The sequence below is a fragment of the Salvelinus namaycush genome, chromosome 7 (assembly GCF_016432855.1).
Source record: "Salvelinus namaycush isolate Seneca chromosome 7, SaNama_1.0, whole genome shotgun sequence".
NCBI classification, from domain to species: Eukaryota; Metazoa; Chordata; class Actinopteri; order Salmoniformes; family Salmonidae; genus Salvelinus; species Salvelinus namaycush.
In genome coordinates, this window is record NC_052313.1 from 19,905,138 (window position 1) to 20,049,316 (window position 144,179).

At 44.9% G+C, this 144,179-nt stretch overlaps 1 protein-coding gene across 1 annotated transcript; it reads right to left on the reverse strand.

Annotated features, from left to right (window-relative positions):
• Positions 1-1,357: 1,357 nt before the first annotated feature.
• Positions 1,358-73,064, reverse strand: LOC120050651 (E3 ubiquitin-protein ligase HECW1). Its single transcript, XM_038997231.1, has 28 exons — positions 73,038-73,064; positions 70,622-70,952; positions 70,182-70,289; positions 67,923-68,017; positions 51,984-52,059; positions 47,347-47,516; positions 36,436-36,578; positions 35,250-35,350; positions 33,361-34,854; positions 27,250-27,333; positions 24,172-24,325; positions 22,622-22,731; positions 22,246-22,367; positions 19,932-20,117; positions 19,454-19,588; positions 19,182-19,287; positions 15,915-16,011; positions 15,391-15,474; positions 14,715-14,821; positions 9,531-9,645; positions 9,133-9,246; positions 8,866-9,018; positions 7,449-7,547; positions 7,031-7,160; positions 6,508-6,654; positions 6,105-6,219; positions 4,565-4,763; positions 1,358-1,469 (listed from the first exon to the last, which is right to left on the reverse strand). The coding sequence occupies exons 1-28, from the start codon at positions 73,062-73,064 to the stop codon at positions 1,358-1,360; spliced, it is 4,914 nt and encodes a 1,637-aa protein (XP_038853159.1).
• Between the last annotated feature and the right edge of the window lie 71,115 nt (positions 73,065-144,179).

A 144,179-nucleotide genomic window follows, 5' to 3' on the forward strand; every position in this document is an offset into this window, starting at 1 on the left:
TTTCTGGCCACCCTCCCCAAAAAAACACGACTGCAATTCCCTCCGACTTTGAATACCACTGGTATAGGACTATGCCTAATCTGTGTTCTGGAAACTGCCATTTAGTGTACATTCTTTTAATGAAAATGTTAAAAAACAAAGGACGAGACCCCAAGAATAATTGTCAACACTAGACCAGGACAGAAAGGGATGTTCAACATGATGTTACACTCCATCAAAGTTGCACAGTGCCTCACTGAGTACAGAATTTACCTCTATGGTTGAGATCTCTCAGTCAGCGTTTGGGCTTAGATTGCAAAGCCCATGGTCCGAATGACAAGGGTATTATTTATGGTGTGAGCTCAATGACTCTGCAAGGCTGACAAGAGAACTCTCAGAGCTTAGCCTTTCACATTCTAATCTTAGCCTTGTACAAGTTAGATCATCACCTGGGTCTCTACAGTTCCTCTCACTGTACTGTACAGGAACTGTGACTTGACTCTAATAAGCCTCCTACTGCCATGATGCGGCAAAAACCATTGCACCACTGCATTGGCGTCTCCAATAGTATGTGTGATTCATTAACACATAGCTGGTGTCACTGAGGCAATAACTCACAGAGGCACAGTACAGTATCTTTCTTGGGCGGGAGATTCAGACAACTGTGTGCAGTAAGTACACACAGGCTGGGCATGGACTCAGAACAGTGAAGGAATTCCTAAAAAGCACCTGTTCATCCACTCTGAGGAAAACAGTGATGCCCTTATGATGATAAAGCAATTGGTGAAACATGCATGAAACATGCTTATTAAATGTAACAATGGAAATAAAAAAATGTTTGGTCTTGTCACTGAATGGTCGTCGGGAGTCAAGGTGATTTCAGGAAATGCTCTGCGATGATTGATAGGACAAGATTAAGGTCTGGAGAGACTTGCGATTTTTAGGGGGTCACCGCCGATGTCACTTCCTCTGATATCAGAGGTGGCGGGCTGTGGGCGGCGGCCGGTGGAGCAAGCCCCTCCCCTGCATAGTGTCAGCCTCAGTCTTTGGAGCTGGAATAGAGTCTTATGGGGAAGATTAAACTGATGAGACCATGAGGTGGACAAAGTGGGGGGGTCGTAGAACGGGCTGGAGCCAGGGTCTTCACTATTGCATACATGTTGGTTTATGTACAATGTCTCAGATGAGTGATGCAGTGCATGCAAGTTTTAATACGTTTGATCCCTCTTTTTCAAACCCACTCCTCAGGTACGTATTGTAAGAAAACAAGAACAGAGAATACCATTTGTCCAGAGTTAATATTTGTACGTAAAAATAAAATAGTTTGTTAGTAGGGTGCCAAAGGAAGTCAGTCAGTGGTCAGCGCCAGTGGTTAGTCTCACTCCAGGCCAAAGGTACTGGTCTCCTCCACAGCAATCAGCAGTTTCTCATACAGCATGGTGTAGGAGGGGTACGGGGGAAGGTCCAGGCGGTTGAAGCACGTGTGAGCCCTGAAAGAGAGGAGAGGAGCGGTACAGTATGTCAGGGACAATACTGTATCAGGCACTGTCAGGGACAATACTGTATCAGGCACTGTCAGGGACAATACTGTATCAGGCACTGTCAGGGACAATACTGTATCAGGCACTGTCAGGGACAATACTGTATCAGGCACTGTCAGGGACAATACTGTATCAGGCACTGTCAGGGACAATACTGTATCAGGCACTGTCAGGGACAATACTGTATCAGGCACTGTCAGGGACAATACTGTATCAGGCACTGTCAGGGACAATACTGTATCAGGCACTGTCAGGGACAATACTGTATCAGGCACTGTCAGGGACAATACTGTATCAGGCACTGTCAGGGACAATACTGTATCAGGCACTGTCAGGGACAATACTGTATCAGGCACTGTCAGGGACAATACTGTATCAGGCACTGTCAGGGACAATACTGTATCAGGCACTGTCAGGGACAATACTGTATCAGGCACTGTCAGGGACAATACTGCATCAGGCACTGTCAGGGACAATACTGTATCAGGCACTGTCAGGGACAATACTGTATCAGGCACTGTCAGGGACAATACTGTATCAGGCACTGTCAGGGAGAGCAGCAAGTCGGAATGAGACCCCAATATGATATGATTGGTCTATTAATAATGTCCCATATGATGTGTTCATACTGTAAGTCCAGGGTTGTGGGTTTGATTCTGACTCATGGACATTGTTTATCTCTTCCACCAATCATGAGAAAGCCCTAGGTTGAAATGTTATTCGCTAGCCATGCCATTCCCTTCTCCAACCTCAGCCTTATTTAGCTTCCTTACTGCTGACACTGTGCTTCCTACACAATGATAAACACTACCACTTCCTCTCCTCCACAGCGAAATGGGAGCCCTCTCCTTTCTGCTGACTTAGTTAGCTTTAAATGAGATCTTCTCCCGTTTGCCAAATAAATGTCCAATGCAGGTCTAACAAGGTGAAAGGTATAAAGCAAATACTGTACAGGCATTAAATATAGCACTGTTTGCAATGCAACCAATTCAGAGGGATCCATGAAAATTGGAATATGAAAATAGAAGTAGGCCCAGGGGGTGTGTAAGGATCCAGTACTATAGTCAGTACTCATTTCAGCGAATTGAACTTCATATCACGTCTGGCACTAGTGAGTGACCATAATAACGTGTGTGTTCCAAACTCGGCAGCTCGCCTGGCTTTAGACATCAGCGACACATAGTGTTGTAGAAGCAATGTATACTGTGTGACCTGGGTGGTGTTCATTATAAGGCACACGTAGCAAAACATTTTGCAATGGAAAATATACACAAGGATTTGTCATCAGATAGTAGGCCACGTCCCTGCTTCACTCTGTTTGGTACCTGCTGAACATGACCCAGCCACTTCTCCATCAACAACTCTTTTCACACAAGCAAGAAACCACATGCTAGTGGCGGTTATAGAAAATACACCGATAGAAGTGACTTTTATGAACCTTTGCTAGACCACGTACAATTTACTCATTCGTGTTGAAATGACAAATAACGTTATCTGCTTCCAACGCAATTGTTTCATACTCCAGAAGATTGTCTAAACCAAATATTTTCACCAAGTTTTAGAACAAGGTGGGGGTGTGAGAAGTATTTTTCTCGCTCCTGAGAAAACGGGTTATACCTCTCTGTAAAGCTGGCTGGCACTAAGAGCTGATTACGAGGTAGATCTCTACATGTAATGGTTGAGGAAACACCAGCAGCCGTTTCATTCCTTCCCCACATGGGTAACGTAAGCCTTGATACCACACTCAACCAGCTGTCCATATGGAGAATATGTATAAAAAGGAGAGGGAGAGAGATAGAGAGCTGGTTACATCCGTCCTGTGGGTGAGAATAGAATGGTTGCACTACGAAAATGTTGGATTAAATGACAATATCATGTGGTCTGAATGAGAGTGCCTCAGGTAAGGGAAGTACAATTGGGAGATAGGGACTATGCCTGAAATGGGAAAATGTTTTTGTTTGAGTGACCACCTAATTTCCAATGACAGCTGACTGAGTGCATTTCTGTGGTGTTGATTTTGCGCTTTGAGAATTGTCACTGGCAGATAAAATAGTATTCGTTTCAAAATAGATTATCTCATTGATGGAATGGTAAAAGCCAGTTTCTTTGTGACTTTTCTTTGTGTCCAGGACAAAACAATTGCTGCTGTATGGGGTCTCATGCACACACTAACAAAAAAACAAAAGCTGCCTTTCAGCCAGGAAAAAAAATTGACAAGGCCATTAACAATACGGAATAAGAAAGAACTGTCCCAAAGTTGGGATTGCAGTCTGTTCTATGTTCTATGTATTTACACAGGCAGCCCAATGCCGATCTTTTTCTACTAATTTGTCTTTTGACCAATCAGATCAGATCTGTGTAAACGCAGCCTTACTCTCATAATAGCCCAGTCAGATAAGCTGCTGATATGTTTTTAAAAAGCAGACAGTTTTTTAATTTCCTTAAAAAATATTCTCACTACAGCTCTTCCTATGAGGTGAAAGACTGTATTTATTTTGCTCAAATGTCTGTCCCTAAATAGGGTGTGGCTACCTGCTTTAATAATTCTAAATGGTCACATTTAGCATGCGTTTCCAATGGACCTTATAAGTGTGGCAAGTTACAGTACATTTGACCCCAGAACCAGGTTTACTGTACTATTTCCCAGTGTGCACAGAAGTAAATTCAACATCTATTCCACGTTGGTTCAATGTAATTTCATTCAAATGATGTGGAAACAATGTTGATTCAACCAGTGTGTGCCCAGTGGAATGTCTTTCTGGATATTTTCATCTCCTTGTAGTGGAATAATTACATTAGTCAATGAAATTACCTCTTTATTCCAGAATAAAACACCCAAAACAGTGCACTCTGCCTCTAAGAATCATGAGTCTGCTTATGCTGTAGTGGTAAAAAAATACTTACAATGTAGTTTGCTTTTATTAAGAGTTGATATTAGTTGATTATAAGAATAAAACTTGTCCAGGAGAGATATGATTCTTATAAGAGGATTCAATTCCAAACTATATATTTATTAATATGTTGGTATATTTTCCATCCAGTACCTGGGTAGTGAGGTGACCTTGCCCCACTTCTCGATGCAGAAGCGTCGCAGGCCGTTGCTTCCCCGTAGGGCAGCGAAGCCTTCGTATGGAACGCTGGAGGTGCCTGTCACAAACTGCAGCAGCCGCAGTCTCTGCTCGTTGTTGAAGCGTTCCACCGCACCCCAGAACCACCGCATCACTATGTGGCCATCATGGTAACCTGGGGAAGGAGTCATTATGGTTCATTGGTGAGGTCAGTGTAGGTGTAACTGACTGGTACACAACCCTTATCCTCACTGCTTTGTATTCTGCATCAACCGTACACACATGTGGTTGCTACACACGGAGGGTGAAATGGATTGAGTCAACCCCTTATTTAGTGTTTGAGATGTGCTTATTAACTGCAAGTCATTGTCATTACTATTAATACTGTGGACAGAGAAGCTAGCTCCCATTTTGAGATCACATTTAATGTTCACCACTTTCTCTCCATTTTGAAAGTTTTCACTTTAAATGACAAACTGCAATCTAAACAGGGCGCTGTTTGCTTTGGAGGCTGTGGTGAGAAGGGTGACTGCAGGCTTTCCAGTCCGGCTTGTGATACTATCCATCCACAGCAAACTGACGTCTTTGCCAAACAAAAGGGCAAACGGCTCCAATTGTGCAGATGATGAGTTTGGCCAATTAAGAGCTTAGCCATAATGAGAACCAGATGAGCAGCCTGGCAGCTGGAGCACGGCCTTCTGGGTGATTAATGAGTTATGGACCTTTATGGGCATTTCGGGGCTTGCCGGACCCTCCGCCACATCTGTCTGTTCAAAGGAGGCAGAGAGAAATTGCAACGGCGCTCATGATGTGGCCGTAATCAGTTACAGACGCACAATCTCTTATGTCAGGTGACATGGTGCGTATGCGCTAATGAGGCCGTGAGATGGATGTTCCGGCATGTTTTACTTGGCGTTGACCGCTCTGTGTCATTACTGTACTGTACCAGGCCTGTCAGTTGGAACATATAGACTCTAGTACTTTGTTATGCAGAAAGGGACACATTGATTTATGCTTCCAAAAATGTAGGTTTTACATTAAACAGCATGACTGTCAGTGACAGCTTTTCGACCATCACTTGGTCTTTGTCAGTCTTTTTACATTACTGCTTTCTTTCCTCCCCTGTGTGGTCTGCAGCACTGTCCGTTTCAGTTTAAACTCTTAGAAAAAAAAGGTGCTATCAAGGTTCCAAATGAGTTCTTCGGCTGTGCCCATAGGAGAACCCTTTTTGGTTCCAGGTAGAACCCTTTTTGGTTCCAGGTAGAAACCTTTTTGGGTTCCATGTAGAACCCAATAGGGTTCTACCTGGAACCAAAAAGGGTTCTTCGAATGGTTCTCCTATGGGGACAGCCAAAAAACACTTTTAGGTTCTTGATAGCAGCTTTTTTTCTCAGAGTCAATAGTACATGTTTTACTTTAGGAAAAAAAAACATTTTCCTTGGACACTTCACAAGATGACTATCCCAGAACAGAAATAGAAGCACTCAGATATCTGCATTGATTTTTACTTTCTCACCTCCTCTGTACTCTGTGTTGGTCCTCCAGTCGTTTAGGTCGATCTCAGCCGTCCCTGCAATGACCAGCTCCAGCTCTCTGGCATCAAACACCGACACCAGACGAGAGTCTACCACCTGGGGCCAGAGGAGGGTTGGAGTGGGGATTAGGGATGTCAATAGATGATTGCCGGCTGTTCCACAAATGAATGGAATTCACTTGGCAATGGTGAGATGGAATAATGTCTCTGACACTTCCTCTATAGACCATACCTTCCTTTGGCATTTACAAATCAAAAGGGACTGGATAGGTGTAAGCATCATGATAATGGGGAGGATCCGCCATATTGCTTATACCCATCCTATTCTTTCAGATCTGCAAACACTGACGGGTTAGTAGGGGTTAGTAGTAGGTTTGTGCTGTACCTCATAGAAGCCTCGGACCAGGGCCTCAGTCTGCTGCACCACCCCGCGCTCTACCCTCCACTTGGCCATGCGCTCAATGTACTCCTTCTTGTTCTTCTCCGTCACCTGAAGGTTGGAGCCACCCGACTTTAGCTCCCGCTCCGTCACCTGACACAGGAAATGACAAACAGGAAATTATGTCAGAGAACTGTATTTATGAAGGCTGCGTGGTGTGGGGACCATTTTGGGCTAAAATAACTGTTGCTTCTTTGACCTCCCAACAAAATATGTACTCTGGTATGGTGGGTAGATGTTAACTTCGAAATTAAACTTTAAAGTGAAACTTCCAACACATTTCATTCTGTCCTGGGCAGAATAATATAATCATTTATTGATAAAGTACTCCATTTCCCCAAGTTACAACACACTACAAAGTGCCAGGTCAGGCTAAGCAGAGACAGTCAAAGCCCTAGTGCCTCGTGGCCTACCTCAGACTGATCCCTGAGACTGACCCCTAACAGACTGACTCCTAACTGAGACTGACCTGGCCAAAGACCTCCTCATTGACGGTGAAGGTGAGGTCCAGGATGTCAGTGATGTCATTTTCCTTCATCCACTGGAGACTCTGATGGAACTCCTCATCCAGATACTCCAGATCACTCAGGTCTGTGGATCTGGGGGAACATCACACATTGACTGGTTGACTGATTGATATGATGTTACAGTAGGGATTCCTTTTAGTCGACGTGTAGCAGATACATTGTACAGGGAGAGGTGTGTGTGGGGTAATTGTACAGGGAGAGTTGTGAGTCGGGTAGATTGTGGCACAAGACGTGTGTGTGTGTAGGGTGAAGAGGGGTAATTGAGGTACAGAAGTAAGAATGTGTAGGATAGATTATGGTACAGGTGTGTGCGTGTGTGTGGGGGGTATATGGAAGCAAAAGGGTGGTCAATGCACTCACAGTCTGAGGAGGGCCTTGTAGAATGGTCGTGTGAAGAAGGCATCCAGCAGATACTGGTGGATCAGGGCCAGGCCTAGAATACGCCCACTGAAGCGGAACCTAGGAAGGAAAGGAGACGAGGAGAGGAATCCACTTTAGACTATTGAGAGGCAGGCCATGGTCTTGGACAGGACAAGCTGCATAAACTTGTCTTTGTCTTCCAAAGGTAAAAACTGTGGAAAAGCGCTATCAACTGTTCAGGAAAGGGTCTATTCTCAAGGAATGATGGATGTTGTTGGTTAATGGTATAATTGACACTAATTTACTTTCAACTTGTGACTGGTAATTAATGACTCGGCAGAGTGCCAACTGCCAAGCTATAAACTCTACCCTCATTGGTTCAAGTCCAGCTTCCAATGACAGGCTAATTGGAATGCTATGGCAACCATTTTGTGTCCATGAAGTAGTTTAATTTCCGGTGACAATGAACTGAGCTCACAAGGCTGCATTTCCACTAAGAGTAAAACAGGGAATATCACAGGGTGTTGGCTACATTTCACAGATTAAATCAGTTTCTCCTCTATAGGTTTTAGTTTTTCAGTCTATGCTATTACATTATTCATTTGCCTGAGTACACAAGTAATTTGCGCTGTTGAAAACCAACAATCCTTGTACTATTCCCCACTGCTTCAGGGTTGACACAGATGGTCAATACATCATACTGGTACATCATACAATGTTTACTAGAGTGTCATCGTTATGTTTGTGTCAAGGGGAATATTAAACAATGCTTGGTTTTACATGACTCCCCTAGTCCCACCAATAAAATGCTAATGAGCGATAATAACCTCTAGACAATTTGATGACCTACACCAGTTGCACGGTGATCATAAAATCCTTGGTCCTCCTTGGTTAAAGATGCACAGAAACCAACTGTAAAACCTCTGGTTTTATTAGTATTTTTATTAATTAATAGTCTCTTGGCTAAGCCTCCCATGAAGAAGAGATTCATATCTCATTGGCTGCATTTACTCAGGCAGCCCAATTTGGATATTTTCCCCAATTATTATAGGTCTCTCTTTATGTAGTGTTGTGGTGTCTCTCTTGTCATGATGTGTGTTTTGTCCTGTATTTTTTGTTTTAATCCCCCGTCCCCGCAGGAGGACATTTGCCTTTTAGTAAGACAAATAAGAATTTGTTCTTAACTGACTTGCCTAGTTAAATAAAGGTTAAATTCATCTGATTGGTCAATAACCATTTAGTGGCAAAATATCAGAATTGGGCTGCCTGTGTAAATTACCAACTGATGAATTGGTTTACAATTACCATCATAGTCATAAAAACCAAAACAATCCTCTTTCCACTGTGGCCCTGTTAAATACCTGTATAAAAAAGTAAAAATTACGATAATATGCTCTCTTAGGGTATCAGTCCTCACCATTCCAGATGGTTCTCAACGAAGGCAGACATGGGGCTGATCTGGACGGTGTAAGTGTCGTTGGCTGAGTACTCAAACAGGCCGTAGTAAGGATTGAATAGCTCTTGGGACAACAGGAAGAAGAACTCCCTGGAGGGGCCGCTGTAGTCCAGCCTAGAGACGGGGGACATGGGGGATGCAGTTTTAAAAATACGGCAATGGGATCAATCCCACATGCACATGTCCACTTCCATTCACACACATGCACACACACACACACACACTTACCCCTCCTCTCCCAAGAAGGTGATGTAGAGCTTGTTCCTCTGCAGCTCCTTGCGGGAGTAGGCCATCACCTGGTTGAAGGTGCCCTCCAACAGGTGGTCTCTTCTGATGATCAGTCTGGGACAATAATTAAATGATTAGCAAACTACAGTTCCTGTACAGACATGCTTATCTCCTCTCATCACATCATCTTACTGGGTCTTATAGAGCTACTCAGAACATTTAAGATAGAAATTCAGACATAATCCACAATGCTACATGGTAGAAAATCATCTACTGTTTCTATCTCTATCTGTAGTTTCTGCTTGCAACATCTTGCATATAATTACCACCAGGGGGTGGGTATCAGCATATACACTCAAGCATGTGTCATACACACACACACACACAGACAGACTTACTTGATCTTCCCTGGCCCCTGGCCATAGCCCTTAGCTTCCAGCTTCCTGTAAAAGTTGCGCAGTTTGGCTTCAAAGTCTCTGCGGTATGGAGCCGGAGCTCGGGCTCTCTGTAAGCCTGCCAACACACACACGCACACACACACACACACACACACACACACACACACACACACACACACACACACACACACACACACACACACACACACACACACACACACACAGAGTGAGCGATAGCCATAATTTACATCTAAGCTAATACAACTGCAATCAATACCTTATACATACATAATTCATGGACCTCAAGACCCAGTGAAAAACACAGGCACTTATGGGCAGTTGTTAAGAGTTCAAAACCTTCCCCACTAGAGTAGTTGAGCCAATGATCATCCTTGTTGTTGTATTTTTTGGGGTCACGTTTTGATGCCTGAAGCACTTCCACATCCCTAAGGAGGACCTGGTGACCGTATTCACCATCTAATGCACAGTGTATATCCGACCAGCGGTGGAATATGCTGCCGCAGTGTGGCATGCAGGGCTAACCAAGTGACAATCCGATACCATCGAGAGAGTCCAGAGAAGAGCAGTTCTTATCATCATTGGCACATTTGTGATCCATCAGTCAACACATTTTTTGACCTGACTTGAAGCTAGCCCGAGTCAGGCCAGCCTCAGTTCAGCAGAGCAAGGGAGGAGAAAAGTACTACTCAGATGCATGCACCAATCTGGGCCTACCATCACTTCACACGCACTCGCAGGGAAAGTCTCTCGGTCCTTTGCAAGATTACATTTTAAATCTGACCCGTAGCGCCGTATCCTCCCACTTCAACGATCGTCTGTGAGCCTACACCAGACCTGCCCCTCAACTAAAATGGAACTGATCCACTGCAGGTCTGAGCATTTCTGTTGCAGCGCCGTCCCAGCCATGGTTCGCCTGCTGAACAGTTGACGATTAACATAACTTTCTGTTGTTTACTGTATTTTAATTTGTATTGCCAATTGTAATATTCAAATGTAAGTTGTATTCACAATTCAGCATGTTGCTGACATTGGTACAATGTTCTGTTGAAAAAGCAGTAAAAAAAACTTCTCTCTTCTCTCTCGCTCAACAAAGACCAAAGGGAGAGAAAATGCAGCATCATTCCAATCCATGTTTGCCTCCCTCCCGCTGTGGCCCTGCTCCCATTCATCCATTAATAGCTCCTCTGCTCTCATCAAAAATAATAAGAACTCCTGACACCTCCTCATGGCCTCTTAACGACTCTATCAGCTCATTAACGCTGCATGGCCATGCTCTAATGTAGCACAGCAGGGCCTTTCATGGAGAGTGGTGATCGTAGTGTGAGGATGCTAGCTGTTAGCTGCTAGCCTAGCACCAAAGATATTTATAACTAACCCAAGATATACTGAACAAAAATAGAAACACAACATGCAACAATTTCAATGATTTTACTGCGTTGCAGTTCATGTAAGGAAATCAGTCCATTGAAATAAATTCATTAGGCCTTAATCTATGGATTTCACATGACTGGGCAGGGGTGCAGCCATGGGTGCCCCTGGGAGGACATAGGCCCACCCACTGGGGAGCCAGGCCCAGCCAATCAGAATTTTTTCCCCCACAAAAGGGCTTTATTACAGAGAGAAATACTCCTCAGTTTCAACAGCTGTCCGGGTGGCTGGTCTCAGACGAGCATGCAGGTAAAGAAGCCAGATGTGGAGGTTCTGGGCTGGTGTGGTTACACGTGGTCTGCGGTTGTGAGGCCGGTTGGATGTACTGCCAAATTCTCTAAAATGACTTTGAAGGTGGCTTATGGCAGAGAATTGAACATAAAATTCTATGGCAACAGTTCTGGTGGATATTCCTGCAGTCAGCATGCTAATTGCACTCTCCCTTAAAACTTGAGACATCTGTGGCATTATGTTGCGTGACATTTTATTGGCCATTAATTGTCCCCAGCACAAGTGGCACCTGTGTAATGATCATGCTGTTTAATCAGCTTCTTGATATACCATACCTGTCAGGTGGATGGATTACATTGGCAAAGGAGAAATACTCACTAACAGGGATGTAAACAAATTTGTGCACAAACATTTTCGAGAAATAAGCTTTTTGTGAGGCGTATGGAACATTTCTGAGATCTTTTATTTCAGCTCATGAAACATGGGTCCAACACTTAACATGTTGTAATTATATTTTTGTTCAGTATACTGTAGTTCATCTGTGTCGTTTTTAGTGGGAGCAAATTAAGGATAGTGGGCAGAGCCAAGGACGCGTAAGCGAGATCCTTTTGGCGCGTTTTAGCATGTACAGTACAGTGGCAAGAAAAAGTATGTGAACCCTTTGGAATTACCTGGATTTCGGCATAAATTGGTCATCAAATTTGATCTGATCTTCATCTAAGTCACAACAATAGACAAACATAGTGTGCTTGAACTAATAACACACATATTATTGTATTTTTCTTGTCTATATTGAATACATCATTTAAACAGGTTGGAAGGTTGGAAAAAGTATGTGAATCCCTTGGCTAATTGGAGTCAGAAGTCAGCTAACCTGGAGTCCAATCAATGAGATGGGATTGGAGATGTTGGTTGGAGCTGCCTTGCCCTATAAAAAACACTCACAAAATTTGAGTTTGCTATTCACAAGAAGCATTGTCTGATGTGAACCATGCCTCGAACAAAAGAGATCTGAGAAAACCTAAGATTAGGAATGGTTGACTTGCATAAAGCTGGAAAGGGTTACAAAAGTATCTCTAATAGCCTTGATGTTCATCAGTCCACGGTAAAACAAATTGTCTATAAATGGAGAAAGTTCAGCACTGTTGCTACTCTCCCTAGGAGTGGCCATCCTGCAAAGATGACTGCAAGAGCACAGCGCAGAATGCTTGATGAGGTTCAGAATAATCCTAGAGTGTCAGCTAAAGACTTACTGAAATCTCTGGAAAATGCTAACATCTCTGTTGACGAGTCTACGATACGTAAAACACTAAACAAGAATGGTGTTCATGGGAGGACACCACGGAAGAAGCAATTGCTGTCCCAAAAAAAAATGGCTGCACGTCTGAAGTTTGCAAAAGTGCACCTGGATGCAAAATATTCTGTGGACAGATGACACTACAGTTGGGTTATTTGAAAGGAACACACAACACTATGTGTGGAGAAAAAAAGGCACAGCACACCAACATCAAAACCTCATCCCAACTGTAAAGTATGGTGGAGGGAGCATCATGGTTTGGGGCTGCTTTGCTGCTGCTATCATCAACGGAAAAATGAATTCCCAAGTTTATTAAGACGTTTTGCAGGAGAATGTTAGGCTATATTTCCGCCAATTGAAGCAGAAGTTGGGTGAATCAACAGCACAACGACCCAAAACACAGAAGCTGTCATGTGTGCTCCCTCTCCGGCCTCTAGGTCACCAGGCTGCTCGTTATGGTGCACACCTGTCACCATCATTACGCACACCTGTCACCATCATTACGCACACCTGCGCGTTGTCAGACTCACGTGAACTCCATCACTTCCCAGATGACCTTCTCTATATTTGTCACTCCCTTTGGTTTCTTCCCCAGGCATCATTGTTTCTGTTCCAGTTTCATGTCTGTGCATTGTTTCGTGTTTCATTTATTGATTAAATCACCCACTCCTTGAACTTGCTTCCCGACATTCAGCGCACATCATTACAGAAGTAAATCAACAACAGAATGGCTTCAACAGAAGAAAATACGCTTTCTGGACTGGCCCAGTCAGAGTCCTGACCTCAAACCAATTGAGATGCTGTGGCATGACCTCAAGAGAGCACTTCACACCAGACATCCCAAGAATATTGCTGAAATTAAACAGTTTTGTAAAATGGAATGGCCCAAAATTCCTCCTGACCGTTGTGCAGGTCTGACTACAGAAAACGTTTGGTTGAGGTGGTCAACCAGTTACTAAATCCAAGGGTTCACATACTTTTTCCATCCTGCACTGTGAATGTTTACACGGTGTGTTCAATAAAGACATGAAAACGTATAATTGTTTATGTGTTATTAGTTTAAGCAGACTGTGTTTGTCTATTGTTGTGACCTAGATGAAGATCAGATCAAATTTTATGACCAATTTATGCAGAAATCCAGGTATTTCCAAAGGGTTCACATTTTTTCTTGCCACTGTATCTGCACATTTCAAATAAGGAACACACTCTCTGTGAAGCGTGTATGTGCAATAATTCAATTCTCCCTTGCACTACCTGTAATATTTTTTTTACTTTAGCAAAGCTCCACAAAACTTAGTGAACTCTGTTCGTAACAGATTCCAGCTTTGGGAACAGAGAACTGTATTGCGATCTGGCTTTTCTTCGATGAGAAAATCAGCAGAATGTCGGCCCAGTTCCATCTCGCTCCATACTCTCCCACTGCCGGCCACTGGGCTTCCTCTCCTCACCATATTACATCACAGAGGTATTGATCTATGGTGTGATATTTAAGCAGTAAGGCCTGAGGGGTTGTGGTCAATATATAATGGCTAAGGGCTGTTCTTATGCATGATGCAAACCGGAGTGCCTGGATACCACAAACCCCCAAGGTGCCTTATTGCTATTATAAAATGGTTACCAAGGTAATTAGAGCAGTAAAATACATGTTTTGTCATACCCGTGGTATACGGTCTGATATACTACGGCAGTCAGCCAATCAGCATTCATGGCTCGAACCACCCAGTTTATAATGGATTCTATTTCACAGTGTAATTATTCATTCATAACTGGCGCTAGGAGCCCACAGTATGGTCTGACTGATATTTCATAGCAAGTGTAATTATGGGTATGTTATCTTTGTAAAGGCTGAGGATAGAATGTTGACACCATAAACCCAATTGCTCATTTAAATCACTCATTGTGGTTTGCATTGAGTGGTGCTTGGGCTTCGAGAGGTGACTGGTTGTTTCCCTTAATGGGACTAATTCATAAGTGGCACTTGTTATGACTTGATTTCATGTGGTTCTAAGGATCCTGATTGGCTTAGGTCCTTAGTGCAGTCCGAGTGGTTAACCTCACTTAAATAAATTATGCCTATTTAGACATGGTTTGGGGTATTAATTTAGGAGGGATTGGTGGTGGCCCATGAGGCTAGAGCCCTGTACTTGGTTAGCATGCATGAGAGCTGATTGGCTGGTCAGTGAAGTTAAACGTGAGGGAAGACCCACCTGGGGAGTTTTGTGGCGAGGATCCGGGTGAGCAGCGGGGCGAGAAGCTGTACCCCGGGTGAAAGGAGTGGGGTGGAACATAGGACATGATTTCCTCCTCAAACAAGCTGCAGGGGAGGGAGGGAGAGAGAGGGAAAGAGAGAGAGGGAAAGTGAGGGAGAGAGAGAGCGTTAAAGGGATAGTTTACAAATTCCAAATGGTCCAAATGTTATGGACACCTAGAAAGTACTAAGTATCAGGTCTTTATTCCATTCCATTTCGTGAAGGAAATTATCCCTGCATTCTATACAGAAACTGTCTGTCGATCATGTAGATTACAGGGTTTGCTCTCCTCACAAACATGGTAGACAGACTGTAACAAATACCAATTCTGTCAGGCTGGGTCTGTGAACTATAAACCAATCAAATTACGGCTGCTGGCTGGTCTGTGGACTATAAACCAATCACATTACACCTGCTGGCTGCTGGTTGTGGGCATGGGTATATAGGCCTAAAGTAATACAGTGTGCCCATGTGAAGGGTGTAATCGGATTGGCTGTGAGACAGACAGTGAATGAGCCGTGGGACAAGATGCTCTGGGTTTACTGTAATCTAGCCAGCGTCCGGCCAGCGGAGCCCCGCAGAACCAGCCAAAACAACCATCTAGTATCAACAACAACAGGGTAAACAACACTACCTCAGTAGAATGACCAGGTCAGCATCACAAGACAGCTTCTCCACCCCCTGTGAACCTTCCGTCTTGATGTAGTGGATCTTCTCCCTGATTGGTTGACAGAGTGAGGGCAGTCAAACATTCAGCCAAATTGTGACCTTAGAATTCTAAGGTTCTATCGGCAAAAAGAGGATTCTGAGATTGGCTTTAAACAAAAACTCACTGTACTGCCCTGCCTGTTCACACGGACTCTGTTAATACTAAGAACTTCACCCTCACACAGGAAACTGGATCCCTTGTAGTCACACTTACAAACTACAACATAAAGGCTTCATAGGGCATTCATAAAATAAAAAATAAAAAAGGAATATATATACTTCACAAATAATTTATAAACCAAGTCATAGTACATAAAAAGTGATATAAAACATTATTACCGAACGTATTTGTTCATAACGTAAACACAAAAAGGTATAAATACAAACTCATGAAACAATTCATAAAGCAACAATAAGTCTGGCAAAAAAATATAATATATAGAGGATCACCTTAGTACATGGTTCCTGGCCAGGCTTGGCTGGCGCTCTTGAAGCATCTCAAAGATGTTTGGCTGGCGAAGGAACGTCACTATCTTGTCATTGTAAGCTGTGGTGAGGGGGAGACAGAGGGGCAGGATGGCATTTATTGAGATGATTCATGTATTGGAGGCAGCTCTGCAGACTGGTCACCGGCTGGTAAAGTCACAAAGTCAGAAAATCTGATTTGAAACTTAACCCTGACCTTAACCCTTAACCACACTGCTAACCCTAACCTTAAATGCTGGAAACCTGATAATATTTTTACGATATAGACCATTTTTAACTTTGCAGTTGGCCCACGTTAAGTTCTGCCTCCGGGGCAAGATTCATGACAATAAAGGTTAACCTGGACAGAGGGCAGGAAAGTGAGGCGCAACACTATCTCCCGTAAAATGATACAGTCAATAAAATGATGATTAAAACAAAGTGACGTTTCTGTCAAATGGCATTCATCAGGCAGAGAAACTGTGGAGACAGAAGACATGATGAAGTTAGCTCTGGTTCAGGGTGTTATATGCAGCTTGCTGATGCTGAGGTTCAGAATTAGCAAGCTGCATATAAGTCCTTGGACCAGAGCAAGAGTATGAGTGATCGTGCTGAGATACTTCCTTTGGGTTATTGCTATTCACACAAATCACTAAAATAAGACTAAAATAAAGTGTTACATCCTGCTTAAATATTATCCCATGATACTTTACATTCCTTTTAAATCATTTTGTTGAATACTATATACACTGCTCAAAAAAATAAAGGGAACACTTAAACAACACAATGTAACTCCAAGTCAATTACACTTCTGTGAAATCAAACTGTCCACTTAGGAAGCAACACTGATTGACAATAAATTTCACATGCTGTTGTGCAAATGGAATAGACAAAAGGTGGAAATTATAGGCAATTAGCAAGACCCCCAATAAAGGAGTGATTCTGCAGGTGGTGACCACAGACCACTTCTCAGTTCCTATGCTTCCTGGCTGATATTTTGGTCACTTTTGAATGCTGGCGGTGCTCTCACTATAGTGGTAGCATGAGACGGAGTCTACAACCCACACAAGTGGCTCAGGTAGTGCAGCTCATCCAGGATGGCACATCAATGCGAGCTGTGGCAAGAAGGTTTGCTGTGTCTGTCAGCGTAGTGTCCAGAGCATGGAGGCGCTACCAGGAGACAGGCCAGTACATCAGGAGACGTGGAGGAGGCCGTAGGAGGGCAACAACCCAGCAGCAGGACCGCTACCTCCGCCTTTGTGCAAGGAGGAGCACTACCAGAGCCCTGCAAAATGACCTCCAGCAGGCCACAAATGTGCATGTGTCTGCTCAAACGGTCAGAAACAGACTCCATGAGAGTGGTATGAGGGCCCGACGTCCACAGGTGGGGGTTGTGCTTACAGCCCAACACCATGCAGGACGTTTGGCATTTGCCAGAGAACACCAATATTGGCAAATTAGCCTTTGGCGCCCTGTGCTCTTCACAGATGAGAGCAGGTTCACACTGAGCACATGACAGACGTGACAGAGTCTGGAGACGCCGTGGAGAACGTTCTGCTGCCTGCACCATCCTCCAGCATGACCGGTTTGGCGGTGGGTCAGTCATGGTGTGGGGTGGCATTTCTTTGTGGGGCCGCACAGCCCTCCATGTGCTCGCCAGAGGTAGCCTGACTGCCATTAGGTACCGAGATGAGATCCTCAGAGCCCTTGTGAGACCATATGCTGACACATGCACATTTGTGGCCTGCTGGAGGTCATTTTGCAGGGCTCTGGCAGTGCTCCTCCTTGCACAAAGGCGGAGGTAGCGGTCCTGCTGCTGGGTTGTTGCCCTCCTACGGCCTCCGCCACGTCTCCTGATGTACTGGCCTGTCTCCTGGTAGCGCCTCCATGCTCTGGACACTACGCTGACAGACACAGCAAACCTTCTTGCCACAGCTCGCATTGATGTGCCATCCTGGATGAGCTGCACTACCTGAGCCACTTGTGTGGGTTGTAGACTCCGTCTCATGCTACCACTAGAGTGAGAGCACCGCCAGCATTCAAAAGTGACCAAAACATCAGCCAGGAAGCATAGGAACTGAGAAGTGGTCTGTGGTCACCACCTGCAGAATCACTCCTTTATTGGGGGTGTCTTGCTAATTGCCTATAATTTCCACCTTTTGTACAACAGCATGTGAAATTTATTGTCAATCAGTGTTGCTTCCTAAGTGGACAGTTTGATTTCACAGAAGTGTGATTGACTTGGAGTTACATTGTGTTGTTTAAGTGTTCCCTTTATTTTTTTGAGCAGTGTATTTAAAAAAAAATAAGAAAATATTTATTAGATACAAACGAATGTAAGAAACGGATGGATGTTGTGTTAGTACTCTGTGGTTCCAGATAACTTCAAAAGATAACAGTAACTTTATAGTGTGGCTAATTATTCAAAATCCACCAACAGATGACAGAGTGCAGGCAAGTGACTGGTCGCACATCTTGTCCTCCATACAAGAACATTTTCAGAGAAAATGTCACGCTGTCGTTGCTCAACACATATCTGGATAACTTACTGTATGTCTAAGTGAACACAACTACCCCATTGAACCCATTTCCGATGGAAGACGGCTGCCCGGTTAAAACCGCCCATCACTCTGTCCTAGTCCTGACATGACTGAGGAGAGGAGAGGCATTCTGTGGCACTCTGGGCTTTGTAATTACAGCGAGCGCTGTGCAGCTCAACCGCACCAGTCGAGACGTTACAGATGCGGGAGGATGAGAGGGAACCATAGACTTACATGAGGGGAATGAGAAGGAATGTCAATTCCTATGGCAAGCCAGCGTGTCTTTGAGTGCCACGCCAGCTGTGGTGGCTCGGGCCGTGTCTGAGGCCTGGCTGATTCAGGAACAATTTTCAGGGTAATTAGGACAGAGAGAGAAAAGGAGGAGTCTCTCAGGGGACGAGATAGAGTCACGCAATCATTGTCCTCAGCAAAGAGACTCTCCAGTGAGACAAGCTGTATGCTTCTGGTTTGGCCCTCACTAGAAACACTTGGGGTGGATCAGTTGGTAGGAGGGTTGGGTTCTTGCATAGATCACCTACACTGAATACCGGTACGCATGTCGTCAAGACCATTTGGATGACAGTCTGCTAAATGCCTAAACACAAACAGACAAAATATGTGTGACTATGACGAGCACGAGGGTCCAAGTTTTGTAAAAGTTACCGTCACAGCTGAACAATATGGACTCTGCTGCAGCACTTACATGGTGCACCTAACGGTGTGGAGTCGGGGTGGTACTGGCTGCGTATGGCGGCTACCAGGCTGTTCCCAGGTCTGTGAATCAGGGAAGCTACTCGACTCCGGGACACATCAGACGCCTGGGACAGACACCACAAAGATCATCATCACTGTGATCCTCATCGTCATAATCTCAATCATCAGCTCATAGAAGACATTAGACGAGTCTACTATTATGACTACTATACGACTCCATTAGTAATGACAAATAGACCGTTCAATTCCATTCCAAGAGGATTCTCTCACCTCTCCAGCACTGTAGCTGCGTAGTCTCTGCAGGTGCTGCCTGTGGGTCAGATGGTTGGGCAGACGGCCGTTCTGTAAGGGGATCCTGGGGTCAATGAAGGTTGTCGCCCGGCTGTTGTGGTCCACGAAAAACGACTGGAAAGAAGAGGAAAACAATGTCAAACAGAGATTTACATGAACAGGACTTATGATGAAGTATCCAGGGGAAACCCACAACCATGGTACTAAAAGTTTCATTACACTTCACCATGGCTCAAGTATCTTTCCACTGTGGCTAGACATTATAGGTGGAATCCTGACTTCAGATAACTCAAGCTTCTTATTGACAATCAACTATGGAATCGGGTTACAATCCGAATCCCTCAGAATTCTTAGCTTCATCATTTATCATTTCAGGACTAAGCTCCATCTCTCAATTATAACTACAACCTAACTATAGGTGCATAGACGCATTTTGGATAAGTGAGCAGACCGTTACCTTGCCCTGTGGGTCTGTTTTGATCTCCCAGCCTCGGGGCAGCTCTAGTTGTGTGTCGGCAAACTTGTTGAGGAAGATCACCAGGTCTCTGTTGTGCTGGTAGCGCTCAAAGTTGCGTGCGTCCCGCCGGATCTTCAGGATCATGTGCTTCAGACAGGTACTGCTGGTGAATATCCGGTAGGCACCCTGGGATAGCGACACAGAGAATACATTACATTACATTACAGGACGTGGTGTGGTGTGGTTATACTGTGACAGTGGAAAAAGACCCAATTTACTGGCTTGTAATGCTTCTGAACGCTATTGGAGTCATTGTGCACAAACGGCGCAACTAACGCTCTCTCCACACAAACGTACCAGGCTTTATTACATAAACACTAAAAGCACGGCGAAGTTTCAGTCAAACCATAAAGCTTGTGTTTACAGTATTGTACAGTATGCTTTTAGACACCACCCTGAACTGAAATAGAATGTCACAGAATCCGCAAACAAAGTTATCCGATCGGGTGTACTTAGTAGTAATACACACTATTTGACCTTTCCATCAGATCAACTATCTATAAACTCCTTTCAACCCAGGGGAAGAATTTCTCCCTCTCTGCCTCTCTCTATCAGTTGACAGGTCACGTCCCCACCTCTGTAACGGCTTCCCTTGCTTTGGCAGGAAGTTGCAGCGAGCTCCGACTCCCAACGGTCGATGGATCAATAACCAGACTCTATAAATAGATCGGCCATCGGTATGGAACAACGCCGTATCGACCCATCCGCAACCGCTGGGCTTAGTTTGATGAGGTCATGACCGTGAGAGGACCATGAAGTTACTGTTGGTGGTAATACGCACTGTTTACCAAGGCAAAAGCAGGGTGACATTATCTGGAAATAGACCTGAAGTGCTCAGGGATATGACCTGTCCTGTGCTGTGCTCTGAGGGAAGATGGTGAACGGGGGAAACTGCACTGAACAAAAATATAAACGCAACCTGTAAAGTGCTGGTCCCATGTTTTTATGAGCTGAAATAAAAGATCCCAGAAATTTTCCAAAAGCACAAAAAGCTTATTTGTCTCAAATTTGCTGCACAAATTTGTTTACAACCCTGACAGGTGTGGCATATCAAGATGCTGATTAAAGATCATGATCATTACACAGCTGCACCTTGTGCTGGGGACAATAAAAGGACACTCTAAAATGTGCAGTTTTGCCACACAACACAATGCCACAGATGTCTCAATTTTTGAGTGAGTGTGCAATTGGCATGCTGAATGCTGGAATGTCCACCAGAGCTGTTGCCAGAGAATTTCATGTTAATTTCTCTACCATAAGCCGCCTCTAACATTGTTTTAGAGAATTTGGCAGTACGTCCAACTGGACTCACAACCACCGACCACGTGTATGACGTTGTGTGGGTGAGTGGTTTGCTGATGTCAATGTTGTGAACAGAGTGCCCCATGGTGGGGTTATGGTATGGGCTGGCATAAGCTACGGACAATGAACACAATTGCATTTTATCAATGCCAATTTGAATGCACAGAGATACCGTGACGAGATCCTGAGGCCCATTATCGTGCCATTCACCCGCAGCCATCACCCCATGTTTCAGTATGATAATGCAGAGCCCCATGTTGCAAGGATCTGTACACAATTCCAAGAAGCTGAAAATGTACTAGTTCTTCTATGGCCTGCACACTCACAAGACATGTCAACCATTGAGCATGTTTGGGATGCTCTGGATCAACGTGCACAACAGTGTGTTCCAGTTCCTGCCAATATCCAGAAACTTTGCACAGCCACAGTCATCAACTCTATGCAAAAGAGATGTGTCGCACTGCATTTGGCAAATGGTGGTCACACCAGATACTGACTGGTTTTCTAATCCACGTCCCTTCCCTTTTTTTTTTAAAGGTATCGGTGACCAACAGATGCATATCTGTATTCCCAGTAGTAAAATCCATAGATTAGGGCCTAATGAATGTATTTCAATTGACTGATTTACTTATATGAACTAACTCAGAATAGGTTCTTGTGATAGGGCAACAAGGTCAGTGTTAACATGTGCTGTGTCATCAGGTACAGTGGTAGGATCGAGGTGAGACAGAGGTGAACTGTGTATTCCAACAGAGACCAACATACTGTAGGAATCAAGCGCCAGTTTACCAGGTGTAAACTGTAGCAAAGTTTGATTTATTCAGAAGGGAATTAATCACTGGTAGGTTATCAAAGTCAAAACAGACAGTAAATAAAGGTTCAACTGACAGTCAAACATTACATCCAAAGACCTAAACTATCAAAGGACTATTCCTATTTGAACAGCACTTACGTAGTTGGCGTGTAGGACCGTGAAGAACTCGGGGTGGGTGACGAACTTAACGGCAGGGCACTGGAGGAGCAGGGTGATCTTCTGGTTGCTGACAGGGGACGAGGGGCCCTCTCTCCTGGGCTCTGCACACAAAAGTAGGCAATGCGTGTCTAAATATTGAATAATATAAGTACAATATGCATGTAATACTGTAGTACCACATACCTTGATCATGTTAAAACCATATTAACGCCATGTCGGTCGAGCATGGAGCTTGCAATGGGTCATGGGTCTGATTTGAATGGGGCCACTCATACGAAAATGTATGCATACACTATTGTAAGCGTCAACTAGATGGCATATTCCATTATGGTTTAGGTAGAGGAGTGAGACACACCAATGGCCTGTGGTGGAGAGTCTGTTTCCGTTTCCGTGCTGACACTTCTCTCCAACCTCCGTCCACCACACTCATCCTCCGTCGCCATGGTCCTCTGGATGTTCTGGTACCTGGAAAGGAACAGGGAGTGACATCACTGTACGTCAGTACACCAACGAGGCACCTTATTGCATCGAGGCACTTTTACGGTCAACTTTGTTGACTTGATCTGCTACTGTACACACTCGAGCAGTAAAAGTAGAAATTAATCTATACAGTACTGCAGCTTTGCACCATTTTGTCATTGATAAACTAAACGTTATACTTTCAAGATGCAACCCACGTCAAAGACAGCATCCACCTTTCTTAAAGCTGTAATCCATAGCAGTGGAACTGCCAGGTCCGTTTGCAATAGAACTGGGCCATTTCTCATCTCTTATTATTCATTTATTGGTCAGTGGGTGTCCCTTGTGGCATAAAATTAGGTCAGTGGGTGGAAGGAGAAATTAGTTTATTTCTGAAGGTGTGTGTTCTGAATCTAATGTGGGCAAATCACTCTGGAGCATTAAAGACAAGGGGGCCCTCAGCGACCGGGAGCCAAACGATGGCTTCATTGCATCTTTACAGATTTAAATGTGTGTGTGTGTGTGTGTGTGTGTGTGTGTGTGTGTGTGTGTGTGTGTGTGTGTGTGTGTGTGTGTGTGTGTGTATGCGTGTGTGTGTGTGTCTGGGGGGGGGGGGGGGGGGGGGGTGATTGTGTGTGTGAGTTATAGAAAAACAGAGAATGAAAAAGAGCGATTGTCAAATGGGAATTTAGATGGGAATTTAGGATGCATGCCCAGACATGTCCACTAGATGGAAGTACTACACAAACATAAGAGTAAACTGACGGCTTACCACAGAGGGGATATCGCATGAAAAGTAGTTACAGAGCACATCACTGAGAAACCAACTGGTCATCACATCGTATGACTAAGGCAAGGCAGCCTAAGAGATATTCAATCATGCATGACCCATTCTGACCATCTTATGCACTGAAGTAGATCCCCGTCTCTGCTCTCGTCCTCTCATCCCCCCTTTTCTACCCCCCTTTCTTTATTACCCTCCCCTGTCTCCTCTCTCCATCCCCTCATCCCCCCTTCTCCGGTGCTTCAGGATGCCCATGGCCAGGAAGAACGTGTACAAACACTAATCTGTTCCCTGTGCTGTGGGATTACTAAATACAACATGAAATGTCTTGGCACTTATTTATTTACCTATTTTAAAATTGCAGTTGGGGCAGCGGCCAGTTGTGAGTGAATGTATCGATGTCCTCTATGTGCTTGTGTATGCTGGACTGATGCTTTTCAATGTGCATGATGATGAATGTGCATGTGTATGGTGATGCCAAAGGGAAAAACATTAAAGTTCTATTCCATTCTATTCTCTCAACCCCAAACAAGACCACAAACCACCCACACAACCCAGAAAGTGAGGCATCACAATAGACCCCTCCCCATCCTCCTCTACAACCCTCTCTCAACCCCATTCCCTCCTCCTCTAACCTCATCCCCTCTTTCTCCCAACCTCACCTCCTGTTGAGCTGCTCCATCTGCTGGGTGGAGCTGGAGCGCTGGATGCCGTTACACTTGGAGGCGGCGTGCGTGGGCCTCCGCCAGGTGGTGGTGCGGTTCACATGGTCCACGTAGAAGACACGTCCGTGGCTGTCGATGCGCGCCTCCCAGTCTGCACACACACACAGGAAGTACAGAGAGAGAGAGGGAGGGGGACACAGAGAGGGAGATGTGATCGTAATATGACACCCAATTAAGAATGACAGAAAAAGAAAGGAGAGGAATTGAAGGGAAAAGAAGTTGAAATGGGTTTGATTAAGAGCTCTAGTAGTAGCAAAAGGGAAAGCTGGAGACAGGAAAGATGAGTAAGGATGGAATGTGAGGTTTGCTTTGGGAGATGATTGAAGCTGACAAGGGGTTATTGTCTGCTGTGGTCAGCTGGCTTTGGGATCAAAGTAATCTCACGGATGTCGATATTGTATTAAGCAACTAGCTATATGCTTCACACCCCACGACAGTCAGAAAGGTTGCTAACATCAGACAGGAGTTGGACGCCTAAAGGTGCATGTACAGTACATCCCTGCATGAATGGCCCTCAGTAAATGGTAAACACATGAGCTTAAAGTCATAAACTACGTCCCAAATTGCACCCTATTCCCTATATAGTGCACTACTTTTAATGAGAATCCTATGGGTCCAGGTAAAAAGTAGTGCACTATATAAGGAATAGGGTTCCATTTGGAATGCAGTCTTGTCAGCTTTGGCGGTCCCTATAGGAATTACACATCATACTGTACATCCACAGCAACAGAGGACCCTTGCCCACAGATTTACACATTAATAGTGAAGGTGACCGAGAGCCAAAGTGCCACTTCACCAGCGTGCCTGATGACACATACTGGCAACCATGAAGTGAAAATACAAGGGATCCTTCCTGACTTCTTAAAAATATGATTGAGATCCTGTGTTTAAAACTTGGAAGTGCTTCTAAATGGCATCTGTTGTTTGTGAGACAGGGCTGATGGCTAGCTATGATGCCATTAATGAGGTCTACAGTTGTAGCCAAGGACCAGCATGTAAAGTAATCTCCCAAAACCACTTAAGCCTCCGTCTCAACACATCCATTTAGCCTGCTGTACATCTTTCCCCTTTCTGTCATTGTCTTTCCTCTCTCTTCTTGAAACCCTCAGGGTGTTCAGAAGCTGGGCCTCACCCTGGCCAAATCTCTTTCCCTTCTCCTCCCTCTGTTTAATCATCATCTGTCTCTCTGTAGCAGGGCATGGCAGTGGGTGGGGCACAACCGTGGGCGGGGCACAACCGTGGGCGGGGCACAACCGTGGGCGGGGCACATCAGTGGGCGGGGAACGGCAGTGGGTGGGGAATCATGGTGATGGGATTCACTCTGAGATTAGAAACCTGCTGGTTTTCACAACACATGGCACGGAGTGAGGGAGAGAGAGAGAGATCATCTCATCTGACACCCACCCACCCAGGAAGTGGATTATAACCCACTAAACGCACAGCAGTACAGCCTGCTAGTAGAAGCAGCAGAAAATATCCTCACCCCAAAATCAAGGCAAAGGTATTGAAATGGAACTTATCGCTCACGAGACAATGTTGCATCAGTTGTATACTACTGTATTCAGACTGGCAGATTCATGGGTAGTGTAGTCAGTGCTGTGGCAAGCAGACAGAGAGAGAAACAGAGAAACATGCATACAGGATATTATTACTGTGGAGGGAGTTACTTTGAGTCAGCGTGGAGAGATGTGGGTATTATCACTGCACTGCAGAGTAGAGCTGAATATTCAAGCCTATTTGGGGATGTGGATATGTCTACTTGAGGCTGTAAGGTGCTTACGTTAGATATGAGTGCTTTGGGAGATGCACGATTGAGAGGCAGTTACTGTCAGAGATAGTCTGTAGTTTGGTACTGTTTTGAAGAATGTGTGTGTGCGCATTCACGTGTCCTAAATACTAACACAGTATGAGTCAGTCTGTGAGTTGTGAGCATATTAACAACATCTCCTGACAGAAATATACCTCCTCGCTGCAGCTCCTCTCCATCCCTGCTCTGCTTATTCTAATGAGCTGGAATAGAGTCCCTCTTGGTGCAGCAACACTATATTTGTGGCTGTCAGATCTCTCCCCGGTAACTCTCCACTGATTTGGTTTTTGGAGACTATTTTTAGCCATTTCATAGTAAAAACCAAAGCTCAGCAGGGCTTCTGCTGGTGTGACATTGCACCAAATCCCAATATCAACACAGAGAAAGACCAACCGAAAAACAGGATGAATTCTCTGCTCACAGGGGAAGAGAAACTTGAGTAAACAAATAAAAAAATGAAAAGCAATGTAAAAGGGACGAGTGAAATATTTCATTGTATTTTTTTCTATTGTGAATATTTTTCATTTTGCTGCAATTTAACTTACAGAAGAGTTCACAAGGAACGATGTCTATGTTAGCGATAAACTACATTTTCCAGCTGCAGTCACATTCATCTCTTCTCTAGGGTTCATGGAACTTGTAGTCCAACAGACCTTAGCGTGAAGCGAACCCAACAGCCTCCACTAGCATCAGACGCCCTGCTGATATAAATATAGACTGCCTCTCCCGCTCTGCCTCTCTAGGGCCTGTCACTATAGAAACGGTGGTGGTGAGGGCTGTGGTGCCTGATGTGTGAGATGGTTAGATGTACAGCACCCCAGGATGCCACATAGTAGCATATACTGTAGTAGCACCTAGAAACCCAATCTGGCAACCCATGTGTAGTAACACCTTGGACATAAAACGCCAGGTCTCATGACTCCAGTGGGACCAGGGGGACCAGAAATGACTGTTCTAGAAGGTCAAATCACTATGGCGTGAAAGGTCGTACAGAAAACGTCAAGGATGGATCAATGTACTGATAGACAGAGAGATGGATAGGTACCACCAGAATGGTGTGTCCCTCGCCATTGGAGAGATGTTAAGAGAAATGGCTACATGCACATCGATGAATGCGACACACATATCAACGCACACGGGCGCGTGCACACACAGACACACGACTCCGGGGTAAGAGCAAGGGTGGTGAATGATGTTGGAAGTCTTACTTGGAGGCAACGGTTCATCAACAGTTGGGTAATGGTGGGTGTCAGGTCGCAAAGCAGGAGGATGACCGCATGGCAAGTAACTATCTCCTATATAGACATGGGAGGAGAAACACAGGGGAACCTGTGAGCTAACAGAGGGGAGAAATGGTTGGTGAACGTAGACATGTATCCCATATATCAGCTCACATCGGATATATGTCAGGGGACGAGAAATTGGAGGAGAAAATGCAGTTTCAGTGTTATTGAGAGATTTTTCGCCAGGTTGGAGACTTGCTTTCGCCGGGTTGACCCCAGCTAAATAAATCAGGAGGTAGAAAAGTAAATACCTGTGCAGAATGGATGCTGTGCCACTGAAACTTAATGATGGCGCATGGTATTTCTAGGGCACTCTACCCAGCCTAGAGGGACCACAAAGTAAACACCATCTTACAGTGACCAGAGAGAGTGAGCGAGAGATTGAGATAGAGACATATTGTGGGGGTGGTGTGGGCGTGACTTTTTTCAGTTCACAAAGTGCAGTGTGCATGGCTGCTACTGTATGGCCCTATAAAATCTGTTTTATTTCTGGCCTGATTCCTTTTTGATTTATCTCCCTTTGGTTTTTCCAGGTTAAATATTTAGCTTTTTTTTTTAGCTCTTACTCTCAAAATCATACAATTTTTTTATTGTTGTATTTTTTTTATTTTTTATTTACCCCTTTTTTCTCCCCAATTTCGTGGTATCCAATTGGTAGTTACTTGTCTCATCGCTGCAACTCCCGTACGGACTCGGGAGAGGCGAAGGTCGAGACACGTGCGTCCTCCGAAACACGACCCAACCAAGCCACAGTGCTTCTTGAAACAATGCCCGCTTAACCCGGAAGCCAGCCACACCAATGTGTCGGAGGAAACACTGTACACCTGGCAACCATGTCAGCCTGCATGCGCCCGGCCCGCCACAGGAGTCGCTAGAGCCTTAGACCACTGCACCACTTGGGAGGCCTCAAAAATCAGACGTTTTTAATTGAAAAACAACAACATTTTAAGTTCTAAGTCCACAACTATGTTTAAACCACATCAGGAGACCCTTTAACGGGTTACTCTTTAATGCAAGTGCGCACCAGGAAGAGACCGCTGTTTGGTTAAGCAGTGTTGCTGTAGCGCTCATGTGATTGCAGAGTTTGCAAAAGAAATGGCCACTGGATTGATGCAAATAATCATGTTATCATTCTGCCAGGTAGGCATAGGTTACTTTGTAGTTACTGGGGCGGCAGGGTAGCCTAGTGGTTAGAGCGTTGGACTAGTAACTGAAAGGTTGCAAGTTCAAATCCCCGAGCTGACAAGGTACAAATCTGTCGTTCTGCTCCTGAACAGGCAGTTAACCCACTGTTCCTAGGCCGTTATTGAAAATAAGAATTTGTTCTTAATTGACTTGCCTAGTTAAATAAAGATAAAATTGAGAAGGTTTTTGGGAAAGCCTTTCCATCTTTACGAGAAGAAGGTTGTCATTAGCATCATACCGCTAACGGCTACACAGGGTGTATACATGCACACAGACAGGGGCATTCCTGCGCCGTTTCAGAAAACTGCATAAAAATACGAATAACTGATGCATTTTGTTCCTGTCTTATGATTCACTTGGGCAAATGAATGCATTAAAAATTTTACGTTGAAATCTAGTTGATTTCATATTAAGTTCACTACATTTTTGAATATTCTTCAATTCCGTTTTAATGTTTTGGATTCCGTGATTCTGTCCTCATTCTCCGCAACTGGGATTCTATAAGGCCCTGATACTGTTCCGTGTGTGTCTAGCTATTGTACTGTGTCTGTGTGTGTTATTGCACAGAGCGGGCGCTGCTATTTAGAATGTCAGGTAAACGGCAACGGAAGCTCCCAGTGCTGTACACTAACAGGAGTGACTGTTAGCGTGGTGGATCAGTGGGGACTGACTTGGATCTGCTTGGCCGGGCTAGTACAGTAGTGACTGTTAGCGTGGTGGATCAGTGGGGACTGACTTGGTTCTGCTTGGCCGGGTTAGTACAGGAGTGACTGTGAGCGTGGTGGATCAGTGGGGACTGACTTGGTTCTGCTTGGCCGGGTTAGTACAGGAGTGACTGTTAGCGTGGTGGATCAGTGGGGATTGACTTGGTTCTGCTTGGCCGGGTTAGTACAGGAGTGACTGTTAGCGTGGTGGATCAGTGGGGATTGACTTGGTTCTGCTTGGCCGGGTTAGTACAGGAGTGACTGTGAGCGTGGTGGATCAGTGGGGACTGACTTGGTTCTGCTTGGCCGGGTTAGTACAGTAGTGACTGTGAGCGTGGTGGATCAGTGGGGACTGACTTGGTTCTGCTTGGCCGGGTTAGTACAGTAGTGACTGTGAGCGTGGTGGATCAGTGGGGACTGACTTGGTTCTGCTTGGCCGGGTTAGTACAGTAGTGACTGTGAGCGTGCTGGATCAGTGGGGACTGACTTGGTTCTGCTTGGCCGGGTTAGTACAGTAGTGACTGTGAGCGTGGTGGATCAGTGGGGACTGACTTGGTTCTGCTTGGCCGGGTTAGTACAGTAGTGACTGTGAGCGTGCTGGATCAGTGGGGACTGACTTGGTTCTGCTTGGCCGGGTTAGTACAGTAGTGACTGTGAGCGTGGTGGATCAGTGGGGACTGACTTGGTTCTGCTTGGCCGGGTTTGTACTGAGTACGTTGTAGCTGCAGGTACCTGCACGCCTTCCACCCACCCACCCCTTCTCTCAGTATTCAGCAGTGTGTGTGGTGAGCGTACTGTGTGTCTGTGTTTGTGTAGGATTTATCTCCCACCGTATAGTATCTCCGTCCATAAAGAGGTACTGTACTGTCAGCCCTCAGAGAGAGGGAGAGCAGAGAAAACGTCAAACAAGTGTCAAGACAAATTACAGATATAAAACCGCCACATGCCCCCCCTCCCAACATTACCCATTTTCTCTAACAATGATAACAATAGTCAGTTACCTAGGTGACAGAGGTTCTGAACATTTTTCATTAGCAATTCTAATTAAGGAAGAATGACTTTGAAGTGTTCATGAGATGAAAGGAGAAAGGTATAAAACACAGGCAGGAGTCTCGCCGTGCGCTGATCGAGCCATTAAATGGGGCCTTCATTTATTAGCTCTGAATTGTGACCTACATTGCGTATCGTGTCTAATGAGAGTCAACATGTAAAATACGGAACACTTGTAGTAAAGCTTTGGAGAACACAGGAGTTCAAGTTGAAAGAAGACCATGCATTTTCAGTGTATACCCTAAAAACAGCCAACAGACATAACGACCCTTTGAAGGTATGTTGCTCAGCAGCAGCAATGTCATCGTGAACGATGTAAATGAAGCTGAATTGTGGACTCGCTTGAACAGAACTGTTTCAAATTCAAACGCAATCTGTAACCTGCACTGATTATCTTCCTTATCTTTACTTCAACACAACCCAGCCTCAAACGGTTGGGCATCCACTTTGTGTAGCAGTGTTTTCATCCAGTAACTGAACCAGTAACTTGACCAGTAACTTGACCAGTAACTGAACCAGTAACTGAACCAGTAACTGAACCAGTAACTTGACCAGTAACTTGACCAGTAACTGAACCAGTAACTTGACCAGTAACTTGACCAGTAACTTGACCAGTAACTGAACCAGTAACTGAACCAGTAACTTGACCAGTAACTTGACCAGTAACTTGACCAGTAACTGAACCAGTAACTGAACCAGTAACTTGACCAGTAACTGAACCAGTAACTGAACCAGTAACTTGACCGGTAACTTGACCGGTAACTGAACCGGTAACTTGACCGGTAACTGAACCAGTAACTTGACCAGTAACTTGACCAGTAACTTGACCAGTAACTGAACCAGTAACTGAACCAGTAACTTGACCAGTAACTTGACCAGTAACTTGACCAGTAACTGAACCAGTAACTGAACCAGTAACTTGACCAGTAACTTGACCAGTAACTTGACCAGTAACTTGACCAGTAACTTGACCAGTAACTGAACTAGTAACTGAACTAGTAACTGAACCAGTAACTGAACTAGTAACTTGACCAGTAACTGAACCAGTAACTGAACCAGTAACTTGACCAGTAACTTGACCAGTAACTGAACCGGTAACTTGACCGGTAACTTGACCGGTAACTTGACCGGTAACTTGACCGGTAACTGAACTAGTAACTGAACTAGTAACTGAACTAGTAACTTGACCGGTAACTGAACCGGTAACTGAACCAGTAACTGGACCAGTAACTGGACCAGTAACTGAACCAGTAACTGAACCGGTAACTTGACCGGTAACTGAACCAGTAACTTAACCAGTAACTGAACTAATAACTGAACCAGTAACTGAACCAGTAACTGAACCAATAACTGAACCAGTAAATTGATCAGCAACCTGACCAGTAACTTAACCAGTAACTTAACCAGTAACTGAACCAATAACTGAACCAATAACTGAACCGGTAACTGAACCGGTAACTGAACCGGTAACTGAACCGGTAACTTAACCAGCAACTGAACCAGTAACTTAATTAGTACCTGAACCAGTACCTGAACCATTAACTGAACCAGTAACTGAACCAGAAACTGAACAAATAACTGAACTAATAACTGAATCAGTAGCTGACCCAGTAACTAAACCAGTAACTTAACCAGTAGCTGAACTAATAACTGAACCAGTAACTGAACCAGTAACTTAACCAGTAGCTGAACTAATAACTGAACCAATAACTGAACCAGTAACTTAACCGGTAGCTGAACTAATAACTCAACCAGTAACTGAACCAGTAACTTAACCAGTAGCTGAACTAATAACTCAACCAGTAGCTGAACCAGTAACTTAACCAGTAGCTGAACTAATAACTCAACCAGTAGCTGAACCAGTAACTTAACCAGTAGCTGAACCAGTAACTTAACCAGTAGCTGAACTAATAACTTAACCAGTAGCTGAACCAGTAACTTAACCAGTAGCTGAACCAGTAACTTAACCAGTAGCTGAACTAATAACTTAACCAGTAGCTGAACTAATAACTCAACCAGTAACTGAACCAGTAACTTAACCAGTAGCTGAACTAATAACTCAACCAGTAGCTGAACCAGTAACTTAACCAGTAGCTGAACTAATAACTCAACTAGTAGCTGAACCACCATTTCAGTCAAAGCCAAATCATAAACAAACATAGCAACAAAGAACATAGATAACAAAACAACATGGCAGCAGCAAAGCAGCTTATGACCAAAAACAAAAGCCTGGTACCATATGGCAGCCAGGAACCTAAACCCAATGCCAAAGCGCTACCATGAGTTTGACCGCATTGTTTGTGTGACCTAACCACCCCATGCTGACCCCTCTCCTCTGAGGCCACCGTCACCTTTGACCCCTGTCCAGGAGGCCTGATGTGTGTGTGATGTGTGATGTATGTGTGTGGGGAAGACACACACACACGGGTCATCACAACAGACACAAAGACTGTTGTGAAATTGGGGGTAAAACGCACAACAGCGGGGGTATGTGTTTCCCATTGCCTCCTTTCTCGACCCACGATGCACTGCTCTTTTAAAGGGCAAAACAATGATAATCACAATCATGGGTGATGGTTCGGTTGGCATTCACTCATTTCACAGCAGTGGGGGGTTGGGGGGAAGATAATTACAGCAACACTGACAGTGCTCACGCACCTGAATGTGGGGGAAGAAACAACAGGGCTCCCTGTGCAACACACTAATGGGCAGCCTGGCCTGTCACAGCGGAGGCTATGGACTCGATAACAGACCTCTCCTGTACTCTCTCTATCAATAGACTATTAATGGTGAGGAGGAGGCCTTGTTTCTTAAAATAAGTTATAATAAGTTATAATAAGTTATAATTATTGTGGTGGGCTGCGATGCTGTCCAGTTGTTGTACAGTGTAATGATCACAAGGCAAGAGTGTAGAGTAGTCATGCAAAAATAGAAATGGCACCTTTGAATGGAGACGTTAAGAGTGTCGTTTTCATTTGTTATTCTGGGTATGTTTTTATCACGTTTGCTAAGGTTGACCTGGTCTCAGGTTCTGAACAGGGTAAACACACATTTACCAGGTGTATCAGTTAGCAAGTGACTATGAAGAGCATCTCACCTCCTCCTGTCCTATCGCTAGGCCCGGCCACCGGCGACTCCCCGCTCTCCCCTCTCGTCCCCTCCTCTGTCTCCTCCCTCCATTCTGCTGTCGTCCCATCGCCGCCAGGCTCCCTGGTGCCGGGGCTCTGGATGGAGTCAGGCACTGACTCAAAGGCGCTGTTCTCCTCCTCTTCCTCCTCTTCGTCCTGCGAGGAGAAGACGGTGCTCTCTGAGAGGCGTGTGCTGTCCACCGACGACAGCCGTGTGTGGCTGCAGGGGCGGTTGCGCCCCTCGTAGCCAGAGTTGCTGTAGCAGGAGGTGCTGTAACAACTGGTGCTGTAACAAGACGTGCTGTAGCAGGAGTTGTCGCACAACTCGCACTCGCTCCCCCTCACTCCCCGGCCGCCTCCGCCCCCTTCCGCCTCTTCGTTCTCCAGTCGTGGGTGCAGCGTCCTCCCTCCCCTCTCCCCTCCATCCAGGAGCTGGTTGAGTTCTGACAGGCGCTCGATGGACAGACTGCGGGGGAGGGTCCTACTACGACAGCAGGGGGCTGTGCACTCACGCACCTGGGAGGGGGACGCCAGGGATTGGGACGCGTCTCCCTCCTCCTCCTCCTCCTCCCCTTCCCCCTCCTCCCCGACCTTGGAGGTGGGTTTGATGGTCGGCTCCTCGGTAGAAGACCCTCCCTCCTCCTCCTCTTCCTCCTCCCCGCTGCCCTGCAGTTGGTGTGCTGAAGGCAGGCTGTGGAGGAGGTGGTGGATGCGGATGTAGTGGGTGCGTGGCGTCTCGGGGTCGCCACACGATGAGGCGATCACCGTCTCCAGCTCCGAGACAGGCAGCGAGCAGGGCCTGTTCTTGCGCCGCAGGGCGCTCCGCATCGGAGGGGAGGCGCGGGCTGGGCAGCAACAGTCAACCCTCCTCGGTTTGGCTTCCACCACCACCTGCTGTCCCTCCTCCACTACCTCCTCAGCCGGCACAGGCCCCGTAGCTCCTTCCAACGGCTCCTCCACAGCAGTGGTAGGTTCCTCACTGTCCAACTCCATCTCCACACCCTCAGGTTTAGGCTGCACCTGGGCCTCCCCCTCCTCAGACAGGGTTTGAGCCTCCTGGGCTCCAGTCTCCTCCTCCTCCTCTCTCTCCTCCACCAATTGTTCAGCTGAAACCTGCTCTTCTATCCCAGTCTGTGGCTCTGAAGAAGATACCTGCACCTCCCTAACTGTACTCTCCTCCATCTCAACCAGGGTGACCTGCTCCTCCACACCCTCCTCCTCCATGACATCGTCCCCAGGATGGGCCTCCTCTGTGAGGGAGACGTAAGCGAGAGTGGTGGAGGGCTCCGGGTCCTCCAAGTCTGGGGCTCCATCCAGGGGAAGTTCGGGTGTGTCGGGCCCCATGCTCAATGTGTCGTCGGCAGGGATCTCTGCTGGGGCAACTGGGTCCACCTGGTTTACCTCCAACTGGTCAGGGTCAGGGACCACAGGGCACTCCATGACGAGGGAGATGTCCTCGTCATCTAAAATGAGAGAGAACAATAAGTCACCTGACTGTCTTAGAATGGTGACTTGGGCACCCAATAAAATAAATTGCTGACAAAGAGAAATTGCACTGTGAATTTCCTTTATGTGTAATTGTTTGAATAGTGGCATTGGCGTAGTACAGGGATTTTTAACACAAATGTGTTGGACTTTTAATCAGGACAATAATAGTACATGGAATGAATCAACAGTAATATTGTTCACATGAATCTCCACTGTGATCAATGTTCTTGACTAAATCATGTGGGACATAAAAAATTACTGGGTCTTATCGTGGTATTTCAATTTGATCATTGAGTAAAAAGGGACATAAATGTGATCTCGGTACTGATGTAAAAGAAGGTAAGGGATCAAAGAAGGAAGTGCTTGTGACCTGGGTGAATTGAGGACATTATCTCAAATCTGAACTGCAGCTGTCCACTAACATGATCCGTCGGCAGCCTGCGGCCAAGAGAATAGCTCACCACACGGTCCCTATAGTAGAGAGAGGGAGAGAGAGCGAGGCAGAGAGGGAGAGAGAGCGAGGCAGAGAGAGAGAGAGAGCGAGACAGAGAGAGCGAGGCAGAGAGAGCGAGGCAGAGAGCGAGGCAGAGAGAGGCAGAGAGCGAGGCAGAGAGAGGCAGAGAGCGAGGCAGAGAGCGAGGCAGAGAGCGAGGCAGAGAGCGAGGCAGAGAGCGAGCGAGAGAGAGAGAGAGAGAGAGAGAGAGAGAGAGAGACAAAGTTAGAGAAGACGCGAGAGAGAGAGAGAGACAAAGTTAGAGAAGACGCAAGCGAAGTAGAAAGAGACATTTAAAAGGACCAGACATACAATACCAATCAAAATTTTGGACACACCTACTTATTCAAGAGTTTTACTTTATTTTTACTATTTTCTAATAGTGAAGACCTCAAAACTGTGAAATAACACTTGATGTGGGACTATCATTTTTTTTCAACAGGACAGTGACCCAAAACACACCTCCAGGCTGTGTAAGGGCTATTTGACCAAGAAGGAGAGTGATAGAGTGCTGCGTCAGATGACCTGGCCTCCACAATCATCCGACCTCAACCCAATTGAGATGGTTTGGGATGAGTTGGACCACAGAGTGAAGGAAAAGCAGCCAACAAGTGTTCAGCATATGTGGCAACTCCTTCAAGACTGTTGGAAAAGCATTCCTCATGAATCTGGTTGAGAGAATGCCAAGAGCGTGCAAAGCTGTCATCAAGGTAAAGGGTAGCTACTTTGAGGAATCTGAAATATTAAATATATTTTGATTTGTTTAACACTTTTTTTGGTTAGTACATGATTCCATATGTGTTATTTCATAGTTTTGATGTCTTCACTATTATTCTACAATGCAGAAAATAGAAAAAAAATCTTGAATGAGTAGGTGTGTCCAAACTTTTTGACTGGTACTATACAGTATATACATAACATTCCATACAACCAACATGCAAACTGACATAAGGCTGTCCACACAGTCCACACAGGGGACATGGATCCCTAGCAGGGTCTGATCGCTAATGGCCCAGTAGGCCTGAGTGTGTGGAAGTGGCTGTGGTCAGGTCAGGTGACCTACCCGATGGCGTGTTTCTCCAGTAGCCTCTGCACCGGCATGGACAGCTTGCCCAGGAAACGTTTGATGATGGGCCGGCTCTTAGCAAACTTGTCCTTCACCTCGATCTCCAGCACGTCCGTAGGCAGAGACACAAAGCTGAAGCGCTGCAGACAGAAATAGTGAGAGGAGAGGAGAGGAGAGGAGAGGAGAGGAGAGGAGAGGAGAGGAGAGGAGAGGAGAGGAGAGAAAGGTATATTATGTTAGTGCCCATGGGCTTACTGATAACATCACTTGATTGGTTACACTCTATTATACATTAATGCCATTTACTGGGTATTTTTCCCAAGGAATTATATGGTAAATCAGGTACTGACATCATAATGACATGATAACTTCTATGTGGGTTTCTGTCACGCCTGCTCCCGCACTTCCCCCCTGGCGCACGAGGGCGCCAGGCTCCCCAGCATTGCGCACTCCTGCCATCATTATTAATGCAGAAGCCATCATACGAAGCATCGGGGAGTGCTGACGTTCCGGTTGGTGGTGACGTCGGGCCCGTGGCTCGACACCGATGGAACCGGGGTTGCCTAAGCTGGCTCATCGGGCCGTCATACCCTAGCTGGCTTGAGAGGTTTCTTAACCCGGTTGGCTCGGAAGGCGCCCATCCCACTTCAGACCTCAGCCGGATCGTCGGGGTTTCACGCCCAGCCGGCTTGTTCAGCGCCCGTGCCTCAGCCCGCCCATAGGGCTCGCCCACGTGGAACGCCGGGTGGCGCCCCTAAAGGGGGGCGGTGGGGTACTGTCACGCCTGCTCCCCAGCATTGCGCACTCCTGCCATCATCATTACGCACACCTGCCTTCCCCCGTCACGCGCATCAGCGATTATTGGACTCACCTGGACTCAATCATCTCTGTCATTACCTTCCCTATATCTGTCTGGTTCCCCGCCCTGTTCCCTGCTTCTGCAATGATTATCCTATGTCCTTATATACCCATGTGCTGACGCTGGTCCTTTCATGTCTGTTCCCAATTAAATGTTTGACTCCCCGTACCTGCTTCTCAACCCCGGTGTCGGTCCTTACAGGTCTCTTTATGATTCATTTATACACACAACTCTATGTACCATTAATATCATTCAGACTTGTTTTTCATGACCATTCATGGTGTTATCAATAGATCTATTAGGAATAGCAGGAGACAGTGCATCTTTGTTAGGTATGGCTTCTCATTGATGAAACCTTCAAAAGCACATTAGCTTGTCATTATTCTCTTGATGACAGCTATTTTACATTGAAATAAAGAGCCTTTATCAAGGTCAAAACGGCAGCATTGCCTTCTCCGATTTACCTACTATGACCATACTCTAAATATATCTTTTTTTTTAAAGATTAAAGGACAATGGAACGTATAGAAATCTTCTTATGGAGTTTAGAGCTTGGATTAAGTAATCAATGTATGATAACATTGGATCTTGAAGGATAAGATTTTGAAATGTGCATTCCCTCTCTCTCTTTCTCTTACTGCCTTTATCTCTTTCTCTCCTTGCTTCACTCCCTTTTTCTATATTCCTCTCCTCCCTTCCTCTCCCTTCCTCTCTCTCTCCCCCTCCTTCCCTCAATCCATTTCTATATCTCCTTCCTTGCCTTTCTCTCCTTCCCTCACTCTCTTTTTTCTTTGACTCTGTCTCTCCGTTCCTCTCCATGGCTGGGCTGTCTCTGCTGCTGTCCGTGGTGCTGAATGAACCAAGGCCGGCGGCAGCAGAATCTGAGCGCTGTCCAAGGTGCTTAAACGCCCTCTCCCTCAGCCAAGAATCAGAGAGAGAGAGTGCCTTGAACTCCATCCAAATGCTAGAGAGACCGGAGGAGCATCCTGCCCAGTGAACAAGCCAGATAAAAGGCACCAGTCTGCAGCTGCAGAAACTAACTGGCGTTTCATTGTAGAGCTTTGGTGGATTTGAAATGTACATAGGAGATGTAATGTGTGTGTGCAGTGTCCCAGAGCACGGTTAACCATTGGGTGTACTATAACAGGGTTTGTGATGTTTAGTCCTCTGTGAAAGTGGATTTGCTGTGGTGCGTTCAATCAGTTACAGGTCAGTAATAGAAAAAATGGCCTTGGCGTGGAGGACGGTTGGATGGGAGCACCTTGAAAGTGACCGCCCGTCCGGTTCATGGTTCCAGGGCACTGTTCCACTACTAGCCTGCTATCAAATTTCAGCTGCAGTGCCAAAGTGGAATACGCTGCTTTGGTTGATCTGCTTTCTGCTGCACTTGAGTTGCTACTCGCACTAAAAACAACAACGAAGCCACTGATTCCTCCATGCACTGGCCTAGTTAATGTCCCTCATCCCCCCCTCCCTCTGCACCACCCCTTAAAATCCAATCTGTAGCAGCTGAATGTAATTTGCACCCAGCAGTGTCTCTCCCTCTCCCTCCACCCCACGGCTTTGTCATCCTCAGCGCTCTGTTTTAATTGAATTGAAAAGTACAGCTCTTTCCTGTGTCGGAGAAGATAGAGACAGAAAGAAACATACACATAGTTCCACAAGCACACTATGCACTGAGCAAGAAGAGGCTTCATAGCCCATGTGAAAATGTTTTAGCCTGAGACTCCTTTCTCTGTGAGTTTGACCAATAACCACTACGCAAACAAACAAGATAGCTACAGGCCCACCAAAATAGATGCTGGGCGTATTCAAGGAAAAACGAAGACAGACAAATTAAGGAAGGAATAGGATGGAAGCAAAACTCAATCCATGTTTGCATCAGTGTACTATCTGATGTGCAGGCTTTTTGCTTTCCCGATGATGGTAAATAAATAATGTCCATAGTATAGGTCATATATTTGGGTTGAATGAATCTCTATCGGAAGAGAGCTATAGATTTAAATTACAGTAAAGTAGAGCAAATTGTGTGTCGTGACTCGTGAGTCATGACGATGCCTGCATACATGCAAATCCATTTCCCATCCAGCTCTGCATTCCTCTGGCCTGCAGCCATCTGGGAGACTACTGCAGTGACTAAGCTAAGCACAGCACCTACTGTACAGTACAGTAAAGATGGTTGGCTGGCTATGGAATAGCCTCAGGCGCATACAGTTCTGTAGTATTATTGAGCCATACTGCTGAACCAGAGATGCTAAGCTAAGCTAACCTACCTGAAAACAAAAACATCCCTCTGTAGAGCAAGGTTCACAACATTGTTTGTTGTCACTTAAAGCCCGGCCAGGGTGGTTAACCATTAAGATGGATCCCCTCAAGTAAACCTCCCTTCCTAATTTACAAGGTGCTGTGGAGGAACTGAGGAGTAACGAAAACATGCTCCGTGCTAGCTATCATTAGCCTACAGCCTCGCACAAACACATAAAGGGTAAACAAACCAAGCCACTTGAGAGAACACAGAAGTGTTTGCTGTGTTCGAGTGCCAGGAGCGAGGGAAATGCTTTGGTGAGTCATTCTCCCAGTTCCAAGCCATCATATCACTTCTCGACTTTAATAAAGCAAAGTGTTAGCATACTGAGTGTTCGTGTAGCTTCCCTGATTAGCATAATTAGCGGGAGTGGCTGTCTCCCTCAGGTTCAGAGAGCAACACTGTCCCACAGTGGTGGGAAACTGAACGCACTCAGTGGTCGCAGTGATAATCGTGTTGGCCAAATAGTAGCAGCGCACTCCAGAAAATGCTGGGTCAGGGGCCGTTGCACTATTCTGAATGAATCCCAAATTAATGCCAACTCCTAGAGCCAGCAGTTACATTATATATACAATAGTATGTGAACACCCCTTCAAATGAGTGGATTCGTCTATTTCAGCAACACCCATTGCTGACAGGTATGTCAAATCGAGCACACAGACATTGCAATCTTCATAGACAAACATTGGCAGTAGAATGGCCTTACTGAAGAGCTCAGTGACTTTCAACGTGGCACCATCATAGGATGCCACCTTTCCAACAAGTGTGTTCCTCAAATTTCTGCCCTGCTAGAGCTGCCCCAGTTAAATAGATGTTCCCGAGTGGCGCAGCAGTCTAAGGCACTGCATCTCAGTGCAAGAGGTGTCACTACAGTCCCCGGTTTGAATCCATGCTGTATCACATATCATACTACCATGATTGGGAGTCCCATAGGGCAGTGCACAATTGGTCCAGCGTCGTCCGGGTAGGTCGTCATTGTAAATAATATTTTGTTCTTAACTGACTTGCCTAGTTAAATAAAGGTTAAATAAAAAAAATAAAAAATGTAAGTGCTGTTATTGTGTAGTGGAATTGTCTAGGCGCGAAATTATAGGTCACACAAGCTCACAGAACGGGACTGCTAATTGCTGAAGCGCATAGCGTGTAAAAATCGTCTGTCTTCGGTTGCAACACTCACTACCGAGTTACAAACTGCCTCTGGAAGCAAAGTCAGCACAATAACTGTTTGTCGGGAGCTTCATGAAATGGGCTTCTATGGCTGAGCAGCAGCACACAAGCCTAAGATCACCATGCGCAATGCCAAGTGTTGGCTGGAGTGGTGTAAAGCTCGCCGCCATTGGACTCTGGAGCAGTGGAAATGTGTTCTCTGGTGATGATTCACGCTTCACCATCTGGCAGTCCGATGGACAAATCTGAGAACGCTACCTGCCCCAATGCATAGTGCCAACTGTAAAGTTTGGTGGAGGAGGAATCATGGTCTGGGGCTGTTTTTCATGGTTCGGGCTAAGCCCCTTAGTTCCAGTGAAGAGATATACGAACGCATTATAGATGATTCTGTGCTTCCAACTTTGTGGCAACAGTTTGGGGAAGGCCCTTTCCTTTTTCAGCATGACAATGCCCCCGTGCACAAAGCAAAGTCCATACAGAAATGGTTTATCGAGATTGGTGTGGAAGAACTTGACTGGCCTGCACAGAGCCCTGACCTCAACCCTATCGAACACCTAATGCTCGTGGCTGAATGGAAGCAAGTCCCTGCAGCCATGTTCCAACATCTAGTGGAAAGCCTTCCCAGAAGAGTGGAGGCTGTTATAGCAGCACAGGGAGGACCAACAACATATTAATGCCCATGATTTTGGAATGAGATGTTTGATGAGCAGGTGTCCACATACTTTTGGTAATGTAGTGTACATTACTCATAGGAAGTACATGGACCAGAGTTAAATATGTAATACAGATACAGGTCCAAACCAGGTAGGAAAACAAAAAACAGCACACAATAGTGACATTTAGAAGTATTTCTGACCTTCTAACTTCTGTTAGCTGACAATCTCACCAGACACTACTGGGAACATTGACAGAACATTAGCTAAGATTCCCCTTTAAGTTCTAGTTAGGGATTTAGCTAACAGTATTACGATAACATCCCAAAAACATTCAGTGAATGTTTTTGATAACCAAATCTTTATATATATGTAAAAAAAAAAAAATGTTTTTTGACTGAAATATCATCGGAATGTTCTCCTAACATTCACTAAAATGTTGTGCACAACGTCTTTACCAACCACCATAGATAACACAACGTAGGTGATATAGAGACATGGCATTTTCATTTCATTAATAAGACATTTGAACAGAATTTAATTATACAAACACAACCATATTTTTTATAATTTATCTTAACAATCTGGGGTTTAAACCTGCAATGATTGGCTCCCAAGCCAGGTATTTTATCCTCTGTGCCACCAGGGAGGCCAGTCGTGTATATAGCCATGCCAGTATGGTCAATCAGGAATTCCATGCTTCCTTTTTAGCCTTCTTAGACATAACCAACCCAGGGAAATACTGGTAACTGAGTTATTCACCGTCACTTCACCCATCCTCTTTATATGCTGCATACTTCTGGGCCCATATTTACAAAGTATCCAGGACTATGAGCGCTGATCTAAGATCAGATCATGAAAAATAAGCCAAGGGGGACCTTATCAAAAGTCAACAAGTATGAATTATATCAGGTGTGTTTTTCAAAGTTGTACAGTCAATTTCTATACAATGTTTAATTTTTTACATTTAGTCTAAATTCTGCATTTATAAATCTGGACAAAATGAAGACATCCTCTCTTTTAGTAGAGTATACTGTATCTGAGGGGGGGGGGGGCATGGTGAAAGAATAGTTGGGATTGAACCTGCAATCTCCAGATCTGCAGTGAGATTATTAGCCTTCTGTGCCGACAGGAGATAACTGTGGCGGAACACCATTTTTGAGCTATTAAAATGCTCCCATTCTCTTCATATGCTGTCAACTTCTAACACTTTATGATTTTCTTTCTTCATCACGTGTATCACGTGTAGAAAGTCTTGTCACGTCTAAGAAGGTTAAAAAGATAGCACGGAATTCCTGATTTACCATACCGGCATGGCTACACACTGAGAAAAGAACATGTAAAGCCAAAACCACAGGTAACTGGGTAAGAATGAGAGAGTAGAGAGCTTCAATTCCCAGACACTGCGCAGCGTATGCCTACTTAACTGTCACGAGTATCCATAGTAAACAGTCGTGTTTGTTATGTTCACTATATAGCCCTTGTGAATTATCGTTGTGTGTTCCTTTTGACTCACCTTACGTGTCCTACAGGAGCCACCGTACCTGCCTCCTGTTACGTTGGCTTACGAAAAAATGCGAGGAGAGTTTGCTGGGTACGTACTGAGCGACAATAGCAGAAATCATCAACTGAGTGCCTACAAATGGATGAACCCTTTCTCCCGTCCAGCCATTAACATTCCTGTGGTGTTCGGTGAGTCAGTGTGTGGCAATACTCAGAAGGCATGAACGGCATGCTCTGTGCCTCATCAGGGGTTTGATGATGAAATGCCTTTTGCAGAGTCAGACAGGCCTGCTTAGTCAAGCGCTAAGGTAGCTACAGCTACAGTACGTGCCCAGTCCCGCCTCAAGAGGTACCAAATATGCCAGGCGGAATAGAGTGTGACAGGGGCTAAATACTACGGCACGGCCAGAGTGAGAAAGATTAGCCTGGGCCAGGGAGAGGTCACGGGCTTGATTCATGACTGGGCCATCAGGACTGCATCACATTTTAAGCACTTCCCAAAAGACACAAAATAGAGGGATGATATAGGACACTGCTATAAGAGGGTGATATAGCCACAAAGATTGAAAGGATATGTACTGCATGCATATCCTATATGCTGTACATAAAATATACAGCACAGCAAACCAGTTTTATGGCATCATCAATGCTTACTGTTCCACATCACAGGGCATAACATGCAACTTTTTTCCCTTCAATATGCACAAATGACTTCCTTAACACATCCACGGAAATGTGCCTGCTAAATCAATTATTCACACTGTGTCTCTGTCTCTGTCTCTCTCTCTGTCTCTCTCTCTCTCTGTCTCTCTCTCTCTCTCTCTCTCTCTGTCTCTCTCTCTCTGTCTCTCTCTCTCTGTCTCTCTCTCTCTCTGTCTCTCTCTCTCTCTGTCTCTCTCTCTCTGTCTCTCTCTCTCTGTCTCTCTCTCTCTGTCTCTCTCTCTCTCTCCCTCTCTCTCTGAGCGGGTGTGAGTTATGGCCACATGTATGACATGGCAGGCAGTATATTTCATTGGCGGCATGGCTGTAAATCCGAAAGGACATTTATGGCTGTGGAGATGACACCGACAGGAATAGGGAGAGTGTGTAACAGTGATTACAGGAAAGCTCCACTAGTCCAGCATAGTCTGCAGTGCAGAAAGACAAATTCGGGTTTGAAATTGGTCCACAAAAGCAGGATCCAAATTAGTCTACTGGGGAAGGAGCTCCAAGGTATACAGATGACGATTCCAAATGAGTCCACTCACTGAGAAATTAATCTATGGTACAGAAGGTGCAGAAGGAAGTGGGTCATTGGTGTGCATATAGCCAGCATGGGTAGTCAGCATGGGAGCACTGTATTGATGTTATAGTTACAGTCTGTGGGGAGATAGCAGATCTCACCGACATGGCCCCCATGGAACCAATTCACTGAAGGGAATCAAAAAGGGATGGGGTTATCTTTCCCATTCCTCTTGCACCGACCAGGGTCCCATATTTCCATCAGAGTTCATCTCTTCGCCTCTGCTCTCTGCCTCTTGAACACTCATTTGCTCCATCTCTCGCTCTCTCCCCATCTCTCTCTCCCCCATCTCTCTCTCCCCCATCTCTCTCTGCCCATCTCTCTCTGCCCATCTCTCTCTGCCCATCTCTCTCTGCCCATCTCTCTCTGCCCATCTCTCTCTGCCCATCTCTCTCTGCCCATCTCTCTCTCCCTCATCTCTCTCCCCCATATCTCTCTCCCCGATTTCTCTCTCCCCGATTTCTCTCTCCCCGATTTCTCTCTCCCCGATTTCTCTCTCCCCCTTCTCTCTCCCCATCTCTCTCCCATCTCTCTCTCTCCCATCTCTCTCCCCGATCACTCTCTCCCATCTTTCTCTCCCCATCTCTCCCTCTCCAGTCTCTCTCTCCCTCTGCTCCACCATAGATCTGTCTAACAGGGTGACGTTACATAGAGTCATATCAGGGTGCCACTCACGTTATCAATCCCTCATATCACATTCATGTGCAACAGTGACTTGATGGGACAGACACAGAATGCTAACGCCATCTGTTCTGAGAGAGTCTAAAGACCCTTTCAAAACCTGTTGCAGTTGACACCAACCGAAAGGTTGCTGGTTGGAATCCCAGAGCTGATTAGGTGAAACATCTGTCTGTGCCCTTGAGCAAGGCACTTAACCCCAATTGCTCTGGATAAGAGCGTCTGCTAAATGACAACAACAACAAAAATACTGCTGGGCCCTGAGTGTCACCCATTCGTTCTTTGTGTTACACCCATATTTCAAATCGGGTGGAGATGGAGAATGTGGGTCACCACCAGATGAACACCCCCACATTTGTAATGAAGTCCAGACCAACTAGGTTAGTGGGATAAGGTGGTAATGCAATACATGTAGAACATTTATGAAAGGGGTTGTCCTCCATAACATGAAGACGACAAGATATTACTTTAATGCTTACCTTCTATTTGACGTGAAACACATGTGGGATTGAAAAAACAAACAAAGGGAAGCAATTACTCCTAAAACATACCAGGTCAGATTCTTTTTCATTGCAGTTCTATTTTGAAATAAATGCATTATTGAATATTTAAGGCATACAGTGCTTTTTCACACTGTCAAAGTCACCCAGTGAGTTCCACAGATGCTGTGTGTTCCAGCTATGTGGGGTTTGGCTCGGTGCCATGGTCCTCCCTTGCCTCAGTGCTGGGGGATACACGGGAGAACCCACAAGGACACTGTGACGTAGATACAGGAAGTCCGTTCACTCTGTCACACAAGAACCGCACAGTAGGTAGTGAGGCGACAGAGAGGAACTCCTTAGCACACACACGCACGTACACACATACACACCTACACACATTCTCTTTAGGCTCTTCTGTGAGCCGGCAAAAATCACCAGTCAGTGTAACTGTGACATAAAAGGTAACTTTGACAAATACACAATATTATAATAAACCCACCAATAAATTAGTAAATCAATGAATATCTAATGGCTTGTTTTCTGGAGTTGGCTCATTGATCACAAATTGATAGTGTAAGCCTGAGACTTCTCTTGTACAGACTACAGACTTAACAAAGTGTTACGACAAAAGGGAGGGAGCAGAATGGTATGCGTTGAGAGGTGAAGTTGAACTGTTCTAAGGATACTCAGCGGCAGCATCAAGGAACCCACAAAGACGTTGCTTCCCAGGGGCTCCCCTTTTCAAGTCTCTCTCTCTGCTCCGCGCGAAGAAGAGAAATAATCTCAATGTCAGACACGAGTCCTCGACAAACACACAGCAACACTACAGCTTTCCCAATTAACTGTGTTGCGTTAACGCACAGCAGGCCAATGAAACAGTCCCAAACTTCTCCACCTTGATCCTGCTTTTTTTCCCCTTCCGGGACTTCAATGACAAATCCTTACTTTGGAAAAGTACCTTTGTTCTGGTGTGGACAAACATTTTGTTCCTAACCAAGTAGGTAAACTGAGCATGCACAGTATACAAACTAAGACATAAAGATAGGTGGGGGAAACAATAATATCCCACAGGCACACCAAGGTTTGAGTCTTCCCCTATCTAGAATCCTTACTTTGCACAGAGCTTTGAGGCCACTGTGTCAACTGCATTTCCCCGGCCAGTGTCAACATTCTCAAGAACAATGTCTGCGAGATGAATTAAATGTACTTGCCAAATACTCAGTGTAGCAGAGACAGACAGTCGAGGGGGACACACAATAGGGACACTTCCCAACCTGTCTGACTGCAGCCTGTCACCAACTCTTCTCACAGTTCCTACACCTTACATCACTTTCTTCACCCTGTTCATGTCATGCATTTCTCAGATTTGCCTTTCAAAATGGCAGGCTCCCCCAAGCCCTGAGTTCAGTCATGTTCACAAAAGACATGTGTCAGGGTAGAATTATATCCCCTTAACAGACACACGACGCCATCGAGGATCCATCGACGCCGACCAAGATCCATTAAGGATGAACGCATTATCATTATCAAGTCAGAGTCAGCACAGGGACAGGGAGGGAGAGGGCAGGCTTGTCCTCAGCTGTATGGCTCTAGAGTCTCGTGAACTAAACCAGGCCAAATGGTCACAGACACAAGGTCCTAACTATATAAAGGTCTGTCATAAAAACGGATTTGGAATGGAACAGCATTGAAGTACTTAACAATCAACCAAGGGTATAAGCTATTTTCACATCTACCTCCATTCTATATTGTATAGTGTGTGTATTGTTTTGTGACGTACACGTACTGTATAATGCTTTTCCCTTGCTGGCGTCTTGCCATACCTCCCTGGGTTCAAACCTGAAGACACTTGAATAAACTAGTGACACTGTCACAGAAACAAGGTACAGTTTCTAGAATACCCAGAGACCACTAGCAACCCTAGACCACTGTCAACCCTAGACCACTGTCAACCCTACCAACCCAGCAGTCAGACTCACCTCTCTCTGCCAAACAGGGTTGATGGTGTTACAGACAATGCGGGAGCGTTTCTCCTGGCCGTGGTGGGGCAGCGCGGGGTAGAGGCTGTGCTTGCCGGGCTGGATGGCGATCTTCAGGTAGGGGTCAGGGTTGAAGAACATGCCCTTCTTCAGCCCCACCGCTTGGACATCTGAGAGAGGGAGAGAGAGAGAGAGAGTCATATAGACTGTATTCTGTAGTTTGAAGGGATGTAACTATATTCTCTCTAAATATTCCCTCTCCAGGATGGCAGGTAGCCTAGCGTTTAAGAGTGTTGGGCCAGGAACAGAAAAGTTGCTTGGTTGGAATCCCCGAGCTGACTAGGTGAAATATCTGTCAATGTTCCCTTGAGCAAGGCACTTAACTCTAATCGCTCCTGTAAGTCAGACACAGTAAGAGTGTCTGCTACATTACTCAAATGTAAAGAAAAAGTAAGACAAAATGGGTGACGTACGGTAAAAGCTGGTGGTTGGGCGAGAGAAACAGGAAGATAAAAAACGTGGAAACAGGGCGAGAAAGATAGAATTCTACAAACCACTCAAGAGCCTGATAACCTGTTCAAATATTCATCCCCTAACAGAGGGAGACTGAGCGATCAAACGCAGTGTGTGGATCTGGCTGTTAATGGTTCTGGGCCTTGTTTACAACTCGGCCTCTAGTCGTACCCCATTGATCAAAGCTTGTGGCGGTGTAGTTCTCTCTCTCCCTCTGCGTGTCCGCTGCCTATAGCTGCTCTGGGCCACTCGATAAATCACAAACAATAGCCTGGGCCAGGAGATCCCCCCCTTTCAGACTGTAAGCGCTAGCTCCCTCTCCTCCACTCCAATCAACCCCGCTCTCTCTCTCTCTCTCTGTCTCTCTCTCTGTCTCTCTCTCTGTCTGTCTCTCTGTCTGTCTGTCTGTCTGTCTGTCTGTCTGTCTGTCTGTCTGTCTGTCTGTCTGTCTGTCTGTCTGTCTGTCTTTGGTGTGAATATATAGGGCTGTACATGCTGCACCTCTAGGGGGGTGACTGTGGTAGCAGACAAGGAGGACCAGGGGAAGGAGGGTTTGTGTATAACGGGAGACGGGGTACAGACAGCAGTCAACACTGGCCTGCTTGGTAGCTAAGTCGCTAATGCTCATATTTGTACCAGCATTTCTAAAGCAGTAGCAAGAGAGAAGTGGTTATGAATGAAATATATATGAGAACACGACACGGTCAATGGCTAAAGCCACACAGTGTGGCGGGGTTGAACGATGTATGTGCGTTAAAAGAGAGTGTGTGTAGCTTCACTGCGTCTGGTGAAATGTTAGTGCTCGTTTGGGGTATAGTTTCATTGTTTGAGGAAAGCTTGGATAGAGTGGCAAAAGCTTTTCAGCTTTTACTCCAGGTAAGGGAGTAGTGGGCGGGAAAAGGGAGGATACGTGAAAATACAGAATACGTTTCATCTTGTGGCGCCTCCCATTTCTCATAGTAACATCTATTAGCTGAACATTTACACAAATAACAGTTCTGGACTACTCTTCACATTATGTTGCCCTCGTACCATATAGTTACTCAATAAGTACTTCAATAACCAGAATGTACATGGTGCAGTAAAATAGGTGAATTAAAACTGTGTTCAAATGACTAATATAGTTACTATGTAGATACATGTACAGTAACTACACCTTAATGCAAATTCCATATAATAACATGCCAAAGTCCAAAGTGTGACCCCTTTATGTGCACGTGAAAGGATGGCCTTGGTTTCAGCTCCTCTTTAGAGAGCGACAAAAGGAAGGTAAATGTGGACCTGCAGTAGTCAGAGCCTTGAAAGAGGACCCCTGAAGGGTTCCTGAAGATGAAAGCCTATATTGAACGCGGTCAGCGAATCAAATGGAGCATTCCAACAGGCATCTGAAAGACAGCTACATTTGGAAGGTAGCTCCAGAGGCCCTATCCATAGCAATGTGAAAAACAGCTACAGTACAGATTGCCAGGGCATCAGTGACACTTGTGGGGGATGTTGAGCTGTGGAGGCATGGGCACAGTACAGTAGGGCCAGATACAACAAGCCCCAGGCAGTGCATGGGCGATTGGCTCTTAACAGAGCACAACAACAAACACTTCCAAAATATAACTACACATTTGCTTTTAAAGAGAACTAGAAAGTGTATGTATAGCTAAGGACAAAGATGCAGTTTATCCACCTACCATGGAGAGAGAAAGAGAGAGAGAGAAACTGCATTGAAAGTTTTCGCCAATGCTCTTGCTCAAATAGATATAGACAAATTCCAAAGCTACAGATGCCTCCAAAATGTCAGTAGTGGTACCTTACCACTAGAACCGCCATAGGTCAACGGTCACGGACGTTTGATTTTGTAAAAATAAAATAAAAATATAAGCCATGTCCTGCTCCTTCCCTGACTTTTCCTAAATGTTTGTATTTTACACTGCTCGTTTGTCAGAATTTTGAAATCACAAAAAAAGCATTTAGAGCCTTTTTACCTGTTTTATTCACACCTATTCCCAACCTAACCTGCTAAGAAATGTGCTGTAGAACGTTGGTACCCAGTCAGGTGCTAAAGCTTCTCTCTCTCTCTCTACTCACTGAATGAATGACAAATGGATGAATGGGCGATAATTGTGCACCTTACTTCACAATTGAATTTAAATTAGGCCTAACTGAATGATAAGGAGGGTGAAGAGGTTGATTTAATTCAGTTTAGTGTAATGATGCGTTTGTTATGCCTATTTATCAGCAGCAAATAATTTGACAGCACGCCTTTGGGGTTGATACCACTGTCTTTTACATTTTACTTTGTAAAAAGAAGCTGTTATGGAACCGTTTATTTACTATAACTCTGATACTAATCAAATGTATTGTAAGGGTAACAAAAACATTCTATATGTTGCAGTCGGCCTTTAGAATAATGTAAAACATATCCTTGACTCTAATCCAACTTGATGAGCGGGAAACAAACGATGCCAGTCAGCCTGCACAGCCGGCCCATCAAAACTACACCTAAACTATACCGAAACTAATTTCACACATAATAAAAGTTAGCCTGTAGACAAGTATCAGATAGAGAATATTCTGCAGTTTCTATTACACTTACCTATTATTGTCAAATAACTCTCATAATTCAAGAGGTACAGCTCTAATTCCAAATGTCACTTTTCAAGAATATCCTTGCATTCAGCACATGCCCATTTGGCCAGCAACATTGCTCTGGCTACTAAGCAAAAACTAGAAACATAATAAATTACAATTACAATATATTTATTTATGCAATTCATCCTTTACAATTGTTCATGCACTGGTGCTTTTGTTTAGGAATACAGCAAATCATTTCACCCGTGACCTGGCTGTCACGAATCCCGCTTCCTGAGTCTGTTTTTGCCTGTGTTCTGGCCTGGAGTGTTTTTTCCGGTGTCCTGGAACGCACCCTGTCTGGTTGCCGGGCGACGTAGCTAGTTGGAGGATCTCTGAGTACCCGCACCTGTATCCCATCAGCTATCTGCACACCTGGTCCTGATCATCACCCCTCCACTTCATAAGCGCTGACCTGACATCCATTCCCTGCCGGATCGTTAGCCATGAACAGTATGTTGTGCCAGCGTATCAGCCTCCAGTTTGATAGAGTTTGTTTTGTTGTTTTGTACGTCTTGCTTGCCTTGAACTTACCTCCGTTTGTTCTGTCTACAGTCATTCACCCGGAACACTCACCCCATTCCTGCCTGGTCGTCGGTGGCTTCTGTTACTCCCTTGGATCTGCCTATTCACTCCCATCAACTCACCTCCGCTGCCCGCTCCGCCACCTGGATCTTTCTACCTCTACGTTTAAACTTGTAAATAAATACTCACCTTCATCCTACTCTCCTTGTCCTGGTCTGCTTCTGGGTTCTACTTTAGAAAAGCGTGACACTGGCTGGTTCTACTATTCACTTTTCAGTTTCTATTTTGCCAAAAGAAGCTGTAACTGGACTTTATTAATTACTATAACTCTATTACTAATCGAATCTACAAATAAAGTTGATCAAATGGATTACACTGTCATGTTTTTATTGTAAGGGTAACGAAAATAGTCTATAGGCCTACGTTTTCCCTACGACTTTGTAGAATTATACAAAACATATCCTTGACACTATCTAAACAAATAACTATTGATATAATTGTTTTAAAAGGATATAGTTATTCACGCAATTAATCCTTTATAGTAGTTGATGCACTATTTATCAAGTGGTGGTGCTTATGTTTGATCACCTTGCGGGTTGATATGCATCTGATGCATATGCTAAACGTGCGCCCGGAACGTTCTCTAGCGGGTACTTATAGGCTGAATGGGCCAGGAGGTTCTGGTGTTAAAAAGCAGAGCTTTATGCATTGTTGACTATACCCTCTCCCGCTAAAATGAAACATTGACAATATCGACACAAAGCCTGATATAGAACCAAAACAAGGGAGCGTCTCTCCTTAGTCTAAAATAGACCACATTTATAAATCAATTGACTGACATTGAGCCTGACCTTCTGAACTAAAATAGACCTGAAGAGAAAGAAAGAGGTATCAATGGTGCCAAACAGAGCTTCTCCTGTCCCATGTGACACCCTGTGTTAAAAGAGGGATGGAGGGATGGAGGAAGAGTGACTCACTTGAGAGAGAGAAACTGATGAGCCTTCTGTTGCCAAGACTCTGTGTGACCTCCTGGCTGACCACTGGCTTCAGCACCTGTGTGGAAAGAAACAGAGAGAAAGAGAGAAAATGAGAGAGCAATGAGAGATAGACAGGAACAGAGAGGAAGGAAGCGACATTACAGTAGGGAGTGAGTTACATGCTGTACCTCCCCTTACCTTCCCTCCCCCTCTCTTCTCCTCGTCCTCCTTATCTGTCCTGTCCTGTCTGGGAAGTGAGATCCAGTATTTCAGGGCCATTACAATGGGCCTGGTTGAGGGCTGGGGATCAATAGCCTTGCATTCATTAGGGCTCAATTGATCCGGTCTCCAGGAAGGAAGGGGAAGAGCAGGGAGAGGCCCCCAGGGAGAGGCCTTCTCAGAACAGGGAAAACTATAGCTGCATCAGCCCTCCCATCCAGGGCTCTCTGATGGGGGAAACACCAACACCCAGAACCCATCAGCTGTCTCTGACATAGTGGAGAAAATTGTGTGTGTGTGTCAACACTGTATTTACTACACTAGAGATTCACAAATCTGTACCGTGCCCTCAAAACCCTTTTGATATCTCGGTGGGAAGTGACTTTGCCCACCATTTTCTAAATGTTTATTACAAAACAAAAGCCTTAAATGCCAGTAAACAGAAACAATTGGCAAGCGAACAAAATAACCTTAAGAGCAGGTGTTTGGACCAGTTGTAGACAAAGAAATGCAAATCCTTTGGTCCTGAACATAAAACAGAGGCCAACAACAAGGTCTATTCACAGATTATACCGTAACACAGAGAGATTAACATAATCTGACTGCCAGATTAATCAAATTACAGCTGAACCATAGATTCAGTCACAAAATGAATTTGCACTAGTTTCACAATAACAAGATTATAAAAATGTGAGATTTTTTTTTTTTATCCTGAATTAAAAGATGTCAAAGAAAACTGGTTGAATCAAAGTTGTTTCCACATCATTTCAACCACCGTTGAATCAACGTAGAAAGCTGATTGGATTTGCAACAAGCAATCAACGTAAAGGCATTTCATATTTTTTTCACTTTTAACCTAAATCCAACGACATTTGTTGTTGAATTCATGTTAGTTCACAACTCAACCAAATGTAATCAAAACTAAACGTTGATCTGATGTCTGAGCCCAGTTGGAGGGTGAGACATGATTGATGAGGAGAGGCAGTAATCGATCGTCCTACTTCCTGCAAATAATGCATTTAGGTTGAGGAGGGGCCAAGTGGAGAAAACAAATACTTCGATAACTATCTGACTTGTAGAGGTTTTAATTTCTGCTCTTGAAAGATCCAATATTGTTTCTACCAAACGACGCATATATTTTCAGGAATGTCTCAATATGGACTGTACCCATCAGTCTTCAAAGGTGAGTTAAAAAAATACATGTTTAAGCACTCTGTCCCCACTATTTGACTTAGCAGGCAATGCTCTTACTCAAGATCAAGCCGTACTACATCTGCAGAGTGGATATGAATTACATTAAAGGGCAAAAGCCATAAATAGACAACGAGCGGATCTGTCGGACAGCTCTCCCATATCACCTTCCTTGTTCTATCATTGTCCGAGACAAAAGAGGAAGTGAGACATCCTACTCCCTCAGTTTTTTCTGGTTCATATACAGTTAATGAACTAAGCAGACCAGACCCAGCTGCTAATGCATGGGTGCCTATGGGAGAGCCACCCTGTTAAGCAGATCGGAACTGACCATTTTTTTTCAATGGTAAACGGCCTGAGTGGGACATCTTCATTTGTCTACCATCTTTGTCATCTTCCAGTTCAGAGAACAAAACCTCTAATTGAATCCAATGGTGTAGAAGTCATCACAATGAAAGAGAGATAGAGAGAGAGAGATGCTAGATTAGAGTCATCACATAGTGTACACAGACAGTGGAACAGAGAGCTTTGCTGACAAAAGGAGATTGCTATGGTAGGAGTGTGTCTATAAAAGCCATGGGATGTGGTGGGGTAGGACCTAGTACATATGTGCATTAATATTAAAGATGGCACCGATAGAGATGGCAGCTTCGCTTCTAGTCCTTAGGAAACTGTGCAGTATTTAGTTTTTTTATGTTTTATTTCTTACATTGTTAGTCCAGAAAACCTTAAGTGTTATTACATACAGCCGGGAAGAACTATTGGATATCAGAGAGATGCCAATTCACCAGCACAACCAGAATTACGACCAGGAATACGACTTTCCCAAAGCGGATCCTTTGTCTGCACCTCCCAAGGCATTTGAACTGATTCCAGAGGCCGACCCAAAACAACGCCACCGGAGGAGAGGGTGCGGGAGCGGTCTTCTAGTGAGGCTTCGGATGCGCGCACAGAACCCACCGCTTCCGAGTATATTACTTGCTAATGTCCAGTCCCTAGGTAACAAAGTCGACATAATCAGGGCAAGTGTTGCTTTCCAAAGAGATATCCGGGATTGTAACATACTCTGTTTCATGGAAACATGGCTAGCTTGGGACATGCTGTCTGAGTCAGTAGCCAACGGGATTTTCAGTGCATCGCGCCGACAGGATTAAACATCTCTCCAGTAAGAAGAAGGGTGGGGGTGTGTGTTTCATGATTAACGACTCATGGTGTAATTGTAACAACATACAGGAACTCATGTCCTTTTGTTCACCTGACCTAGAATTCCTCACAATCAAATGCCAACCGTATTATCTCCCAAGAGAACTCTCCTCGGTTATTGTCACAGCCGTGTATATCCCCCCGCAAGCGGATACCAAGACGCAATCAAGGAACTTCACTGGACTTTATGCAAACTGGAAACCATATATCCTGAGGCTGCATTTATTGTAGCTGGGGATTTTAACAAAGTTAATTTGAGAACAAGGCGACCTAAATTCTATCAGCATATTGATTGCAGTACACAAGGGATTAACATGCTCGACCATTGCTACTCTAACTTCCACAATGCACACAAGGCCCCCGCCCTCCTTTTGGCAAATCTGACCATGACTCCATCTTGTTGCTCTCCTCCTATAGGCAGAAACTAAAACAAGAAGAACCCGTGCTTAGGTCTATCCAACGCTGGTCTGACCAATCGGATTCGACGCTTCAAGATTGCTTTGATCACGTGGACTGGGATATGTTCCGGGTAGCCTCAGACAACAACATTGGTGTATACGCTGACTCGGTGAGCGAGTTTATAAGGAAGTGTATAGAAGGTGCTGTACCCACTGTGACTATTAAAACCTTCCCTAACCAGAAACCGTGGATTGATGGCAGCATTTGCGCAAAACTGAAAGCACGTACCACCGCATTTAATTATGGCAAGGCAACTGGGAATATGGCAGAAAACAAACAGTGTAGTTATTCCCTCCGTAAGGCAATCAAACAAGTAAAGTGTTAGTACAGAGACAAAGTGGAGTCGCAATTCAACGGCTCAAACACGAGACGCATGAGGCAGGGTCTACAGAAAACGACATCTTGCTTCCAGACATATTAAACAACTTCTTTGCTCGCTTTGAGGACAATACAGTGCCACCGATGCGGCCCACTACCAAAGACTGTAGGCTCTCCTTCTCCGTGGCCGACGTGAGTATAACATTTAAACGTGTTAACCCTCGCAAGGCTGCCGGCCCAGATGGCATCCCTAGTTGCGTCCTCAGAGCATGCGCAGACCAGCTGGCTGGTGTGTTTACGGACATATTCAATCAATCCCTATCCCAGTCTACTGTCCCCCCGCTTCAAGATGGCCACCATTGTTCCTGTTCCCAAGAAAGCCAAGGTAACTGAACTAAATGACTAATTCTGTCATAATGAAGTGCTTTGAGAGACTAGTCAAGGATCATATCACCTCCACCCTACCTGTCACCCTGACACACTTCAATTTTCTTACCGCCCCAATAGGTCCACAGATGATGCAATCGCCGTCACACTGCACACTGCCCTATCCTATCTGAACAAGAGGAATACCTATGTAAGAATGCTGTTAATTTACTACAGCTCAGCATTCAACACCATAGCACCCTCCAAACTCATCATTAAGCTTGAGTCCCTGGGTCTTGACCCCGCCCTGTGCAACTGGGTCCTGGACTTCCTGACGGGCCGCCTCCAGGTGGTGAAGGTAGGAAACAACATCTCCACTCCGCTGATCTCAGCCCCCTCCTGTACTTCCTGTTCACCCACGACTGTGTGGCCATGCACGACTCCAACTCAATCATCAAGTTCGCAGACGACACAACAGTGGTAGGCTTGATTACCAACAATGACGAGACAGCCTACAGGAGGTGAGGGCCCTTGGAGTGTGGTGTCAGGAAAATATCCTCTCACTCAATGTCAGCAAAACAAAAAAGATGATCGTGGACTTCAGGAAACAGCAAAGGGAGCACCCCCCTATCTACATCGAAGGGACAGCAGTGGAAAGTTTTAAGTTCCTCGGTGTACATATCACCGACAAACTGAAATGGTCCACACACACAGATAGTGTGGTGAAGAAGGCGCAACAGCACCTCTTCAAACCCTCACTAACTTTTACAGGTGCACAATCGAGAGCATCCTGTCGGGCTATATCACTGCCTGGTACGGTAACTGCACCGCCCACAACCGCAGGACTCTCCAGTGGGTGGTGCGGTCTGCACGATGCATCACCGGGGGCAAACTACCTGCCCTCCAGGACACCTACAACACCCGATGTCACAGGAAGGTGAAAAAAATCAATAAGGACAACAACCACCCGAGCCACTGCCTGTTCACCCCACTTCCATCAAGAAGGCGAGGTCAGTACAGGTGCATCAACGCTGGGACCGAGAGACTGAAAAACAGCTTCTATCTCAAAGCCATCAGATTGTTAAACAGCCATCACTAGCACAGAGAGGCGGCTGCCTACCTACAGAATTGATATCACTTGAATAAATGGAACACTAGTCACTTTAATAATGCCACTGTAATAATGTTTACATATCTCGCATTACTTATCTCATATGTATATCCTGTATACTGTATCCTACACTATCTATTCTATACCATCTATTGCATCTTAGCCGCTCTGGCATTGCTCATCCATATATTTTATATTTATATATTCTTATCCCATTCCTTTACTAGATTGTGTGTATTAGGTTTTGTTGTGGAATTTGTTAGATATTAGGTTTTGTTGTGGAATTGATAGATATTACCTGTTAGATACTGCTGCACTGTCGGCTCTAGAAGCATGAGCATTTCACTACGCTCGCAATAACATCTACTAACCATGTGTATGTGACCAATACAATTTGATTTGATTTGATATGTCCCTTTTCCACTGCAGGGTTTTACACCGGTGCTTTGTCTTTCCACCCCTGAGGCCCCCCAAAAAGCCTATGGCCATGGCCCAGGTGAACCTACTCTGACTTGAGGCCAGACTAGGGCCACTGGGGTATTGATAGGTCGAGTCAGATTCAGCGAGGCAGCGTCAGATTCAAAGGCAGAGGGAGAGAGAATGAGAAGAGGAGAGGGGGATTCTCCTCTGCAGTGCGGCTGCTCTGCTGACTGCTAAGGCTGGCGCCCCACTGAGTGAAAAGCTTACACAGCGGTCCTGTCAGCTCAGCACATGGCACGGCTTAGACTAAAGAGTCAGGACACAGTGAGGACAGAGACGCATACATACATATACATTATGCTGACATAGATGCGCGTGTGCATTGCCCTGCACGCGCACGCGCACGCGCACACACACACACACACACACACACACACACACACACACACACACACACACACACACACACACACACACACACACACACACACACACACACACACACACACACACACACAGAGAGCATAGAGACACAATCACTCCCAGTTTCAAAGACACAAAGACACATTTACACCTCAAAACGAGATCCATGACATGGACAGAGCAGATAACCACACACACTCCCACCGCCGATCACACGGCGGAGGGAGAACCAAGCTTCTACAATGGAGGTAGACCTGAGCCAAACACTGTCATTTTTGTAAATAACTTCACCTAATTTCTAATGTAAGAGAGGGCTTTGAGAGTGATGAAAGAGTGGGAGCAAAGAGGGCCCAGTTCATCTGGAGAAGTGAGGCAAAGAGAGTCACACAGACGGTGATGGGCAGATAACACTGATGATAAATACATCTCTACCCCCCCCCCCAATTCACCGCAACAAATCTCCTCCCTGCAGATGCAGATGCAGATGCCCACAACGGCGACCCAATATGTCTGGGACCTCCTGTGGGTTCTGGCATTTTACCAGTATGGGTACACTGATGGATGGGAAGAACAGGTTATAAGGTTTACATCCCAGCTCTGTGGATGTCACCATACATTGTGTTGTTTAGTATTATGGCTGTGGGTTTCTCAGTCAAGCCATTTGTAATCTAGTACACATTCTTGGAAGGAGAGTCCCTTGAGAGGAAACGCCAAGCCAGTAACACAGATAACACAGTGTGTGTGTGTGTGTGTGTGTGTGTGTGTGTGTGTGTGTGTGTGTGTGTGTGTGTGTGTGTGTGTGTGTGTGATCTGAGATGAAACACAAGAGACGATAGGGACAGTTCCACACTGATTCTCTGATTTGACAGGCTCCTTATCTCAGTACACAGCCACCTCTCCTACAGCCTGAGGTTAGTATGCAAGCGACAACACATGACAGTTAAAGTGAACACCACTTTGTACATTTTTGATACAGAAATGCTATCATTTAACTACTAGATTGACACCTGCTACTTAGACGACGCCTACGCTGAATATAAATGATTTAATACACTAAGCGACAACCATCTTCAAACTTCAAGCGTTATGCCCTTTGGCAGAATAGAGCAGAACACTACCAGGAGTTAACAAAACAGATACTGTCACACATAGGAAGAGAGAGAGTGGGGAGGGAGAGAGAGAGCGAGAGAACGAGAGAGAGAGAGAGAGAAAGAAAGAGAAAGAGAAGGAGAGAGAAAGTAAGAGGTCGAGGGTGAGAGTGAGAGGCAGAGAAAGTGAGAGGTAAAGTGTGAGAGTGAGCAGTAGAGAAAGAGAGGACAAGAGAGTACAAGAAGCAGAGAGAAATGAACTGGCCATCTATTACCCAGGCCAGCCAGGTGAGTAGAGTCCTCCTCCTCCTCCTCTCAGTGCGTCTCGGAGACACCATCAGTCACAGCTGTTGGCCGTCTCTCCATGAATCACACACCACACACACAAACACACTTCGCCTCATCGGTCCAAAGCGGCCGAGCATGTCCACTCCATCATCTATCTTCCTGACAGGCGTCAGTACTGTAGTGAAGCACTGAAGCTAGGGCCCCCTTCCTCTGCCCATGTCCGTTTGATGTGTACTCTAGCTCAACCACTTCAGCCTTCTCTCTCCCTCTGACAAGGTGAGGTTATTTTAAACCAGGAATACAGTAGTCAGATCAGGTTTAGAGGTGATCAGCATTTCTGGTGGCCACGCCAGCACAACGGCAGGCAGCCGCGGTAACACTATAGCTAGCCTAGCTTAGGTCAAACACTGCACTACCAGCCAGGACCAACGTTCAATGTTGAATTAAGAAGTATGCAATGACAGGTCTACGGGCTTATGTTATCAAAGCAAAAGGACAGGAGATGGTAGAAGCCAATGCAGTCAAAGTGACTCACAAAATGACTGGCCAACACACACAACACAACACTGTGTTGACTTTAATGCAGGGAAATTTAAATCAGTTTCACCGAATTTCAATCAGCATGTTAAATGTGCAACCAGAGGGGAAAAAAATATTCTAGACCACCTTTACTCCACACATAGAGACGCGTACAAAGCTCTCCCTCGCCCTCCATTTGGCAAATCTGACCATAACTCTATTGTCACGTTCCTGACCTGTTTTCCCTTGTTTTGTATTTGTTTAGTATGGTCAGGGCGTGAGTTGGGGTGGGCATTCTATGTTATGTGTTTCTATGTTGGGTTCAATGTATTAGCCTGATATGGTTCTCAATTAGGGGCAGGTGTTTTACGTTTCCTCTGATTGAGAACCATATTAAGGTAGGCTGTTCTCACTGTTTGTTTGTGGGTGATTGTTCCTGTATTAGTGTTTATGCCACACGGGACTGTTTCGTTTGTGAGTTTGTTCCTGTTCGTGCGTTCTTCGTTGTCTGTAAGTTCTCATGTTCAGGTCTGTTTACGTCGTTTATTGTTTTGTAGTTTGTTAAGAGTTTTTTTTGTGTTCGTCTTTCTTTTAATAAATCATTATGTCTTCATACCTCGCTGCATATTGGTCCGATCCTTGCTCCTCCTCGGACGAGGAGGAGAACGAACGTTACAGAATCACCCACCAACCAAGGACCAAGCAGCGGGGTAACAGGCAGCGGCAGCAGGAGCAGCGCAAGAAGGAGGAATGGACATGGGAAGACGTTTTGGACGGCAAGGGTTGCTACACATGGGAGGAGATCCTGGCTGGAAAGGATCGCCTCCCATGGGAACAGGTGGAGGCAGCTAGGAGAGCAGAGGCAACCGGAGAGAGGAACCGGCGTTATGAAGGTACGCGGCTAGCACGGAAGCCTGAGAGTCAAGCCCAAACATTTCTTGGGGGGGGGCTACAAGGGAGTGTGGCGAAGTCAGGTAGGAGACCTGCGCCAACTCCCCGAGCTTACCGTGGAGAGCGAAAGTATGGGCAGACACCGTGTTATGCGGTAAAGCGCACGGTGTCTCCTGTACGTGTGCTTAGCCCGGTGCGGGTTATTTCACCTCCCCGCACTGGCCGGGCTAGATTGAGCATTGAGCCAGGTGCCATGAAGCCGGCTCAACGCGTCTGGTCTCCAGTGCGTCTCCTCGGGCCGGCATACATGGCACCAGCCTTACGCATGGTGTCCCCGGTTCGCCAACACAGCCCAGTGCGGGTTATTCCACCTCCCCGCACTGATCGGGCTACGGGGAGCATTCAACCAGGTAAGGTTGGGCAGGCTCGGTGCTCAAGGGAGCCAGTACGCCTGCACGGTCCGGTATATCCGGCGCCACCTCCCCGCCCCAGCCCAGTACCACCAGTGCCAACACCACGCACCAGGCTTCCTGTGCGTCTCCAGAGCCCTGTTCCTCCTCCACGCACTAGCCCTGTGGTGCGTGTCTCCAGCCCATTACCACCAGTGCCTACACCACGCACCAAGCCTCCTGTGCGTCTCCAGAGCCCTGTGCGCCCTGTTGCTGCTCCCCGCACTAGCCTTGAAGTGCGTGTCCTTAGCCCGGTACCACCAGTTCCGGCACCACGCACCAGGCCTACTGTGCGCCTCAGCCGGCCAGAGTCTGCCGTCTGCCCAGTGCCGCCTGCACTATCCGTCTGCCCAGTGCCGCCTGCACTATCCGTCTGCCCAGAGCCGCCTGCACTATCCGTCTGCCCAGTGCCGCCTGCGCTCTCCGTCTGCCCAGCGCCATCTGAACTGCCCGTCTGTCCTGAGCCTTCACAGCTGCCCGTCTGTCCTGAGCCTTCAAAGCCGCCCGTCTGTCCTGAGCCTTCAGAGCCGTCCGTCAGTCAGGAGCCGCTAGAGCCGTCCGTCAGTCAGGAGCCGCCAGAGCCGCCCGCCAGACAGGAGCAGCCAGAGCCGCCCGCCAGACAGGAGCAGCCAGAGCCGCCCGCCAGACAGGAGCAGCCAGAGCCGCCCGCCAGACAGGAGCAGCCAGAGCCGCCCGCCAGACAGGAGCAGCCAGAGCCGCCCGCCAGACAGGAGCAGCCAGAGCCGCCCGCCAGACAGGAGCAGCCAGAGCCGCCCGCCAGACAGGAGCAGCCAGAGCCGCCCGCCAGACAGGAGCAGCCAGAGCCGCCCGCCAGACAGGAGCAGCCAGAGCCGCCCGCCAGACAGGAGCAGCCGGAGCCGCCCGCCAGACAGGAGCAGCCGGAGCCGCCCGCCAGACAGGAGCAGCCGGAGCCGCCCGCCAGCCATGACCTGCCGGAGCCGTCAGCCAGCCATGACCTGCCGGAGCCGTCAGCCAGCCATGACCTGCCGGAGCCATCAGCCAGCCATGACCTGCCGGAGCCGTCAGCCAGCCATGACCTGCCGGAGCCGTCAGCCAGCCATGACCTGCCGGAGCCGTCAGCCAGCCATGACCTGCCGGGGCCGTCAGCCAGCCATGACCTGCCAGAGCCGTCACTCAGTCCGGAGCCGTCACTCAGTCCGGAGCCGTCACTCAGTCCGGAGCCGCCCCTCAGTCCGGAGCCGCCCCTCAGTCCGGAGCCGCCCCTCAGTCCGGAGCTGCCCCTCAGTCCGGTGTTGCCCCTTAATCCAGTGGGGTTTATATGGAGGGTCGACATTAAAAGGAGGCCACGGAAGCGGGGATTAACTATGGTGGGGTGGGGACCACGTCCAGAGCCAGAGCCGCCACCGTGGACAGATGCCCACCCAGACCCTCCCCTAGAGTTTTAGGTGGTGCGCCCGGAGTTCGCACCTTGAGGGGGGGGGGTTCTGTCACGTTCCTGACCTGTTTTCCCTTGTTTTGTATTTGTTTAGTATGGTCAGGGCGTGAGTTGGGGTGGGCATTCTATGTTATGTGTTTCTATGTTGGGTTCAATGTATTAGCCTGATATGGTTCTCAATTAGGGGCAGGTGTTTTACGTTTCCTCTGATTGAGAACCATATTAAGGTAGGCTGTTCTCACTGTTTGTTTGTGGGTGATTGTTCCTGTGTTAGTGTTTATGCCACACGGCACTGTTTCGTTTGTGAGTTTGTTCCTGTTCGTGCGTTCTTCGTTGTCTGTAAGTTCTCATGTTCAGGTATGTTTACGTCGTTTATTGTTTTGTAGTTTGTTAAGAGTTTTTTTTTGTGTTCGTCTTTCTTTTAATAAATTATTATGTCTTCATACCTCGCTGCATATTGGTCCGATCCTTGCTCCTCCTCAGACGAGGAGGAGAACGAACGTTACATCTATCCTCCTGATTCCTGCTTACAAGAAAAAATTTAAGCAGGAAGCACCAGTGACTCGGTCTATAAAAAAGTGGTCAGAAGAAGCAGATACTAAACTACAGGACGGTTTTGTTAGCACAGACTGGAATATGTTCCAGGATTCTTCAGATGTCATTGAGGAGTACACCACATCAGTCACTGGCTTTATCAATACGTGCATCGAGGATGTCGTCCCCACAGTGACTGTACGTACATACCCCAACCAGAAGCCATGGATTACAGGCAACATTCGCACCGAGCTAAAGGGCAGGAGCGGGACTCTAATCCAGAAGCTTATAATAAATCACGCTATGCCCTCCGACGAACCAACAAACAGGCAAAGCGTCAATACAGGACTACGGTCGAGTCATACTACACCGGATCTAAAGCTCTTCGGATGTGGCAGGGCTTGCTAACTATTACAGACTACAAGGAAACCACAACCGAGAGCTGCCCAGTGACACGAGCCTACCAGACGAGCTAAATAACTTCTATGCTCGCTTCGAGGCAAATGGCACTGAAACACGCATGAGAGCATCAGCTGGTCCGGAAGACTGTGTGATCACGCTCTCCGCAGCCGATGTGAGTAAGACCTTTAAACAGGTCAACATTCACAAGGCCGCTGGGTCAGACGGATTACCAGGACGTGTACTCCGAGCATGCGCTGACCAACTGGCAAGTGTCTTCACTGACATTTTCAACCTCTCCCTGTCTGAGTCTGTAATACCAACATGTTTCAAGCAGACCACCATAGTCCCTGTGCCCAAGAACACTAAGATAACCTGCCTAAATGACTACTGACCCGTAGCACTCACGTCTGTAGCCATGAAGTGCTTTGAAAGGCTGGTCATGGCCAACATCAACACCATTATCCCAGAAACCCTAGACCCACTCCAATTTGCATACCGCCCCAACAGATCCACAGATGATGCAATCTCTATTGCACTTCACACTGCCCTTTCCCACCTGGACAAAAGGAACACCTATGTGAGAATGCTATTCATTGACTACAGCTCAGCGTTCAACACCATAGTGCCCTCACAGCTCATCAATAAGCTAAGGACTCTGGGACTAAACACCTCCCTCTGCAACTGGATCCTAGACTTCCTGACAGGCCCTCCCTGATGGTAAGGGTAGGTAACAACACATCCGCCACGCTGATCCTCAACACGGGGGCCCCTCAGGGGTGCGTGCTCAGTCCCCTCCTGTACTCCCTGTTCACTCATGACTGCACGGCCAGCTCCAACACCATCATTAAGTCTGCTGATGACACAACAGTGGCAGGCCTGATCACCAACAACAATGAGACAGCCTATAGGGAGAAGGTCAGAGACCTGACCGTGTGGTGCAAGGACAACAACCTCTCCCTCAACATGTTCAAGACAAAGGAGATGATTGTGGTCTACAGGAAAAGGAGGACTGAGCACGCCCCCATTCTCATCAACGGGGCTGTAGTGGAGCAGGTTGAGAGCTTCAAGTTACTTGGCGTCCACATCACCAACAAACTAACATGGTCCAAGCACACCAAGACAGTCGTGAAGAGGGCACGAAAATACCTATTCCCGCTCAGGAGACTGAAAAGATTTGGCATGGGTCCTCAGATCCTCAAAATGTTTTACAGCTGCACCATCGAGAGCATCCTGATGGGTTGCATCACTGCATGGTATGGCAACTCCTCGGCCTCTGACAGCAAGGCACTACACAGGGTAGTGCGTACGGTCCAGTATATCACCAGGTCCAAGCTTCCTGCCATCCAGGACCTCTATACCAGGCGGTGTCAGAGGAAGGCCCTACAAATTGTCAAAGACTCCAGCCACCCTAGTCATAGACTTTTCTCTCTGCTACCGCACGGCAAGCGGTACCAGAGCGCCAAGTCTAGGTCCAAGAGGCTTCTAAACAGCTTCTACCCCCAAGCCATAAGACTCCTGAACAGCTAATCAAATGGCTACCCAGACTATTTGCCCCCCCCCCCGCTGTTGCTACTCTCTGTTATCATCTATGCATAGCCACTTTAATAACCCTACCTGCATGTATATAATTACCTCAATTACCTCGACACTGGTGCCCCTGCACATTGGCACATTGACTCTGAACCGGTACCCCCTGTATACAGCCCCGCTATTGTTATTTACTGCTGCTCCTTAATTATTTGTTTTTCTTATCTCTTACTTTTTTGGGGATATTTTCTTAAAACTCCATTGTTGGTTAAGGGCTTGTAAGTAAGCATTTGACTGTCAGGTCTACACCTTTTGTATTCGGCGCATGTGACAAATACAATCTGATTGGATTTGACTTTTGTATAAACAACACACAAATAGAGACATATCTCCATACAGATTTTACCAGAAGCAGTGCACTTGATAGGGAATAGGGTGTGATTTGGGATTCGGCCCCATTGATGTCATAATATTAATAAATAGGGAGTGCCTTTGCACTCGAAGCCCATCTTCAACACACTTCAACAGGGCACAATGCTGTAAGTGGTAGTTAACTGTGCTTCACAAACTCTCCACAGCCCAATAAAGGATAAAGGTGCCATGTAGTGAAAAGCTAATTAAGATAACTCTCTCTCCAGCATTTAGGAAATGAGAAACTCCACCAATAAGAGCCAGGTCAATCTGGATCTGTCCATGATCATCTAATCCACAGACAGACGGTAGAAAGAGTTCAACTCTCAAAAGACTACACAGTAAGGCAGTCATTGCAATACTGTAGAATGACATAGAATCTAGCAATGATATATCCTATGAATTATGGGACCTCTATGGTCATTACACTTTACAATTCCACTATGCATTCAATCGAAAAGTGGGTGGGGGCATCACAGCACACTAAAAATAGGGATGGATACAGCCAGGACAATCTTACAGTATGAAGTCCTCTAACCAAAACAACAGAAGGAGCGGATGAAAGAGGCTGGCCGCCCACAGAGCTCTTGAACTTCCCATTCAGCCAAGGATAGGAGGATGAGAGATAGGGAGGTCTGCACGCAACCTCTCGTTCATTAAAGAGGACTTCTGCTCACTCTCTTCCCCCTGTTATTTATAATCCCTCTGTCTCTGTGCAGTAATTCTCCTTTGTATGTCTGTGGCTGCATTCCAGCCCTCGATGAGGACATGACTACTGTAGAGTTAGCTACTGTGTAAACCAACTGCCATTATAGAAATTCACTTGAGTCTTATGTTGGGATGCTACATTGTTGGCATGTGCTCTCACAGGCATTGATATTAAATCAAATCAAATCAAAAGGTATTTGTCACATGCGCCGAATACAACAGGTTAGGTTAGGGGGGTAGGATGACCTGACATATTCTGCTTTTACAAAATGTGATGATGTTTTCAAATGAAACACAATACCTTGCTCTTGTTAAAGCTTTTAGAATTGATTGCAGTAAGCATACAGTGAAGTGCTTACTTACGAGCCCCTAACCAACAATGCAGAAAAAAAAGAGGAAGAAATAAAAGTAACAAGTAATTAAAGAGCAGCAGTAAAATAACAGTAGTGAGACTATATACAGGGGGGTACCAGTACAGAGTCAATGTGAGGGGGCACCGGTTAGTTGAGGTAATATGTACATGTAGGTAGAGTTTTTAAAGTGACGATGCATAGATGATAACAACAGAGAGTAGCAGTGGTGTAAAAGAGGGGGGGGGGGGGGGCAATGCAAATAGTCTGGGTAGCCATTTGATTAGGTGTTCAGGAGTCTTATGGCTTGGGGGTAGAAGCTGTTTAGAAGCCTCTTGGACCTAGACTTGGCGCTCTGGTACTGCTTGCCGTGCGGTAGCAGAAAGAACAGTCTATGACTAGGGTGCCTGGAGTCTTTGACAATTTTTAGGGCCTTCCTCTGACACCGCCTGGTATAGAGGTCCTGGATGGCAGGAAGCTTGGCCCCAGTGACGTACTGGGCCGTTCGCACTACCCTGTGTAGTGCCTTGCGGTCGGAGGCCGAGTTTCCATACCAGGCAGTGATGCAACCAGTCAGGATGCTCTCGATGGTGCAGCTGTAAAACATTTTGAGGATCTGAGGATCAATGCCAAATCTTTTCAGTCTCCTGTGGGGGAAAAGGTTTTGTCGTGCCCTCTTCACGACTGTCTTGGTGTGCTTGGACCATGTTAGTTTGTTGGTGATGTGGACACCAAGGAACTTGAAGCTCTCAACCTGCTCCACTGCAGCCCCGTCGATGAGAATGGGGGCGTGCTCTGTCATCTTTTTCCTTTAGTCCACAATCATCTCCTTTGTCTTGATCACGTTGAGGGGGAGGTTGTTGTCCTGGCACCACACGGCCAGGTCTCTGACCTCCTCCCTATAGGCTGTCTCGTCGTTGTTGGTGATCAGGCCTACCACTGTTGTGTCATCGGCAAACTTAAAGATGGTGTTGGAGTCGTGCCTGGCCATGCAGTCATGAGTAAACAGGGAGTACAGGAGGGGACTGAGCACGCACCCCAGAGGGGCCCCTGTGTTGAGGATCAGTGGGGCGGGTGTGTTGTTACCTACACTTACCACCTGGGGGCGGCCCGTCAGGAGGTCCAGGATCCAGTTGCAGAGGTGTTTAGTCCCAGGGTCCTTAGCTTATTGATGACCTTTGAGGGCACTATGGTGTTGAACGCTGAGCTGTAGTCAATGAATAGCATTCTCACATAGGTGTTCCTTTTGTCCAGGTGGGAAAGGGCAGTGTTCAGTGCTATAGAGATTGCGTCATCTGTGGATCTGTTGGGCGGTATAAAAATTGGAGTGGGTCTAGGGTTTCTGGGATAATGGTGTTGATGTGAGCCATGACCAGCCTTTCGAAGCACTTAATGGCTACAGCCGTGAGTGCTACGGGTCGGTAGCAGCTACAGTAGGGTCTGTATAGGTTTATCAAATGTCTCTTTTTTTTTAAACGCCAACATAAGCTGATCCTAGATCTGTGCTAGACCTGTGCCTATAGGTTACAAAATATGTGGCTATAGGTTATTCGATCTGTGCCTATTGGTTAACTTCTACACGGAACATTAGGGAGGAGGACAGAGGGGAGGGGTTAAGACGAGGGTGTGTTGTGGTGACACTCACAGGGGCAGATGCATTCTTCACTGTCACACTGGGTGTGGTGGCTCGCAGGGCTCCACTCACACCATGGTAATACTTGAAGCATATCTTAGTCTCCGCTGCAGGAGAGAGGGAAAGAAACAGAGAGAGAGAGAGAGAGATTTTAACTTTAAGTGCCCTTTTCTTGACACATTTCAATGAATGGCGACCAATTGTTCCGTCAGACGACACTTTTGACTAAAATAGTCACATCCAGTGAGCGTGTCAAAATCAAGAGAGAGAGTGAGACATACTGAAAGAGAGAGAAAGAGGGAGTGAGAATAAGGGATAACAAGAGAGAGAGAGAGAGAGAGAGAGAGAGAGAGAGAGAGAGAGAGAGAGAGAGAGAGAGAGAGAGAGAGAGAGAGAGAGAGAGAGAGAGAGAGAGAGAGAGAGAGAGAGAGAGAGAGAGAGAGAGAGAGAGAGAGAGAGAGAGAAGGTGAGATTAAGGTCACATCACTACAAAGTCATTTTTTTCCCTTCCCGTGACCCACTGGATTAGATGGAGGGATGGATTGGACAGAGGGATGGATTGGACAGAGGGATGGATGGATGGAGGGAATAGAGAATAGTAGTGACAGAGACGACGGCAGGCTTCCTGACAGGATGATCCAACCCTAATCCCTTTGTTGACATCATCATCAGGTTGGTGGAGGAGTAAGGCAGAGATGGAGCACTACAGTTCATCATTGTTGTGCGACAGACTATAATCCACTGTATCCAATGAGGGATGTCAATCACTTCAACATCATTGTATTTTTTTAACTGTTCATTTTCCTCTAAATTGTACTGCTATCATTGCGATACAGCCAGTGTAGGTTAAAGAGGCGTCGGCTGACATAATAGGAGAATAAATCAATTTAGGATAGGCATGTGCATTCTTGTCTATTGTGTGTGTGTGTGTGTGTGAGAGAGAGAGAGAGAGAGAGAGAGAAAGAGGGAGAGAGAGAGAGAGAAAGAGGGAGAGACAGAGAGACAGAGAGACAGAGAGACAGAGAGACAGAGAGAGAGAGACAGAGAGATAGAATCATGCTCTAGGGAACACACATTGTGATGACAAAGAGGTGGGTGGTGGCAGTGTTCACGAGAGGAGAGTCCCAGGTGAATTTGTGCTGCCAAATCCGTCTCCTTATGCAGTTACTACACATGTTCTAAAAACAGAAAATCAGAGCTGAGCAAAAAAAATAGCAACCAGAAAAGACCCACTTTCTGAACGCTCTACTTGACTTCCCCTGTGTGTGTGTGTGTGTGTGTGTGTGTGTGTGTGTGTGTCTCAGTCTGAAAACAGCTCACACCTGCTCCTCTGTCACCTAACTAATAGGGTACCATTTCACTCTGTAACACATTCCATTTATATCCAAGGGAGGCTCTAACGAAAAATCACTATCTGCTTGTCACACAAAAATGGGCTCCCCTTATTTAAGCATTCCTAGCACAGTCATTGGGCTCTGCCACCACAGGGGAGTGTCAGGCTTTTCCACAGGGAACCTGAGGATATCTCTCTCTAGGCTTGGGCTTTCTGCAGCCTCGGCAGTAGATAAGGTGGTTTGTTTGGACTGATCCTGAGTCCCAGCCACAGATCAGGCAGGCTGCCATGTGAGCAGCAGACATTCGTCCTGCTAGTTGTCATATCCCTGTCGGAGATGAATAGCAAGGGAGAGAGAAATCAATACATCCGTCCTGGTCGGCGGTGGCAGGTTTGAGAATGAGATATGGACAGAAATGTGGATAATGGGACATATTTTGCATAATCGCAAAAAAGGTTATTTAAAAAAAAAACTCTCCCTGGCTGACAAATTGGTGGTGAAATTGTCAGAAAGTTCCCGACATCTGGAGGAGAGAGTGGGTATTTGAGTCTGACTCACTGTGATTTCTGCAGCCCTCGGAAACATCAGTGCCTGCCTGTAGCCTGATGCACCATTTTAATTAGTATAAATAAAGTATCACCTTATGGTATAATTCTAACAGCTTGCGACATCCAAGAGATAAATACTAACATTTTGCTTAGGCCAGTAAACATCCAATGTAGTCTAAATACTTATGACAAAACAACACAGAGGGGTTGAAACGAGCTATCAACTCTCCTACAGATAAACAACATGCTCTACACACAGGACGTGTTACAATGCTGAACTTCAAATCTCACACATAGTGATAAAACAACAGGAGCAGTCTCAGAATATCTGCTACCAGTTGACCTGTCGACATTTAAAATGTGATTTTAAAGGAGATAGGTATACTTACAATCTGCAAAGTAGGAGCTGGTATCGATCTTCCACACAATCTGGCCCTTGTGGGAGCCGTTCACTCCCCGGTTCTTATAGTCCAGAAAGTTCTCCGACAGTCCCTCATCTAAATGAACAGGAACATCATACACAATGTAACAGTATATATTGTAGCTTCTATATTATTTTGCATGCTCACTGTAATCAAAGGTTACTGTGAACTTGACAAATGTCAGTGGGGAAAAGGTATAAACCTCCCACTGGACACACACTGGTTGAATCAACATTGTTTCCATGTCATTTCAATGAAATTACGTTGAACCAACGTGTACTAGACGTTGAATTGACGTCTGTGCCCACTGGGATTAGTCTGACGGGCAAAGTTTGGACAATCATTCTGATGTTTGGAACTGGTGTAGACTTGACTCTTGCCATTGACTCATCAGAAGCTCCACCCACCTATGAGGTACATGCCGATCCAGTCCCCGGCGTCCACCTCCTCCTTGATGTCCCAGCAGATGAGCATGTCCTGGGACTGGCCGATGGCGTAGTGGGAGGTGCTGACGGTCAGCGTTGAGCGGCTGTCCGAGGTGACCAGGTCAGCATCGCTAGTAGAGCGGGGCTGCAGCGCCAGGGCGGTGGCGTGGTCGTGCCGGGGCCCACCGTTGGGGTACTGCTCGGGGCTGTAGCTGTAACGCGCCCCAGCGTCCTTGCAGCGCCGCCGACTCTGGGCGCTCCGCGATGGCGACGCCATGGCGGCCAGGCCCAGGAACCTGTTCTGGTACAAGTTCTGGAGGGAGGTACAACACACACACTACTGGGTAATGTAATTACCGGAAGATGTGTTGGATGTTTCATGTACGAGATAATACAGCTACCCTGTCAGATGTAAGTCCAGCAACTTTAAATAGTGAAGTAAATTAGGGACATTGTTGCAGGACTACATAGATTACATTCTGACTGGGGTACATTTTCTGTTAAAAAAAAAGAAGTAAAATGATCCATCATATTGGACAGATATACAACGTCACTGATACCATCCCTTCACAGTGTGACTACATAGAGTATACATAGTGAAAATATTTCTGCCAGTACCAGCTTTGAGATGGGTGTGTTGAGATTGTAGGGCACTTTGCACTACCCATTGCCAATCTGCTTAGACATCGAAGCTCTTTCGCGTGGCATTAAAAGACAGATAAGAGCAAATGTAAACACAAGTGAATGCTCCTCGCTCAATCAGAAGATTCAGAGCCGTTCCACCCAGCGGCAGTTGCAGCCATTTGGCACTCCGTTCCACATCACCATAAACATGGAGGTTGTTAACTGTTAGCAGCAGGACAATCACAGTAATTCATAGGAGCTGGCAGAAACATTTGGGCAAACACACTCATTTGTAATGGACGCTAACGATGTGTGGGAAGAGTGTGGGGGAATGGGTTCCACTGATGGAAATGTTAATCTGATGGTAGAGCCATGAAGTGCAATCTGGGTCTTGTTCAGTAGGGAGTGAACATTATGAATTGTTTTTAAACTGGGAGGTGTTAGTAAAACTTGTCCCATGACAACACAGATTTTTCCGTTACTGTTGCAAAACGTTTTAGTGCAGTTTGCCCCACTGAACACTGCCCTGGTGTTGTAGGTTGTTAGGGGTTGTCCACCACAAATTAGTAAGTGAATGGTCTGTCATCCAGCCCACCAAGGTCAAGGTGGGGAGGTGTACACACTGTATACATTCCATTCTAACGAGCAACCATTACAGGTGCATTCTTTTGCTGAAGGTTGTGACTGATTACATGATGAATATGGATCCTAAAATGATGACCTTGGTTTGGTAAGGTTTAGTTTAAATGGGTCTTTTCCCCATTGGATGTGGGTTTGGTGCATTATAGTGATGAAGGCCTAAAATTGGAAGAAGATAGGGAAAACAATATAATCCAGTCTGATGTGTCTTTGCATCGTCAAAGCCAGCTCCTCCTAAGGAAGCGTTCACATCCTTGCACAGTGAGTGCAATGATGAACGAGGCTACGTTTGCCTGTGTGTGTTTTGATCACACAAACCCCCCACACTCCCCAGAGATCCTTATCTTTTACATGCAGAACATCAATATAGGTATCTGGCCTAAGGGCACCCACAGACACAATCCTCATAGTAAACAGCCTGGAGTGAACAATCCATGGTGTAGCCTACATGCAGTGACAACATAAAAAGTCCTATCTGTGTGTTGGAAAGCAGCCCTCCCACAGTAGAAGAGGTATTGACAGACAGCTCTGCCTCTAGAGACACCTGGCAGTCTAACTCCACTACGAAAGAACAGCCCAACTTCTCAGTGAGATTACCATCACCTTACTCAGCTTTAGGCTGGTTTACTCCAACACATCTTCAGTGAAAAGGCCTGATCCTTGCTAACACTGAACAGCGTACTTGGTTCTCTAGTTTTAGTTTAGAGTCATTCAGAATGCAAGCAATGGGTAGGGTCAGTTAGGGCCAACTGTAGGCCAATTAGTCTGTTTAATAGTGATACCAAAACATCACTGCACATCTCGTACTGTATGCTGTCATTCTTACATTTGGTGGGGGGTTGTTTGTAGGTTAGTTAGTTGGTTTAGGTCATTGTCTGTCCATTTCAATGCTTGGAGTTGAGCACCTTTCCCATCTAAGCACAGCCAGGGGTAAGACCCCAAGAAGAGGCATCAATTGGCATTGGACACTGGACCTGGGTACTTTAGTTGTAACACCATATGAGACACCGCTAGAAACACAAACACATTGAGTGAAGACACCACAGACGGACCACGATGCTGCTATGGAGCGCAGCATGGTAGGTGTGATGGCTGATGGGTAATGGTGACGGCACAGAGCGAGGAGGACACTGACCTTAACACTACACAGGTTCAGCAGCATTATGTGTCGTCAACTCAAAGCACATCAAATCCTGAGGAAAAGGTCATGGGATTATTTAGCATGGAAAGCAACAGAGCGCAATCACAGTTTATATGATTGACTATATGATTGATTACGTGATTAAATGGTATTTTCTGTAGCATATCCCTAAATAACTGTGTTTCTATCACTGTAGGGTTACTACAGTACATAGTACATAGTAGCTGTGAACTGGTGGGTAGGGACGCCACTTCTCTTTCAAAACATAAACATACAATAAGTAGCCATTTAAAACTGGATTATACAGATCAGATGTGTGAAAACGTGAACACTTATATACTGTATAACAGAGATTCAGTTATGGGTGGGGGGGAATCGTTACAATATTGGGATATTATTTTTGACGATATAGGCTATCGTATCCTTTTTACAATATTGCAATATAATTTAAGTATTTTTTCTTCATAGCCTGTTCTCCATCTTTTTAAATAGGGGGCCAATTTATTTTAAGCCCTTTTATTTCCATGACTGATCAAAACTCATGGCTCTCTCTCGTCCCTCTGCTAGCAGATTTATGGGGAGCAATACAGTATGTTTGGAACATCGACTCGCAATAAAATCACAATATTGATATATAGAATCGTGAGAATTGCAATACATATCGTATCGCCACCTAAGTACCGTGATCATTTCATATCAAGAGGTCCCTGGCAATGCCCAGCCCTATCATAAATGCGTAAAATACTGGAAATAGCATAAACTGGAGATGCTAGTGGCATGAGAAAGCGAGCAGTAGCTCAGGAGTTTTCATACTTCATCAGACAAAATATGAATCATTGAGACACAGAGCATTATGACAGAGACAGACAAACACACACAGATCAAGGACATACTGACCATGTTAAAACAGACAGACAGAAAAAGACAGGAAGAACCAGAGACAGAAGCAGAGACGTAGACGCAGATGCAAAGAAACAGATGCGATAATAAACAGGACAACAAGAGCGTAGATCCTTCGCATATAGCCTAGAATCTATACGGCAGCAAATACATTGCTTCAAGTACATCAAAAGACAGACAACCCCATGTGCATTTGCTGATGACCACAGGACAGTTAAGTAAACACTAAACCTGCAGAAGAAAGTTAGACAAAACAACCAGGGCTGTCGTTCTCTTGGTATCTCTTCCTTCTATCTCTCTGCCTCTTCCTAAAAATCTCTCTCTCTCTAATCTCTCCAAAATATTCAATCTTCTCTCCTCCTGAACAGAACACTGGCTTTTATATAGCTTCAGGAGTCTAATTGGATACAGCTGCATCTTGACGAGGGGGCGGGGTCAGCTCTCTAATCATCCATTAGCCATTGAGTCGACCAATCAGCTGGTTGGGGAGGCTTCCAGGAAGCCATCTCCTGAAACACACACACTCAAATACAACACAGAAACTGGGGAACGTAACACAGCGCTTAAGTGAATTAAACAGCATATGAGATGCACGGCTCATCGGGTTTCAAATGTTATTTGTGCTAAGTGGAGCTAAGCACGTTTCTATTCTCTTCTGGAGGAGCCGGGGCGCTCTCGTCAGCATTGATCGTTCAGTAACAAGGCTAATGGAGTCGGACAACAGCCGAGAGAGAGAGGTGGAGAGATATCCTTCCGCCGTTGCTAGTGTGGGACTACTGGTGGTGAATTCCCCTGATCTCCAGGAAACCACCTGATAGGCAGACAGAAACACTTCACTTAGCCTACATTCAGCATAAAACATGGTATTCTAGCTTCACCTACACATCAGTGAAATACAGAAATCTCTTTTTATTTGTCACATGCTTCGTAAACAACAGGTGTAGACTAACAGTGAAATGCTTACTTACAGGCCCTTCCCAACAATGCAGAGAGAAAAATAGCACAAGGAATAAATACACAATGAGTACCAATAACTTGGCTATATACACGGGGTACCAGTACCGAGTCCATGTACAGAGGTAATTGAGGTAGATATGTACATATAGGTAGGGGTAAAGTGACTAGGCAAAAGGATAGATAATAAACAATATCTGCAGCGTACGCGGTGAGTCAAAAGTGTTTGTGCAAAAGGGGTCAATGCAGATAGTCCGGGTACCTATTTAGTTAACGAATTAGCAGTCTTATGGCTTGGGGGTAGACGCTGTTCAGGGTCCTGTTGGTTCCATCGGTAATGCTTGCCATGCGGTGGCAGAGAAAACAGTCTATGACTCGGGTGGCTGGAGTCTTCGGTTAAGAGCGTTGGGCCAGTAACTGAAAGGTCGCTGGTTCGAAACCATGAGCCGACTAGGTGAAAAACTGTCCATGTGTCCTTGAGCAAGGCACTTCACCTTAATTGCTCCTTTAAGTCGCTCTGTATAAGAGCATCTGCTAAATGACTTAAATGTAAAAAATGCTGAATAAAAAGATATAGGGTCTTGTCTTAGGATGTATACATATAATGAGTGTGTAGAGGCTTTTCTGTATAGTGCAACAGTGCAGCAAGGACGTGATAGGCTGTAACCGGGCAAGAGGTCACAGTTGAATTGTACTGTCGAAGGAGACACGGATCACATGAGCGCACCAGGGTACAGGGTTCCCCACTCACAGGCTGACACTTTAGGCGGGAATCCAATGAGACACTGCTGGGTGAATCTCAATAGTATTTCCTCTCTCCTTGACTCTTTCTCAACATTGTCATAAGCAAGCGAGGAGAGCAATGGAGGTTCCTCTCCTCAGATGTTCTCCTCGCCTCCCCATGACAATTTTGAGGAGGTTGAGAGAGGGAAGGAAGAGAGGACTGCTGAAGAGGACTTAGAGGAGGGACTCCACTCACTGCCTCCCTCCTTTGAGACAGCACACAGAATCACAACAGTAGGTCCACACTTTAACATTCACACCCAGCACTGTGTGAGTATTAATCCCACTCTGACAATTCATTGGAGGCGGTTAATGCTAAACTCCATTACAGATTACACAACACACTGCCGTGCATTCTCATCATGGGAGATCCATGCACCCAGTGTTATTCCCATGCCGTGTCAGGTCTAAAGCCCTGTGGACCTCATTAGATAGATAACACATCCAGCAGTGCGCTGTGTCTCGGTGGGTTTAACAGGGTACCACATCTCCAGAGGGAAGACATGGCTTTCATTTCTACCAGGGCTGCTTCCTGCCTGACACTGGCATAATTAGCCCATATAATTACATTTGAGAAAGAGTCATCTGAATTCCGTTCACATACAGACGGAATAGCTGTTGTTTTATGGGGCTGACACTTACTCTTTATCTATCTAGGTTCACCCTCAACAACATCTCGGATAGCCTCGTGGTTAATTGCCCCTGACTTATCCACACAGATAATGGTAATCTTCCCACGCTCTTTCTTCAAATGTTAATAGAAAGGAATGGGAAGATACTGTAAGAGGCTTCGGTCTTTTTCCTACTCAGCCATGAGAGTAGAGTTCAGAACAGGGATGGGCAACTATGATGGAGGTTTGACTCGTTGGTCTCTTTGTTTTGATTCAAATAAAGCGCTATGTTCATCTGTACAAGTACAGTATTTGCATACATACACAGCACAAGGCCGTATATGTGGATTTATGGACTTGAAGCATGTTACTATATCTGTCGGAGAAGGCATGCAACACTATCAGAGCAGGGAAACAGAGTACATCTACTCTTTCTGCTCTACCTCTTTTCACATAAGAGACAACTGGAAATGTTCCTACGATAGCCATTTTTGTACGATATCTATTGCTAGACGGTTTTAACACACAATCCCAACCTGTATTAAACGCTACTGAGAAGTGACTCTCTCTATGCATGTCAGGTTGACTGTTCACATTCACCATCCTCCTAACATTGTGATGACTCAAGGCAGCTCTACAAGTTGCTGCTGTCTTCCTGCCATGGTGTTAATAATCCCCAAGATGGCTGCCCCATGCAGAGTCTCTTCCTCATTGAGGTAGGTACTGTAGGTCTGTGTGCTTTCATTGACTCATTGTCAAGGGTTTACGTCATTCTACCCTCACAGCAAAAAGATGGCCGTGTGAGATTGTGCTATAGCCTATATTTTCCAATGAAGAGCTGAGGAAGTCTCATGTGAAAATGGTTTCACTCTAACCAACTTCCCTCTGACGTCAATCCAACATATTCCCATCTGCATGAAATACATCTGTTCTCAATTGAAGTGAAAAGTGTTTCCCCTGGGTTAATAAAGGATGGCATACTGTAGGTTGACTCTGACAGTTCTTCCCCAGTCATTTTCTGCGTTAAACATATTGAAGGCCCAGTGGGCAGCGGACCAAAAACAAAAGTTCCTTGTCTGAACAGGCTTTTCAAGTCTATGAAGCGTAGCATTTCAACTCCTTTCTATATGGGTCAGCTTTTGTCTAAGAGAGTATTTTATACATTGCCTCTGGCTTGTTCTATGTTTCAACATCATACACAAACAAGCAGATTTATTTTCATCTACACAGTATTTACATCTCAGACTGATGGCTCGACCAAACAACAACTGGATACAGCCTGTACACAGGCCCCATTGATTTACAGATGTCGGATTTGGATAAACAATTATACATTGGGCAGCAGCTTGATATAAGCCAAATCAATGCCTCTAAATCATTGTACTAGCTAGAAAGAGTATGTTTTGTGACCTTAACAGAAATCACTCGGCGTTATTGGAAAACCCTAAGATTATGGCCAGATTTCCAATGAAGTAGAGTCTGTTCTTTGGTTCTATATGGACAGAATTAAATCAGCAACCTATGCACCAATAAGACTGTTCTGAAACATTTATAAAGTGTCAAATCCATCCAAATGTGTTGGTCCCAGGCCTGTTCCTAACTAAACCAATCAGATTTGAAATCAGGGTACAAGTTAGCGAAGGACAGGTCCTGGGGGTGATTATTAGAGGTACTGTCTTTTCCTCAAAGCCACCTTCAGACATTTACTGACAGCCGTCTCCACACCAACAACCTCGAAACCTAATTTAGAAACCAAAGCCCCTGCACTACTTATTAGCTCATCATGTGGTCGATGTATTCAGAGCAATTCTTGGCCACCACTGTATGTATGGACTAGTGGTTTAGCCTAGGCCATAAAAAGACTGAACACTCCTTGATGCTCTACACAGGCAGAACCGACCAGTGTCAAAATGTTCCCATTCACTGCATTTCACATCTTTTTGCACTAGAACTGTAACGTGTACACTGAGCATACCAAACATCAGGAACACCTTCCTAATATTGAGTTGCACCCACCCCCCTCCTTTTGCCCTCAGAACAGCCTCAATTCGTCAGGGTATGGACTCTACAAGGTGTCGAAAGCGTTCCACAGGGATGCTGGCCCATGTTGACTCCAATGCTCCCCACAGTTGTGTTAAGTTGGCTGGCTGTTCTTTGGGTGGTGGACCATTCTTGATACACACGGGAAACTGCTGAGCATGAAAAAACCAGCAGCGTTGCAGTTCTTGACACAAACCGATGCGCCTGGCACCTACTACCATATCCCGTTCAAAGGCACTTAAATCTTTTGTCTTGCCCATTCACCCTCTGAATGGCACACAAACACAATCCATGTCTCAATTGTCTCAAGGCTTAAAAATCCTTCTTCAACCTGTCTCCTCTCCTTCATCTACACTGATTGAAGTGGATTTAACAAGTGACATCAGTAAGGGATCATAGCTTTCACCTAGATTGACCTGGTCAGTCTATGTCATGGAAAGAGCTGGTGTCCTTAATCTTTGTCTCATATTAGAAGGGTTATCCCTTCCCAGACTCTACCCTCAGAGAGACTTCTGAAGTAGTTAATGGTGAGTCAATACACATTTTAACTCTCAGCTTGACTCAGGCTTCCTATGGTATGAGGTTATGTGAAAGGGGGATACCAAGTCAGTTGTACAACTGAATGCATTCAACTGAAATGTGTCTTCCGCACTTAACCCAACCCCTCTGAATCAGAGAGGTGCGGGGGGCTGCCTTAATCGACATTCACGTCTTTAGCGCCCGGGGAACAGTGTGTTAACTGCCTTCCTCAGTCCCTGGTTCGAATCCAGGCTGTATCACATCCGGCCGTGATTGGGAGTCCCATAGGGCGGCGCACAATTGGCCCAGCGTCGTCCGGGTTTTGCCGGGGTAGGCCATCATTGTAAATAAGAATTTGTTCTTAACTGATGTAACAGTTTAACTTTATACCGTCCCCTCGCCCATACCCGGGCGCGAACCAGGGACCCTCTGCACACATCAACAACTGACACCCACGAAGCGTCGTTACCCATCGCTCCACAAAAGCCGCGGCCCTTGCAGAGCAAGGGGCAACACTAGTTCTAGGTTTCAGAGCAAGTGACGTAACTGATTGAAACGCTATTAGCGCGTACCCGCTAACTAGCTAGCCATTTCACATCCGTTACACTCACCCCCCTTTCCGCAGCAACCAGTGATCCGGGTCAACAGCATCAATGTAACAGTATATCTTTAGACCGTCCCCTCGCCCCGACACGGGCGTGAACCAGGGACCTTCTGCACACATCAACAACGGTCACCCACGAAGCATCGTTACCCATCGCTCCACAAAGGCCGCGGCCCTTGCAAAGCAAGGGGCAACACTAGTTCTAGGTTTCAGAGCAAGTGACGTAACTGATTGAAATGCTATTAGCGCGTACCCGCTAACTAGCTAGCCATTTCACATCCGTTACACTGACTTGCCTAGTTAAAATAAGTAACCTTTTTTTAAAGAAAAAAATATATCACCGCATATTGGCTTTGCTTGAATTGCCCTGCCAATGCATTGTTGTTCAGACAATTAAAAAAAAATGTTTTCACATTTTGAGGTAGGCTATATGATCACACCGGTAATAGATCCGTTGTATTACATGTGAGACACAGCTAAGTGAGCAAACATTTACATTATTTTATTTTTATTTTACTGGGCTGATGGTGCATGCATCTGATGGACAGTCTCAGCGGAAGGAGAGAGCAGCAGACTGAGGGTCCGCCTCTCAGTGTCCCCCCACTCTCCCTTTCCTCCACTGACACTGACCGAAAAGGGAACTCCTATGAACAGAGAAAGTGAAATATTCCTTGATATTAAAAAAGATCCTAGCCGCTAATAATAACGCAAGCCTTTGAAATCTCACAGTATCAACTTTGCTGTAGCTTTTTTCTACGCCTGCTACATTACTGCAGACACGGTAATCTGAGCCATCCCATTGGCCAGCAGGAGGCCTATAGTACACTTGATTTCCTCTCCGGGCCTGCAAGGGAAGGTACCTTTAGACACATGAAATGGTTCAAAATCGGAACACTTCACCTACCCGGCGAGCAGGTGTAGCTGAATTGGGTGCATCTACCGGCAACAGTGCGAGACTAATAAAAAAAATTGGAACGCAAGGCTTTATCGTTGTGTTTTTTACAGATATATTTGGCGATTGACTAGAAATGCCTTTGAGATCGACCAGTCATGATCGACCGGTTGGTGACCACTGCTGTGTAGTGTCAGCTCAGCACATGAAGAGAAGGGTAAAAAAACACATTTTGTTTTATGCTAGTAATAATGTACTGTAACTGTAGGGTCTCTTGCTATTTTTTAGCTTGGCAATGACTTTTGTTTGAGAGGGGCAACACCTAGGTCCTAGGGTGTGGTATGCTACAATAAGTGAAAATCTATGTACACTTGACAGATTACTGATGAAACCCTATTAGAACCACCTATCCATCATTAAGTAAAGCCTGATGACAGAGGGCACTTCAAATAAGCCCTAGTTGCCTGTCAAGGGAGCTTCAGAGGTAGGCTAAACCTCTAATATGAGTTCCATTTCTGCGTGTCTGTCCGCATCACACTCAACCTGCTCTAGTCTATGAGCCAGGTCAGTTACAGCTGAGTCATCAGTAGCCACATTAAAACCAGTTCAGCCACTATCTCTTGACACATTTCACCAGTGTTAAGGTGCATCTAGTCCAGTCAGTGGAGTGAAGGAGGCAGGCTGGGGTTGGCGTGACATTGACAGTCACGTCTGACTGGTTCGGGTCAACGGGAAGAGAAGGGACACTGGGAGAGTGGCACATCCCTACTGGGTCAGACACTGTCAGGTTGATTACACTGGGCTGTTCAGTCTGTGTATCCAAATAAGCCAGAGAGCAAACCACCTTCCGGTGTGCTGTTGTCTAGTATTTACGGTCTCTCTGTCTGTGAAAAGGAAGATGGAATCGAAGACAACACAGAAATGAGACATTTAGGGTTCCATCAGCTGTTGGCTCATATTAATAACTAATGGGAGCTTAATTTACTGAAAAGTGAGCTTTTGTTTGTCACCACAACACTTTTATCGACTAGAGCTACTGTATCTACTTTAGACTGCTTCATCAAATGCTAAGTGACTGACAACTTTGATGAGTTTGGGATAAGGTTGTAACATGGTTACAGCAACAACAAGAACAAAAGTAAACAACATCTGCAGAGTATGTGTCAGCTACACAGATTCTAAATAGCCAATCCAGGAAATGAACACTGTGTAGTGACAGTCCCAATGTCAACTGGGCACTTCTGGCTAAATCCCACTTTCAGTAGCCTACAATGAATTCCGTAGCCTACAGTGAATGAATAATACAATATTTCAGAGCATGTTCCATCAAATGATATTTACCTTCAGTATTGTCATGAAAGTAAGATCACAACTAGAATCGGTTTGATTATTTCGTGGGGGCATATTATCTCCATTTGGTAGAGGGGACAAAAAACATGTTGTTGTTGTCAACAAACTATACCTGTGAGTGTGGCCCAGTAAACGTGAATGACTGGGGTCTTTTTCAAAGAGAGGATTATGAGGGGAGTCCCACACAAAGGAATAGGGGACCGCCTTGCGTGCTGCCAGAATAACACTCCGGCGGATGCTGTGACATCGAATGAGAAAGTGACATTGACTAAATCCAGATATGCACTGTTTTTGTCACACTGTCAGTAGATTGCCGCAACACATATTCTATCAGTATTATGAGCGAAGTACATCCCAATAAATTCGCCTGCTATGCAATGTATCCAGTTAGAGCGATGCATCAACAAAAGAACGACAACGCGACATACCTGGGATAAAATAACTTGTCGGTGAATCATACTCCAATTGCGAGCAATAAATCCCAAACGTGACTATCAAGTCGAGCGGTGGATTTCACAGAAATCCATGTTTAAAACGTAGAAATTGAAGCCCAAACGTCCCGGCTGATGTCGACGCATGAGTAGAGCATATTCCCATCCGATAGCTCGTCTCTGGGTACCAAGCGGCAGTACCAATCACAAGCTGTCTCCTCACATGCGCTACTTTGCCTCCGCCTCTCTGCTGCTGCCCCCCCCCCCCCCCCCCCCCCCCCCCCCACCACCACATCCACTTTACTACAGGACCAAACCGAAAGTGTCAGATGAGCTGATGCCATGCACAAATGTCGGGGATATTCGGAGGAAATGCCTGCTAAATCGAGGCACCAGCCTTTTCCCGAACCATCACACGTAATGCAATACTATTCCCTGGTAAGGTTGGCAATAAACGTTTAAATGGAACACGAAATGCAGGTTGAATTACTGTATAATATCACATCAACTACCATAAATGCAGGGTTCAAATTCCACGTGAGTATCATCTTATTGATCCTGGGTGACTACCTTTTCCTTGCATTAGATGTAATTGATGTGTAGGGTACATTTTATCAGGATAATACAGATTTGTTGTCTGCGTATAGGCTAGTAAACTGTAGCTAATACAATAACGTCTAAAATGGGGAAATACTATTATAGCCATACTCATAACATTACAAGGATGGACTATTTACAACACATGACATGGTGTTACAATTTTTTAAATATATATTATACTGAACAAAAATCTAAATGTAACATGCAATCATTTTAAAGATGTTACTCTAGTTACAGTACATATAAGGAAATAAGTCAATTTAAATAAATTCATTAGGCCCTAATCTATGGATTTCACATGACTGGGCTGAGGCGCAGCCATGGGTGGACCTGGGAGGGCATAGGCCCACCCACTGGGTAGCCAGGCCCAGCCAATTAGATTGAGTTTTTCCCCACAAACGGCTTTATTACAGACATAAATACTCCTCAGTTTCATCAGCTGTCCGGGTGGGTGGTCTCAGACGATCCCGCAGGTGAAGAAGCCAGATGTGGCGGTCCTGGGCTGCTGTGGTTACACGTGGTCAGCGGTTGTGAGGACGGTTGGACGCATTGCCAAATTCTCTAAAATGACGTTGGAGGCGGCTTATGGTAGAGAAATTAACATTCAGTTCTCTAGCAACAGCTCTGGTGGACATTTCTGCAGTCAACATGCCAATTGCACGCTCAATAAAATATGTAGACATCTGTGGCATTGTGTTGTGTGACAAAACTGCACATTTTAGAGTGGCCTTTTATTGTCCCCAGCACAAGATGCACCTGTATAATGATCATGCTGTTTAATCAGTTTATTGATATGCCACACCTGTCAGATGGATGGATTATCTTGGCGAATGAGAAATGCTCACTAACAGGGTTGTAAACAAAATTGTACTCAAAATTTGAGACAAATAAGCTTTTTGTGTGTATGGAACATTTCTTGGATCTTTTATTTCAGCCTATGAAACATGGGACCAACACTTTACATGTTGCGTTTGTATTTCTATTCAGTATATATATATATACTAGCGTTCAAAGGTTTGGGGTCACTTAGAAATGTCCTTGTTTTTGAAAGAAAAGCACATTGTTTTGTCCATTAAAATAACATCAAATTGATCAGAAATACAGTGTAGACATTGTTAATGTTGTAAATGACTATTGTAGCTGGAAACCGCTAATTTTTTTATGGAATATCTACATAGGCCCATTATCAGCAACCATCATTCCTGTGTTCCAATGGCACATTGTGTTAGCTAATCTAAGTTTCTAATTTTAAAAGGCTAATTGATCATTAGAAAACCCTTTTGCAATTATGTTAGCACAGCTGAAAACTGTTGTTCTAATTAAAGAAGCAATAAAACTGGCCTTCTTTAGACTAGTTGAGTATCTGGAGCATCAGCATTTGTGGGTTCGATTACAGGCTCAAAATGTCCAGAAACAAAGACCTTTCTTCTGAAACTCTTCAGTCTATTCTTGTTCTGAGAAATGAAGGCTATTCCATGGGAGAAATTGCCAAGAAACTGAAGATCTCGTACAACACTGTGTACTACTCCCTTCACAGAACAGCGCAAACTGGCTCTAACCAGAATAGAAAGAGGAGGGGGAGGCCCCAGTGCACAACTGAGCCAGAGGACAAGTACATTAGAGGGTCTAGTTTGAGAAACAGACACCTCACAAGTCCTCAACTGGCAGCTTCATTAAATAGTACCCGCAAAACACCAGTCTCAATGTCAACAGTGAAGAGATGACTCCGGGATGCTGGCCTTCTAGGCAGAGTTCCTCTGTCCAGTGTCTGTGTTCTTTTGCCCATCTTAATCTTTTCTTTTGATTAGCCAGTCTGAGATATGGCTTTTTCTTTGCAACTTTGCCTAGAAGGCCAGCACCCCGGAGTCGCCTCTTCACTGTTCATGTTGAGACTGGTGTTTTGCAGGAGTGATGGTTGCTGATAATGGGCCTCTGTACGCCTATGTATATATTCCATACAAAATCTGCCGTTTCCAGCTACAATAGTCATTTACAACATTAACAACGTCTACAGTGTATTTCCGATCAATTTGATGTAATTTTAATGGACAAAAAGTTAGCTTTTCTTTCAAATACAAGGACGTTTCTAAGTGACTCCAAACTTTTGAACGCTAGTATATATATATATAAAATGTGAAGCATTTTGCACTGCATCCTTTTTGTACGAAATATGCTATCTAAATAAAGTTTGATTTGATATGGCAGCCAATTGGTTACTAGCAGCCCAGTCGGTTTAGACTACTCATTAAATAGTGTGCCTCATCCCTCTCCATTTATATGTTTCAGCTTCTGTGATGATATCGGTGAAACAAGGACATTTTACATAACATCTGTGCCTACATACTCCTCATGAATGATTCAATATGGGGGGAAACGAGAGCATGCTTTGCATATCCTTGACACTCAGTTCACCGCCAAGGACGTCGTTGTTGTTTTTTGCCCTGTTTTGTTTTCCTTAGTTGTTTGTTTCTCTCCCTGTCTTAAGCTAATATGTGCATACCCAGTGAGGAATCTTGACTATTTTGTCTCTACAATATTTTAGGTCCGTCCCTTATGCCAGTAGCAAATTAAATCACATCATTACTTCCACACTAGGCTACTAAAACTACCACAGGCTGCCACACACTAGACTACCACAAAACACCACACACTGCTTCACATTAAAACACTACCACTACCTACGACACACAAAAACAAATTACCATAAACTACCACACACAAGTCTACTACACACACTGAAACAAATTACTGAAAACTACTACACACCAAAACCACATAGGCCACTAAAAATGCAAAAAAAAGACCACTCACAAAAAAAACTTTTCCCACATGGTCCAAATTATCACAAACGACCGCACACTAGTCTACTACACACACTACACATTCATCAATAAGTGCATCGATGACGTCGTACCCACAGTGACTGTACGTACAAATCCCAAACAGAACAACATTCACAAAGCCGCTGGGCCAGACGGAATACCAGGACGTGTACTCAAAGCATGTGCGGACCACCTGTCAAGTGTTTTCACTGACATTTTCAACCTCTCCCTGACCGAGTCTGTAATACCTACATGTTTCAAGCAGACCAGCATAGGCCCTGTGCCCAAGGAAGCAAAGGTAACCTGCCTAAATGATTACCGTCCCGTGGCACTCTTCCCGTGGCCATGAAGTGCTTTGAAAGGCTGGTCATGGTGCACATCAACAGCATCCTCCCGGACACCCTAGACCTACTCCAATTCGCATACCGCCCCAACAGATCCACAGATGATGCAATCTCAATCGCACTCCACACTGCCCTTTCTCAACTGGACAAAAGGAACACCTATGTGAGAATGCTGTTCATTGACTACAGCTCAGCGTTCAACAGCATAGTGCCCACAAAGCTCATCACTAAGCTAAGGACTGCGACTAAACACCTCCCTCTGCAACTGGATCCTGGACTTCCTGACGGGCCGCCCCCAGGTGGTAAGAGTAGGCAACAACACGTCTGCCACGCTGATCCTCAACACTGGGGCCCCTCAGGGGTGTGTACTTAGTCCTCTCCTGTATTCCCTGTTCGCCCACGATGGCGTGACTCCAACACCATCATTAAGTTTGCTGACGACACAACAGTGGTAGGCCTGATCACCGACAACGATGAGACAGCCTATAGGGAGGAGGTCAGAGAACTGGCAGTAAGAGGCTAGCTATCAAGATGTCTGTGAAGGAGTAGCCATTCACCTAAATATATTCTAAAGTATTCCAAGTATTTATTCATCACCTTCTGTTTTAAGATCTGCCAGCCTTTTTAGGAGGTTCTCGAGCAGCAACAGTTCATATGGTGTCAGAGGATCAGGTGCAGAAATAGGTGTCATTTATTTTCAGTGCAGATGGAGAAGACTGAATTCAATCAATCAAATGTATTTATTTTTAAATCAGCAGTTGTCACAGTGCTTATGCAGAAACCGAGCCTAAAACCCCAGAAAGCAAGCAATGCAGATGTAGAAGCACAGTGGCTAGGAAAAACTCCCTAGAAAGGCAGAAACCTAGGAAGAAACCTAGACGAACCAGGCTCTGAATGGTGGCCAGTCTTCTTCTGGCTGTGCCTAGTGGAAATTAGAAGAGTACATGGCCATTAAGGCTAGATCGTTCAAATGTTCATAGATGACCAGCAGGGTCAAATAATAATCATGTAATAGTAATAATTTTTTCAATTACATTCAAATCAGCATTGAAAATAGGTGCACGTTTAAGTTTGTTCCACCTGAGCGAGTCTGACCACAAATCAGAAACCAATATGATGACACACCAAATGTGTTTGATGGATCACAGGAAAAGAGCAGGAATAGGCTTTTGTAGGCTACAGTCCAAGCTACGTCTTCCAATGGTGCGACTGCTGTTGGCATCCAAAGATTATCCAACTTGAATAAACGCTTGGAGGTAAGGATGACAGCAGTGGTTTAGTCTACGGCGATACAGATATCACTTGTTATTGATATCTACATAGCGCATTGATGTGAATTACACTGCTGCTCTCTCATTTAACTATTTGCGCCTCACATCCTGCCCAAACCGGAGGTGTCGCATGAGCAAGCACTGCAAAATAAATGTACACATAATTGTTATTCAATAATTGCACCCACACTGCTCGCGCGTTCCAACGAGCGTCTGCGTTGCCAGGCGCTAAAACAGAAGTTGCTTCTATTTGTGACACAGAACGCAATGCAAGTCCTGCCTCTCCCATCTCCTTATTGGCTTTTAGAAGCATATACCCACGTGCCAAGCCTATGGAATACCAGTGGGGCTTTTTTTTCTTCAGTAGTGCTCAAAGCATGCCATTCCATGAGCGCAGCATTTATTTTTCAACTCGAATCAATGAGCCCAATCAGTCCTCCATGACAACAAAATAATCATAAACAACAGAGTAGGGCTGGCTAATAAGTCCTTAGGTTTGGGGTCATGCTCAGGTAAAACAATTTGGCTAATCTATACTTCCATATTTCCAAGTCCTATTCTCGAAGATCAAGTGGTATAACATTTATTGGAATGACTGGAATTCTGATAGACTTTGGTTTTTAATGTAACGATATAATTTAATCGTATTGTTATATGTAGTAGAAAGCGCTGAGTTAGAAGAAACCTACATAACCAACCCATAACGGAACATTTAACATCCATCTATGGTAAGCTATGTAAACTTTAACATTGATTTATCCTGCAATAGATGTCGTTCAATTGGTAAAATACATTCTTCTTCTAATGCCTCTTAATGGGAAAATGATCTAAAAGTAACAGAATGTAATCAGATTACGTTACTGACTTTGGGTAATCCAAAAGTTACGTTATTGATTACAATTTTGGACAGGTAACTTGTAACTGTAATAGATTACATTTAGAAAGTAACCTACATTTTTACTGGGCCAAAATAGAATTAGCCTACCCGAATTGAGCAAAAAAGGCAAAACGCCTGGCAGATGTATTAACTAAATGTTGCCTCACCAACAACTGGCCAATGTGGACATGCATGGGGAATAGGGGCATAAAAGGACCTGCCCTCACCTGGCACAAACAATTAGTAGATTCTCAACAGACAGTGAAAATTGGTGTTTCAATTGAACCAAACAAAGGCTAAACATTTCTTTTTACCTCCTTTTCTCCCCAATTTCGTGGTATCCAATAGAGTCTTGTCTCATCGCTGCATCTCCCGTACGTACTTGGGAGAGGCGAAGGTCCTCCGAAAGACATCCAAGCCAAGCCGCACTGCTTCTTGACACATGCCTGCTTAACCCGGAAGCCAGCCGCACCAATGTGTCAGAGGAAATACTGGTGTCAGTGTGCACTGCGCCTGGCCGGCACAGGAGTCACTAAAGTTCAAAGGGACAAGAACATCCTTGCTAGCCAAACCCTCCCCTCACCTGGAGACTGCCCCATGGGTCTCCCAATCACAACAGAGCCTGGATTTGAACCAGGATCTCCAATGGCACAGCAATGCAGTGCCTTAGACCACTGTGCCACTTGGGAGTCCCAGACTCAACATTTCTAAACAAAGTAAATGCTTACGGCTCATGTGCTTTTGGATAATTTATATTTCCTTTCATCGCGGCAAGGCCAATCAAGAGAAAATGTATAATTTTTTTGTTTTCAAGTTTAAAACCATAACAGAAAAAAATTATTTCCCACTTTTCCACTTATTTAAACTTTTGATAACGGTAGGAGACAAAATATGAAAACAAATGGATTGTTCTAAGTACGAACTCATTTATTTTCCTATCATGTTTTCAAACCCGAAATTCCCCAAAACATTTTGTTTTCTTTTTAAGTTGCCGGAAAAGAAAAGCAGTCATTATACTGGTGATGTGGGTGGGGCTAAATCTGTAGTATTGTATGATTGGTCAAACGCATATCCTGTCCAAACCTAGACTTCAAAATAAGAGTTTAGTGTGTGTTGTGTGACAAGCCGTTAGAGAGACTGAGCGGTTTCATTGGTTCTAGGGATATGTACTGTAATGGACTCTCTTGGTTTCTACTTATGGTCTTATGGCAAAGTTTTTTTTGTTTGTTTTAGTATTTTGCAGTGGCTGTTGACTTTCCATTGCCTCCTGCTGCAGCCACAGCTTAGCTTTATGGCCTATCTATAAATATATTATGCTAACGATTCTAAGCTGCAGGGCTATCTCCTTCTAGAATTTTATGCCAATTTCTTTCATTTTAGGCTCAAAATAAGCTCTTATATTCCCTAGGCCATGTTATATTTCACTGTGTTCTGTATTTTTGTGTATTTTCCCTGTTTATGTGTTTTGGAAAGGCAGTATAGTTATTGCATCATCATTTATCCCTACTACGACTTCACATCGCAGGAGAGGAGGCCGCCCGAGGCATTAGACAGCCCGGGTAACCTTGCTCTAACCGCCCCCTCGCCGGTTCCCCTCCCGACCCCTAATGTAGCGTTAAAGTCTGCTTAAATAGAAGATGGGCTTTTAACTAATACTATTACGACTTTTACCTTTTATTGTTAGATGGTTTCTAAGTTTGTTTTAGGCAGTGGAAATATATATAAGGGTTAATAATGCAGGCCTGATTTCATGAACCATTATAGAAGTAAATCATTTCTAACTTAGAACATTTAAAACAGCCAAGAAGCATTTCTTTTTTAGAGGACAGACACAATTAATACATTGACACAGGCCTAGACTTCAAAGGAAAACTCCAAGGTCATGCCCAGCCTTATTCAGCCAGCTTAATGGGCAGTCTCCACTCATTATCACAGGTACGCCTATAGGGGAGCTCCGTGGTGATGAAATGGACAGCGCCTCTGTTCAGTTGGCAATAGTGCCTATAACCTGTCAAAACATGTTTTGACAGGTTATAGGCACAGTTCAATTCACCGATATTGTCCTTTTTGCCTCAGTGGATTGACGTTAACTTTTTTCCACCTAAATGGAAATGGAATAGCATGCTGAAACCTTGGTATTATATCTATGGCTTAAAACAGGTAACCACCTACGCTTGCCAAATGTATATCCTAATCCTTTGCTTTCACTGCTTGGTGGCACAACACAAACTCAACAAACACTCAATTCTTATTTTGGACAGGATATGCATATGGACAATGAGACAGGACTACAGATTTAGCCCCAGCCACATCACCAGTAAGGAGAAATATGAACAATTCCTTATTTTCTCTCATCTTTGTTGTTTTTGGCTATATGTCGGCTGGTTCCAACTAAAAACAAAACAACTTGTTTCTGGTATTATGGATTTTAGGAAACAAAAAGTTAAAGAAATGAATTATATTTTGTCTGCTACGTTAGAAAAACAATGTGGAAACGTGGGAAATCATAGCATTTAGCATTTTACAATTGTTGGCTTTGAAATTGGTAGACTCATTTGTTCTTTCATAATACAAACCATGTTTGATAGGACAGCGATAGAACAGTTAGATGGCAATGTTAGCAAACCATGTTTGTAGCAAACAATTACTCTGTGGTTTGTGTGTGAAAGGAGAGAACTCTGACGATAGCTAAGCTCACAGGCACGTCGTCCCATGATGGCCATTTGGCAATGCAAGTCTGCATTTACGCTGCGTTTACACAGGCAGCCAAATTCTGATATTTATTCATTTTTTCATCTCTGAAAAAGCTCTGATGTGATTGGTTAAAATACCAATTAGTGGAACAAATATCAGAATTTGTCTGCTGTCTAAACGCAGCACGTGTGTTTGTTTCATTAAGTAATTTACAACTCTTGTAGTTTCTTCTAGTAGCTGTTCACCATGCCCAACCACTCCAGTGTGTGTTTGCAAATTCTCTGTCTTCAGCTAGCTCGGTGGATAACTGACACGGCTGATGGTATTGAGGTAATTATCTCACCTACCATTTTAAAATAGGTGTTCCCAAATGTTTGCCTTCTCTTCTATCCAAATCATGTCTTTAGACTTTCTCTACAACTGCCGTTTTAAAACAAACCCGTGCATCTCTTCCACAGAGACATTTTTGAATAGTACATGGAACTTGACTGAGTCAACCATTTAGCCTGTGAATAATGAATCTGTCTTGTTAATGTGTTTTATGTAAGGGGTGGACCACTGATGATGTTCCTGATGATTAATTTATATTGCTCTGACAGAGCAGAGAGAGAGAGAGAGAGAGAGAGAGAGAGAGAGAGAGAGAGAGAGAGAGAGAGAGAGAGAGAGAGGCTCTGGTGTTAACGGACTCCATTTTTGAACATGGGCATGATGAAAAGGAAGTCACTCATCCTTTTGTTCTGATCTTAGAAGCTGTGGCTACCTGGCACATATATTGTTGTTGCTGTAATAATTCATAGGCTTGTACGCTATTGATCATATTGACTTCAGTTTGTAAGTCACAGGTTGTGTGAAAGTCAGATTTTTATGAGGACCGACATCAATATTCTAGTGGATGACATGAAGGCAACAAAAGTCTCTAAATGGATTCTAGGTTCTCATAGACATGATATTTCTCAGTACAACTCTTAACATTCCACAGAGGAGAATTGATTGCTTTATAATGACCTGCCTAGGTTTTAATATCTTTATAAATAAGCCAGGATACTGGATGTTAAAATGCATATTATATGCCTTTGTAGGGGTGATATTCCCATGGCAGTATATTTTGGGATGCTACTGCCCAGTGACAAATAGAGCTGGTTTATACTGACACCTGGTGGTAAGTAATCATTAGAGCCATATTAGGGGCTGTGTATTCACATCAAATACAGTGCCTTCGAGAAGTGTTCAGACCCATTGACTTTTTCCACATTTTGTTACATTGCAGCCTTATTCTAAAATGTATCCAATTGTTTTGTCCCCCCCTTAAATCTACACACAATACCCCATGACAAAGCAAAAACAGGTTTTTGGACATTTTTGCTAATTTATTAAACAAATGTAAAATGTACTTTTACATAAGTATTCAGACCCTTTACTCAGTACTTTGTTGAAGCACCTTTGGCAGTGATTACAGCCTCGAGTCTTCTTGGGTATGACGCTACAAGCTTAGCAACCTGTATTTGGGGAGTTTATCCCATTCTTCTCTGCAGATCCTCTCGAGCTCTGTCAGGTTGGATGGGGAGCGTTGCTGCACAGCTATTTTCAGGTCTCTCCACAGATGATTGAGCGGGTTCAAGTCCGGACTCTGGCTGGGCCACTCAAAGACATTCAGAGACTTGTCCCGAAGCCACTCCTGCATTGTCTTGGCTGTGTGCTTAGGGTCATTGTCCATTTGGAAGGTGAACCTTCGCCCCAGTCTGAGCACTCTGGAAAAGGTTTTCATCAAGGAGCTCTGTACTTTGCTCCGTTCATCTTTGCCTCGATCCTGACTCGTCTCCCATTCCCTGCTGCTAAAACAACATCCCCACAGCATGATAATGCCACCACCATGCTTCACCATAGGGATGGTGCCAGGTTTTCTACAGACACTTGGCATTCAGGCCAAAGAGTTCAATCTTGGTTTCAGCAGACCAGAGAATCATGTTTCTCATGGTCTGAGAGTCTTTAGGTGCCTTTTGTCAAACTCCAAGCAGGCTGGCATGTGCCGTTTACTAAAGAGTGGCTTCTGTCTGGCCACTCTACCATAAAGGCCTGATTGGTGGAGTGCTGCAGAGATGGTTGTCCTTCTGGAAGGTTCTCCCATCTCCATGTAGGAACTCTAGAGCTATGTCAGGGTGACCATCGGATTCTTGGTCACCTCCCTGACCAAGGCCCTTCTCCCCCGATTGCTCAGTTTGGCCAAACGGCCAGCTCTAGGAAGAGTCTTGGTGGTTCCAAACTTCTTCCATTTAACAATGATGGATGCCACTGTGTTCTTGGGGACCTTCAATGCTGCAGAAATGTTTTGGTACCCTTCCCCAGACCGGTGCCTCGACACAATCCTGTCTCGGAGCTCTACTGACAATTCCTTTGACCTCATGGCTTGGTTTTTGCTCTGACATGCACTGTCAACTCTGGGACCTTATCTAGACAGGTGTGTGCCTTTCCAAATCATGTCCAGTCAATTGAATTTACCACAGGTGGATTCCAATCAAGTTGTAGAAACATCTCAAGGATGATCAATGGAAACAGGATGCATCTCAAATTCGAGTCTCATCGCAAAGAGTGTGAATACTTATGTAAATGAGGTATTTCTGTTTTGGGGTATTGTGTGTAGATTTCTGAGAAAAATATAAATATTTAATCAATTTTAGAATAAGGCTGTAACGTAACAAAATGCAGAAAAAGTCAAGGGTTCTGAATACTTTCCGAAGGCGCTGTACATGACTTGTTGACTTAGGCATATATCTATCTGTAGTGATTAAGGTGGGTGAAAAAGGTAGCAGGGCTTGCACCAGCAATGTTGTGGCTACAGGGGAGCACACCTGTTCAATAGCAGTCCAGATCTCTTGGCAGAGTCCGTAGCACACTTGCATGCAGGAAGGCTACACTATAGCTAATGTCTCTCAACCTGTGCACAATCCCAATGCGAACAGAGGAACACCTCCAACATAGGACAGGAAGACATGCAGGGATCCCACTGCTGTCACCAATATAGCGATTGAAGGGGAACATTTGGCATTCAGTTGGTTTATAAAGCACAGTATGTTCCGACCTTGCATTGTCCATCCATTTTGGATGAGAGAACAAAAGGGGATACATTTCCCTGCCCTCTAAAGGGAATTAGTTTGCTTTTATTCTCACACTTTCATTCCTTAACTAAACTGAACAGAAATGACAACTTCCTTCTGGCATAATTTAAGATATATCGTGGCTCCCTAAAATTATAGCTTGTGTTTCTACCCAAACTGTCATATATACTTTAACAAAGACTAAAGTGTTGTAGTTACACATCAAGTGGCCCAATCGCAAGGGCCACTTATTCTGAAGTGGGGCCAATGAAAGCTAACGCCGAGAAGATGGTTCTTATTTGTTCTTCATTGATCCATCCGGAGCATAAAAAATTCCCCTCACACTAGTGTCTGTATCCGCAGCAGTGAACAGAGATGAGACACAGTTTCATCTGCACCGCTGGCATGCAAGCAAATGGACTTGATCCGATGGTGACTTCATGTTGTGTGACTCGAAGTCTGATGCGCTGTATGATGGTAGGGTATGATGATTCGATGGTGGTAGGGTATGATGATCAAATCTCACTTGACTTTTTCTTGTTTTGTTTTCAAGAAGGAAATAAGAGAAATGACATCCCTGGACACTCAGCTCATGAGCAGCAAATAGACTGTGAGACAAGACAAGAGCCCTTGCTGAAAATGGATGAATCAGAATTATTCTGATCCTCTGTTGTTGCCTGCGGTTATTTTCCCCAGATAGAGAGCCTATTGAGAAGCTATGTCCCCCTTCATCTCCTCTTACTTTCTCTCTCTCTATCTTCCCCTCTGTCAAACCCCGGCCGTTAAACTTGTCTAATTGGCGGCGAAAAAGAAGAAACGCTTCTCCGCAATCTATTTATCCTTTAACTGCACATGACATCAAAGTGGGGGAGATTAAGGGGGAGGAACAGATTTGGGAGGCAAGAGTGGCGATGTTTGAAATGAAGAGGGAGGTGTGGGGGCGACCGCATGGGGGAAGAGAAGAGGACGGTGGCACCGTGGACACCCACGCCAAGATGGCCTGGGTCCGGGGGAGACTGACTGGCTGCTCCCCTGGGCCAAGATACTTCCCCATTCACTGGTTTAACTATTGCAGCTGTCTCCTACCCTGCTCTGGGCCTGGCCACTGTCCCAGGGCGCTACCACTAGCGACCACCAGGGGGCAGTATGGCCATTTCTGTGATGACATTCGTTTTTTAAGAAGTATTCAGACTTTTGGCTACAGACTCTCTTGCATTCTCTCTCGCTCTCTTTCTCCTCTCTCCTCATGAAAGTCTCTCTCGCTCTCTTTCTCGTGGCTTTCTCATTGTATGTAATGACGAATGTTTCGTAATAAAACCTGCGGGCGATTTCATCCACTCCTGCTGGACCAGAACAAAGGTCCATGTTTACCTAGAGGGGGGCTGGGGCTGGCACCAGTAGTATTGGCTTCATCTCTATCCAACTCCATTGCATCATCCTCCCTGCATAAATTGAACATCACATATCACCCACCTACTCCTCTAAAGAAGACAAATCAAACTGAATATGGAGGAAGTGAATGTTCCCTGACAAAGTACTTCCGCCGCTGATCAAAGGATGAAACATTTCACCCTCTATTCGTCTCAATGACTTTAGATTTAAATTCCTGCTGCCTGATCTTGAGTGTTTCCACTCAGTGATATAGCAACACTGCACATAATAACAGTGCAGTGAATTATCCTCTTCATGTCTCTCTCTGTCTTTGTGTTCTGACAACCAGGAGAGAGTTGAGACGATAGAGTATGGTACATTCACAAAAATCTTAGGTCAAAGTTCAGGTTGAAATTTGAATATTCATCTAAATGCCCTTCCCTTTGCTAGCTGTTGCCCTTCCCTATTGCACAGTACATGTAGTAGGAAGACTTCCTGGAAATGGAATAGCTAAATGTAAAGCTTGTCGTCTCGTCTTCAACGTCATCCCATACAGTACTCACAGGGCCCTGGCCTGCGTTTCCACATATTCTTTGGTGGCCCTAGCCTGCGTTTTCAAAATGTTTTGTGTGTGGACTTCTTTAATTTCCTCACCTACACGGAGGCAAAAATGGAATGTATTTTCTTTCCCATCAGCCTTCTGTGTGAGGTTTCTCACAGAGCTGCCAGGATTTTTCCTACAGCGTGTCCCCAAGAAGGCCACCACACTGAGAACTAAGGACACCCACCATCCCAGCTAATGAAGGGCCCAAGCCCCCAAAGTGCTTGAGAACAGGGGTACAACTCTTTCTGTGACAAAGGACAAGAGCTGACAACCTTTTGTGTGTCTGCTACTGCAAAGCTTGTGTTATGCTCCTCCTCGGCAGCCATTCTGCATTCCTTTTGCCCCACATTGCTATGACGCGTTCTCGCGCTCCTCCACACCTGCTACTTCGACCGTCGTCACGGCACTCGCTCCTCCACGAGGCAGACAGTTACATTTTAATTACCATACAGGGCCTCTGGAGAGAGGCACACAGCCTTTCCGGCAGCCATGTTTCTTTATTTATTTCATTGGTGCAGGAAACTTAATTTATGAAAAGTCAAGTAGTGCCTCTCTAGGCTTTTTTGTCGACCGATATTGTGCCCATGTCTGTTTTGGGAAATGGTGCATAGTGCCGGTTGGATGGCGGTGGCGCTGGCGCTGGTGATGTCATTAGAGATAATTGCGACTCCAGAAACAGGATGGTACTTGCGTCGGGGGGTATTATTTTTAGCCACGTGCTATCATTTTGCTCTTGAATATCCTCAACTTGTAAACATCCCAATTAGTTAGGCAAATGAGAATGGGGGCTGTTTGAGGGGAAAAATGAAAGCTCAAGCACTTTTGATGGATGAAAACCAATCTATTCATAGCCTCCTCAGGCTTCTTAGATGAGAGGTTGGTTCAACCCTCTGTGGTGTTATTCTGTCTCACTTTTGTAATGACTCACTCATGGTCGATAGAACAGGTGTTGTGACCTTCCTCACCTCTTCAATGACATGCGTACTCGACTCCACGACTTAAAGTTTGAACAAATGAGTGGCTGGTTCATTCGTTACAGTTCATGCATTTCGCTCACTTAATGAATGCAAGGTAAATCTTGGCTGTCGCTCGTTTTCGAATGAGTATAATGGCTCAGAGCGTTGGAGTGAGGAAAAAAACACTGGAATGCTGGTTGCGGCAATTGGTTCATACTTATGATAATATAACAGTAGATGACTGTTAGTGCTCATTGGTAGTTACTTCGCAACGTCTCCTTGGATCTATAATTGAGTCCAGGGCACCAAAGCCTCGTAAAAATGTCATTACGTCTCGAGGGTTGCAGTAAGAGATGAGAAATTGTCATAATATCATCTGATTTCTTCTGATGTGTCCCTATGGCATCTCATCACCGGCCGAGAGTCTCAGCGTGTACTTGGCCTCCTCTACTGTACCTCTTCTCTTAGCTCGTAATGAACCATGATAATTAAGTCCAAAAAGACTGTGTGCGCTAAGTTCTTGCATTCATATGTGAGTGTGATTCCATTAGGCCTGGGCAGACCGTGCGGTGTGAATGGCTAATGGACACATTGTGTGGAGCTGAGTAAATGAGCAATGGGGGCCAAACGCGGCAGCTGGAGCCAGCAGCTGGGCTTTGTGTGTTCAGTCAAAGTCAAAGTCACCCACATCAAGAGCTCCAGTGTCATCCACACCCATTCATCTCAGCTCTCAACCCCAGTCACTATTACTCACAATGGGAAATACAGCCTTTGGCTGTAAAATAAGGGAATGCTAGAAATCTGGTTTTAAACCTAGCTTTAACCTTAACCACACTGCTAACCCTACTGCCTAACCCTGACGTTAAATGAAGACCAAAAAGCTAATTTGGTTTTCATAAATGTTTACAATATAGCCACTTTTTACTTTTGCAGCTGGCCCATCTTGTCATGTTTTGTCTTTTGATTATCATGTCTTGTCCCTGTGCTTCCCTTCCATTTGTCTCCCTCTGCTGGTCTTAGTAGGTTCTTTCCCTCTCTCTTCCCCTCCCTCTCTTCCTCTCTCGCTCTCTCTCTATCGTTCCGTTCCTGCTCCCAGCTGTTCCTCATTCTCCTAACTACCTCATTTAATCTTTCACACCTGTCCCCTATTTTGCCCTCTGATTAGAGTTCCTATTTCTCCCTCTGTTTTCCGCTTCTGTCCTTGTCGGATCTTTGTTTGATGTTTGCTGTTCCGTGTCCTGGTTCCGCCCTGTCGTGTTTTTGCCTTCATCAGATGCTGCGTGTGAGCAGGTGTCATCTAAGATATATCCAGGAGTACCGTTTTGTTTAAGTTTGGAATAAAGACTCTGTTTTTGTTAAGTCGCTTTTGGGTCCTCATTCATCTGCATAACAGAAAGATCCGACCAGTATGGACCCAGCGACTACGGATTCTCGCAACACTGCCATCGAGATCCAGGGAGCAATGCTCGGCAGACACGAGCAGGAATTGTCTGCTGCTCGTCATGCCGTTGAGACCCTGGCCGCTCAGGTTTCCAACCTCTCAGGACAGTTTCAGAGTCTTCGTCTCGTGCCACCTGTTACTTCCTGGTCTTCCGAGTCTTCGGAACCTAGGGTTAATAACCCACCATGTTACTCTGGGCAACCCACTGAGTGCCGCTCCTTTCTGACCCAGTGTGATATTGTGTTTTCTCTCCAGCCCAACACATACTCACGAGAGAGAGCTCGGATCGCCTACGTCATATCACTCCTTACTGGTCGGGCTCGGGAGTGGGGCACAGCTATCTGGGAGGCAAGGGCTGAGTGTACTAACGATTATCAGAGCTTTAAAGAGGAGATGATACGGGTTTTTGATCGTTCAGTTTTTGGGAAGGAGGCTTCCAGGGTCCTGGCTTCCCTATGTCAAGGTGATCGATCCATAACGGATTACTCTATAGAGTTTCGCACTCTTGCTGCATCCAGTGACTGGAACGAGCCGGCGTTGCTCGCTCGTTTTCTGGAGGGACTTCACGCTGAGGTTAAGGATGAGATTCTCTCCCGGGAGGTTCCTTCCAGCGTGGACTCTTTGATTGCACTCGCCATCCGCATAGAACGACGGGTAGATCTTCGTCACCGAGCTCGTGGAAGAGAGCTCGCGTTAACGGTGTTTCCCCTCTCCGCATCTCAACCATCTTCTCCCATCAGCTCAGAGACTGAGCCCATGCAGCTGGGAGGTATTCGCATCTCGACTAAGGAGAGGGAACGGAGAATCACCAACCGCCTTTGTCTCTATTGCGGTTCTGCTGGACATTTTGTCATGTCATGTCCAGTAAAAGGCCAGAGCTCATCAGTAAGCGGAGGGCTACTGGTGAGCGCTACTACTCAGGTCTCTCCATCAAGATCCTGTACTACCTTGTCGGTCCATCTACGCTGGACCGGTTCGGCTGCTTCCTGCAGTGCCTTGATAGACTCTGGGGCTGAGGGTTGTTTTATGGACGAAGCATGGGCTCGGAAACATGACATTCCTCTCAGACAGTTAGGGAAGCCCACGCCCATGTTCGCCTTAGATGGTAGTCTTCTCCCCAGTATCAGATGTGAGACACTACCTTTAACCCTCACAGTATCTGGTAACCACAGTGAGACCATTTCCTTTTTGATTTTTCGTTCACCTTTTACACCTGTTGTTTTGGGTCATCCCTGGCTAGTATGTCATAATCCTTCTATTAATTGGTCTAGTAATTCTATCCTATCCTGGAACGTTTCTTGTCATGTGAAGTGTTTAATGTCTGCTATCCCTCCTGTGTCTTCTGTCCCCTCTACTCAGGAGGAACCTGGTGACTTGACAGGAGTGCCGGAGGAATATCATGATCTGCGCACGGTCTTCAGTCGGTCCAGAGCCAGCTCCCTTCCTCCTCACCGGTCGTATGATTGTTGTATTGATCTCCTTCCGGGGACCACTCCCCCTCGGGGTAGACTTTACTCTCTGTCGGCTCCCGAACGTAAGGCTCTCGAGGATTATCTGTCTGTTTCTCTCAACGCCGGTACCGTGGTGCCTTCTTCCTCTCCCGCCGGAGCGGGGTTTTTCTTTGTTAAGAAGAAGGACGGTACTCTGCGCCCCTGTGTGGATTATCGAGGGCTGAATGACATAACGGTTAAGAATCGTTATCCGCTTCCCCTTATGTCGTCAGCCTTCGAGATGCTGCAGGGAGCCAGGTTCTTTACTAAGTTGGACCTTCGTAACGCTTACCATCTCGTACGCATCAGAGAGGGGGACGAGTGGAAAACGGCGTTTAACACTCCGTTAGGGCATTTTGAATACCGGGTTCTGCCGTTCGGTCTCTCTAATGCTCCAGCGGTCTTTCAGGCATTAGTCAATGATGTACTGAGAGACATGCTGAACATCTTTGTTTTCGTTTACCTTGACGATATCCTGATTTTTTCACCGTCACTCGAGATTCATGTTCAGCACGTTCGACGTGTACTCCAGCGCCTTTTAGAGAATTGTCTCTACGTGAAGGCTGAGAAGTGCGCCTTTCATGTCTCCTCTGTCACTTTTCTTGGTTCTGTTATTTCCGCTGAAGGCATTCAGATGGATCCCGCTAAGGTCCAGGCTGTCAGCGATTGGCCCGTCCCTAAGTCACGTGTCGAGTTGCAGCGCTTTCTCGGTTTCGCTAATTTCTATCGGCGTTTCATTCGTAATTTCGGTCAAGTGGCTGCCCCTCTCACAGCTCTGACTTCTGTCAAGACTTGCTTTAAGTGGTCCGGTTCCGCCCAGGGAGCTTTTGATCTCCTCAAGAAGCGTTTTACATCCGCTCCTATCCTTGTTACTCCTGACGTCACTAAACAATTTATTGTCGAGGTTGACGCTTCAGAGGTGGGCGTGGGAGCCATTCTGTCCCAGCGCTTCCAGTCTGACGATAAGGTTCATCCTTGCGCTTACTTTTCTCATCGCCTGTCGCCATCGGAACGCAACTATGATGTGGGTAACCGCGAACTGCTCGCTATCCGCTTAGCCATAGGCGAATGGCGACAGTGGTTGGAGGGGGCGACCGTTCCTTTTGTCGTTTGGACTGACCATAAGAACCTTGAGTACATCCGTTCTGCCAAACGACTTAATGCACGTCAAGCTCGTTGGGCGTTGTTTTTCGCTCGTTTCGAGTTCGTGATTTCCTATCGCCCGGGGAATAAGAACACCAAGCCTGATGCCTTATCCCGTCTCTTTAGTTCTTCTGTGGTTTCTACCGACCCCGAGGGGATTCTCCCTGAAGGGCGTGTTGTCGGGTTGACTGTCTGGGGAATTGAGAGACAGGTAAAGCAAGCGCTCACTCACACTGCGTCGCCGCGCGCTTGTCCTAGTAACCTTCTGTTTGTTCCTGTCCCTACTCGTCTGGCTGTTCTTCAGTGGGCTCATTCTGCCAAGTTAGCTGGCCACCCCGGTGTTCGGGGTACGCTTGCTTCTATTCGCCAGCGGTTTTGGTGGCCTACTCAGGAGCGGGACACGCGCCGTTTCGTGGCTGCTTGTTCGGACTGCGCGCAGACTAAGTCAGGTAACTCTCCTCCTGCCGGTCGTCTCAGACCGCTTCCCATTCCTTCTCGACCATGGTCTCACATCGCCTTAGACTTTATTACCGGTCTGCCTTCGTCTGCGGGGAAGACTGTGATTCTTACGGTTATCGATAGGTTCTCTAAGGCGGCACATTTCATTCCCCTCGCTAAGCTTCCTTCCGCTAAGGAGACGGCACAAATCATCATTGAGAATGTGTTCAGAATTCATGGCCTCCCGTTAGACGCCGTTTCAGACAGAGGTCCGCAATTCACGTCACAGTTTTGGAGGGAGTTCTGTCGTTTGATCGGTGCTTCCGTCAGTCTCTCTTCCGGGTTTCATCCCCAGTCTAACGGTCAAGCAGAAAGGGCCAATCAGTCGATTGGTCGCATTTTACGCAGCCTTTCGTTTCGAAACCCTGCGTCTTGGGCAGAACAGCTCCCCTGGGCTGAGTACGCTCACAACTCGCTTCCTTCGTCTGCTACAGGGCTATCTCCGTTTCAGAGTAGTCTTGGTTACCAGCCTCCTCTGTTCTCGTCCCAGCTCGCCGAGTCCAGCGTTCCCTCCGCTCAGGCTTTTGTCCAACGTTGTGAGCGCACTTGGAGGAGGGTCAGGTCTGCACTTTGCCGTTACAGGGCGCAGACTGTGAGAGCCGCCAATAAACGTAGGATTAAGAGTCCTAGGTATTGTCGCGGTCAGAGAGTGTGGCTTTCCACTCGTAACCTTCCCCTTACGACAGCTTCTCGCAAGTTGACTCCGCGGTTCATTGGTCCGTTCCGTGTCTCTCAGGTCGTCAATCCTGTCGCTGTGCGACTGCTTCTTCCGCGACATCTTCGTCGCGTCCACCCTGTCTTCCATGTCTCTTGTGTCAAGCCTTTTCTTCGCGCTCCCGTTCGTCTTCCCTCCCCCCCTCCCGTCCTTGTCGAGGGCGCACCTATTTACAAGGTACGGAAGATCATGGACATGCGTTCTCGGGGACGTGGTCACCAGTACTTAGTGGATTGGGAGGGTTACGGTCCTGAGGAGAGGAGTTGGGTTCCATCTCGGGACGTGCTGGACCGTTCGTTGATTAATGATTTCCTCCGTTGCCGCCAGGGTTCCTCCTCGAGTGCGCCAGGAGGCGCTCGGTGAGTGGGGGGGTACTGTCATGTTTTGTCTTTTGATTATCATGTCTTGTCCCTGTGCTTCCCTTCCATTTGTCTCCCTCTGCTGGTCTTAGTAGGTTCTTTCCCTCTCTCTTCCCCTCCCTCTCTTCCTCTCTCGCTCTCTCTCTATCGTTCCGTTCCTGCTCCCAGCTGTTCCTCATTCTCCTAACTACCTCATTTAATCTTTCACACCTGTCCCCTATTTTGCCCTCTGATTAGAGTTCCTATTTCTCCCTCTGTTTTCCGCTTCTGTCCTTGTCGGATCTTTGTTTGATGTTTGCTGTTCCGTGTCCTGGTTCCGCCCTGTCGTGTTTTTGCCTTCATCAGATGCTGCGTGTGAGCAGGTGTCATCTAAGATATATCCAGGAGTACCGTTTTGTTTAAGTTTGGAATAAAGACTCTGTTTTTGTTAAGTCGCTTTTGGGTCCTCATTCATCTGCATAACACATCTAGTGGAAATCGCTCAGTTCTGCCTCAAGAACAAGACTCATCCCAAATAACATCAACCTGTGGATGTTGACCCTACAGAATACTGCTGGTTCAAGCGACTTTTGGTTCATGTCCACTTACTGAGAGGCCAGACACCTTGGCACAGTGAGTGAGAGGAAGTGTAGTCCAACCATATTGCTCATCTCACACATCAGTGGAGGAGAGCAATGAAAGGTTGTCTGTCGACGTGACATTAGTAGCATATAAAAGAGCTGTGCTTTGGACACACAAGTCACACATGCACTCAACCACATCATGAAGGAAAGCACATTTTATGCGCGCGCACACACACACACCCATCACGCATGTGCCATCTCTATCACACACACACACACACACACACACACACACACACACACACACACACACAATGGAAACATTGCACCCCTTCCTATCCCCTCCCTCCACTCTCAGCTCAGGGTGAGTGAGCACGTCCCTCCCTGAAGGAATAATTTCACGCTCCGGCATTAGAATAATTTGTTTGGCATGGAAATCACATGGGCAGGGGGCATGTACCCATTGGCGAAACCTGTTTGATCATCATTAGAGACACTGGAGGGGGCGTCTGCTGGTGGGGCGGCAACTCTGTCTTCAGACTGCACCGGAGACTACTGTGGCGAGAGCTGGCCGTACATCATTTCAGTTGCAAACACTGAAGTGTGCAGATTCTTCGGCATGGACCTGCTGGCGTGCGGGCCGGGCCGGGAGACCACCACAGGAGGTTTATGATGCGGACAGATGCTCCTACAAAAGTGTGGGGAAGTTCTTAAAAAGCTCAGTCCAGAGACTCCACATGATAAATGACTAGCCCTCTCTCTCTACCTCAACTTGCTCATCTGCTGGGCATGTGCCTTTAATATTGATCCCTGTGGTGTAATTCCTATCCCCGTTGTGCCCTGTTAGACTAAAATCAGCTTCTCTGCTTTTTTACTTTCTTTGCTGCTGAAAAGAAAGTGTTCTATCTTTTAAAAGTCCCAAACAGTGAAAATGTTATTCATCAAATTGGAGGATATTTGGATGAAACCAGTTGAAACCAGTGGGTTGACACAAGTATGAAAAAGGGACTCTAGCGGGTACTGTAAATTGCCGAAGTTGATCATAAAGTTACTTTTCCACTCCCCCCATGATAACGCTTGGATTTAAGAGGCAGGTGTTACTTCTGGCATTATGCAAAGTAACGTAACGGTTGCGTCTTATCTGAACTAATTTATAAACTGTATGTAACACTTTAAAACTGTCATCACATGTGCGCATCATAAGGCTTTGTTTACAAAGCGTAAGATAGCTCAACCAGAATGTGGCAGAATGATACTGGTAACCAACCCCTTTTCATTCGCTCGCAGACTACCTACCAGCATGCCAGAAAAAGCACACTGTGTTGTGACTGGATGCCATATTGTTAATTTAACCTTACACTATTTCCCAAAGAATAAAGACATCTGACAGCAGTGGCTGCTTTTCATTTTGGGTGGGTAAGCTGCACCAAAAATGATGATCATGTTAAATGTGCGCAGTGCTAATTTCCAGCTAAGTTGCTTTATCAATTGGGGAGAGCTTTCGATGGGTCTTGCCAGGAAGCTAATCTTGAAGACGGATGCTGTACCACCATTAACAGTGCATCACTCGATCTTGCAAGCGCTGACCACAATGTAAGTATCAGAGTTTGCTGAGTCTGATTCGACGGCTGTGGCTGTAACTGTGGCTGCTTTGACTTGTGAAAGGTATATTTTCAGTAACACACCTGATAAGTCAATATATGTTTTTTGTTCTTCCCTCCCTAAGCCCCTTACGAGTTTGAGAACTGCCAGAACACAGCTGACACGAAGGAATGTTGTCCACAAAAGGAGTTGCGGTGTGTATAGGATTTGTAATTTACCCCTGAAAATCTTATTTTGCCATTCCATTGTGTGGGTTGGTGTCTTAGAGTTGATGTAGCTTGTGTCATTGGGGCTAATCATGTTGATTAAGGTGTGTGATAGACATTTTATAAAATTAAACATCTACATCTGCACAGCTTCCCAGGCAACCACCGCAGTAGGAATGCTGTGATCCAAAATCAGCTTTCCCAAGGAAAAGAAGTGGGAGTATGCTGTGAAGTCTGTGATGACAGACCCAACGTACTGTAAGTCACAGTTATTCGTTTCAAATCAATTTAGCATTTCAGGCACACGCATTCCAAATACAAAGTTTCATCAAAAAGTGCACAACCAAATATAGCATATTTCAAATTGAGAACTTCATTAATACCAGAAAACCCATTGTAGATTGAGTAGATCACAACATAAATTAATTGATAGCATCATAACTCAGAACAGTAAATAAAAGGAAATAAAATTCACTACCCATTTAACAGACATTTCCCTTTTCAAATACATTACAGGCTATGTAGACCGGCTCCTGGATCTCCTCTTCAACGAGGTCACCCTTGATCCGGCAACGTATGTGGGGAAGCTGTGTGAGCTGTCCATCCCAGGACCCCTGTCTGCCCAGTGTGAGAGGCCTGAGCTGTCCATCCCAGGACCCCTGTCTGCCCAGTGTGAGAGGCCTGAGCTGTCCATCCCAGGACCCCTGTCTGCCCAGTGTGAGAGGCCTGAGCTGTCCATTCCAGGACCCCTGTCTGTCCAGTGTGAGAGGCCTGAGCTGTCCATCCCAGGACCCCTGTCTGCCCAGTGTGAGAGGCCTGAGGCCATAGCTGGATTTGTCTCCCGCTTCAATCTTGGGGGTGAAGCCTGCTTGATTGAAGCGGGGTACATGGGTCCCCCTCCTCTCCCGATCAATCTCTGTAGTTGGTTGCATTTCCTAAAGCCTAAGTAATTCACTTTTACGTGATATATTACATTTAGTTACTTTCTATTGTATTTTTCAAGCATTCGGACAGGAGATGAGTATTATACAAATCAATGGGGTCCACAACACTCATTGGTGGCCAGGTTCCTATATTAGGTTAATGGCTCTAATACATTTTTTTCTGTCAAAAGATGTCTCACCATTATTTCTCACCTTTATTTCTCATCAGTGTTCATGTTGATCAATACTTTGGCTATGTGATCAATACATATAATTCTGAACACATTGTCATTTATAATGCCAATGCAGAGACACCAATACATTGTCCAGTACACTTAATGTACATGATGTTCATGTACATTTCCTTATGTCTAAGCTTCTAAGGTGACTCAGGCTTTACTAATTCTTGTGAAGAAGTGTATCAGTGGATTGTATTCTGAATTATACTGAACAAAAATATAAACGCTCTGTTGCATGCTCCCTCAATTTGAGACATTGGCATTGAAGAGGCGACTCCGGGATGCTGGTCTTCTAGGCAGAGTTCCTCTGTCCAGTTTATTTTTATTGGCCAGTCTGAGATATGGCTTTTTCTTTGCAACTCTGCCTAGAAGGCCAGCATCCCGGAGTCAGCTCTTCACTGCTGACGTTGAGACTGGTGTTTTGCTGGTACTATTTATTTGTGAGGTGTCTGTTCCCAAACTAGACACTCTAATGTACTTGTCCTCTTGCTCAGTTGTGTACTGGGGCCTCACACTCCTCTTTCTATTCTGGTTAGAGCCAGTTTGTGCTGTTCTGTGAAGGGAGTAGTACACAGCGTTGTACGATATCTTCAGTTTCTTGGCAATTTCTCCCATGGAATAGCCTTCATTTCAAGAGAACAAGAATAGACTGACGAGGTCTTTGTTTCTGGCCATTTGTAGCCTGTAATCGAACCCACAAATGCTGATGCTCCAGATACTCGACTAGTCTAAAGAAGGCCAGTTTTATTGCTTCTTTAATCGGGACAACAGTTTTCAGCTGTGCTAACATAATTGCAAAAGGGTTTTCTAATGATCAAGTAGCCTTTTAAAATGTTAAACTTGGATTAGCTAACACAACGTGCCATTGGAACACAGGAGTGATGGTTGCTGATAATGGGCCTCTGTACGCCTATGTAGACATTCCATAAAAAATCAGTCGTTTCCAGCTACAATAGTCATTTACAACTTAACGTCAGTTTCAATCTTATTGACTGTCCCTTTTAGCTTGCTTGTTTCTTTCTTCATTGTCACAGCTTTTTCGACACTCATCTCGAGGCTCGCCGTCAACTCCTTTGCTGACTAATTCAAGTATGTCCGGTTAGCCATTTATCGATTTTAACAGATCGGTTTCCACCCTTACCATTCCCGGTGATGAAAAGCATAAATCGCCTGTGTCCGTCAAGGAGTCACGTTTTCTTTTGGAGATTGGTTCTCCTTGTTTACACTGCGTCATGTTTGGGTGTTGCTTGTTTTCGTAATATTTGTTCATACATTTCTCTAGCCTTATGATTTGTTTTGTGTTATTACCCAGATTGACGGTTATTGCCCGGAAGTATGTAAAGCGCTAAGTATGTAAAGTGTCCACCCCCCCCCCCCCCCCCCACCGCCTGTGTCTGCCTCCCAGAAGGGTCCGGGTCCCACATAGACTTTCGAGACAAGGCTAGCTAACAAGTGCTGCATAGTGTGCAAGCCAGGTTAACCATGTCTACACTCTATTTCTGATCAATTTGATGCTATTTTCAAGGACAAAGAATGTGCTTTTACTTCAAAAACAAAGACATTTTTAAGTGACCCCAAACTTTTGAACGGTAGTATATGTTTGGCAGTTCCTAATATTGTCACAATGTCGTGTCCTATAACACCGGATTGTAATTGAAAAGGTGCGTTGGCTCTGTTCGAATTGAATGCACTGCCTGTAATGTTAACTGCTAATGTACCTGTATATCAATTTGCAGTCCAGGTGTCATATAAACATTTTAAGACCATGTTGAACTACTTGAGTGTTAAATTTACAAACCTAATCAGCAAATGAGCAAATGCACAGTACCCAGGTTTTGTGATCTGCATTTTTCTTTGTGAGGATGGAAGCGAGATGGGTGATTAAAAATCCCTGAGTGTAGCCAGAGTTGCTCCAATGGTAATAAAGTGCGACTCAATGTGCCATGTAGGCAGCAAAGCAGCGGAATCGAACATCTTGTCAGTGGAAACGCTGAGACGATCATCTGCCAGGCTAATAGGCCTCGTCCCATCAGACATGATGGGAGTGACCGATGGTGGGAGTCTGTCTCTGAGTTGGGCCGTCAGCCCTCTGGTTAATGGGGGAAAGGGCTGTCAGTAGGACAAAGCCCGTCAGTCGGGCCCGCCTACCTGCCCACAGAACAGATTAACGTTGTCTAGTCAGTTACCCGCCCGCCTCAACGGCCCCCCTCACCTATGTCCCGGCCAATCACTGTAGCCATCATTCACACCCGACGAAGAGGGGCGTCCTCATTAGTTAATTACCCTCCGCCTGTGAATATCTCCCAACAGACCCTCATGCACCGCCGCCGCCACCGCCTCGGTCTCTGGCCTTCCCACTTGAGTTAAATCAAAGAGAGACCTTCAAATCCTGGTTTCATCCAGGATTAAAGTGACTATCTATGCATAGTCACTTTACAAATTACCTCGACTAACCTGTACCCTTGTACATTGACTCGGTACTTGTACCCCCTGTATATAGCCGCGTTATTGTTATGTAATTGTCTTGGGTTACTTTTGAATTTTTGTTCATTTCTTTCACTTTAGTTTATTTAGTAAATATTTCCTTAACTCTATTTCTTAAACTGCATTGTTGGTTAAGGGCTTGTAAGTAAGTATTTCACGGTAAGGTCTACACCTGTTGTATTCGGCGCATGTGACAAATAAAATGTGATTTGATCCTAAAAGAAGAGAAGAGGAAGAAGAGGAATGAATATTAACTTATTTTCAGTCACGTCTCCCGGCTATGTAATGCCTCAGTTGATGTTTTTCGTAACAGGAGCCCTGGAGGCAGCCATATACATTATTACGGTACTCCTAGTGATTTCTTAACTTCTGCTATTATGATGTATGCAGTTTACAGGGTCCGTTTATCCCTCCTGGAAAACAATTGCATCCAAGCAATAATCAATCTTTATGTGAAAACATTATGAATATTGATGTTTTTCGTAACAGGAGCCCTGGAGGCAGCCATATACATTATTACGGTACTCCTAGTGATTTCTTAACTTCTGCTATTATGATGTATGCAGTTTACAGGGTCCGTTTATCCCTCCTGGAAAACAATTGCATCCAAGCAATAATCAATCTTTATGACAAAACATTATGAATATGTACAACTCATTGGCAAATGATAATGCCAATTATCTACCTGTAGTACAACTATGCATCAAAGTGTATAATTGATCCCATTGGTGCATCTCACAGCTAGTAGAATATTGATTGTATTCCACTACAGTATGAGGAGGCGTGGATGCTATATAAATAATTGGAGCATGACCCTGGCGGAGCAGAGAGGTACAGTCAACAGACAGCTCTGTTTAAAATGAATTATCATTGCAAGTAGAGTAAAACATATACAGCAACCGTCAGAGACCCTACAACATGGGCCCATGACGAGACAGGGGGCAAAGGTCAGGGATACCCTCAGCTATGCTCCGCTATTGTATATTAATAGTGTGAAACACAAGATACACCATAAATGGTAAAAAAAAAAAATGACTGGCTTGCAACTGACAAGGACTGACAATGGTTGCAACTGACAATGCAACCTCACATGTAACCAATCGCACATGGAGTTAATATGTTTTGTGGTTAATGAGATTAAGGTTCATCATTGTACAGATGAGATCAATCAGTTGGAAGTTTTACATCAATGTGCATTATAATATACCTAATTTGAGGCAAATGTATGCGTAAAATGCTTTATTCTGTGATTAGTATGCTACAGTAGTCACTCATAGGGGTCAATACAACTAGCACAGTATAGAGACTGTTTTTATTACTTGAAAACAAATGGATAGGAAAGGTGCTGGTTGGCAGAAAGCTTGACACTTTCTCAACCTCTATTTTACTTACAAAATTGCTGACTTTGACCCGTAGGCTGGAGTGTAGTTTTATGAGTCTGTGTGGGACTTGCCTTGTAAACAACAGATGAGATGATAAATTGTACTCTGAAACCTTCAAGTGATACAGTTGCATGCCTGGTGATGTTCCTGAAAATATAACACCTAAAATATGTCCTGTTGGTAGGAAAGGCAGAGAAACAAGAACCCTATAAAACATTGAACTTCTCTTCAACTTAAATTGGAAGTAACCTTTTGAACTTCACGTTCTGGCTTGGGCAGAAGTTATTATCTAGGGATCTGTCTACTTACTGAATTTACAGATCCTGACGTTAGTTCACAGGTAATGGTGAAAAAAAATGTTGGTGGGGGTGCAGTGCATCTTAACACAGCAATTAGAATGTTTTTATTTTAGCTGAACTTACTATTGATTTAATACACAGCCGGGGAACAGCAAGGTTCAGTGGTGAGTCAGAGTGGCACCGCAAGTGGACCCGCCGCTTTCAAGTCTCCTTATTGCATTATCACTGCGGCTGCAGTGTCTGCAGATGGCGAACACTCTTTAGCATCTGCCACAAGAGCAAGAGGCTTCCTCCGAGAACCCATCATGCGAAGGGAGGATATTATTCAGGTACTGAAGCAAACTACTTTCAGGCTTCAACAAGTTGTTTGGTCTTTCTTTCATTTCCGATGAACTCGCGCCAAATGTGATTGCATTACAAATGATATACAGTCTCAAGCAGGATGTGGATCTTGTAAGGTGTGGACATCAAAGACCAGGAGGATCCTGTGCATATGGTTCATTTCTCCAGTGGAGGACTGGTCTGATATTCTATCAGAGGGGAGCCAATTACGTATCCTTGGGAGGCACATATGGAGAGAGGGCTATATTTAGGGGAAACACTGCTGTGAGGAAAGGATTATTAGGGAGAGATAGACAGACAGAGGGGCAGAGAAAAGAGAGGAGGCAATATTGCTTATGAGGTATTGTGACTCCCCGTTGAGAGATCGAGAGAGATGGAACCATCAGCCATGTCAAAATACGATGATGGTTAGTTTAGAGAAACTCTGCTTTAGTACTTAGTACAAATCCAGTCCAGTGTATTAATTACATTTTGGGGGGTTCCCGAGTGGCGCAGCGGTCTAAGGCACTGCATCTCAGTGCAAGAGGCATCACTACAGTCCCTTGTTCGATTCCAGGCTGTATCACATCCAGGCGTGATTGGGAGTCCCATAGGGCGGCGCACAATTGGTCCAGCGTCATCCGGGTTTGGCTGGTGTAGGCTGTCATTGTAAATAAGAATTTGTTCTTAACTGACTTGCCTACATAGTTAAATAAAGGTTAAATACAAATAAATACATGGTTTAACAATTCCATTAGAGACCAGCAAGATCAGTTTTGCATAGCTACTATACTAGGCTACTCATTGCCTTGATAATGACTGTCAAAACAAATGTTTTTCAAATATCAAACATTATTCATGGCATGCAGGAAATGTACTCCTAATTACTCCAGTCATTAAATATGTGTAAATATGTTTGGGAAACATAAAACCACTGACTTACTAGAGCAGAGAAATTGTGCACAACTTACACGATTGCAGCCAGTGAGGAAATAGGTTTAGGGAATCTAGAGTGATATTTAAATGTATGTTGATTTCATTGATTGATGTCGTGTACATCATGCACCTAAACATGAATAGAATTATGGCCATTTCTTTTTAGTGAATTTTCAATTTTACTTTGCTGTTGTTGCCTTAAATAAACCTATATCCTAAAGAGATCAAATGTTACACTATTACCTCCCCAAAGTCTATCTATCTGGGATATTCCTCTTGATATGTCACGCCCTGGCCTTAGTTATCTTTGTTTTCTGTATTATTTTAGTTAGGTCAGGGTGTGACAGGGGGGATGTTTGTGTCACGTTCCTGACCTGTTTTCTGTTGTTTTGTATGTGTTTAGTTGGTCAGGACGTGAGCTGGGTGGGAATTCTATGTTGTGTGTCTAGTTTGTCTGTTTCTATGTCAGCCTAGTGTGGGTTCTCAATCAGAGACAGATGGTAGTCGTTGTCTCTGATTGAGACTCATATATAGGAGGCTTGTTTTGTGTTGGGATTTTGTGGGTGTTTGTTACCTGTCTCTGTGTTTGTGTTCTGCACCAGATAGGTCTGTATCGGTTTTGCACATTTATTATTTTGTAGGTTGTTTGTAGTGTTTCACTTGTGTTTATATTAAACATGTTTAACACTAGCCGCGCTGCATTTTGGTCCTCTCCTTCACCCCTGGAAGAAAGCCTTTACAGTTTGTGTGTATTTGTCTCGTCTTGGGTGGTTGTATTGTATAGGGGGTTTTGTTGAGTGTATGGGGTTGTGTTCAGTATAGATGTTTAGGAAAGTCTATGGTTGCCTGGTTTGGTTCTCAATCAGAGACAGCTGTTTATTGTTGTCTCTGATTGGGAGCCATATTTAAGGCAGCCATAGGCATTATGCTATTGTGGGTAATTGTCTATGTGATGTTGCATGTTTGCACTCAGTATTATAGCGGTCACGTTCATTTTGTATTGTTTGTTAAGTGTTCTTCGTTATTAAAAAGAAGAATGTATTTCTCTCACGCTGCGCCTTGGTCTCCTCACTACGACGATCGTGACATGATTAATTTGCCCCACAAAACCCAAACTCAAATATCAGCTATGAGAATGTGGTGACTGTGAAATGCTACAGTACAACAGTGGATAAAGAGTGAGATCCAGACCACTGTCTGACATTTAAAGGGCGGTGTCCATCACGTAAGATCACAACGTGGACAACAAGCGTTGGAAATGAGCTGCGTCTAATGGACTTTAGACACTTACTCTTTGATTCCATCCATCATTGTAATTGCACATCTATCTAGCTAATTCTTCAGTATCATTAACCTTGGCAGTGTCCCTCTAAGAGCATTGCCATCTGTTAATTCCTTCCTTCAGACTTGCGTTTGTGGAAGAACAACCCACCGTGGCGGCGGCGTGCTTGGTGGTTGCTGAAGCGCTACTGAGGAGTGATGATGCTCTCTGGGGAGGCTTGGGGGGAGATATAAGTTCTGGCCACAGGTCTCTGGGTGGGTTAATGAAGTATCGCTGTAGAATCCCTGTAAATGGATGACTCTATGATCTCCTGCTCGCAACTTTGCCATTTGCGCGCATCAACAAGCACTCATTATTACCATTAGTCAATATTGGACGTGCTTGTTATTAATTAATTGGAGAGGGATTGATGAATCCAAAAACATCTTCCTTTCACCTGGCAATTAGAATATTATGTCTGTTTTATAGGAGCTTGAATTAGTATGATCAACAGGTGGTTTTAGTTAGGGCTGTGACGATACCAGTATCGCAATATTTCTTCCATGGCAAAAATGAAAACACGAAGCAGGCCAAAAGCTTTTTTTGTGTTGGATTGGGCAGTGTGGATTCCTCATAAACTGATTCCTTGTTCGGTAGGACAGGTTCTAAAAGTATGGCATGGGTCTCATAAGTGCTGATTAGCTTGCGTCACAACCGCAGTAAAGGAGAAAGTACCTAAACTATTAATAGCTACAGTACAGTAATTAAACCCACATTTACCCTACTCGTGAAAGTAGTAGATGAATTGTAAACCCTCCCTGTTTTTATATATATCACTCCAATTCCGAGCAGGTAATAGATAAAGTTAAAGTAGATAATGTTGTCCATCTGTACGTCGCCCTCCTAAATGTCACAACATGACAAACAACCTGGTTCTGCCCCATTACTCCCATAACTTCATTTAGGGCCGGACAGGCAGCCTTTATTCATATTTATGCCCCAGAGTCGAGTGTTTGCTTGGATGTATGTGCCTGTTAATAATTCATTAGACAGGGATTGATGAACCCCAAAACATCTTCCTTTCATCCGGTAATTATTACATTATGTCTTGTTTTAAAAGGTGCTTGAATTGGTATGATCAACAGGTGGTTTTGGTAGCCTGTACACTCTGAAATAAGAAGAAATTAGGAATCAAAATGTAATGGAATTGATAAGTGCTTAAAAGCAGGTCAAAAGCTTTTTTTGTGCTGAATCAGGCAGTGCTGATTTCTCATAAACTGATTCCTGGTTCGGTAGGACAGGTTCAAAAAGCATGACATTAGCGTCAAAGGTGCTGATCAGCTTACATCACAACCACAGTAAAGGGAGAATGGATCCTCCCTGTTTTTATATATGACTCCAATTCCGAGCAGGTAATAGATAAAGTTAAAGTAGATAAAGTTGTCCATCTGTACGTCGCCCTCCTAAATGTCACAACATGACAAACAACCTGGTTCTGCCCCATTACTCCCATAACTTAATTTAGGGCCGGACAGGCAGCCTTTATTCATATTTATGCACCAGAGTCGAGTGTTTGCTTCGACGTTAACATACACAGGGCTGCAAGGATTTACATCCCCACACAGACCAGAGTGTCAACATCTGATGGATGATCTGGTATGCTTGGCCATTACTCACCTGGTTCAGCACAGCATAGCCAGCTTCATTTATCTACGAACCAGAAAGGAGCCCCACCCACCGGCTTATGGGGGTAGACATTCGTATGCAAAATAACGAGGCGGCTCGTATGCAAAAACATCGAGGCGGCTCGTGGTAGAAAAGCAAATACGGGGTGTTATTATTAGGTTTGGCTTTGACAAAGGATGTCTCCAGAATCTCCAGACCTAGAATTTCCCAATGGATACGGTAAGATAGAATATAAACTCAAAGGCTGGTAGAGAGAGTACATATGATTTAATAAACACATTAGTAGCCTGGTAACAAACAGACTATATTGAACAGGTTATTACGTAGTAATAAGCTAGTGGATACGCCAGATAGAGATGAATCTCTATATGTTCGCTGCTGATCCTCCAACAAAATTGAATGCGAGGCATTGATTGTCTGTCTAAAACATTGAGGAAAACGGCCACTTTTTCCTGTCACATTGGGATACACGAATATACACACATATTTCCCCCTCACTTTTACTTAGTCTTAATTCATTAACTTGAATTGATGACAGTACTTAACGTCACAGTAAATTGAGACACAGATTCATTGGATTTGGCAGATGCACACACCTGTGCCTTGTAAAAAAACTGAAACTGTCAAACAGAATTTCATTGGAAAACAAACGGACTGAGCTAACTTTATCAAATTTGATATAGAGAAAAGTTCATAGGGACTGGTTGAAAACAGAACCAGTTGCGATTGGAAGGTTGTCTTTGTTCTAATGTGAACCCAGAAAATCACAAATAAGCCACATTTACACATTTCTGCCAAATGAGAAAAGAACTTAAAAAAGTCCATATCAAAAGATGTTTCATGTCATTTTATTTCTGCCTCAATTGGTTACTTTTTTCTCACTCCAAAGCGCACGGTTGGGATTTATACGCATTAGCTAGTCCAAATATTTGCCGTATTGAGTGGATTGTTCCCCTCACATAGGAAGGGCATACTATTCCTTCAACTAATTGATCATGTTGAAGTCAAACAAAAAATATAATGGGAAATGCTTATATTCAACCGTGAACTGAAATGACGAAATGACTGAAATATCTAGAAATATATTTCACAAAGCCCATGCCTACTGCTCTGATAAATGTACAAATTCAAGATAAAGTTCTAAGCCAAGCAAATTATCTGTAGCTATTATCTGGTTTAATCTAAGTCATTGTTATGTGCTCAATGTATGGGAATCGATTACAAGTCTTGCCCGCATTTTGTGGACGTGCATAGATCTTAAAGAGCCTGCTCAAAGGGGACCTGTCATAGCCAATCATTAGAGGTCCGTGTTTACTTTAACTCATGTCTGAGGCTTTACAAGAGACTGTGGGCCGCGGTCATTGTCTCTGTGAAAGGTGAGCATTGTGGTGGATCCGCTGAGTAAGCTGCATTGGGTAAAGAAGGGACCATGAAAGGCAACCAATGGAGGAGAGGGCTCCGTGAGCCTTATGCAAATTGGCACCTCTTTTTGTTTGATCCACTTGACTCTTCGATAAACAAACACGGCCGAGTGTAATGGAGTGTTTTAGGGAGACTCCGTCTTCCAGTCAGAGCAGGGGATTTTCAATTAGTTTCATCATCAGGATGACATGTCCGGCTCCCTGTCCGACTTGACGTGATGCAAATGCTGCTACACCTTGAAACATCTCCTTTTTTTTACCCATGTTCCCCAGATGGTATTTTATGATATTTCCCCATGTTCATTCCAAAGGACAGTGCACTTCAGAATGGAAATTTGAGAACTAATGAATAGAGAGTGGTTGGTATATCTGCACCCAATGCACTGCAGTGCAGGGGAAAGGAAGGCAAATGCATCAGTCCAGTGGGAACTCAGGCCTCTGTAATGGTAGTGTAATTATATTTGGCATGAGTGCCAGTTGAGGGCTGCTGTTAATGTTGCGTTGGGAAATCTCGTCAGGGTCTCAGTGCCCTTGACAGTTTCATTAAAACTGTCCCTCCCACTCTGCCAAGATTTATAAAGTATTTATAAATAAATGTTTAAGGCTCCTCCTCATTTGTCTATAATGAATATGGACCGGCCTATTTGTTACATCAAATCAATGTGGCCCAAACAACCTCTGTCTCTGCTTATCTGGCTCGCTAATGTCTAGGTCTCTAATAATTTCAGGTACATACAGTACCGTTCAAAAGTTTGGGGTCACTTAGAAATGTCCTTGTTTTTGAAAGAAAAGCAAATTGTTTGTCCATTAAAATAACATCAAATTGATCAGAAATACAGTGTAGACATTGTTAATGTTGTAAATGACTATTGTAGCTCGAAACAGCAGATTTTTTTATGGAATAACTACATAGGCGTACAGAGGCCCATTATCAGCAACCATCACTCCTGTGTTCCAATGGCACATTGTGTTAGCTAATCCAAGTTTAACATTTTAAAAGGCTAATTGATCATTAGAAAACCCTTTGCAATTATGTTAGCACAGCTGAAAACTGTTGTTCTGGTTAATTTGATGTTATTTTAATGGACATTTCTAAATGACCCCAAACTTTTTAACGGTAGTTTATGTATCATTGTTATGGTTAAAGGAGCAATTCGGAATTGGTGGTACATCCATTTTGGGACTTTTAATTCAAATCAGTAATATACCGTATAGCCATTGAAGAATATACCTGCCTCCTTATTAGATTAGTTTAACTGTCGTACCCAGTAAGAATCCAAAATATAGGCTTGTTTTACTATATTGTCCAAACAATGTAATTGCAAATGAACTCTGTATAGCTTCAAAACATGGTTAAAATAATCATTTGGAGGTGATTGTGAGATAGCCATTGCACCCTTTAGCTCTGTCAATGAATTTGACAGTGGTTTAATTTCTCCAGCCCAATCCCTTAGCTATTTAACAAGCCGAGTGGCGGGGTGCGTGCTTTCTTGGTTTTCTGCATGCCAGATTGTCCCTTTAAGAGTAATATTGATTGGCTTTTGTGTGTATTACCAGCTGAAACTGGGAAGTCATTAAGCACAGAGAACAATGAAATGTACTTCTTGTGTAGGGCATGCCTTTTCTTTTGGAAAACACATTGTGGTCAATTGAGTAGGTCAATGGTCATACCATGTTTTAAAGCGTGCCAGGATGGGTTAAATGTAAGGTCAAGTCTGTGAACGCAATTGGCGTCAACATCCACAACCCAATTTCAGAAAGTTTTTTAGCTAAATATATGTGACTCGCCCTGCTATTCAAGCGCCCTGCTGCCGAGCTCTCATTTTCAACTCAATACAACAATCAGCGGAGGCTCCCAACTTGATTCTGGCTCTCACAGCCACATCAATAACATTTCTGCTGATGTTCCCTGCTCATCACTTTGGATAAGTTAGACAGAGTTATTTTATCTGGTAATAATCGACGGCAACATATTCCCTGATTTCTAAGTGCATACAGTATGTCTGTTTCCCCACAGACTACACCCTTGTAACCAGATCCATAGCATATAGGTCAGGGCAACTCTGACTGAGCCCCCCACTGACAGTCATGGGAAAACTGATCAGAAATAGCATTGACTTGTCTCATGAGATCATGTCACTGATCGCTCATCAATAGCCCATGATGCTCTCTCTCTCTGAGTGGAGAGATCTGGTTGGGAGAGGGAGTGAAGCTTCCCATCCCCTCTGCTTCGATACTGAGGCGTTGAGACATCGTGGAGACGTTTTTTCCCTAATTAGTCTGATTATCTTGTGTTGTTAATTGTTCCCCGTTGTAGTATTCAGTATGCACACACCCAGGTTGCTGGGATGTAATCAGAGATGGTGATGAGCAGGTATCCTGAGGAGATGGTTCCTTCTGTTGTTTCCCAATCAGCTCTGTTTGTAGTTCAAATAGCAATAATCAAAATGGCTTCCTCGGAATTTCCGTACGTCTTTTGACTTCAGGCGCTGGCAGTCTTCACATTGATGGAAAGTTTGCACCTGTTTTGATGTGGCTTTACAGTACCATAGACTTAACTATGTCGGTGGGCTCTCTGTGGATTGTGGATTCTGGCTAGCATAACATAGCATGTCCTCTCTTACATTATTGCTCTATGCTGTACTGATCTACTGCAAATTATTCATGTTTCCATGAAGATGCTTCTCACACCTTTGAAAATGACCAAAATGACAAATTTATGATTAAATTTGTTATTTCATAGAACTTCAACCCAAAATGTTCAACAACCCAAAAATATATATGTATACCGAAAATGAAATGAAATACGACATCCACTTTAACCACATGGCACTGTGTTGAAATGGATGCTTATCTCCCTGAGACAGGTCTGCTTGGGGCAGTATGATATCAAGTCTGCCTGTGTAATGTGTCGGTGCGAGAACTTCGGCAGATCAACCACAGTCAACAGGGGTGCCTGTAATGTTTGCCTTTCATTTGAATCTGAAACAGTCTGACGTTTTCAGAGCAACACCTGCTGTGCCGCCTACTTGCACTACACAGTCTGCATCTGTTTAAAGGGCTGTGGATCCAGTCACCTACTGTACTGCTTTGACATTCACCTTTCTTACCCTTGGTTTTAATTGCGAATGAGGGACTGGGTAATCGGACTCGGCAGAGAACTCAGCACTTCACTTTGGGTGGGCATTATAATGAACCTCATACCGTATATGTTGATTACACCAGTGACTATTGTGGAAGTGCAAAATACATGGCATATCCTACTATTCATTTTGACTTGATCTGATTCATCGATATGCCGCAAAAGGGTGGCACTCCGCATTGTGTCGGTCATAAGAACAGCCCTTAGCCGTGGCATATTAACCATATACACTACCACTCCCCCTAATGCATTATTGCTTAATTGTACTATAAGATATGATGGGTATGGTTTATTCATGTAAATACAGTGAGGAAGGTTGCTGGCAAAGTTGAACCATTATTCTCCAAAGTTTGAGTTAAGCTAAGTATGGACAAGGCAAGCTTATCACCTCCATGGCTTTGAGTGATGCTTTGCACAAGTTTCCCACTTGTATCGGAAAGTCATTGTGGGTCGGCTACCTTTTTGTCTTTTTGAAATTGTCTTTCAGAGTCATGAATCAAAGTGTGCTATGGATTTGTTCTGTTTTAAGAGTAATTGCTGCCTAGGTCTGGGCCTTTTCCCTCTAATCTCCTTGACTTCAGATAGGAAATCTGAGAACACATAGATCCCTATCTCAGGGCCACCTTGATGTTCAGTAACGATACATTCCCTACATGATAATTATAGATCTCCCCAGCTGCCAAAACCTTTCCCCAAGACCTTGTTATGCATGCAGGAAAATGCTGGCCTGGCTAAGAGGCTGTAGGACCTCTCGGTCAAGGAGCAGGGATATTTGTCTATCCAATTTAGTGGGGCAGTATACTGTACTTGGGCTCAGTTTTCACCTAAAATAGATCCCTAATGAGAGCAACTGAGCCAAGTACACCAAGAACTAGATGCCATAGAGTTGTCATAGATCAGACCTCTGCTTAGCAACCGAGTAATGCCTTTGTATAAAGTGACAGTTTGACCTTGGATTGTTGTTTTGGATCGTCTTTTGTTGGCCTCAAGAGTCGCAATAGTGCTTTGATAAAAGAGCTTGCCTCAGAACTTGTCAGCAATAAATCATATTGAAGGGAATTAAGTTACCGCCCTGAAACTTTGATTCCAGTCGTTATTGTTCAGTTGTAAGACTTTGGAGATAGGCCTCGAATATCAATGTGCCATATGAAAGACATAAAAGCGACACAAGGCTATACGTGAACATACACTGAGTGTACAAAACATTAAGAACACCTTCCTAATTTTGAGTTGAACCCCTCCCTTTTGCCCTCAGAACAGCCTCAATTCATCGGTGCATGGAGTCCTACAAGGTGTCAAAAGTGTTCCCCAGTGATGCTGGCCCATGTTGACTCCAATGCTTCCCACGTTTATGTCAAGTTGGCGAGATATCGTTTGGATGATGGATAATTCTTGATACACACGGGAAACTGTTGAGCGTGAAAAACCCAGCAGTGTTGCAGTTCTTGACACAAATCGTTGCGCCTGGCACCTATCACTATACCCCGTTCAAAGGCACTTAAAATGTTTTGTCTTGCCCATTCACCCTCTGAATGGCACACATACACAATCCAATTCTCAGTTGTCTCAAGGCTTAAAAATCCTTCTTTAACCTGTCTCCTCCCCTTCATCTACAATGATTGAAGTGGATTTAACAGGTGACATCAATAAGGGATCATAGCATTCACCTGGTCAGTCTATGTCATGGAAAGAGCAGGCGTTCATAATGTTTTGTACACTCAGTGTATACCTCTGAAGGCAAGCATACAGCATCTCTTGTGCGAGAACATTGCAGAGGACATTTTTCCCTTTTAAGTCCCACTTAACATATTCCTTTGGTGGTTCTCTCTGCAAAGAGCTAATACAGCCCATCAGTCATAACCAATGAACCATCATTTGCATCTGATCATTCAAATGCAGCAAAAGGCAATGCTCTTCCTTTGCAGACATTTAAAATGTGGGGAGTTGACATATAGAGCCCTCACCAGCTTTCATTTGAGCAGAGGTTGTGAGTTGTTTTGGGGGAAAATATGCAGACTATAACGGAAATGAAACAATATTTCTTCGAAGGTTAAGCGAACCATGAAGGAATAACAGTGTGTGGGTTTATGATATGATATTGTTATGGAGCTTGTTAGTTTGAACTTTAGAGTTAATCATTGACTGGATAACAATAGTTGTCACCAGAGGTGTACAAATTGTGCTGTTTGATAGGTAAACAATTGGTAAACAATTTGAACAAATAATGTTTTCAGTGTGAATTTGTTTCTGTGTTTTTTTTCTGAAGAAACAGTACATTTGACAGCTGCTATGTAACGTTTGGAAACCTGTAACTTTACCAGATGTTATTGCAGTCTTGCACCCACAGTCTCTAGCTATCTAGCAGTCCCTGAATAATCTATTCTCACTAGGGACCATTCCCCCTTTTTATATTCAGCAAACCATCTGCACCATATGCTTCCAGGGAGAGCTGAGAAGTGGTCATGTTGACTGCAGGAGAGATGGAGAGGAGAGAGGGAGACTGAGATAAAGAGGCGAGAGTGGCTGAGAAGGAGAGGTGAGAGAGACTGAGAAGGAGAGACAGGAGAGAGGGAGATTGAGAAGGAGATGCGAGAGAGGGAGACTGAGATGGAGAGGCAGGAGAGGGAGGCTGAGATGGAGAGGCAGGAGAGAGGGAGACAGAAGGAGAGGCGAGGCGAGAGAGACTGAGAAGGAGAGGCAGGGAGAGAGAGAGACTGAGATGGAGAGGCGAGAGAGACCGGGATGGAGAGGCAGGAGAGTGGGAGACTGAGAAGGAGAGTTGAGAGAGACTGAGATGGAGAGGCAGGAGAGGGGGGCTGAGAAGGAGAGGTGAGAGAGAGGGAGACCGAGATGGAGAGGCAGGAGAGAGGGAAACTGAGAAGGAGAGGCGAGAGACTGAGATGGAGAGGCAGGAGAGAGGGAGAATGAGGAGAGGCGATAGAGACTGAGATAGAGAGGCAGGAGAGAGGGAGACTGAGAAGGAGAGTTGAGAGAGGGAGACTGAGCTGGAGAGGTGAGAGAGACTGAGATGGCGAGAGGGAGACTGAGAAGGAGAGGCGAGAGAGACTGAGATGGAGAGAGGGAGACTGAGAAGGAGAGACGACAGACTGAGATAGAGAGGCAGGAGAGAGGGAGAAGGAGAGGCAAGAGAGACTGAGATGGAGAGGCAGGAGAGAGGGAGAAAGAGAGGCAAGAGAGACTGAGATGGAGAGGGGGGCTGAGAAGGAGAGGCGAGAGACTGAGATGGAGAGGCAGGAGAGAGGGAGACTGAGGAGAGGCGATAGAGACTGAGATAGAGAGGCAGGAGAGAGGGAGAAGGAGAGTTGAGAGAGGGAGACTGAGCTGGAGAGGCGAGAGAGACTGAGATGGAGAGAGGGAGACTGAGAAGGAGAGGCGAGAGAGACTGAGATGGAGAGAGGGAGACTGAGAAGGAGAGGCGACAGACTAAGATGGAGAGGCAGGAGAGAGGGAGAAGGAGAGGCAAGAGAGACAGATGGAGAGGCAGGAGAGGGGGGCTGAGAAGGAGAGGCGAGAGAGAGGGAGACCGAGATGATGAGGCAGGCGAGAGGGCGACTGAGATGGAGATGCAGGAGAGAGGGAGACTGAGAAGAAAAGGAGAGAGAGGGGGACTGAGAAGGAGAGGTGAGAGAGACTGAGATGGCGAGAGGGAGACTGAGAAGGAGAGGCGAGAGAGACTGAGATGGAGAGAGGGAGACTGAGAAGGAGAGGCGACAGACTGAGATAGAGAGGCAGGAGAGAGGGAGAAGGAGAGGCAAGAGAGACTGAGATGGAGAGGCAGGAGAGAGGGAAACTGAGAAGGAGAGGCGAGAGACTGAGATGGAGAGGCAGGAGAGAGGGAGACTGAGAAGGAGAGTTGAGAGAGGGAGACTGAGCTGGTGAGGCGAGAGAGACTGAGATGGAGAGAGGGAGACTGAGAAGGAGAGGCGAGAGAGACTGAGATGGAGAGAGGGAGACTGAGAAGGAGAGGCGACAGACTAAGATGGAGAGGCAGGAGAGAGGGAGAAGGAGAGGCAAGAGAGACAGATGGAGAGGCAGGAGAGGGGGGCTGAGAAGGAGAGGCGAGAGAGAGGGAGACCGAGATGGAGAGGCAGGAGAGAGGGAGACTGAGATGGAGTGGCAAGAGAATTGGAGACTGAGGTGGAGTGTCAGGATAGAGGGAGACTGAGAAGGAGCGTTGAGAGAGGGAAACTGAGATGGAGAGGCGAGAGAGACTGAGATGGAGAGAGGGAGACTGAGAAGGAGAGGCGAGAGAGACTGAGATGGAGAGAGGGAGACTGAGAAGGAGAGGCGACAGACTAAGATGGAGAGGCAGGAGAGAGGGAGAAGGAGAGGCAAGAGAGACAGAGGGAGAGGCAGGAGAGGGGGGCTGAGAAGGAGAGGCGAGAGAGAGGGAGACCGAGATGGAGAGGCAGGAGAGAGGGAGACTGAGATGGAGAGGCAAGAGAGATGGAGACTGAGGTGGAGTGGCAGGATAGAGGGAGACCGATATGGAGAAGCAGGAGAGAGGGAGACTGAGGTGGAGTGGCAGGATAGAGGGAGACTGAGAAGGAGAGGCAGGAGAGAGGGCGACTGAGAAGGAGAGGCAGGAGAGAAGGAGACTGAGCAGGAGAGTTGAGAGAGGGAGACTGAGATGGAGAGGTGAGAGAGACTGAGATGGAGAGAGGGAGACTGAGAAGGAGAGGTGAGAGACTGAGATGGAGAGGCAGGAGAGAGGGAGACTGAAAAGGAGAAGCGAGAGAGACTGAGGAGAGGCGAGAGAGACTGAGATGGAGAGGCAGGAGAGAGGGAGACTGAGAAGGAGAGGCGGGAGAGAAGGAGACTGAGAAGGAGAGTTGAGAGAGGGAGACTGAGATGGAGAGGTGAGAGAGACTGAGATGGAGAGAGGGAGACTGAGAAGGAGAGGTGAGAGACTGAGATGGAGAGGCAGGAGAGAGGGAGACGGAGAAGGAGAGGCGAGAGAGACTGAGATGGTGAGGAAGGAGAGAGGGAGACTGAGAAGGAGAGTTGAGAGAGGGAGACTGAGATGGAGAGGTGAGAGAGACTGAGATGGAGAGAGGGAGACTGAGAAGGAGAGGCGAGAGAGACTGAGATGGAGAGGCAGGAGAGAGGGAGACGGAGAAGGAGAGGTGAGAGAGACTGAGATGGAGAGGCAGGAGAGAGGGAGACTGAGATGGAGAGGAGGGAGAGAGGGAGACTGAGAAGGAGAGGCGACAGACTGAGATGGAGAGGCGGGAGAGAGGGAGACTGAGAAGGAGAGGCAAGAGAGACAGATGGAGAGGCAGGAGAGGGGGGCTGAGAAGGAGAGGCGAGAGAGAGGGAGACCGAGATGGAGAGGCAGGAGAGAGTGAGGCTGAGAAGAAAAGGAGAGGGGGACTGAGAAGGAGAGGTGAGAGAGACTGAGATGGAGAGAGGGAGACTGAGAAGGAGAGGCGAGAGAGATTGAGATGGAGAGGCAGGAGAGAGGGAGACTGAGATGAGAGGAGGGAGAGAGGGAGACTGAGAAGGAGAGGCGACAGACTGAGATGGAGAGGCAGGAGAGAGGGAGACTGAGAAGGAGAGTCAAGAGAGACAGATGGAGAGGCAGGAGAGGGGGGCTTAGAAGGAGAGGCGAGAGAGAGGGAGACGGAGATGGAGAGGCAGGAGAGAGGGAGACTGAGATGGAGAGGCAGGAGAGAGTGAGACTGAGAAGATAAGGAGAGGGGGACTGAGAAGGAGAGGCAGGAGAGAAGGAGACCGAGATGGAGGCAGGAGAGAGGGAGACTGAGATGGAGAGGCAGGAGAGAAGGAGACCGAGATGGAGAGGCAGGAGAGAAGGAGACTGAGGAGAAGCGAGAGAGACTGAGGAGAGGCGAGAGAGACTGAGATGGAGAGGCAGGAGAGAGTGAGACTGAGAAGATAAGGAGAGGGGGACTGAGAAGGAGAGGCAGGAGAGAAGGAGACTGAGATGGAGGCAGGAGAGAGGGAGACTGAGATGGAGAGGCAGGAGAGAAGGAGACCGAGATGGAGAGGCAGGAGAGAAGGAGACTGAGGAGAAGGGAGAGAGACTGAGGAGAAGGGAGAGAGACTGAGATGGAGAGGCAGGAGAGAGGGAGACTGAGAAGGAGAGGCGAGAGATACTGAGAAGGAGAGGCGAGAGAGACAGATGGAGAGGCAGGGGAGAGGGAGACTGAGAAGGAGAGTTGAAAGAGGGAGACTGAGAAGGAGAGGCGAGAGAGACTGAGAAGGAGAGGCGAGAGAGACTGAGATGGAGATGCAGGAGAGAGGGAGACTGAGAAGGAGAGTTGAGAGAGGGAGACTGAGAAGGAGAGGTAAGAGAGACTGAGATGGAGAGAGGGAGACTGAGAAGGAGAGGCGAGAGACTGAGATGGAGAGGCAGGAGAGAGGGAGAAGGAGAGGCGAGAGACTGAAATGGAGAGGCAGGAGAGAGGGAGAAAGAGAGGCGAGAGAGACTGAGATGGAGAGGCAAGAGAGAGGGAGCCTGAGAAGGAGAGGCAGGAGAGAGACAGATGGAGAGGGGGGCTGAGATGGATAGATGAGAGAGAGGGAGACCGAGATGGAGAGGCAGCAGAGAGGGAGGCTGAGAAGGAGAGGCGAGAGAGTGAGACTGAGAAGTAGAAGCGAGAGAGACTGAGAAGGAGAGGCGAGAGAGACTGAGATGGAGAGGCAGGAGAGAGGCAGACAGATGGAGAGGCAGGAGAGAGGGAGACTGAGAAGGAGAGGCGTGAGAGACTGAGGAGAGCCGAGAGAGACTGAGATGGAGAGGCAGGAGAGAGGGAGACTGAGAAGGAGAGTTGAGAGAGGGAGACTAAGAATGAGAGGCGAGAGAGACTGAGATGGAGAGGCAGGAGAGAGTGAGACTGAGAAGGAGAAGCGAGAGAGACTGAGAAGGAGAGGCGAGAGACTGAGATGGAGAGGCAGGAGAGAGGCAGACAGATGGAGAGGCAGAAGAGAGGGAGACTGAGAAGGAGAGGCGAGAGAGACTGAGGAGAGCCGAGAGAGACTGAGATTTAGAGGCAGGAGAAAGGGAGACTGAGAAGGAGAGTTGAGAGAGGGAGACTAAGAAGGAGAGGCGAGAGAGACTGAGATGGAGAGGCAGGAGAGAGGGAGACGGAGAAGGAGAGGCGAGAGAGACAGATGGAGAGGCAGGAGAGAGGGAGACTGAGAAGGAGAGGCAAGAGAGACAGATGGAGAGGCAGGAGAGAGGGAGACTGAGATGGAGAGATGAGAGAGAGGGAGACCGAAGGAGAAGCATCAAGAGTGGAAGAGGGCGAGAGAGGAATGACTTTCACAGCAGAAAAGAACACCGAATTGCTCTCGCCCAACTGAAGAGAAAAAAAGTTAAACACCGCCTCCGCCGCATTCTCTATTTACACTCATACCATTAGCACAAGCCAATGAGCTGAGATGAACTGTATGCTCGGGTACTTATGAGAGTTTACTTTGCAAATGCCCCCTTCACCCCTCCCTCCCTCTTCGTCGTACACTATCCCTGATGACAGACTGAGTCAAGTTAACTTGAGAGGAATCGAAACAGCAGAGGCGGACAAATTCAAATGAGTCCACTACTGAGGGATCAGCGTAGACGCTCATTCCCTCCTGATGAGTCTGTTGAGTATAATAGTATAATCTCTCACAGTTTATTTTTTTTTACACGCACACCCCTCAAGCCATCATGTTATGCCGGGCCTATTTATACTCTCGGCTCTTCCCATGCTGTTGTTACTCTGAAGCTAATTGTGTACAAGGTTGGGATACAGTCATGATTCAAACCACATAAAATACTGCACATGCACAGTATCTTGTCTTTCTATGGAATATAACAGTCATAGCTATTTTTCCATCCTGCATTGTAGTTGCCATTCATATCTATTGTTATTATGGCTGACGGATGTTATTTTGTGCCAACCTTCTGCCTATAGGCTACTATGACCGTCTCTTTGATAAAATAAAACATTAGGTGTTCAGTTGGGAGGTAGTTAGCAGAGGCTCACACTAGGCTTGTGTATATACAGTATAACAGGGTATTTGGAAATAGCCGCGGGATGGTTTTTCAATACCATTCAATACTGTTAAAACTATTTCTTTGAAGTTTTTTAATAATTTGTCATATTTGTAGCTACTTTTTAAGTAAATACGTTTGGAGATAAAGCAGATCACGTTCTAGAGTGATCAGGGACATGCAACCATAGTTTCCCTTCACATTAGGCAGAAAATAGCTTCACTGTCATCAGATGACAACAGAAGTGCAACGCTGTTTGCCTGGCAGCCACACAAGTAAGAGCTTGCAACGGAAAAGCAAGGAATTTCTTTTCGCAAAAACGATGCATGGCCATCATATTTCTAATGTTTATCGTAGAAAAACTGTAGCCAGCTACATTTCCTCATGTTTTGCTTAAAGTGCATTTTGCAATTTCCCAGGAAAAAAGTAGGCTGGCTATACTGAGAGAATGACCAGAGAAAATGAGCTAGCTACACATTAGTAAGAGCGCTGTCTAGTGATAGAACGCTTGTTCGGGAATTCTCATCCGAGTGTAGAAGTGCAACTGAAGCACAAAGCGAGTCTGATGACGAGCAACAATTACAATAAGAAGCATTTTACATCTGCGTTTACAAAACGCAGCAAGATTTTTCTTATGCGTTTTAAAACATTTCCCTGTGTGAAAAACACAATCTTTTGCGTTAACGCGACCCCTAAGTTTAAGTTTCTAGTTATCTAAGTAAGTGGCTGAATTAATAAAGTGACGGGGCATCATATTGCGTTTTCTGCAATGTTTAAGAAGTCAAAGCCATTTAGATTAGTTATTTGTACAGCTGCCACTATCTTGAACTCCTTGCGTCTTTTTGCTGTTCTCGGCCAGTCTTCTCCTTCTTCTCTGAGCAGAGCAGGCAGGCCTGTTGCCCTAGCAACTCCAGACTCCACAGAGACACAGAATTGTACACATTCTGCTCCAGAGCCAGTACTGTTCTTCCTTCAGAGAAGCATGCGTCAAAACTTTGTTCATTTGCACAATGTCTCTCGTTCACATGTCCAAACTCAGCAAAAATGTAATTCGGTAGCTCCTTTAACTTTATCAGCTGGATTTCCTGTCTTTGCAATTTGTTTATTTTCGTTTGCGCTCGTTAGCATATTTAGCTAACAGCCTCCATGGAAATTTGCGATGACTTGTGCTAATTTTGTTAGCATTCTGTTTGTTTTTTTGCCCCCACTTGTGTACTAAGCCGGTAGTACCCGTATATCTCATGATGAAAGAAGGACAGTATGACGATATGAAAATCTGGATACCGCCCAACTCTAGCTCACACATCTCCCCTCACTCAAGCCACTGGCGGTTTCTCCCTCTCCAGAGTCTTGCCGCGCTCCACCATTAGTCTTATTTACTTTTAATGTGACAGAGACAGAGAACGCCACACACCAGCCCTTTATTAGAAACCTGTGGCCTTGAGAAATTTAGGGCCATGAATCATTCTCAACACCTCAACAGTGGGGGGACGCAGCGCTTTTCATTGCCGCAGAGCTCCCCCCCCCCCCCCCCCCCCCCCACCAGTTCTCATCCAGCACATAATTCACTTTAATGTGTCACCTCAGAGTCAACAAATGTAAGAGTTTAATTGGAAAGCGTTAACGGGAGAGGCGGGATACTTTATTGTCAGAGACTGCCTTGGAGAGAGGGCCCATAATGGAATGTCAGGAAGCCAGAGCCCTGAGCCACATATGAAGAAACCTCGCTGATGTACTGCTAATGCTAATGCTCTCCACCAGCCCGGGCAGGAAGGCAGGCACCTCTCCAAGCCTTGATGGATGTTAATATTTGGCTTGAATAATTTTGCCAACCTCATCCCGCACAACTCCATTATTTATTGCGACAGTCCAGGAGGAATGGAGAAAAGCAGTGGTCCAAACAATAACCCTTGGATTATGGGCCAGGTTGGCTGTGGAGAATAGACTTGGGGATGCAGGTAGAAGGCCAACTTTACTACCGTGGCAGCTTTGTAGCGGTGGACGAGATAATGAGCGAACAAGCCTAATTATGGATGTGTGAATGAAAGAAAACATGTTGGTTATTGATTATGTGCCACTTTACAACTATGACATGTTCAACTATGTTGAATGTTACTCTCTCCACTAATGACATTCCGTGTTTTAACTCCTTTATGTAAACTACTAGCTACACTGGTATGTTCTGATTATTCACTAGGAAACAATGAATTGCATATTTGAACATACAAATTCAAATCTGTTATTTTTGTATAGTCATTATGTAGTTGAATATGATTCTTCCACTGTGGAATATGGAGACAATGTTTGCTTTGCCTCAATGAACTCCGATGACAAAGTCTCAGCTCCAAGGAAAAGGCCACAGTTCAGAAGATCCTCACGTTTGGAACGGAACACTGGCAACTGGTTTGGATGTTTCACACTCCAGCTGAAAATCATTTGTAGGGTTGAACAATATTCCAAGTTAGAATTGAAACAATACATGCTTTGCTGACCAAATGTAGGCCTGATGAGTACTGAAGGCATCCTTGAAAATCTATCACCAAGAAATGCTTGTCACGTTGGTGAAAACGGTGAACTCCGTCTTCAAGTCTGGGTGTTGCACCCTGTGGTGCCCTGAAGGTTTGTTATCATGCCAACTTATACATCCGCCGGGCACAGACGTCAGTTAAACATCTAGTTTAGATTTTTGGTTGAAATGATGTGGAAACAATATGGATTCAACCAGTTTTTGCCCTGTGGGACATAAACAGATACCATTCTCCATTCAAATCGCTTGTTAGGCGACAAATGTACAGCAGTTGCCATCCCTAAAGACATTTTACTCAGATTTCCTCAGAACCAGTTGTCTGATCAGGGGTCTTGACAGCCCATTGTCCAAGGTACCGCTTGAGCAGAGAGCTCTCTCAACCAGCTAAGAAAAGCTGTCTGATTGCACACCAGTGGTGATCTTTGGCAGACCTGACACTTGTAAAATGGAAGCGTAAAAACACAAAGCTTGATGCACCCCACTGCGGCAAGACACTGAGGGGCCATCTTTGATGGACAAGTAAACGAGTGATCCAAGACTGTGGCTACATTGCAAGCAGGGTGAACCGGTAGGATTTCAGGTTTCAAACGGTTTTGAACTCGTTATTACATGAGGCGGTTTTCCCGAGCTGAGGGTGAGTTATATCAGCCAGTAAACTATTTTACATTTACATATCCCTGGGCTCATTAAGCCACTGTCTCCCATCACTAGTTCTCATGCCCTCTTATGTGTCCTTCGATCACTATGAAGCAGGCAACGTCTACGGGTAAAGGAACAATCGAGACAGCTACTCCAGTCAGTTATGTGATAGTAGTCTTATCTATCTGCCACTGTCAGAAGGAGAAAGAGGGAGAGCTCCTTAGTCCTATATTAGCGTCAACAAACTCTCCAGCGTCTCAGCTGCAGGAACCGGGCTCCAAAAAGTTGGACAGTAACTTAATTAGTGAGTTATCAAATTATAGTCTAAGGCGATTGATATTCTGCCCTGCAGCTAATGCAATTATATTTTGCATTTCATTTATTATTTTCCCTTCCCCCAGTGAATTTCACTCGGCCCTAGTTTAAATTATCTTCACCAAGTGACCATCTCATCTCTTCTCAGATGATAATGTGGCTTTATAGATTTTTTCACCACACTTTTTTTTCACTGATCTCACGCTGTAATCCCAGTCCAATTATTTCCCGTCATTCTACAGCAAGGCACCCTCAGCCCAAGCCTACAGGGTTTCATTATTGTGGATTCACTCACAGGAGGATTTCTAATGCATTGTTTCATCCGTGGTGCACACACACAAACAGGAAATAGTCTGGGTGAGACTTGTCAGTCTTAATGATTTCTGATGCATTGTTGTACATGATTCATGAAGCCTGTCATTGTGCTCAGGCGTGCTGCAAAGATCTGACTTTACCTTGAGTAATGTAGAAGTCGATAGATGTTTTCAAAGTTGCATGGTTATCTCCTACAACTGACAATAAAAGTGAACATCTGCTCAAGTTGCTTGCCAAACATCACATCAACTGGAATAATACATTGATTAAAATAACCAAATTCCCGGGATCTATTGTTATTACAATCAACAGTTTAAACAGGATGTACTATCTTAATTTGAACAGTTTCTCACAGCAGGAAAATAATCCTGCAGCAACAGGAAATGTGAATTATTATTTTTTATTATAATGAATGGACATTTTTGTAGAGATGAAATCTTTTGTTGGGCAAATAAAGTCTGACATTTCTAATTGGAAATGATACTTCAGGATATTTTTTAAACCTTGAATACACTACAAGTTTGCATGTCCTGCTGCGCAGGAAAATTCTCTGCGACAACAGAGTGATCAAATTAAGATAGTACATCTGTAGGCAGGATAGACCATTAACCTGCCAGGGTTGTCCCCTTTTACCAATCAAGATTGGAACAAGGTATTTTCTATGTATAGGGCCCTGTATCTATTGTGGATTTCTATGTAAACAATTAAGATGTGTTCCTCACATTTCTTCATCCTTACCATAATGCATGTTTCAGTGCATGAAGTGTGTGATGTTGACTACCTTGCTCAGGGCCTTCTCATGGCTCAGGGCGTTTAACATCACCATCAGTCTGTGTAGAGGGATAGACCGACCATGGCCTTGAGCTGTAGTTGAGCTCTAGGGGCTGAGGTGTCTGGATCAATCCAGGTCTGCACATGGCCCTCATCAGGGTCGGTAGAAACCGTAAACATCTGTATTTCAGGGATACAGTTTTTCAGGGATTCAATCTAGCTTCGTTTTCCCTTGAAAACCAGATGTGGGGATGACACTCAGGCCTTTATTTTACTCTTGCTACGTTAGGTTAGCACATGGCTGTCCTCACTGACTTTGTTCTTTATTTCTTTATCATTGAGATTTCATATCTCTTCAAGAAATGCTTCATACATGTATGCAACCCTTTCACCCCACACAAACTTGTAGTTTTCACCAAGTTTATTTAGCAGTGCTATAAGGCTATGAGCATGTCGACACAGGTCCTTTCCATCTTAATATCTCACTGTGGACAGAGATTGGACTTTCTGAAGCGACCTGCAGAACATGTTTATCCAGATCTCTATATATCACATTGATGGGAATTAAATGTCACTCCTCCGATCGCCTGTCTCTCCTTTAATTGGTGTGTGATATTCCTCAGTTGTCATTTCTCCAGAATGAGGATGCCATTTTGCGATGTTCCTGTAGGGGGAGGGTAGCGCGTCACTCAGGTTGACCGGTCTGTAATGCATTTCTCGCCAAAGGCTGCCTGTCATTTAGGGGTATGGGTTTTTGGAGGGTATGGGGGGGGAAGGGGTGGGACAATTCATTTACCCAAGCCATCCATCAAGAGAAATCTGTCTTGAACTCTTGGTTTGGGGGCAGCTGGTTGCCTGGACGGACCTAAATGGATTGTCTGCTGTAGCATGAGGACTCCAAACGTCAAAGTACTACACTATGCATCTTTCTTTCCTAAACATACCGATTCCTAAACATTCATATTGATGTGGAGAAATGAATGGATGTTTGTCCAAAAAGAAGCCAACACATATTGTTTTTATGTCTATGCGGTTGCTGCCACAATCATTTAACAATTGCATTATGTGGATATGGAGTGTGAATCCAATTTAAACAGAACTAAATGTGTCCTCCCTCCAGCGAACCCTTTCCTGATGCCCCCTCATTGACGAGCAGACTGTTAAATAGTCATTTAAGCTCTGCTTAAATTATCAAGCAATTTTATGCGGTGCAAATGGACTCCGAGACCTTTTTTCCAGCATGCCTTGTCCATATTTGTATTATTTGTTCCAACATTATCAAAATGTATCCCGAATTAAAGAGCATTCTTGGCAAGTTCATCTACATAATGTTATTTATTAGAATCCCACTCTGGCTTCAAGGACTAGGCTCGGATATAATTTGTGCTCATTGTATATCATATACTAATCAATCTCACTGCAAGAAAAGTGTAAATGCCAAGGACGGCTCTAAATAAAAGGTGGGAGACAATACATGCATATCAATTAAGGGAGCATGCTTTGCCATTCAACTTCCTGCCATGGTGCTATGGGCACAGCCAGGCAGAAACCTTCCCAACAGCTGGGAATGTACTCTGGTGCTATCAGCCATAGTTCTGACCGCCAGTCCAGAAAGAGAACATAGTCATTGCCTGTCAAATCTCCTCTCCTCCCTTTCCCCTGAGTGACTTCCCAGGTGGCCATCCACTTTTCTTTGGCAAATCAAAAGGTGCAACCGTCCCGCTGCTTCCTCAAACAATCACCTTTACCACAGTGAAGTGTCCTTTTACTCACCCTTCTTACAGGGTGCAACCTATTTTATACTCGGCAGTAAATCTTGAAGTGCCACCATTTATGGTAGTTTTTGAAAAGCAAGGTAGGCTAGAGCAGGAATGGGTAACTGGCAGCTGGCCTGCAGACCCCCCCCACCCCCCTTTATTAAGGACCTCAGTCGGGGTCGCAACTTACTGTTGAGAGTTAGAATAGTATAATACACAAGGTGCAATTTTGAAATGTGGTTGTGTATCAGCAGTTTTTCTCTTGTTATATCAGTCACTGACAGTCACTCATTTAGCCTTTGTCAGCAAAAAAAAGTGATTGGTAAGTTAGTCTAGCCAGCTATCTAAACTTGTAATTATCGAATTACCGACTGGGGGTCCCCCATTGATTTTGTTTGTCACTTTCACTCAGATACCATATTAAAAACTCTCTCCACCCTATGGCAAAATGTGAAGAATTACAGGAAGTTAGTTATAAAACTGCTACATTTTCTCTACACCCCATGGAAAAATGTGTAGAATTGCAGGAAATTAAAATTGTCTAGAATTGCAGGAAACATGTTTTGTTCACTAAGGGCCCTCAACAAAATTTCACTTAGGGCCCTCAAAAGGCTAGGGCTCTGACTGCATGTGTGGGTACGCAGACACCGAGCCACCGCGGACCTTCATGATGAGTTCAGATTTTTTGTGGCTCCCACCTCCATCAAAGTTACCTATCCCTAGAGCAATGCATGTTCCTTTTACAGTCTTGTACTGTACATTCTCTCTATGTAGCAATCTCAAATGTTTCCGGATATGGCTTAATAATGACAGATTATTGAACTTAACCCTTATAATATCACTATCTTTGGTCATCGATCAAAATACACCTGAAAATATAATGAGCTTTGGACTTGACGAACATAGCTGTTCGATAAATGATGATACATTGGACAAAATAATTTCAAGAACATTTCTGTTTACATATTTCTGTTCCCTGCCTCGCCATGCAATATGCAAGTCACAGCTATTTAATGTTAACACAGTACCACTTGAGGCAATGTACGCCAAAGCGTTCAGTCATGAAATGCCTTAACCAAACACACATCCTGTTCAACCATGTATATTTCATCACTAATCTAGAAATAATGTTAACTTCTTAATTAACCATGTGTCACATTTATGGCTATTGAATAATGAATGAGTAGATCATGCACATTTCCACAAACTGAACTGCCTATTTGTTCTTAGCTTAGTCAAAGCTGCAGGGCAATACTGCTCAGTGACAGTGACATATTGTAACTACAATTAGACAGTGAGAGTCCTCCTCTCCTTCCTCTCCATCAGCTTAACAGAATGAACCGGTGGCATAAACTGCAGGGATTTAAATGCAACTCTCAATGGCCGTCAGCTATTTCATGTGAGACCATTCGACAGGGATGAGGGGATGGGGGGGGGGTTCACGAACGGCTTGTGATTTTGCAGATCAAGGACTCTAGGACGCTGCCAGTCAATTGAATATGCTGCCAATGCGCACACCCCTATTTAAACCTCACATGTGAAGAGGGATTTCTGAGCAAGCTGCTCGGTCCCCCACCGTTCCGCAGCAAAAATAAAGCAGTCTTTATTCTTTCTTTTTTGTACCATTTATATAACTAAGACCACGAAAAGCTGTTTCTTTGGATATGGCTTTGAATTGAATAGTGACAGTATTCCTCCATTATGATCATGTGTAAAGGGCACTCCCAAGGGAGTTAAGTTTACACTCTTGGGACTGTGGGTAGTGTGCCCACCTTGGGATGTACCTACTCCTGCTGGTGGTTGCGTTGGCTAGGAGAAAACACAATTTATCTGTACCCTACCAAAAACAAAAACAATATTTTTCTAGTGATATCAGTTGGAATCCCAAAACAGCCCTAAGTAAAACATCTAGACAAAAATAATGAAATGCTGCTTATGACTGTTGATGATAGAACACATCACATATTCACCCTGATGTAAGTCACTCAACAATTGGTTAAACCTTTCTCATCCCCTAATAAAACGTCTCCTCACTCCAAACATTTCGAGTGAGTATGTTCCCTTCCGGGTGAAGCTGAGGTCGAAATATGGACACCGTCCCGTAGGGCTTTGATCCCTACTAAATAACATATCATAATGCAGTCCATTATGATCATTTGTCAGAGCACATAGTGTAGTGGTAACGATCCATCAATGGAAATGACAACCTTGCTAAAAAGGATTAGTGTTAATGTAAATGGTTGCTTCAGTTATTTTCATAATGGCTGATCTCAGTGTGGATACATGTAAAATCTCTGAGAAGATGAACAGAATTGTGATTTTCTTCTAACAATATCAAAGTCATTACTGCATAGCGGCTTTTTTTATTGTTGTGCAATTGATGATCGTTGACCTGAAATTTTTGATCGACAATGGTGCTAAAAATGTAAATGTTTTCAATACCACCCAAACATTTGACCTACCAAAACAGAAACAGAAGTCCCACAAGGCACTTGTTCGAAGAGAGGTGCAAATCACAGACTTGTGTGTTGGTGGAACTGGGTGCATTTTCAATGACTCATTTGATATTGTCCTCTTGGTAATCATGCTTTTGTCCGTGTTTCTCTAGCCTGCCTCTATTGCTGCACTGCATCACATCCCTCCCCATTGCACAGAAACACATTGCCATGGCAACTTAGGCTGAGGAGATTTACAAGTAGAATTGCTGTGGTCCAGAAAACACCAACATCATTAAACAATGTAAATGTAAACACACACTGTATAGCCTGAAAACATGGTTAAAACTATAATTTTTGGCAGGCCACACAAGCTAACAGAACGGGACTGGCGAGTGCTGAAGCACGTAACGCGTAAAAATTGTCTGTCCTCGGTTGCAACACTCACTACCAAGTTCTAAGCTACCTCAGGAAGCAACATCAGCAAAATAACTGTTTTCCGGGAGCTTCATGAAATGGTTTTCATGGTTGAGCAGCCGCACACAAGCCTAAGCTCACCATGCGTAATGCCAAGCGTCAGCTGGAGTGGTGTAAAGCTTGCCTCCACTAGAGCAGTGGAAATGCGTTCTCTGGAGTGATGAATCACGCTTCACCATCCGGCAGTCTGATGGATGATTCTGGGTTTGGCGGATGCCAGGGGAACGCTACCTGCCCCAATGCATAGTGCCAACTGTAAAGCTTGGTGGAGGAGGAAGAATGGTCTGGGGCTGTTTTTCATGGTTCAGGCTAGGCCCCTTAGTTCCAGTAAAGGGACATCTTAATGCTACAGCATACAATGACATTCTAGATGATTCTGTGCTTCCAACTTTGTGGCAACAGTTTGGGGAAGGCCCTTTCCTCTTTCCGCATGACAATGTCCCCGTGCACAAGGCGAGGTCCACACAGAAATGTTTTGTCAAGATCGGTGTGGAAGAATTGGCCTGCACAGAGCCCTGACCTCAACCCCAGTGACAGAAGGGCAGCCAACAAGTGCTCTGCATATATGGGAACTCCTTCAAGACTGTTGGAAAATCATTCCAGGTGAAGTTGGTTGAGAGAATGCCAAGAGAGTGCAAAGCTGTCCTCAAGGCAAAGAGTGTTTTTTTTAGAATCTCAAATATAAAATATATTTAGATTTGTTTAACACTCTTTTGGTTACTACATGATTCCAAATGTGTTATTTCATAGTTTTGATGTCGTCACTATTTTTCTACAATGTAGAAAAAAGCAAAAATAAAGAAAAACCCTTGAATGAGTAGTTGTTCTAAAACTTTTTACCGGTAGTGTATTAATATATATATATATATATCTTGATTAGATAAGTACTTAACACCCTGAGTCAATACATGTTAGAATCACCTTTGGCAACGATTACAGCTGTGATTCTTTCTGGGTAAATAGATAAGAGCTTTCTCTGGCAGAATTGTGCAACATTTGTCCATTATTCTTTTCCAAATTCTTCAATCTCCCTCAAATTGATTGTTGATCATTGCTAGACAACCATTTTCAGGTCTTGCCATAGAGTTTCAAAGCAGAATTAAGTCAAACTGTAACTCGGCCAACCAGGAACATTCACTGTCTTCTTGGCAAGCAACTCCAGATTAGATTTAGCCTTGTGTTTTAGGTTATTGCCGTGCTGAAAGGTGAATTCATCTCCCAGGGTCTGGTGGAAAGCAGACTGAACCAGGTTTTCCTCTAGAATTTTGCCTGTGCTTAGCTCCATTCCATTTATTTTTTATCCTGAAAAACTCCCCGGTCCTTAACGATTATAAGCATATCCATAACATTATGCAGCCACTGCTATGCTTGAAAATATGGAGAGTGGTACTCAGTAATGTGTTGTATTGGATTTGCCCCAAACATAACACTTGTATTCAGGACAAAAAGTTTATTGCGTTGCCATATTTTTTGCAGTATTACTTTAGCCGCCTTGTTGCAAACAGGATGCATGTTTTGGAATATCTTTATTCTGTACAGGCTTCCTTAATGGAGTAACTACAATGTTGTTGATCCATCCTCAGTTTTCTACTATCATAGCCATTAAACTATGTAACTGTTTTACAGTCACCATTGGCCTCATGGTGAAATCCCTGAGCGGTTTCCTTCCTCTCTTGCAACCGAGTTAGGAAGGACGCCTGTATCTTTGTAGTGACTGGGAGTATTGATACACCATACAAAGTGTAATTAATATGCTCAAAGGGATATTCCATATCTGTTTATTTTTTTCTACCAATCTACCAATTAAAAAAAAAAAAATTGAACCTTTATTTAACTATGCAAGTCAGTTAAGAACAAATTCTTATTCACAATACCGGCCTACCCCGGCCAAACCCTAACCCGGACAACACTGGGCCAATTGTGCGCCACCATATGGGATATATAGGTGCCCTTCTTTGCAAGGCATTGGAAAACATCCCTGGACTTTGTAGTTGAATCTGTGTTTGAAATTCACTGCTCGACCGAGGGACCTTATAGATAATTGTATGTGTGAGGTACAGGGATGAGGTAGTCATTCAATAATCATGTTAACCTCAAAGTGTAAGCCGTTAGAGGAAGGGGGGCTACTAAGCTAACATATGGAATTGTTTAAGAGAGGTCATACCATGGATCGTTTAGCAATTTAATTTGGAATTTTAGGACAGTCAAAAAATAAATCATAAGGAATATGGTTTTGAAGTGTCTGTCCTATATTCAGGAAATGTGTTAGTTTTTTGGACACATATTTAACCCCTTATATTTGTTGGCACAAAACTACCTCGATACTTCCGTTCATTTGTAAGGGTTACATTCAGATGAGTCCCGTGACACTTTTGTGGGACGTAGAGCAAAATGGAGAACACCATTGTGTTCGTGAGAGTCTCCCCGTTCCATAATGGGGTATATTAGTTAAAACCAGTGGAGGCTCCTCAGAGGAGGAAGGGGAGGACCATCCTCCTCAGTGAATTTCATAAAAAGAAAAAGTGAAAATATTTTTTGGGGACAAATCTATACGAAATATATTCACGTCACCAAATAATTGATTAAAATACACTGCAACGAAGGTCTACAGTAGCCTCAGCAGCCCTCTGTAGGTCAGCACCATGGTGTTGCCGAAGGACAGGTATCTTCAGTCCTCCTCTGGGTACAATGACTTCAATACAAAACCTAGGAGGCTCATGGTTCTCACCCCCTTCCATAGACTTACACATTAATTATGACAACTTCCGGAGGACGTCCTCCAACCTATCACAGCTCTTGCAGCATGAACTCACATGTTGTCCACCCAATCACTCCAGTATTAATGCTAAATTGTAAGTATTTTCGCCTCTAGGGCCTATTTATTGCCTACCTCCCTACTCTTCTACATTTGCCACACTGTACACAAATGTTTCTATTTTTCTTTTCTTTTGTGTTATTGACTGTACGTTTGTTTATGTGTAACTCTGTGTTGTTGTATTTGTCGCACTGCATGCTTTATCTTGGCCAGGTCGCAGTTGTAAATGAGAACTTGTTCTCAACTGGCCTACCTGGTTAAATAAAGGTGAAATAAAAAAATAAAAAAGAATAATAAAGTATCAGAGAATAAATCTGATACTGAAAGCATAAGCTACAGCTAGCTAGCGCTGCAGTGCATAAAATGTGGTGTGTCAAAGAGAGAGAGAAAAACAATAGTTTAACAGTTTTGAACAAATTAATTTCTTCCAAAATTAAGGAGAAGCAAGAGAGAGAGAGAGAGCTAGCTATATTTGGTTGTATTTTTATAAACTTTCACCTTCACTTAGCTAGATGAATGCAGCTAGCTAGTTTAGCATACTCAAACACCTGGCTCAAACGGAGATGGATGCTATGTTAGCTAGCTGGCTACAGCTATCCAACACTGGATCTCTTCCAAATCAAGGTAAGCTTTTGGTTTTATTAATTTATTGCCACCTGGGCCTGCTGGTGTAACTGCTAAACTGCTTTCTGACTGTATACTGTACTGCATGATTGTAGTGGTTTTACTAACGTGTTAGTTCTAGTAGCTATGTTGACTAGGAGGTGTCAATGATGTAGGCTGTGTAGTGGTTAGCGGTCATGATATGAAGTTTTGGTTTGTAAAGTGACCAGGCAGCTGATGCGTTGTGCACTGAAGTCCACAAACAAAGGGAAAAGGTGAGAGGAGGAGAGCGCGTAGATAGCTGCGAGAAGGAATTATATATATAGTACAATGAGCAAAGTGATGATGCTGTTTTTATATAGCTGCTATGAAAGTGAACTGTGTTTAAGTCTGATCGGGGTGCATGCATACCGCCGACTCTGTTGTAAAACGTTTCTTAAAAGCAAACGGGACGAAGCGGGGAATTTGTCCAATAGAAACTCTCATTTGCAACTGTTGGACTAATGATTACACCCTAGATCAGCTAGATGGAGGAAGGACTGTGCAAGGTGGTATTGAATGTGTCACTGTCTGTCACCTTGATTGCTAAAAATTATCTCGACCTGTGCATCTACGTTCTAAACTTTTATTCATAGGCTAGGTTGTAGCAAACCTCATGATGGGTACAGGGAAAATTGGAGTATCATGTAGTAGCCTAAACCTATCGATGTTACATTGAGCTGGGTGAATGGAATCTGAATGGCAGTCATCCAATATGCTGTAATAGAAATGAGGCCATGCTCATCTTAAACGGCACCGACCACCACTGGTTCAAACGGTTCGGAAGCGACAGACAGCAGTTGGCACATCAGAGTTACCGACTTCAGACGAGTCCCGTGAGTCCCCAGGCCAAATCTTTCGAATGCTACAGACGTTTCCCCAAGAAGACTGATTTTCCTGATGTCTCATGGTCTGAGAAACATCGCTGTAGCTTGGCCACGTTCCACCGACATAGGCGGAAGGCTGACATAGGCGGATGCGTGAAATTGAAACGCAGCCCATGCAAAAATATCTCTAGCTTTAACTGATGGATTTTGATGCCGATTTTTTTATTGTCTTACTTAGATTGACGCACAGATGCATCAAAAGACTCTTAAGGATTTTAAACACTATTGCACACAAAGTGAGTCCATTTTTACTCCTGAAGTTATTTAGGCTTGCCATAACAAAGGGGTTGAATACTTATTGACTCAAGATATTTCAGATTTTCATTATTTATTAATTTGTTAACATTTCGAAAAACATGATTCCACTTTGACATTATGGGGTATTGTGTGTAGGCCAGTGACAAAAAAATCTAAATTTAATCATTTTTAAAATTCAGGCTGTAAGACAACAAATTGTGGAAAAAGTCTAAGGGTGTGATTACTTTCTGAAGACACTGTAACTTAGTCATTGTCTTTATCATTTAAAACTCCATTGAGAGTTCAACATTATTTCTCCCATTACTGACGAGCTTTTGATCGGTTAGCTGCCACTCCCTTGTGTCCCTTTTGAGCCAATATGCGTACAGAATAACTGAAGCGCGTGCTAATGTTCTCAAATCAATGACCTCAACAACTCCCTGCAGGGTTAAAAAAAAGGATGCCAAGGCTTTACCAAAAAACACACATATGGCTTGTTAATGGTCTTGCCAAGATCCCACAGGCCACAGAGGTCAATTCAACGTCTATTCGACATTGATTCAACGTAATTTCATTGAAATTACATGGAAACAACATTGATTCAACTTGTGTGTACCCTGTGGGGGGACAAGGGGATATGGTGTTCCATCTTGAGGGCTGTCTTTTTCCTTTGATTTCTTATTGAGGCCCTGTAATAAAGGGACATTTGTCTTGAAGTGGAAGAAAGGATGGTAAGATGCTAGAGACCTCTCAGACTGACAGATGCGGTGTGTTGTCATCACCTTGCTTTCAATCAGTCTCACATAATGGCCTAACTTCCCATAGCCGGCGGTGTGCGGTTGGCGCAGTGATTAAGAACTCCTCTCGGCCAATCGCAGGCAGCCCAGGATATCGCTATGTCTTCCTTTGAAGGCCAGTGGCCTGCTGATGATAACAGTGGCTGATAGATCTGGATCTCTGAGCAAAAGTCTGCAGGCGGACTGCTACACATTCTCCACATGTTTGCTTTGGAGCATGAGCGTGAATTTGAATGAACCTAACGAAAAGGCCAGCATAATCTTACTCTCAGAAGAAAATGAGACTATAGAGAGATGAGAGTGCTAGAGATATATATATATAATTTGATCACTCTTTTGTTTCTGAGAACTTTCCTGAGCCGCAGGAAATGCAGATGAGCTTCGTAATTTATATAAATTCACTGAAAACACACACACATATAACGCAGGTTATATTAACAGTATTCCACTTTTCATGTAGCCTCATTTTGACCACCGTTCAAACAACAATATGGACTAAATGGTAAAATGCTGTTGCTGTGGGATTATTTTGTGGTGACAATGTACACTGAGTGTACAAAACCTTAAGGAAACCTGCTCTTTCCATGGCATAGACTGACCAGGTGAATCCAGGGGAAAGCAGGTGAATCCAGGTGAAACCTAAGATCCCTTATTGATGTCACCTGTTAAATCCACTTCAAATAGTTAAGATGAAGGGGAGGAGACAGGTTAAAGAAGGATTTTTAAGCCTTGAGACAATTGAGACATGGATTGTGTACGTGTGCCATTCAGAGGGTGAATGAGTAAGACAAAAGATTGAAGTGCCTTTGAACGGGGTATGGTAGTAGGTGCCAGGCGCAACGGTTTGTGTCAAGTACTGCAACACTGCTGGGTTTTTCACGATCAACAGTTTCCCGTGTGTGTCAAGAATGGTCCACCACCTCGCAAAGTACATCCAGCCAACTTGACACAACTCTGGGAAGCATTGGAGCCAAAATGGACCAGCATCCCGTGGAATGATGCATGCAGGAGAAGTGTGTTTCAGTATTTTATTAAATTACAGAGTCAGTTTTGTCTCAAAATGTCTGTTCACAGTCCCCCAACTGGAATATTGAAAGGCACAATGCCAAGTTACAAAATAACAATTCTTCCTAATCGTTCTACTGGATTACAGTGGTGGGCGTTGTGAGGAACAAGTGCCTCAGTGCACTCATAAAAGTGGCGGGAAACATAACTAAGTGCTAACATAGTTAAATGCTAACAACAACCTAATTGTGTCCTAAATCTACATTTTCCCATCCTCATGTGAGCTATGCATGTGAGTCATCCACTAGAGTTAACTTAGTACTGTGGTAAGTAGCTGTGAGTTCAGTGTAGAGTAACAGCACACATTGGTAACAGCACACCTCGGGCAGGTGAGACAAAAGGTCTTTCATCATGCTCTCCTTCTTTTTCCAAAGAGGATATTCTTCATGCACTCTAATTTAGCAACTGTAGGCTACCATCAGAGCTAAGGTTACTGCTACAGTACTAACACTATTTTGGTAAAATCTTGAAATATATGTGAAAGTAAGGTGTAATAGCACACCTAAAGACTGACTAGAATGGATTTTTGCATTTGAATGTAAATATGTTGAACGTTCAGTTTACTATCAATTCTGAAATGGCCCGGAAGTGTGTGAAATGCCAATGTTAATTTTGCATTTTGTAATGTGTTTATGTTGAACAGAGCGTTCTGTGAGGCACCTTCTGTGAAGGTGTGAGGAGCCACTCTAATCATACATAATAATACATCTCTATGTATTCGTGCACAGGACTTGCCATTAATGCAATTGCAGTAATTTTGCGTTTGTCAGTTTCCGACTGGCAACACATCATTAAAACTAGATTTGAATCCAGTGCTGCGTGAGAGTGCATCAGAATAATGCTATAGTGTACGCACTCAATAATGGCTTTGGTTCAATCAAAACAAACAATACGCTAACCACACATTATTCATTCACTGCTCCACTCACATGTCAAGATATTGTGAGGGTTGAAGCGCAAACAACTTATTTATCCTTAAGAAAATAAAAAAACATTATTCTCCACACGTATTATAAATCATAGCACAAGCAGTGTTGCTATATAACAGTGTTGTCAAACTCATTCCATGGAGGGCCTAGTGTCTGCTAGTTTTGGTTTTTCCTTTCAATTAAGACCAACTGTAGACAACCAGGTGAGGGGAGTTCCTTACTAATCAGTGGCCTTAATTCATCAATCAAGTACAAGAGAGGAGCGAAAACCGGCAGACACTCGGCCCTCCGTGAAACGATTTTGACAAGTGCTATACATCAACAGTGTTGATTATATAACGTGCATTCACTTATTGGAGAAAAAAAGGTTGGACTTACAGTACCAGGCAAACATTTGCACACACCTACTCATTCAAGGGTTTTTCTTTATTTTTGCTATTTTATACATTGTAGAATAATAGTGAAGACATCATCAATATGAAATAACACTTTTGGAATCATGTAGTAACCAAAAAAGTGTTAAACAATCGAAATATATTTTATATTTGAGATTCTTCAAAGTAGCCACCCTTTGCCTTGATGACAGCTTTGCACACTCTTGGCATTCTCTCAACCAGCTTCACCTGAAATGCTTTTCCAACAGTCTTGAAGGAGTTCCCACGTATGCTGAGCACTTATTGGC

What these genes read in the sequence shown, in the direction of transcription:
- LOC120050651 (XM_038997231.1), bottom strand. Translation starts at nt 73,064, where the DNA reads ATGCTGCTGAACCTGTGTAGTGTTAAG. An exon ending in GATCGGCATGTACCTCATAG is followed by an intron (nt 70,290 to 70,621) that starts GTGGGTGGAGCT and finishes CTGTTCATTTAG; the next exon opens with ATGAGGGACTGTCGGAGAAC. An exon ending in ACCCTGTTTGGCAGAGAGAG is followed by an intron (nt 36,579 to 47,346) that starts GTGAGTCTGACT and finishes TTCTGTCTGCAG; the next exon opens with CGCTTCAGCTTTGTGTCTCT.